Source organism: Anomaloglossus baeobatrachus, chromosome 4, assembly GCF_048569485.1.
Source record: "Anomaloglossus baeobatrachus isolate aAnoBae1 chromosome 4, aAnoBae1.hap1, whole genome shotgun sequence".
Lineage (NCBI taxonomy): Eukaryota > Metazoa > Chordata > Amphibia > Anura > Aromobatidae > Anomaloglossus > Anomaloglossus baeobatrachus.
In genome coordinates this window covers 704,428,429-704,550,324 of record NC_134356.1, presented here as the reverse complement: position 1 = coordinate 704,550,324, position 121,896 = coordinate 704,428,429, and the positions used below count along the sequence as shown (strand labels likewise).

At 55.3% G+C, this 121,896-nt stretch overlaps 1 protein-coding gene across 1 annotated transcript; it reads right to left on the bottom strand.

The window, feature by feature from the left end:
• Positions 1 to 1,381: 1,381 nt before the first annotated feature.
• Positions 1,382 to 91,960, bottom strand: LOC142302206 (asialoglycoprotein receptor 1-like). The gene is made up of 7 exons (XM_075343300.1): positions 91,852 to 91,960; positions 74,061 to 74,156; positions 73,909 to 73,980; positions 73,622 to 73,699; positions 72,588 to 72,739; positions 2,799 to 2,905; positions 1,382 to 2,405 (listed from the first exon to the last, which is right to left on the bottom strand). The coding sequence occupies exons 1-7, from the start codon at positions 91,955 to 91,957 to the stop codon at positions 2,261 to 2,263; spliced, it is 756 nt and encodes a 251-aa protein (XP_075199415.1). The 5' UTR covers positions 91,958 to 91,960; the 3' UTR covers positions 1,382 to 2,260.
• Positions 91,961 to 121,896: the final 29,936 nt, after the last annotated feature.

Genomic DNA, 121,896 nt, shown 5'->3' with positions numbered 1-121,896 from the left:
CGACCGCACTTATATACTGTGTACAATTCTGGTCACCGATATATAAGAAGGACATAGCTGAACTGGAGAGGGTGCAGAGAAGAGCCACCAAGATTATTAGAGGAATGGGTGGGCTGCAATACCAAGACAGGAAAAACGAAAGCTTAGGGGGGATCTAATCACAATGTATAAACATATGAGGGGACAGTACAGAGACCTTTCCAAAGATCTATTTACACCTAGGCCTGCGACTGGAACACGGGGGCATCCGCTACGTCTTGAGGAAAGAAGGTTTAATCATAATCACAGACGAGGATTCTTTACTGTACGAGCAGTGAGACTGTGGAACTCTCTGCCGCATGATGTTGTAATGAGTGATTCACTACTAACATTAAGCAGAGCCTGGACGCCTTTCTTGAAAAATGTAATATTACCAGTTATGTATATTAGATTTTATGACAGGGTATTGATCCAGGGAACTAGTCTGATTGCCGGATGTGGACGAAGGAAGGACATTTTTTCCCCATTGGAACTTGTTTGCCACATTGGGGTTTTTTGCCTTCCTCTGGATCAACATGTTAGGCTACGGGGTGAACTAGATGGACTTAGAGTCTCCCTTCAACCTTAAAAACTATGATACTATGATACTATGAAGCACTTATCTGGGGTAGATGTGGTCTGGAGCAGGATGAAGCAGGCTGGTGTACAAAGAACAACTGACATCCGGCATAGCCTGCCAGCAGACCAGGGTTTAAATAGGCAGAGAGTTAGCAATGGAAACGCCCATTGCTCAACACACCTGGTCTCTGTCCAAACCATTCCTGGCCACAAGAAGGAGCCTCCCAGCAGCCAAAGCATAACTGACATTCACAACACAGTCCTTTCACCTGGCGTCAGGCACCTATCTGTGCACCTCCAAACAAATTTCTTTTTCTGACCACCCCTTTGCCGAAGCCTCCATAGCTAGGACCTGAGAATTTCATCCATTGCCTCCCATGGCTGGGTGTCCATAGTGGGGACCCGGTCACTCTCTGCCCTTATTCACATTGAGGTCTGTTCTGACACGTACGAAGGATTTAATACTAGAGTGTGTAGGTACCGTCCTGATTTGGGTACACCTTGTCGCGGTGGGACGGCTTTACGCTTTTTTGATCAAAAACCGTGTTTACTAAAATTATTATCTGCATGAACACAACGTGGAGAAGAACTGACATAAACCACAGTATTAGCAAATGCGCAACACCGTGCTATCTGCTGTGTAACACGGTCCCTCCAGCCGAGCATAAGCCTGCAGCTGTTGTATCCTCTAACCCCTATACATGGTGCTGAGGCTCCTAGGATGCCTCCCTATGGTCACACATGAGACAGAGGGTGTAATATATTCAATTTAATATATTCTGGTAGAATTATAGGAAAATCATCATTTATTCCATTACACAATGAATGAAATGTGATCAAATATTACAGGAGACGTCAGAGGATCAGGTGAAGGCGCGTTCTCCAAGCGCATCAAGTCAGATGTCTCACATAGCATCCATATTGTCCTCCTACTTGGTGGACCTACATGGCCAGATCCATAGAGCCGCTCTGTGCACCTTCATGGCCAGGTCCATAGAGCTGCTCTGTGCACCTTCATGGCCAGGTCCATAGAGCTGCTCTGTGCTCCTTCTACATGGCCAGGTCCATAGAGCCGCTCTGTGCTCCTTCTACATGGCCAGGTCCATAGAGCCGCTCTGTGCTCCTACATGGCCAGGTCCATAGAGCCGCTCTGTGCTCCTTCTACATGGCCAGGTTCTTAGAGCCGCTCTGTGCTCCTTCTACATGGCCAGGTCCATAGAGCCGCTCTGTGCTCCTTCTACATGGCCAGGTCCATAGAGCCGCTCTGTGCTCCTTCTACATGGCCAGGTCCATAGAGCCGCTCTGTGCTCCTTCTACATGGCCAGGTCCATAGAGCCGCTCTGTGCTCCTTCTACATGGCCAGGTTCTTAGAGCCGTTCTGTGCACCTTCTACATGGCCAGGTCCATAGAGCCGCTCTGTGCTCCTTCTACAAAACCAGGTCCATAGAGCAGCTCAGTGCACCTACATTGCCAGTCCATAGAGCCGCTCTGTGTTCCTCCTACCGACTTCCGGTCTCATCTGTTACCATTGGTGGGGGAAGGTTGCACTTGATGCACTGAGGTCTTTTTTCTATGTAACTATGAAAAATGTTTAGGAAACCATTGAATATGGGGGTCCGCAGTTCGAGGGGCTCCAGCAGTGAGTCCAGGCCTACGCCTCCTCTCATAAGCTCTTCTCACATATGTACCAGTAGGGTCGGGAGCAATGGTCGTCGTTCCATAGTCCATTCTGATGCAGGTGAGCGCAGTCCTCTCCTCCACCAAGTCCATGGCCGTAATACTCATCCGGCTGCCCCTCAATCCAATGCCTGCCAGACAGAAAGGAAAAGGTAGAAGAGGTACAGAAAACTGACACGGACACCGGGGTACGGGATAATGACGCCGACACCGGGGGTGCGGGATTATGACACAGACACCGGGGGTGCAGGATAATGACGCTGACACCGGGGGTGCGGGATTATGACGCTGACACCGGGGGTGCGGGATTATGACACAGACACCGGGGGTGCAGGATAATGACGCTGACACCGGGGGTGCGGGATTATGACGCTGACACCGGGGGTGCGGGATAATGACGCTGACACCGGGGGTGTGGGATAATGACGCTGCCACTCTGGGTACCATTTGTTGGTCTTTCCCCTTGGGACCTACTGACCACAGACTAACCCCCCCCCCTTTACCCCGCCAGCTTTGGCACTTACTTTGGGGTAGAATCGTATTTGGTTCCGTCCACCCATATCCAGTGTCCGGACACGTCCGTAAGGCCGATCCAAGTGTATTTTCCCTTTGTTATTCCAAATAAAAAATTCTGTGGATTTGTAAGGAGATGAACATATTGTCACTTCCCCTTGAAGACTCCAATGTTATTGTTGTGATGTGTAATTTATAATAGGATGAGCGTTGGTAATGTGTGATGTATTACATTATATAAAGCGCTTTTACATCATATATTAAATATACAGCACCGGTACATTATATACAAAGATACACACTGCTCATACAAGGAATACTTCTGTGACTCTTCCAGTCTCTCTGTGTCTCTGTACAACCTGCTGGTGACACTCTGTGATGCCCTAAGCTCAGTGGCCTCTTCTCTGCCTTTCTGTGACTCTTCCAGTCTCTCTGTGTCTCTGTATAACCTGCTGGTGACACTCTGATGCTCTAGCCGCAGTGGCCACTTCTCTGCCTTTCTGTGACTCTTCCAGTCTTTGTGTCTCTGTACAACCTGCTGGTGACACTCTGTGATGCTCTAGGCTCAGTGGCCACTTCTCTGCCTTGCTATGACTCTTCCACTCTCTATGTGTCTGTGTACAACCTGCTGGTGACACTCTGTGATGCCCTAAGCTCAGTGGCCTCTTCTCTGCATTTCTGTGACTCTTCTAGTCTCTCTGTGTCTCTGTACAACCTGCTGGTGACACTCTGATGCTCTAGCCTCAGTGGCCACTTCTCTGCCTTTCTGTGACTCTTCCAGTCTTTGTGTCTCTGTACAACCTGCTGGTGACACTCTATGATGCTCTAGGCTCAGTGGCCACTTCTCTGCCTTTCTGTGACTCTTTCAGTCTCTCTGTGTCTCTGCACAACCTGCTGGTGACACACTGTGATGCCCTAGGCTCAGTGGCCTCTTCTCTGCCTTTCTGTGACTCTTCCAGTCTCTCTGTGTCTCTGTATAACCTGCTGGTGACACTCTGTGATGCTCTAGGCTCAGTGGCCACTTTTCTGCCTTTCTATGACTCTTCCAGTCTCTCTGTGTCTCTGTACAACCTGCTGGTGACACTCTAAGCTCAGTGGCCACATCCATTGAGAACCTCCTGTTTGAAGCTTCACAATGGCGCGGAGCTGTTCAATTGTTAGGTGCCATCTTGGTCTCATGACGTCAAAATGTGAACAGTGTGATGAGGAGGACGGTTTAATACTGTGGTGGGATATGTGGGTTAGGTATCATTTGTGTATGTTCATATTTTTACTGGATTTTAGGAGTTTTGCCTTGTTCATGCAGTGTATTACGTGTCTTGTGTAGAGTCACTATAGAGTAACTTAGCTCAGTCACCATCTGCGGCCTGGATGTGGCCATGCTTGTTGATGAACCTCTGCTGACAATTCCTGATGACCCATTTATGACTTCCCTGCTCTCCAAATACTGAAAATCTCCTCCTGTAGTTCCTCTTTTTTCTAGATCTGTGGGGGGTGGGGCTGAAAACCACCCATCCTGTCTGCCTACCCATGCATATCAGGATTGAGCCTGAGGAGGACAAGGAGGCAGCAAGATTCATAAAGTATAGCATGCTTGGGTTAGCCCCTACAGAAGCTTGGAGAAACTCTGATTACACTAGAAAAGGACTGCTGGAGGATTGTGACTGAACTTCAGCACATTTATCCCATTACTGGACTATTTTACCCTCCCTGTGGTGGATTATTTGATGGACCTTCTGACTTGCTTGGAATAAATGTTTTTTTTTGGATTGTACCGCCATCTCTCGCTCTGTTGATTGTGTGGTATGGGGGAAGGACCCTGTCACAACTGCTGGCAGCGGTGGGATCAACGGAGCACAGCTCAATGGAAATCCACCCACAGAGTGAGTACAGAAACTGGACTGTATCCAGTCTACAGGAGAGAGCCAGAGATCTGGGCCTGAACCACCAGGGACTGAGTAAAGAGGCCTTAATTGATCTACTGGTGGGTGCGAGCCAGTCCAACTCCTCCCAGATGTCTAACGGACAAGTGCTGGAAACGTGGCTCCCTGCCCCAAAAAGCCAACAGTTGGTGTGGTTCAAAGAAGAGATGGCTGTTCTGGGCCCCGGTGTATCTCAGGAATTTAAGGAGCAGGCTGCTCGCCAAGCACAGAGGAGATAAGAAGCAATGGAGTCTGACAGAGGGAGTAATGTGAGTTGGAGTGTAAACCCAGCGATCCGGGAGCCTGTACGGATCACCCGGGCGGACTTCAAGCCATTTGATGAGGAAGGGTTCTTCAAGGACTTTGAGCAGCAGTGTGCGGTGATGGAGCTTCCCCACTCTGGCTGGGTGCGTTTGTTAGTGGGACTCCTGAACAGAAGCCTGGCAGAGGCTTATCGCACCATTGCCTCACAGCAGAATCGGGATTACAAAATTGTAAAGCGGACTATCCTGGATTACCATGCCATCACCCCAGACTCACATAGGGCACAGTTCCGAGACCTCCCATGCACCACGGGGGGATCGTTTAGGATGTATGCCCATAAGATGTCCCAGGCATGTCGGAGATAGCTGGAAGCGGAAGACGCCTTCACTGTGGAAGACGTTATACAGGTATTTCTTAAAGAACAATTTCTGTACAAGTGTCCTTCAGAAATACGGGAATGGGTCAGAGAGCACACACCGTGCACCTTGGATGGAGCTGCAGCCCTGGCTGATGAGGCCCTTACTATCCGACCGCAATGGAGGGGTCTTCTGGACAATAAGCCACAGCCTGCTCCTGCGCCCCGGCCCTCTCCAGCTAAATCTGTACCTCCACGCAGCCGCAGGTCAAGGACAACCACAGCTCCCAATCCTGGGCCCCAACAGTTCTGACCACGATGTGGGGGAATCATTGAGAGAAAATGTTATGAGGGCAATCTGGGCACCTGCAAACTGGTTGACCCTCAAGGACTCGATGGGAGCTACACGCACCTCCATCTCGTCCGGTGCATCTTGTGCATTTCATCCTGCCAGAGGAAGAGTTACCACCACCTCCACCGGCGTGGACCACCAACCCCTGCACCATAGATATCCCATCTGGAATGTACGATCTCCGGCCTTTGTCCCCAAGCTACCCCAAGCAACGGCAACGCCTCCTGCAGGATGTCTTAATCGGTGGATACAAAGTGTCAGAATTCAGAGACACAGGGGCCTTCTTGACTATTACTGACCCCTGTGTGCTTCGAGCCGAGGCAGGGGAACTCGTGTGTGTGTGTGTGTGTGTGTGTGTGTGTGTGTGTGTGTGTGTGTATGTATATATATATAATATAATGTGTGTGTATGTATGTGTACATATATATTATATATATTATATACAGCGAGCCTCTGTGCGGTTGGATTATGGTTATGGGGAAATACTGCTGGATTGGAGTTATGGGAGGATTGCCTGCCGATATCCTGGGAAACAACATTGGAGAGTTACAGTGCCAATTTGTGGGAGCCGTCACCCGAATACAAGCAATGCAAGCACCACGACATCAGGACGTCACCAGGGAACAACCACCACAACCCCCATCAGAGTCGGTAAGCAATCCGTTCCCTGCTACTACATTGGGAGAGTCTTGGGATAGAGAGGAGTTTAGAAGAGAAATAGAAGGTGACGGTGCCTTGGCAGCCCTTAGGTTAAGGGCAGAGACTGGGCAGATAATGGAGACTGCTTCACCCGAGAACAGGAATTGTATTATCGTGTCACAAAGGCCAGTGGCAATGATATCCCTGACATGGCTACCAGGCCATTCATTGTCCCCCAGAAGTACAGGGCACAGCTACTACAACTGGCCCATGATATCCCCTTGGCCGGGCATCAAGGGAGGAAAAGGGCTGAAAAGAGACTCACACAAAGTTTTTACTGGCATCTTGCTGTCGATAGCCAAGTGGAATGACCCTGCTCTAAGAAGCCAGTTTTGCCAGGGACTTTCAGAGAAGTTGAAGGACGCCTTGGTGATTTTTGAAACCCCTGAGTGGTTTGACCACTTTGCCCGGAGACCATACCTCGGGGCAGCACTCCATAGTCGGGTGCGGGTGGGAACCATCACTCATGAGTTTGCAGGAGCCCATGCTGTTTGGGGGATCCACTACTTCACATGTTTCTACTGAGGTGCACCATAAAAAGGGTTTGTTTTTTTTGTGTGGTAAAGTTCATTTTATTGGAGCCTGCACCTAAATTACTAAGCAAAAATAAACATCTGGGGCTCGGATCACCCTTCGTGGTGTGGGGGATGGACAATCTGAGTGTATGATTGTCTTCCACATGTAATTCTCAGTTTGTCCTGACAGCAGAGGTGGTGCTTGAGAGCAGGAAGGACAAAATGTATGTGCTTGTGGACAGTGGAGCAGGAGCCAGCATGGTGGATGCCCTGCTTGCAAAAACTCATGGGCTCACCTGCAGTATGTTGGCTAAGCCCATCTCCATTTATGCCATTGACTCAGCATCGTTTGCTCAGGGATGCCTGACACAGATGGTACATGGTATAAAGCTGAGGGTAGGACCCCTGCATTATGCAGTAATTTCCTGCTATGTCTTAGAGGGTCTTCCCACTCCCATTGTTCTGGGTCTACCCTGGTTAGTGAAACATAATCCTGTAGTGGATTGACAATCCAGGGAAATTGTGGAGAGGGGAAACTACTGTATTGATAATTGTCTGAACACTTCTCTCTACGGACTCCTTATCTGCATCTTTGCTAGGTATGAGGATGTAATTTCGGAGAGGGGGTGTCAGGATTTGCCTCCCCATCGTGTATATGGCTGTGCCATTAATCTGCTCCCTGGAGTAAAACATCCCAAGTCCAGACTGTATAATTTTTCTGGTCCAGAGAGACCGGCCATGAAAGATTACATTGCTGAGAGTCTGGAGAAGAGACATATCGGACCCTCCTCTTCACCTGTGGTGGCAGGGTTCTTCTTTGTTAAGTAGAAAGATGGGGGTCTCCGCCCTTGATTGGATTTTTAGGAATTGGATCAGATTACCGTCAGAGACCCGTATCCTCTCCCTCGGATTCTGGATTTATTCAACCAGATTGTGGGAGCTAAGTGGTTCTCCAAGTTGGACTTAAGGGGGGCTACAATCTGGTTAGAATCTGAGAAGGGGATGAATGGAACTTTTAATAGAAACTTATTCAGTATTATTGGGTATTTGTGAAACCTCTCACTGACTTGACAAATAAGGGGTCTGATTTCTGTAAAGGGTCGGACTCTGGCCAGCAGGCTTTTTTCTCTTTAAAGCTGTGGTCTTAGTGGTTGTGGATAGAGTCAGTAAGATGGTACATTTCATCGCATTGCCGGCACTTCCGAATGCCAAGACTCTGGCTCAGGTGTTCATCAATGAGATCATGAAGCTTCACCGGGTTCCTTCCGATGTGGTCTCAGATCGGGGAACCCAGTTTGCTTTCATATTTTGTAAAGCATTTTGTGCTTGACTAGGGGTGCAGCTGTCGTCCTCTTCTGCCGTCCATCCTCAGTCGAATGGGCAGACCGAGCGCATAAATCATAATTTGGAAACCTAATACAGGTATTTTGTCTCTAAGAACCAGAAGGATTGGGCATCTTATTCACCATTGGCCGAATTTGCTTTAAATAATCATCTCTTGGCAAGTCACCATTATTCTGTGCATCCGGTTTTCATCCGCAATTTGCTACCTTTAGTTGTAGAGGGGCTTCGGGAGTTCCTGAAGAGAAGCGTTTTCCCTCATCACTCTCTTCTGTATGGCCAAGGGAGTAAGAGCAATTTGAAGCTCATGGGAGACAGATACAAATGTATGGCTGACAAAAAACGCTTGCCAGGTCCGGACCTGAGTGTAAATGACTGTGTGGTTGTCTACCAGGAACATAATGTTGAAGGTTCGTTCCTGGAAGCTGAGACCTAGGTTTATTGGTTCCTATAAGGTAATCACCGTCATTAACCCAGTGGTGATTCATCTGGAGTTACCTCAGGCTCTTAGGATCCACAATGTGTTCCACAGCTTTCTGTTCAAGAAGTATATTGTTACCCTTGAAGCGGTCTCCTTTGCCACTGGCCCCAGTCATGGTTGATGGCAATTTAGAGTTTCAAATAGCTAAGATTGAAGATTCTCATCTTCTACGTCGTTCCCTTCAATACTTGGTGCACTATGGACCAGGGGCGAGGATGTGGGTCCCAGCATCAGATGTGAACTCCACAAGATTGGTTCATTCATTTCATGCTGTCCATTTGGATAAACCTGGTCCTGAGTGTCTTGAGACCACTTGTAGAAGGAGGGGAACTCTGTCATGGGTGCGTCACTGGTAACACAGTCCTGTGGTGTCCGGCTATAGAAAGTCACAGTTTCTGGCTGCAAAAACTGCTCCTTGACCTTCTATTATCCTGCTTGGTGTATTTGGTGTCCTAGGTATCTCCTCTGCTTGGTTTTCATCCCTTTCCCTTTAGGGCCCTGCAGAGCTCCTCACATTTTTAGTTGCCTTTCATCAGCACTTCCCTTCATGTCTTTATATACCCTCATTGCCCCTTACTTTGTGCTGATGATAGGTCTAATACCCTTAACAAGTTTTCAGTGTCAGTGCAAGCAGCCAGCTTGTATTCTTCTGAATAGATCTTGTTGTGGTTTGTAGTTCCTCTCCCTGAGTCATCTGGAGATAAATTACTTGTTTACTTTCCCCCTGTTTGTTATCCCTGTGTCTTCTTTAGAGCTTAGTGGGGTTGACTTAAGGTGGCTTTACACACTGCAACATCGCAAACGACCTCGCTGTAACGTCACCGGTTTTGTGACGTAATAGCGACCTCCCCAGCGACATTGCAGCGTGTGACATGCATCAGCTCCTGGCCCCGCTGTGAGGTAATAGCGACCTCCCCAGCGACATTGCAGCGTGTGACATGCATCAGCTCCTGGCCCCCGCTGTGAGGTAATAGCGACCCCCCCAGCGACATTGCAGCGTGTGACATGCATCAGCTCCTGGCCCCCGCTGTGAGGTAATAGCGACCTCCCCAGCGACATTGCAGTGTGTGACACACATCAGCTCCTGGCCCCCGCTGTGAGGTAATAGCGGCCCCCCCAGCGACATTGCAGTGTGTGACACACATCAGCTCCTGGCCCCGCTGTGAGGTAATAGCGACCCCCCCAGCGACATTGCAGTGTGTGACACGCATCAGCTTCTGGCCCCGCTGTGAGGTAATAGCGACCTCCCCAGCGACATTGCAGTGTGTGACACACATCAGCTCCTGGCCCCCGCTGTGAGGTAATAGCGGCCCCCCCAGCGACATTGCAGTGTGTGACACGCATCAGCTCCTGGCCCCGCTGTGAGGTAATAGCGACCCCCCCAGCGACATTGCAGTGTGTGACACGCATCAGCTCCTGGCCCCCGCTGTGAGGTAATAGAGACTTCCCCAGCGACATTGCAGTGTGTGACACACATCAGCTCCTGGCCCCCGCTGTGAGGTAATAGCGACCCCCCCAGCGACATTGCAGTGTGTGACATGCATCAGCTCCTGGCCCCCGCTGTGAGGTAATAGCGGCCCCCCCAGCGACATTGCAGTGTGTGACACGCATCAGCTCCTGGCCCCCGCTGTGAGGTAATAGCGACCTCCCCAGCGACATTGCAGTGTGTGACACGCATCAGCTCCTGGCCCCCGCTGTGAGGTAATAGCGGCCCCCCCAGCGACATTGCAGTGTGTGACACGCATCAGCTCCTGGCCCCCGCTGTGAGGTAATAGCGGCCCCCCCAGCGACATTGCAGTGTGTGACACACATCAGCTCCTGGCCCCGCTGTGAGGTAATAGCGACCTCCCCAGCGACATTGCAGTGTGTGACATGCATCAGCTCCTGGCCCCCGCTGTGAGGTAATAGCGGCCCCCCCAGCGACATTGCAGTGTGTGACACGCATCAGCTCCTGGCCCCCGCTGTGAGGTAATAGCGACTTCCCCAGCGACATTGCAGTGTGTGACATGCATCAGCTCCTGGCCCCCGCTGTGAGGTAATAGCGACCTCCCCAGCGACATTGCAGTGTGTGACACACATCAGCTCCTGGCCCCCGCTGTGAGGTAATAGCGACCTCCCCAGCGACATTGCAGTGTGTGACACACATCAGCTCCTGGCCCCGCTGTGAGGTAATAGCGACTTCCCCAGCGACATTGCAGTGTGTGACACGCATCAGCTCCTGGCCCCCGCTGTGAGGTAATAGCGACCTCCCCAGCGACATTGCAGTGTGTGACACGCATCAGCTCCTGGCCCCCGCTGTGAGGTAATAGCGACCTCCCCAGCGACATTGCAGTGTGTGACACGCATCACCTCCTGGCCCCCGCTGTGAGGTAATAGCGACTTCCCCAGCGACATTGCAGTGTGTGACATGCATCAGCTCCTGGCCCCGCTGTGAGGTAATAGCGACCCCCCCAGCGACATTGCAGTGTGTGACACACATCAGCTCCTGGCCCCGCTGTGAGGTAATAGCGACCTCCCCAGCGACATTGCAGTGTGTGACACACATCAGCTTCTGGCCCCCGCTGTGAGGTAATAGCGGCCCCCCCAGCGACATTGCAGTGTGTGACACGCATCAGCTCCTGGCCCCCGCTGTGAGGTAATAGCGGCCCCCCCAGCGACATTGCAGTGTGTGACACACATCAGCTCCTGGCCCCGCTGTGAGGTAATAGCGACCCCCCCAGCGACATTGCAGTGTGTGACACGCATCAGCTTCTGGCCCCGCTGTGAGGTAATAGCGACCTCCCCAGCGACATTGCAGTGTGTGACACACATCAGCTCCTGGCCCCCGCTGTGAGGTAATAGCGGCCCCCCCAGCGACATTGCAGTGTGTGACACGCATCAGCTCCTGGCCCCGCTGTGAGGTAATAGCGACCTCCCCAGCGACATTGCAGCGTGTGACACGCATCAGCTCCTGGCCCCGCTGTGAGGTAATAGCGACCCCCCAGCGACATTGCAGTGTGTGACACGCATCAGCTCCTGGCCCCGCTGTGAGGTAATAGCGACCCCCCCAGCGACATTGCAGTGTGTGACACGCATCAGCTCCTGGCCCCCGCTGTGAGGTAATAGAGACTTCCCCAGCGACATTGCAGTGTGTGACACACATCAGCTCCTGGCCCCCGCTGTGAGGTAATAGCGACCCCCCCAGCGACATTGAAGTGTGTGACATGCATCAGCTCCTGGCCCCCGCTGTGAGGTAATAGCGGCCCCCCCAGCGACATTGCAGTGTGTGACACGCATCAGCTCCTGGCCCCCGCTGTGAGGTAATAGCGACCTCCCCAGCGACATTGCAGTGTGTGACACGCATCAGCTCCTGGCCCCCGCTGTGAGGTAATAGCGGCCCCCCCAGCGACATTGCAGTGTGTGACACGCATCAGCTCCTGGCCCCCGCTGTGAGGTAATAGCGGCCCCCCCAGCGACATTGCAGTGTGTGACACACATCAGCTCCTGGCCCCGCTGTGAGGTAATAGCGACCTCCCCAGCGACATTGCAGTGTGTGACATGCATCAGCTCCTGGCCCCCGCTGTGAGGTAATAGCGGCCCCCCCAGCGACATTGCAGTGTGTGACACGCATCAGCTCCTGGCCCCCGCTGTGAGGTAATAGCGACTTCCCCAGCGACATTGCAGTGTGTGACATGCATCAGCTCCTGGCCCCCGCTGTGAGGTAATAGCGACCTCCCCAGCGACATTGCAGTGTGTGACACACATCAGCTCCTGGCCCCCGCTGTGAGGTAATAGCGACCTCCCCAGCGACATTGCAGTGTGTGACACACATCAGCTCCTGGCCCCCGCTGTGAGGTAATAGCGACTTCCCCAGCGACATTGCAGTGTGTGACACGCATCAGCTCCTGGCCCCCGCTGTGAGGTAATAGCGACCTCCCCAGCGACATTGCAGTGTGTGACACGCATCAGCTCCTGGCCCCCGCTGTGAGGTAATAGCGACCTCCCCAGCGACATTGCAGTGTGTGACACGCATCACCTCCTGGCCCCCGCTGTGAGGTAATAGCGACTTCCCCAGCGACATTGCAGCGTGTGACACGCATCAGCTCCTGGCCCCGCTGTGAGGTAATAGCGACCTCCCCAGCGACATTGCAGTGTGTGACACGCATCAGCGACCTGGCCCCCGCTGTGAGGTAATAGCGACCCCCCCAGCGACATTGCAGTGTGTGACACACATCAGCTCCTGGCCCCGCTGTGAGGTAATAGCGACCTCCCCAGCGACATTGCAGTGTGTGACACACATCAGCTTCTGGCCCCCGCTGTGAGGTAATAGCGACCCCCCCAGCGACATTGCAGTGTGTGACACGCATCAGCTCCTGGCCCCCGCTGTGAGGTAATAGCGACTTCCCCAGCGACATTGCAGTGTGTGACACGCATCAGTGACCTGGCCCCCGCTGTGAGGTAATAGCGACTTCCCCAGCGACATTGCAGTGTGTGACACGCATCAGCTCCTGGCCCCCGCTGTGAGGTAATAGCGACTTCCCCAGCGACATTGCAGTGTGTGACACACATCAGCTCCTGGCCCCCGCTGTGAGGTAATAGCGACCCCCCCAGCGACATTGCAGTGTGTGACACACATCAGCTTCTGGCCCCCGCTGTGAGGTAATAGCGACCTCCCCAGCTTCATTGCAGTGTGTGACACACATCAGCTCCTGGCCCCCGCTGTGAGGTAATAGCGACCCCCCCAGCAACATTGCAGTGTGTGACACGCATCAGCTCCTGGCCCCGCTGTGAGGTAATAGCGACTTCCCCAGCGACATTGCAGTGTGTGACACGCATCAGCTCCTGGCCCCCGCTGTGAGGTAATAGCGACCTCCCCAGCTTCATTGCAGTGTGTGACACACATCAGCTCCTGGCCCCCGCTGTGAGGTAATAGCGACCCCCCCAGCGACATTGCAGTGTGTGACACGCATCAGCTCCTGGCCCCCGCTGTGAGGTAATAGCGACTTCCCCAGCGACATTGCAGTGTGTGACACACATCAGCTCCTGGCCCCCGCTGTGAGGTAATAGCGACCCCCCCAGCGACATTGCAGTGTGTGACACGCATCAGCTCCTGGCCCCCGCTGTGAGGTAATAGCGACCCCCCCAGCGACATTGCAGTGTGTGACACACATCAGCTTCTGGCCCCCGCTGTGAGGTAATAGCGACCTCCCCAGCTTCATTGCAGTGTGTGACACACATCAGCTCCTGGCCCCCGCTGTGAGGTAATAGCGACCCCCCCAGCGACATTGCAGTGTGTGACACACATCAGCTCCTGGCCCCCGCTGTGAGGTAATAGCGACCCCCCCAGCAACATTGCAGTGTGTGACACACATCAGCTCCTGGCCCCCGCTGTGAGGTAATAGCGACCCCCCCAGCGACATTGCAGTGTGTGACACGCATCAGCTCCTGGCCCCCGCTGTGAGGTAATAGCGACCTCCCCAGCGACATTGCAGTGTGTGACACACATCAGCTCCTGGCCCCCGCTGTGAGGTAATAGCGGCCCCCCCAGCGACATTGCAGTGTGTGACACGCATCAGCTCCTGGCCCCCGCTGTGAGGTAATAGCGGCCCCCCCAGCGACATTGCAGTGTGTGACACACATCAGCTCCTGGCCCCCGCTGTGAGGTAATAGCGACCCCCCAGCGACATTGCAGTGTGTGACACGCATCAGCTCCTGGCCCCCGCTGTGAGGTAATAGCGACCCCCCCAGCGACATTGCAGTGTGTGACACACATCAGCTCCTGGCCCCCGCTGTGAGGTAATAGCGACCCCCCCAGCGACATTGCAGTGTGTGACACGCATCAGCTCCTGGCCCCCGCTGTGAGGTAATAGCGACTTCCCCAGCGACATTGCAGTGTGTGACACGCATCAGCTCCTGGCCCCCGCTGTGAGGTAATAGCGACCCCCCCAGCGACATTGCAGTGTGTGACACGCATCAGCTCCTGGCCCCGCTGTGAGGTAATAGCGACCCCCCCCCAGCGACATTGCAGTGTGTGACACGCATCAGCTCCTGGCCCCGCTGTGAGGTAATAGCGACCTCCCCAGCGACATTGCAGTGTGTGACACGCATCAGCTCCTGGCCCCCGCTGTGAGGTAATAGCGACCTCCCCAGCGACATTGCAGTGTGTGACACACATCAGCTCCTGGCCCCCGCTGTGAGGTAATAGCGACCCCCCCAGCGACATTGCAGTGTGTGACACACATCACCTCCTGGCCCCCGCTGTGAGGTAATAGCGACCTCCCCAGCGACATTGCAGTGTGTGACACGCATCAGCTCCTGGCCCCTGCTGTGAGGTAATAGCGACCTCCCCCCAGCGACATTGCAGTGTGTGACACGCATCAGCTCCTGGCCCCCGCTGTGAGGTAATAGCGACCTGTGGCGCCCCTGACCTAGTCAGGCACCACTGAGTACTGCACCCATGCTGGGGACAGTACAACACAGGTAATCCAGAAGGCTGACAGGGGTGTGGTACACAGGCGCATAGTAATCAGCTCTCACACATGTACCCATGAGAGGACCCCTGGGGATCCCAGGAGGGGGAAAAGCCTTGACCTTCACTGGAATAGTGGAGGGGGCCAAAAGCCTCCATCTCCTCTCAAGGGGTGTGGTAAGAGAATCTGGTTGCTAGGTGGCGTAGGCAAGAACAGGAGAGGAGGGGCAGTGAGTCAGTTAGAGCAGAACTCCATAGGGCTCAGTGAGGAGCAGACCTGTGGGGCTGTTGCTGTCTAACAGCGCCCGCGCAGTGGCTACTGACGGGGGAGAACGGTCAACTAGGAGTGCTACCCGAAATCCATCTTCAGCTAAAGAGAGAGCACGGAGTGGGAAGTAAGGAGACTGCTAGAGAGTACCAGGCCCAAACGGGCGGCAGATCCCGAAGCGGAGATAGATCCAGCTTTCTTTTGCTAAACCTGCCGGTGTGGGGCTCTCAAAGCCCACGCCACAACACCACAAAAAGCCGCAGCCACGTAGCCACAGTTAGGGCCCATAGCTCACAGGAGGCAAGAAGCTGGAGTGATCTGGCCCAGGCAACAAGCACACGGCAAACGAAGGGGAGTGGGGCTTCAGCAACTTCCCTGGGTGACCCCCATAGGGACTCAAAGTCGGGGTCACCCCAAACCACCAAGGGCTAAGGAAGGCGAGTTAGTAGTCACCCTCACAAGTCAGCCTGAAGGACACCTGGTTCCCACCTGGTTCATCTCAGCTACGCCCGGGCTACTCACCCTGCCATCAAATGTGAGTAAAGCCCTTGAAAGACAGTTCTGCCTGTGTGAGTCATTCTGCGACTTGTAGTACTACGCATCTACACCGGGCCCTGGGGCTTGCCTCACTCTCAGGAGGCTATTCCAACTAACTGCACACACCATCAGCCCCAGGCGACCCTCAACCTGCAGTGGCGGTCCCTACTGGCCGCAATACTGAGAGTGGCGTCACGACAAGAAGAAGATCTCCTACCTGTGACCAGATCCAGCCACGTGGAGTCCCTGAAGGTAATGCACCGACACTACACCTGTGGGGCTTCACATCTGGCGTCACGAACAGGATAAGGACTAGACCTGTTCAGACAGGTGACCATGTGCCTGGGCGGTCCGCTTGGAAAATTGGAAACGCCGCCATATTGCCACCATGAAAAGCGCGCTGAAAAACAACAGCAGCCCGCGCTGGGAGAAGTTACCGCCCACGAAGAGGTGTGGCTACCCAGAGATCCCCTGCAGAGTTCTGACCTTGCCAGCTATGAGAGTGGAAGCGTCCAGAGACGTCGGGACAGAAAGGGAGCCAGAAGCCTGCTGCTGGGAGAGGAGCTGCTGAAAGAGGCAGAGCGGAAACTGAACAGCTTGCTACTAGAGGCAACGGCGAGTCCACAGCTGGAGAGTCGTGCAGAAGAGGGCGCAGAAGAAATGGCGTCTGACCGCAGAAATCCAGAACCGGGCTCCGCTGCCTGGTGGTATCGGGAGCTGGCCCAGTTCTGCGACCGACTGGAGACCCGGGTCGTGGAGCAGATCCGAGAAGAACGCATGGAACTTCTGGAGATGGCTGCCGCGGTTCAGGCCTATGAGAGGGGAACCGCACGACGAGTGCCAGACCGGACGGCGACGACTCAGACCCCGATGCTGCCACCGATGGGTGAGTCCAGTATTACCCCTGCCGGCCCGGATGCCCCGACCCCTGCTGCCACGCCCGCGGTCCCTGAAGAGGCGCCCGGCGCGGCGACGCTGAGCCAGGCCGCAGCCACGCCAGGTGCGGCCCGCCAAGACCCGGCCGCCGCAGCGATGCCCTGCTCGGCCCGCCAAGCCCCGGCCGCCGCAGCGATGCCCTGCTCGGCCCGCCAAGCCCCGGCCGCCGCAGCGATGCCCTGCTCGGCCCGCCAAGCCCCGGCCGCCGCAGCGATGCCCTGCTCGGCCCACCAAGACCCGGTCCCTGCAGCGACGCCCAGCCCAGCCTGCACCGATTCCATCGCGACAGCGACGCCAATCCAGGCCGCCGCCAAACAGGGCGCGCGCCCGCCAAGACCAGGCCGCCGCCATGCCGAGCGCGGCCCGCCAAGACCAGGCCGCCGCCAAACAGGGCGCGGCCCGCCAAGACCAGGCCGCCGCCATGCCGGGCGCGGCCCGCCAAGACCAGGCCGCCGCCATACAGGGCGCGGCCCGCAAAGAGATTGCATCACCATTTACCCCGGCCTGCAAGGCCAGAGCAGACACCGCTCCCCAGTCCAAAGAGGTCCCTGCTGGAAAGCCCACGCTGGGGGAGGACCCCGAATACTGGCGGCTGAAGGCTGACATGGAGGCCAAGTTCCCACAAGAGATGGTGGATCGGTATCTGCTCCCTCCGCACACCCCCAAGAGGATTCCGGCAACCCCTGCAGCAACCACGCCAAAGAGTCCCCCGCCTGGGCCTGCTGAAGAAAGCCCATCCCCAGCACTGCCACCAAAGGAGTGCCAAGAAGAACTAAGGGGGAGAGGAGGCCAGGAAGCTGAGGAGCTGACTCCGGAGCCACCGGCAGTGGAGCAATACTCAGAGCCGGAGATGTTACCCTATTCCCGTTGGGATGAGGAGGACTTGACACCGTCTGCTGATGAAGACCAGCCCAGAAACCTCACCTGGGGCCCTGCAGGCATTGAGGTAACAGCCCAGCAGAACCCAGCCCGCAAGACCAGGCGTCGCAACAGAACAACGCTGTCCCCTGCACCACAGTCTCCAGAGCAGAGAGAAGTCACAGCCAGAGACCTACAGGAGAAAAGGTTCCTGAGAAGAGCCAAAGCCCAGGTCAGAGGACCCCTTTGCAGAGGAGTAGTGGAGGATTTCAATTTGAGAAGTGGATATGGATTCATTGTAGCACCTGGTGTGAAGGAAGGGATATTTGTCAACCGAAGAGATGTGAGCGCTCATCTGCCTAGAGGACACCCTGGCAGAAACCTAAAGATGGGGGATTCAGTACAGTTTACCATGCATCAAGGCGAAAGAGGACTGTACGCGCTTGACGTAGCACTATGTACCAGCAAACCTTACAGCCACCCCATGCTACAGGAAAGAGAAACAGATACAGGAAAGGAAACAGATGAAGATAGAGAAAGCAGAGACAAGGAACCTGCAGATGAGACAACAACAGATGAAGAAAGAGGCCAAGAAAGCAACAGGTGCCGCAGCCCTACAGGCCCAAGCCCTGGTGAAATGGAGGAGTAAAGTAAAGAAAGAAGTTATCAGTTAAAGTTTTGAAAAAGTTTGTTTTGCAACGTTCTCAAGTTCAAGTAATGTGCCCACAAAAACTATTGTGAGAAAACCATAAACCTTAAGGCTATGAACTGGCTATAGCCACAAACTCTCGCAGTGTAAATAGTTACACCAGAGGGCACCACCGCCACCAGAGTCAGCCTGTTTAGGGGCTTGGCTCGTCTGCAACCAGGAGGAGCCCGTCCGTATATAGGGCCTTGGCTCACCTGCGACCAGAGAGCATGCCTGTTTATGGGGCCTGGCTCTCCACCACAAAGAGGGTACCTGGTCAGCACCAACTGTGGAGGCCGCCTCTGCATCCTGCCAGAAGAGGCTGAAGGCGCGGATCCACCAGGCCAGGTATACCCTGAAACCACCAGCCCATGTAAGCCGCCTCTACATCCTGCCAGAAGTGGCTGAAGCCGCGGCCAACGTGAAAGGGTTTTGGGTGGGTTAACGGACTTGTGGGTGGAGGGTGGTGATGTATGGTACCTGGTGCTTTTAAATGTTTTAACATGTTTTAATGTTTTATGCATTTTAAAATGTTGTCTTGCAGCCCGAGGACGTGCTGGTGATAACTAAGGGGGAATGTGGCGCCCCTGACCTAGTCAGGCACCACTGAGTACTGCACCCATGCTGGGGACAGTACAACACAGGTAATCCAGAAGGCTGACAGGGGTGTGGTACACAGGCGCATAGTAATCAGCTCTCACACATGTACCCATGAGAGGACCCCTGGGGATCCCAGGAGGGGGAAAAGCCTTGACCTTCACTGGAATAGTGGAGGGGGCCAAAAGCCTCCATCTCCTCTCAAGGGGTGTGGTAAGAGAATCTGGTTGCTAGGTGGCGTAGGCAAGAACAGGAGAGGAGGGGCAGTGAGTCATTTAGAGCAGAACTCCATAGGGCTCAGTGAGGAGCAGACCTGTGGGGCTGTTGCTGTCTAACAGCGCCCGCGCAGTGGCTACTGACGGGGGAGAACGGTCAACTAGGAGTGCTACCCGAAATCCATCTTCAGCTAAAGAGAGAGCACGGAGTGGGAAGTAAGGAGACTGCTAGAGAGTACCAGGCCCAAACGGGCGGCAGATCCCGAAGCGGAGATAGATCCAGCTTTCTTTTGCTAAACCTGCCGGTGTGGGGCTCTCAAAGCCCACGCCACAACACCACAAAAAGCCGCAGCCACGTAGCCACAGTTAGGGCCCATAGCTCACAGGAGGCAAGAAGCTGGAGTGATCTGGCCCAGGCAACAAGCACACGGCAAACGAAGGGGAGTGGGGCTTCAGCAACTTCCCTGGGTGACCCCCATAGGGACTCAAAGTCGGGGTCACCCCAAACCACCAAGGGCTAAGGAAGGCGAGTTAGTAGTCACCCTCACAAGTCAGCCTGAAGGACACCTGGTTCCCACCTGGTTCATCTCAGCTACGCCCGGGCTACTCACCCTGCCATCAAATGTGAGTAAAGCCCTTGAAAGACAGTTCTGCCTGTGTGAGTCATTCTGCGACTTGTAGTACTACGCATCTACACCGGGCCCTGGGGCTTGCCTCACTCTCAGGAGGCTATTCCAACTAACTGCACATGACTCGCCCACCCCAGGGCTATGGGACACCCGGTGCCGGGCCGGACTAGTCCGGTGGTAGTCAGTGGTGGCTGGGCCCGGCTCCGTGGCCCTGGTGGGTGTCAGTTGAATATGTGGCTGATGAGTTAAAGTTAATGTTCGTGACGCCACCTGTGGTATGCGGCTATTAAGCCGCCGCTGTTATGGGAGAACTCCGGGGTGATGTTATGGCAGCTATGATGGTACTGCTCCCCACAGGTGGAGCGATGCCCCGGGATACCGTTGGTGCCCGTGAAAGTCTATGGTGTTGTGTGGCTAACACGGTGCAGGGCCGACAGGCGAGGAAAGAACCAGGCACAAACAACAGTCTCTTTACCTTCTCCTCTTTTACTCTGGGAACAGTCCAGTCCTGGGAGACCGTTACAGGTGGTGATGGGGATCCGGTCGGCCTGGAAGTACTTGGGATGATCTTTCTGGCCAGCTGAGTATGAGGCCTACTCCTGTACTTTGCTTTGTGATGATAGAACCCTGCTTCTCTGAATCCAGCAATGGCCCTCTTTGCTGCTGGGACCGATGGCACGTCCCTTCTTTCTGTAGGTGGCTGCGCAGACCCTCTCTCTGGTGCTTCTCCGCTGGAGTCCACACCGGGCCCTGATGCTGCAGCTGTACCTTGGATGTTTCTGGGCCAGGGGCTTGCAGCTCTCCTGCCCTTCGGACTCGGCTACCAGGGACGGATTTTATACCCTGGCAACCACAGACTCCGATGTCTGAGTCTCTCTGCTGCCTCTCAGCTATTCCTGCTTCTCTGGGCCAAGCTGCTCCAGCTCTAGGCCCCAGATTCACAGGACAGCTCACTCTGCGTCTGTTCACTTCCACTACTCCCCTCAGACTGACTCCACTTCCTCCCTCTGGTCAGGTAGAGGAAGGCTCCCTGGAATTCCAGGTTCAGAGCTCCCCCTGCTGGCCGGAGGGAGAACTGTGTTGGGTGTTAAACCTGCTGGCCAATGGATCTCCCAATTACCTCCAGGCTCAGCATTAACCCTTTGGGAGGGCAATGCTGTTGTGGCGACCAGGTCCTAGGGCGCCACACTCCCCCTTAGTTAAATTCAGTACTCCCGGACTGTGGAAACAAAACATAACATGTCATACATTTCATCCCAATATGGGAGGCACATTCTCTTTAACGTTACAAATTCAAACAGTACTATAAGAGTCCCGTGTGGCTCCCTGCCGGGTGTCCATTACACTGCTCCATGGGGGACCCGCCGCGATAAAACCCCCAACGTAGGCTCTGGGCGTGCGTCAGAGCATTGATGACCCCACTCTATGCACGCCGGACGGGTTTTTCTTCAGGGGTGTCGAGCACACTGGTGCTAACTATGAACAATTTAGGTGTTGGCCACCCATAGTCCAGTGGCCCAATTGTCCATTTTCACAATCAAAGAAAAAGAAAAACATTTTGTACACAACATTACAGACATTTCGCATAACTATTTACATTCCAATAAATACTCTTTCTTTCTCCTTTATACATTTGATTCCCTATACCTTAGAGGGGGTTGTCCCCGAGTGCTGCGTTGGGACCTGCGTAGCTCTGGTGTTTGTCCCTGACTACTTAGTATGTCTCCTATCTCAGCACTACCGGTAGGCCTAACCCCCATAGGTATGCATGATGATCGCCCATGTGGTCTAAGAGTCGCCAAGGGTATGACAGGTTCACCACTGACAGGGGGTTGATCCTCCTGTTCCACTGCTGGCGTGTCACCTCGTGTCGGGGCGGACGGTTCTTTGGGTGGATCCGGAACCTGTTCTGTTTCTGGCTCGACCAACTGTGGGAACGTCAGGACCGGTACCACTACGGCACCATTTATGCGGGTCCAAGTCTTGGGGAATTTGCCGAGGATTGTTTGTATCATCTCTTCCCCCTCTTCTCGAACTTCCTCCACTTCCTTTTGAACTTTGCACCGCTCAGGGCACGTCTTCAGGCGGTCTCGGGAAATTGCTTGGCAGGTCTTGCCTTCATCTTTGCTTATGAGGCATACCTTACTATTGTCAAAGTTGGAGGGGATAATGGTGTAGGGCTCGTTTTCCCACTGATCATCCAACTTATGCGTCTTCCGCTTCTTCTTGAGGACTTGTTCTCCAGGTGCTAAGGGAGTCGCTGGGGCTGTTTGATTGTAATGCTGTTCTTGTCTCGTTCTTGCTTGAGACAGGCTCCTTTCCACGCACTCCTGGACCTTACGGTACCGCTGCTGCCGTTCTGCATCCCAATCCTCTATTTCTTGAACCGCCTCAGGCGACACAGTCCCCATCTCAAAGTCTACAGGCAACTTGCCTGGTCTGGCTCGCATCAGGTAAGCGGGGCTGCAGTTGGTCGAAGTCACTGGGATGTGGTTGTACAGGTCTACCAGATCTGGCAACTTTTCTGGCCATTGGTTCCTCTCTTCCAGCGGTAGGGTCTTCAGCATATCAATAACCACATGGTTCATTTTCTCGCACAGTCCATTGGTCTGGGGGTGGTACGATGTGGTTCGAATTTTCTTACAACCGTACATGTTACAGAACTCTTGGAACACTTCAGCCTCGAATGCAGGACCCTGATCCGTCAGTACCCTTTCCGGATAGCCGTGCGGTCGACAAAAGGATGCCTGGAACGCTCTAGCTGCCGTCCTGGCTGTCTGGTCCTTCACAGGCACTACTACCAGGAAACGAGAGTAATGGTCCACAATGGTGAGGGCGTACACATAGCCTGACCGACTTGGTGTCAACTTCACGTGGTCCAGGGCCACCAACTCCAGGGGCTGCTTCGTGACAATTGGCTGTAGGGGAGACCTTTGGCTGGCATCATCCTTCCGCCTCAAGTTACACGGGCCACAGTCTCGGCACCATTTCTCGATCATCTTTCTCATGTGCACCCAGTAGAACCGATCATGGAGTAAGGCCTCCAACTTCTTCCACCCGAAGTGTCCTGCGTTATCATGATACGCTGCTAGGACCATTGGAGCATCCCTCTGCGGAACCACTATCTGCCAGACAAGTTCATTTGTTCGATAGTTGACATATCTCTTGCAGAGCTTGCCTTGGTAGGTGAACAGTCGTCCCCTCTCCTTCCACAGCTGCTGGGCTTCCTCTGGAGCGTCTGGGCCAAGATGGGTCTCAGCTTGCGCTAGCTTCTCTTTGACCAATCGCACGGCCGGGTCACCATTCTGTGTTTCTTCCCAATTATGGTGGAGTAATGGGTTAACCGAGACCTCGTGTTGGCTCGAGCGCTTCACTCCCACAGCATGCTCACACTGGGAAACACCCTGATGATGGAAAGCCGGTAACTCTATCTCTTCGAGTTCATCCAGGTCTTCTCCAGATTCGGGTAAGTGAGGCATTCTGGACAGCGCATCAGCATTGTTATTCTTCTTGCCAGCCCGATACTTGATGGTAAAGTCAAAGTTAGACAGCCGGGCCATCCACCGCTGTTCCAACGCACCTAACTTGGCTGTTGCCAGGTGTGTCAACGGATTGTTGTCCGTGAAGATGGTGAACTTGGCCGACGCCAGATAGTGCTTGAAGCGTTCAGTCACTGCCCAAACAATAGCGAGGAACTCCAGCTTGAAGGAACTGTAGTTTTCTGGATTCCTTTCTGTGGGCCGAAGCTTCCTACTGGCGTACGCTATCACCTTCTCTCTGCCTCCCTGCACCTGGGACAACACGGCTCCCAGGCCCACGTTGCTGGCGTCTGTATACAGTACAAACGGCTGGCCGTAGTCAGGGTAGGCCAGAATTTCTTCTCCCGTGAGAGCCCCTTTCAGCTGGACAAAGGATGTTTCCAGTTGGCTGCTCCATTCAAAGGGAGGGCTCTGCTTCTTAGCCTGCTTTGGCTGGCCCACCAGGAGATCTTGAAGGGGCGCTGCTATCTTGGTGAAACCATCAATGAACCTTCGGTAGTAGCCCACCAGCCCAAGGAACTGCCGCACCTCCTTTACCGTGGTGGGTCTTGGCCAGTCCTTGATTACGGTGACTTTCTCCGGATCAGGTGCCACACCTTCTGCGCTGACCACATGACCCAGGTACTGTACCTTTGGCTTCAAGAGGTGACATTTGGACGGCTTGATCTTCAGGCCATATTTTGACAAAGACTCAAACACTTCTGCTAAGTGCTTCAGGTGGTCTTCATAAGTCTTGGAGTAGACTATGACGTCATCCAGGTACAACAGCACGGTTTCGAAGTTGTGGTGGCCCAAGCAGCACTCCATCAACCGTTGGAATGTCCCTGGGGCGTTGCAGAGCCCGAATGGCATACAGTTGAACTCGCAGAGGCCCATTGGCGTCGTGAATGCCGTCTTCTCCTTGTCCGCCTCTGCCACGGGAACCTGCCAATACCCACTGGTGAGATCCAAGGTGGAGAAATAGTTAGCTGACTTTAAGGCTGTTAGTGACTCCTCTATTCTGGGTAGTGGATAAGCATCTTTATGTGTAATGCGGTTAATTTGCCTGTAATCTACACACATTCTCATTGTACCATCTTTTTTCTTTACGAGCACTAGTGGAGCTGCCCAGGGGCTACAACTATCTCTGATAACCCCAGCCTCCTTCATTTCCCGTAACATTTCTTTGGCACGCTGATACTGTGCGGGGGGTACAGGGCGGTATCTCTCTTTAACGGGAGGATGATCACCCGTGGGGATTTGATGTTTAACCCCTTTCACCTGCCCAAAATCTAGGGGGTGTTTGCTGAAGACCCGCTCGTACTCCTGTACCACCCGGTAAACCCCATGCTTTTGGTGTGAGGGGGTGGAGTCGGTGCCCACATGTAAGTTTTGGCACCAGTCTTCCAGCTGCCCCTTGGAGCCATTGTCTTCCGCCTGGTCGGACGGGATCAAGGGTTCCACTGCTTTGATGGTGTTGTTGCTGACAGTGTACAGTTTTGCTACAGTGGCATACCGGGGCAATTTGGCTTCCTCCTCCCCACAATTCAGGACACGGATGGGCACTCTCCCCTTGCGGACGTCTGCTACCCCTCTGGCTATCAGGACTCCAGGCCTGCTGTCTGAATACACCGGTTCTACCAAGGCATGGTAATCCTGACCCTTGAGGCCTATTGCTGCCCGACACCATATCAACATTTCACTCCTTGGGGGTATTGCAATGGGGAGGGGGTCACTTACCCTCACACTGCCAATTTCTCCTCCGGCCAGCTCTACCTGCTGCCTCCTCATCAGGGCTCTGATCTCCCTCTGTAGGGCACGCTGCTGCCCGGAGCTGGCAGTTTCAGACGCCTGTTGCAACAAAATTATCACTTCGGCAACACAATTTTCTATCACATTTGTACCAATGGTTACCAATGGGTCAGATTCTTTGCGATCAATATCTACAATTATCATCCCCTGACACGGCAATTCTACCCGCCCCACTTTAATGGTTACTTCTTTGTACCCAATTTGAGGTAAGGGCTGACCATTACTGGCCACAATTGTTAAATCATCATCTGGGCCATGGTCAATGTCTGAATCAGCCCAATATCTTTTGTACAGTTTGTAGGGGATGGTTGTTACCTGGGACCCCGTATCCAGGAGGGCATTCAAAGGGATCCCATCCAGCACAATAGGAAGGACCGGTCGTCCTCCCACATACTTGCTGCGGCTGGGTGTTGAGCCGGGCTTCCTTACACCTGGGGGTCGGCTCCTGGCCCCAGGCTCGGCCCATTTAAAGGACAGTATCGTGCAATGTGGCCCGCCTGGCTGCAGCGGCGGCAGATCGGTTGTCCCGTTGAATCATACCGGTCTGTGTCTCTGCCTCGGGTCGGCGGAACCCTCCTCTGTCGCATCCATGGGACGTCATCTGGGCTGGAGGCCAACTCGATTCTTGCAGGCGATGGGGTCACTTGTAGAGACTGCACGGTCTTGGCAAGGGCAGCCACAGTCTTGGTCAGCTCCTGGACCTGCTGTCTGAGCTCTGCAGTGGGATCCTTATCCAGGGACTGCGCCTCAGCCCCTGCAGTGGCTCGTGTTGCAGGCACCACCCCGGGGTACGTGATAGCAAGAGGCCGGAGGGGTACTGGGTCATTCGGTGTAGATTCTCTCAGTACCCGGATGGCCTGGTCCTTAAACTTTGTAAAGTCCAGAGCAGGGTTCTGCAGGACCAGGATACGCAGCTGGGTCCTGTGGGCATCTGACAGGAGCCCCTCTATGAACTGCTCAGTTAGGAGTTTGTGTTCCTCACGTACACTCTCTGGGTCCACTTGTTTAACCGCTTTCAGGGCCTCCTGCAGGTTTAAGGCATAGTCCCTTATGCTGTCTGTGGCCCGCTGCTTGCACCCAAAGAATCTCATCTTTATCTCTGCTGCGGTGCGGGTGTCAAAAGTACTCTTTAGCTTGGCCAGTATCTGGGTTACTGTCCCTTTATCTGTATCAGGCCAGGACTTCACTTCACGCTGGGCTGCGCCGGCTAGCTGTCCCATTAATATGCCCACCTTCTGGCTCTCAGTCAGCGGATACACCCGGAACAAGCTGTGCAGGCTTTCTCTGAAGTCGCTCAAGGTATGGGACTCCCCGGAGTACTGCGGCAGCCATTCTGCGCCCGGTATGTACGGCATGGTGATCGGCATTACCGGCGCTACAGCGGGGGATGGGGCGACGGCGACAGGGATCGCTTCGGCTGGTGCTGCGGCGTCTCGGGCTATGGCAGCCACCTGCCCTCCCTCTGCGTCGGACATCTTCCTCCCCCTTAGTGAACCTTACCAGGCTCCGTTCACTTTTCAAATTTCCTTCTGGGTCGCGCGGGGTTAACAGCGCTCTGCTCTGATGGCGCGCTCCCTTCGCGCTCTTTGTCAGGCACGCCCCCCTTCTTCCTGCGCTCAGTGAGGCTAATGGCGGCGGCAGTTTTCAAACAGTGAAACACGCAGTAATACAGTCTTTAAAGCGCAATTCTTCAGGCGCACAGTACCCGGTGTGACCGGGCACGAAATCCTGTTCGTGACGCCAAAAGTTGACTCGCCCACCCCAGGGCTATGGGACACCCGGTGCCGGGCCGGACTAGTCCGGTGGTAGTCAGTGGTGGCTGGGCCCGGCTCCGTGGCCCTGGTGGGTGTCAGTTGAATATGTGGCTGATGAGTTAAAGTTAATGTTCGTGACGCCACCTGTGGTATGCGGCTATTAAGCCGCCGCTGTTATGGGAGAACTCCGGGGTGATGTTATGGCAGCTATGATGGTACTGCTCCCCACAGGTGGAGCGATGCCCCGGGATACCGTTGGTGCCCGTGAAAGTCTATGGTGTTGTGTGGCTAACACGGTGCAGGGCCGACAGGCGAGGAAAGAACCAGGCACAAACAACAGTCTCTTTACCTTCTCCTCTTTTACTCTGGGAACAGTCCAGTCCTGGGAGACCGTTACAGGTGGTGATGGGGATCCGGTCGGCCTGGAAGTACTTGGGATGATCTTTCTGGCCAGCTGAGTATGAGGCCTACTCCTGTACTTTGCTTTGTGATGATAGAACCCTGCTTCTCTGAATCCAGCAATGGCCCTCTTTGCTGCTGGGACCGATGGCACGTCCCTTCTTTCTGTAGGTGGCTGCGCAGACCCTCTCTCTGGTGCTTCTCCGCTGGAGTCCACACCGGGCCCTGATGCTGCAGCTGTACCTTGGATGTTTCTGGGCCAGGGGCTTGCAGCTCTCCTGCCCTTCGGACTCGGCTACCAGGGACGGATTTTATACCCTGGCAACCACAGACTCCGATGTCTGAGTCTCTCTGCTGCCTCTCAGCTATTCCTGCTTCTCTGGGCCAAGCTGCTCCAGCTCTAGGCCCCAGATTCACAGGACAGCTCACTCTGCGTCTGTTCACTTCCACTACTCCCCTCAGACTGACTCCACTTCCTCCCTCTGGTCAGGTAGAGGAAGGCTCCCTGGAATTCCAGGTTCAGAGCTCCCCCTGCTGGCCGGAGGGAGAACTGTGTTGGGTGTTAAACCTGCTGGCCAATGGATCTCCCAATTACCTCCAGGCTCAGCATTAACCCTTTGGGAGGGCAATGCTGTTGTGGCGACCAGGTCCTAGGGCGCCACACACACACCATCAGCCCCAGGCGACCCTCAACCTGCAGTGGCGGTCCCTACTGGCCGCAATACTGAGAGTGGCGTCACGACAAGAAGAAGATCTCCTACCTGTGACCAGATCCAGCTACGTGGAGTCCCTGAAGGTAATGCACCGACACTACACCTGTGGGGCTTCACAGACCCCCCAGCGACATTGCAGTGTGTGACACGCATCAGCTCCTGGCCCCGCTGTGAGGTAATAGCGACCTCCCCAGCGACATTGCAGTGTGTGACACACATCAGCTCCTGGCCCCCGCTGTGAGATAATAGCGACCCCCCAGCGACATTGCAGTGTGTGACACGCATCAGCTCCTGGCCCCCGCTGTGAGGTAATAGCGACCTCCCCAGCGACATTGCAGTGTGTGACACGCATCAGCTCCTGGCCCCCGCTGTGAGGTAATAGCGACCTCCCCAGCGACATTGCAGTGTGTGACACACATCAGCCCCTGGCCCCCGCTGTGAGGTAATAGCGACCTCCCCAGCGACATTGCAGTGTGTGACACACATCAGCTCCTGGCCCCCGCTGTGAGGTAATAGCGGCCCCCCCAGCGACATTGCAGTGTGTGACACGCATCAGCTCCTGACCCCCGCTGTGAGGTAATAGCGACCCCCCAGCGACATTGCAGTGTGTGACACACATCAGCTCCTGGCCCCCGCTGTGAGGTAATAGCGCCCCCCCCAGCGACATTGAAGTGTGTGACACACATCAGCTCCTGGCCCCTGCTGTGAGGTAATAGCGGCCCCCCCAGCGACATTGCAGTGTGTGACACGCATCAGCTCCTGGCCCCCGCTGTGAGGTAATAGCGACCTCCCCAGCGACATTGCAGTGTGTGACACGCATCAGCTCCTGGCCCCCGCTGTGAGGTAATAGCGACCTCCCCAGCGACATTGCAGTGTGTGACACGCATCAGCTCCTGGCCCCGCTGTGAGGTAATAGCGGCCCCCCCAGCGACATTGCAGTGTGTGACACACATCAGCTCCGGGCCCCCGCTGTGAGGTAATAGCGACCTCCCCAGCGACATTGCAGTGTGTGACATGCATCACCTCCTGGCCCCCGCTGTGAGGTAATAGCGACCTCCCCAGCGACATTGCAGTGTGTGACACACATCAGCTCCTGGCCCCCGCTGTGAGGTAATAGCGGCCCCCCCAGCGACATTGCAGTGTGTGACACACATCAGCTCCTGGCCCCCGCTGTGAGGTAATAGCGCCCCCCCCAGCGACATTGAAGTGTGTGACACGCATCAGCTCCTGGCCCCCGCTGTGAGGTAATAGCGACCTCCCCAGCGACATTGCAGTGTGTGACACGCATCAGCTCCTGGCCCCGCTGTGAGGTAATAGCGGCCCCCCCAGCGACATTGCAGTGTGTGACACACATCAGCTCCGGGCCCCCGCTGTGAGGTAATAGCGACCTCCCCAGCGACATTGCAGTGTGTGACATGCATCACCTCCTGGCCCCCGCTGTGAGGTAATAGCGACCTCCCCAGCGACATTGCAGTGTGTGACACACATCAGCTCCTGGCCCCCGCTGTGAGGTAATAGCGGCCCCCCCAGCGACATTGCAGTGTGTGACACACATCAGCTCCTGGCCCCCGCTGTGAGGTAATAGCGCCCCCCCCAGCGACATTGCAGTGTGTGACACACATCAGCTCCTGGCCCCTGCTGTGAGGTAATAGCGGCCCCCCCAGCGACATTGCAGTGTGTGACACGCATCAGCTCCTGGCCCCCGCTGTGAGGTAATAGCGACCTCCCCAGCGACATTGCAGTGTGTGACACGCATCAGCTCCTGGCTCCCGCTGTGAGGTAATAGCGACCTCCCCAGCGACATTGCAGTGTGTGACACGCATCAGCTCCTGGCCCCCGCTGTGACGTAATAGCGACCCCCCCAGCGACATTGCAGTGTGTGACACACATCAGCTCCTGGCCCCCGCTGTGAGGTAATAGCGACCTCCCCAGCGACATTGCAGTGTGTGACACGCATCAGCTCCTGGCCCCGCTGTGAGGTAATAGCGACCTCCCCAGCGACATTGCAGTGTGTGACACGCATCAGCTCCTGGCCCCGCTGTGAGGTAATAGCGGCCCCCCCAGCGACATTGCAGTGTGTGACACACATCAGCTCCTGGCCCCCGCTGTGAGGTAATAGCGACCCCCCCAGCGACATTGCAGTGTGTGACACACATCAGCTCCTGGCCCCCGCTGTGAGGTAATAGAGACCCCCCCAGCGACATTGCAGTGTGTGACACGCATCAGCTCCTGGCCCCCGCTGTGAGGTAATAGCGACCTCCCCAGCGACATTGCAGTGTGTGACACACATCAGCTCCTGGCCCCCGCTGTGAGGTAATAGCGGCCCCCCCAGCGACATTGCAGTGTGTGACACGCATCAGCTCCTGGCCCCCGCTGTGAGGTAATAGCGACCCCCCCAGCGACATTGCAGGGTGTGACAAACATCAGCTCCTGGCCCCGCTGTGAGGTAATAGCGACTTCCCCAGCGACATTGCAGTGTGTGACACGCATCAGCTCCTGGCCCCGCTGTGAGGTAATAGCGACCCCCCCAGCGACATTGCAGGGTGTGACAAACATCAGCTCCTGGCCCCCGCTGTGAGGTAATAGCGACCCCCCCAGCGACATTGCAGTGTGTGACACGCATCAGCTCCTAGCCCCCGCTGTGAGGTAATAGCGGCCCCCCAGCGACATTGCAGTGTGTGACACGCATCAGCTCCTGGCCCCCGCTGTGAGGAAATAGCGACCCCCCCAGCGACATTGCAGTGTGTGACACACATCAGCTCCTGGCCCCCGCTGTGAGGTAATAGCGACCCCCCCAGCGACATTGCAGTGTGTGACACACATCACCTCCTGGCCCCCGCTGTGAGGTAATAGCGGCCCCCCCAGCGACATTGCAGTGTGTGACACACATCAGCTCCTGGCCCCCGCTGTGAGGTAATAGCGACCCCCCCAGCGACATTGCAGTGTGTGACACGCATCAGCTCCTGGCCCCGCTGTGAGGTAATAGCGACCCCCCCAGCGACATTGCAGTGTGTGACACGCATCAGCTCCTGGCCCCCGCTGTGAGGTAATAGCGGCCTCCCCAGCGACATTGCAGTGTGTGACACGCATCAGCTCCTGGCCCCCGCTGTGAGGTAATAGCGACCCCCCCAGCGACATTGCAGTGTGTGACACGCATCAGCTCCTGGCCCCCGCTGTGAGGTAATAGCGGCCTCCCCAGCGACATTGCAGTGTGTGACATGCATCAGCTCCTGGCCCCCGCTGTGAGGTAATAGCGACCTCCCCAGCGACATTGCAGTGTGTGACACGCATCACCTCCTGGCCCCCGCTGTGAGGTAATAGCGGCCCCCCCAGCGACATTGCAGTGTGTGACACGCATCAGCTCCTGGCCCCGCTGTGAGGTAATAGCGACCTCCCCAGCGACATTGCAGTGTGTGACACGCATCAGCTCCTGGCCCCGCTGTGAGGTAATAGCGACCCCCCCCAGCGACATTGCAGTGTGTGACACGCATCAGCTCCTGGCCCCCGCTGTGAGGTAATAGCGGCCTCCCCAGCGACATTGCAGTGTGTGACACGCATCAGCTCCTGGCCCCCGCTGTGAGGTAATAGCGACCCCCCAGCGACATTGCAGTGTGTGACACGCATCAGCTCCTGGCCCCGCTGTGAGGTAATAGCGACCTCCCCAGCGACATTGCAGTGTGTGACACGCATCAGCTCCTGGCCCCGCTGTGAGGTAATAGCGACCTCCCCAGCGACATTGCAGTGTGTGACATGCATCAGCTCCTGGCCCCCGCTGTGAGGTAATAGCGACCCCCCCAGCGACATTGCAGTGTGTGACACACATCAGCTCCTGGCCCCCGCTGTGAGGTAATAGCGACCCCCCCAGCGACATTGCAGTGTGTGACATGCATCAGCTCCTGGCCCCCGCTGTGAGGTAATAGCGCCTCCCCAGCGACATTGCAGTGTGTGACACGCATCAGCTCCTGGCCCCGCTGTGAGGTAATAGCGACCCCCCAGCGACATTGCAGTGTGTGACACGCATCAGCTCCTGGCCCCCGCTGTGAGGTAATAGCGACCCCCCCAGCGACATTGCAGTGTGTGACACACATCAGCTCCTGGCCCCCGCTGTGAGGTAATAGCGACCTCCCCAGCGACATTGCAGTGTGTGACACGCATCAGCTCCTGGCCCCGCTGTGAGGTAATAGAGACCCCCCCAGCGACATTGCAGTGTGTGACACGCATCAGCTCCTGGCCCCGCTGTGAGGTAATAGCGACCCCCCCAGCGACATTGCAGTGTGTGACACGCATCAGCTCCTGGCCCCGCTGTGAGGTAATAGCGACCCCCCCAGCGACATTGCAGTGTGTGACACGCATCAGCTCCTGGCCCCCGCTGTGAGGTAATAGCGACCCCCCCAGCGACATTGCAGTGTGTGACACGCATCAGCTCCTGGCCCCCGCTGTGAGGTAATAGCGACCTCCCCAGCGACATTGCAGTGTGTGACACGCATCAGCTCCTGGCCCCCGCTGTGAGGTAATAGCGACCTCCCCAGCGACATTGCAGTGTGTGACACGCATCAGCTCCTGGCCCCCGCTGTGAGGTAATAGCGACCTCCCCAGCGACATTGCAGTGTGTGACATGCATCAGCTCCTGGCCCCCGCTGTGAGGTAATAGCGCCTCCCCAGCGACATTGCAGTGTGTGACACGCATCAGCTCCTGGCCCCGCTGTGAGGTAATAGCGACCCCCCAGCGACATTGCAGTGTGTGACACGCATCAGCTCCTGGCCCCCGCTGTGAGGTAATAGCGACCCCCCCAGCGACATTGCAGTGTGTGACACACATCAGCTCCTGGCCCCCGCTGTGAGGTAATAGCGACCTCCCCAGCGACATTGCAGTGTGTGACACGCATCAGCTCCTGGCCCCGCTGTGAGGTAATAGAGACCCCCCCAGCGACATTGCAGTGTGTGACACGCATCAGCTCCTGGCCCCGCTGTGAGGTAATAGCGACCCCCCCAGCGACATTGCAGTGTGTGACACGCATCAGCTCCTGGCCCCGCTGTGAGGTAATAGCGACCCCCCCAGCGACATTGCAGTGTGTGACACGCATCAGCTCCTGGCCCCCGCTGTGAGGTAATAGCGACCCCCCCAGCGACATTGCAGTGTGTGACACGCATCAGCTCCTGGCCCCCGCTGTGAGGTAATAGCGACCTCCCCAGCGACATTGCAGTGTGTGACACGCATCAGCTCCTGGCCCCCGCTGTGAGGTAATAGCGACCTCCCCAGCGACATTGCAGTGTGTGACACGCATCAGCTCCTGGCCCCCGCTGTGAGGTAATAGCGACCTCCCCAGCGACATTGCAGTGTGTGACACGCATCAGCTCCTGGCCCCCGCTGTGAGGTAATAGCGACCTCCCCCCAGCGACATTGCAGCGTGTGACACGCATCAGCTCCTGGCCCCGCTGTGAGGTAATAGCGACCTCCCCAGCGACATTGCAGCGTGTGACACGCATCAGCTCCTGGCCCCGCTGTGAGGTAATAGCGACCTCCCCAGCGACATTGCAGTGTGTGACACGCATCAGCTCCTGGCCCCCGCTGTGAGGTAATAGCGACCCCCCCAGCGACATTGCAGTGTGTGACACGCATCAGCTCCTGGCTCCCGCTGTGAGGTAATAGCGACCTCCTCAGCGACATTGCAGTGTGTGACACGCATCAGCTCCTGGCCCCCGCTGTGAGGTAATAGCGGCCCCCCCAGCGACATTGCAGTGTGTGACACGCATCAGCTCCTGGCCCCGCTGTGAGGTAATAGCGACCCCCCAGCGACATTGCAGTGTGTGACACGCATCAGCTCCTGGCCCCCGCTGTGAGGTAATAGCGACCTCCCCAGCGACATTGCAGTGTGTGACATGCATCAGCTCCTGGCCCCCGCTGTGAGGTAATAGCGACCTCCCCAGCGACATTGCAGTGTGTGACACGCATCAGCTCCTGGCCCCCGCTGTGAGGTAATAGCGACCCCCCCAGCGACATTGCAGTGTGTGACACGCATCAGCTCCTGGCCCCGCTGTGAGGTAATAGCGCCCCCCCCAGCGACATTGCAGTGTGTGACACGCATCAGCTCCTGGCCCCCGCTGTGAGGTAATAGCGACCCCCCCAGCGACATTGCAGTGTGTGACACACATCAGCTCCTGGCCCCGCTGTGAGGTAATAGCGCCCCCCCAGCGACATTGCAGTGTGTGACACACATCAGCTCCTGGCCCCGCTGTGAGGTAATAGCGACCTCCCCAGCGACATTGCAGTGTGTGACACGCATCAGCTCCTGGCCCCCGCTGTGAGGTAATAGCGACCTCCCCAGCGACATTGCAGTGTGTGACACGCATCAGCTCCTGGCCCCCGCTGTGAGGTAATAGCGACCCCCCCAGCGACATTGCAGTGTGTGACACGCATCAGCTCCTGGCTCCCGCTGTGAGGTAATAGCGACCTCCCCAGCGACATTGCAGTGTGTGACACGCATCAGCTCCTGGCCCCGCTGTGAGGTAATAGCGACCTCCTCAGCGACATTGCAGTGTGTGACACGCATCAGCGACCTGGCCCCCGCTGTGAGGTAATAGCGACCCCCCCAGCGACATTGCAGTGTGTGACACGCATCAGCTCCTGGCCCCGCTGTGAGGTAATAGCGACCCCCCAGCGACATTGCAGTGTGTGACATGCATCAGCTCCTGGCCCCCGCTGTGAGGTAATAGCGACCCCCCAGCGACATTGCAGTGTGTGACACACATCAGCTCCTGGCCCCGCTGTGAGGTAATAGCGACCCCCCCAGCGACATTGCAGTGTGTGACACACATCAGCTCCTGGCCCCCGCTGTGAGGTAATAGCGACCTCCCCAGCGACATTGCAGTGTGTGACACACATCAGCTCCTGGCCCCCGCTGTGAGGTAATAGCGACCTCCCCAGCGACATTGCAGTGTGTGACACGCATCAGCTCCTGCCCCGCTGTGAGGTAATAGCGACCCCCCCCAGCGACATTGCAGTGTGTGACATGCATCAGCTCCTGGCCCCGCTGTGAGGTAATAGCGACCCCCCCAGCGACATTGCAGTGTGTGACACGCATCAGCTCCTGGCCCCCGCTGTGAGGTAATAGCGACCCCCCAGCGACATTGCAGTGTGTGACACACATCAGCTCCTGGCCCACGCTGTGAGGTAATAGCGACCTCCCCAGCGACATTGCAGTGTGTGACACACATCAGCTCCTGGCCCCCGCTGTGAGGTAATAGCGACCTCCCCAGCGACATTGCAGTGTGTGACACGCATCAGCTCCTGGCCCCCGCTGTGAGGTAATAGCGCCCCCCCAGCGACATTGCAGTGTGTGACATGCATCAGCTCCTGGCCCCGCTGTGAGGTAATAGCGACCTCCCCAGCGACATTGCAGTGTGTGACACGCATCAGCTCCTGGCCCCGCTGTGAGGTAATAGCGACCTCCCCAGCGACATTGCAGTGTGTGACACGCATCAGCTCCTGGCCCCCGCTGTGAGGTAATAGCGACCCCCCAGCGACATTGCAGCGTGTGACACGCATCAGCTCCTGGCCCCCGCTGTGAGGTAATAGCGGCCCCCCCAGCGACATTGCAGTGTGTGACACGCATCAGCTCCGGGCCCCGCTGTGAGGTAATAGCGACCTCCCCAGCGACATTGCAGTGTGTGACACGCATCAGCTCCTGGCGCCCGCTGTGAGGTAATAGCGACCCCCCCAGCGACATTGCAATGTGTGACACGCATCAGCTCCTGGCCCCCGCTGTGAGGTAATAGCGACCCCCCCAGCGACATTGCAGTGTGTGACACACATCAGCTCCTGGCCCCCGCTGTGAGGTAATAGCTACCCCCCAGCGACATTGCAGTGTGTGACACGCATCAGCTCCTGGCCCCGCTGTGAGGTAATAGCGCCCCCCCAGCGACATTGCAGTGTGTGACACGCATCAGCTCCTGGCCCCGCTGTGAGGTAATAGCGACCTCCCCAGCGACATTGCAGTGTGTGACACGCATCAGCTCCTGGCCCCTGCTGTGAGGTAATAGCGACCCCCCCCAGCGACATTGCAGTGTGTGACACACATCAGCTCCTGGCCCCCGCTGTGAGGTAATAGCGACCTCCCCCAGCGACATTGCAGTGTGTGACACGCATCAGCTCCTGGCCCCCGCTGTGAGGTAATAGCGACCTCCCCAGCGACATTGCAGTGTGTGACACGCATCAGCTCCTGGCCCCCGCTGTGAGGTAATAGCGACCTCCCCAGCGACATTGCAGTGTGTGACACGCATCAGCTCCTGGCCCCCGCTGTGAGGTAATAGCGACTTCCCCAGCGACATTGCAGTGTGTGACACGCATCAGCTCCTGGCCCCGCTGTGAGGTAATAGCGACCTCCCCCCAGCGACATTGCAGCGTGTGACACACATCAGCTCCTGGCCCCCGCTGTGAGGTAATAGCGACCTCCCCAGCGACATTGCAGTGTGTGACACGCATCAGCTCCTGGCCCCCGCTGTGAGGTAATAGCGACCCCCCCAGCGACATTGCAGTGTGTGACACGCATCAGCTCCTGGCCCCCGCTGTGAGGTAATAGCGACCCCCCAGCGACATTGCAGTGTGTGACACGCATCAGCTCCTGGCCCCGCTGTGAGGTAATAGCGACCTCCCCAGCGACATTGCAGTGTGTGACACGCATCAGCTCCTGGCCCCGCTGTGAGGTAATAGCGACCCCCCCAGCGACATTGCAGTGTGTGACACGCATCAGCTCCTGGCCCCCGCTGTGAGGTAATAGCGACCCCCCAGCGACATTGCAGTGTGTGACACACATCAGCTCCTGGCCCCCGCTGTGAGGTAATAGCGACCCCCCCCAGCGACATTGCAGTGTGTGACACACATCAGCTCCTGGCCCCGCTGTGAGGTAATAGCGACCTCCCCAGCGACATTGCAGTGTGTGACACGCATCAGCTCCTGGCCCCCGCTGTGAGGTAATAGCGACCCCCCAGCGACATTGCAGCGTGTGACACGCATCAGCTCCTGGCCCCCGCTGTGAGGTAATAGCGACCTCCCCAGCGACATTGCAGTGTGTGACACGCATCAGCTCCTGGCCCCGCTGTGAGGTAATAGCGACCTCCCCCCAGCGACATTGCAGTGTGTGACACACATCAGCTCCTGGCCCCCGCTGTGAGGTAATAGCGACCCCCCCAGCGACATTGCAGTGTGTGACACACATCAGCTCCTGGCCCCCGCTGTGAGGTAATAGCGACCTCCCCCAGCGACATTGCAGTGTGTGACACGCATCAGCTCCTGGCCCCTGCTGTGAGGTAATAGCGGCCCCCCCAGCGACATTGCAGCGTGTGACACGCATCAGCTCCTGGCCCCGCTGTGAGGTAATAGCGACCTCCCCAGCGACATTGCAGTGTGTGACACGCATCAGCTCCTGGCCCCTGCTGTGAGGTAATAGCGACCCCCCCAGCGACATTGCAGTGTGTGACACGCATCAGCTCCTGGCCCCCCGCTGTGAGGTAATAGCGACCCCCCCAGCGACATTGCAGTGTGTGACACGCATCAGCTCCTGGCCCCCGCTGTGAGGTAATAGCGACCCCCCAGCGACATTGCAGTGTGTGACACGCATCAGCTCCTGGCCCCCGCTGTGAGGTAATAGCGACCTCCCCAGCGACATTGCAGTGTGTGACACGCATCAGCTCCTGGCCCCCGCTGTGAGGTAATAGCGACCTCCCCAGCGACATTGCAGTGTGTGACACGCATCAGCTCCTGGCCCCGCTGTGAGGTAATAGCGACCTCCCCAGCGACATTGCAGTGTGTGACACGCATCAGCTCCTGGCCCCCGCTGTGAGGTAATAGCGGCCCCCCCCAGCGACATTGCAGTGTGTGACACGCATCAGCTCCTGGCCCCCGCTGTGAGGTAATAGCGACCTCCCCAGCGACATTGCAGTGTGTGACACGCATCAGCTCCTGGCCCCCGCTGTGAGGTAATAGCGACCTCCCCAGCGACATTGCAGTGTGTGACACGCATCAGCTCCTGGCCCCCGCTGTGAGGTAATAGCGACCCCCCAGCGACATTGCAGTGTGTGACACGCATCAGCTCCTGGCCCCGCTGTGAGGTAATAGCTACCCCCCAGCGACATTGCAGTGTGTGACACGCATCAGCTCCTGGCCCCCGCTGTGAGGTAATAGCGACCTCCCCAGCGACATTGCAGTGTGTGACACGCATCAGCTCCTGGCCCCTGCTGTGAGGTAATAGCGACCCCCCCAGCGACATTGCAGTGTGTGACACACATCAGCTCCTGGCCTCCGCTGTGAGGTAATAGCGACCCCCCCAGCGACATTGCAGTGTGTGACACGCATCAGCTCCTGGCCCCCGCTGTGAGGTAATAGCGACCCCCCCCAGCGACATTGCAGTGTGTGACACACATCAGCTCCTGGCCCCCGCTGTGAGGTAATAGCGACCCCCCCCAGCGACATTGCAGTGTGTGACACGCATCAGCTCCTGGCCCCCGCTGTGAGGTAATAGCGACCTCCCCAGCGACATTGCAGTGTGTGACACGCATCAGCTCCTGGCCCCCGCTGTGAGGTAATAGCGACATCCCCAGCGACATTGCAGTGTGTGACACGCATCAGCTCCTGGCCCCCGCTGTGAGGTAATAGCGACCCCCCCAGCGACATTGCAGTGTGTGACACGCATCAGCTCCTGGCCCCCGCTGTGAGGTAATAGCGACCTCCCCAGCGACATTGCAGTGTGTGACACACATCAGCTCCTGGCCCCGCTGTGAGGTAATAGCGACCCCCCCCCCAGCGACATTGCAGTGTGTGACACGCATCAGCTCCTGGCCCCCGCTGTGAGGTAATAGCGACTTCCCCAGCGACATTGCAGTGTGTGACACACATCAGCTCCTGGCCCCGCTGTGAGGTAATAGCGACCCCCCCAGCGACATTGCAGTGTGTGACACGCATCAGCTCCTGGCCCCCGCTGTGAGGTAATAGCGACCTCCCCAGCGACATTGCAGTGTGTGACACGCATCAGCTCCTGGCCCCGCTGTGAGGTAATAGCGACTTCCCCAGCGACATTGCAGTGTGTGACACGCATCAGCTCCTGGCCCCCGCTGTGAGGTAATAGCGACTTCCCCAGCGACATTGCAGTGTGTGACACGCATCAGCTCCTGGCCCCCGCTGTGAGGTAATAGCGACCTCCCCAGCTTCATTGCAGTGTGTGACACACATCAGCTCCTGGCCCCCGCTGTGAGGTAATAGCGACCCCCCCAGCGACATTGCAGTGTGTGACACACATCAGCTCCTGGCCCCCGCTGTGAGGTAATAGCGACCCCCCCAGCGACATTGCAGTGTGTGACACGCATCAGCTCCTGCCCCCGCTGTGAGGTAATAGCGACCCCCCAGCGACATTGCAGTGTGTGACACGCATCAGCTCCTGGCCCCCGCTGTGAGGTAATAGCGACCCCCCCCCAGCGACATTGCAGTGTGTGACACACATCAGCTCCTGGCCCCTGCTGTGAGGTAATAGCGACCCCCCCCAGCGACATTGCAGTGTGTGACACGCATCAGCTCCTGGCCCCCGCTGTGAGGTAATAGCGACTTCCCCAGCGACATTGCAGTGTGTGACACACATCAGCTCCTGGCCCCCGCTGTGAGGTAATAGCGACCTCCCCCAGCGACATTGCAGTGTGTGACATGCATCAGCTTCTGGCCCCTGCTGTGAGGTAATAGCGACCCCCCCAGCGACATTGCAGTGTGTGACACACATCAGCTCCTGGCCCCGCTGTGAGGTAATAACGGCCCCCCCAGCGACATTGCAGTGTGTGACACGCATCAGCTCCTGGCCCCCGCTGTGAGGTAATAGCGACCTCCCCAGCGACATTGCAGTATGTGACACGCATCAGCTCCTGGCCCCCGCTGTGAGGTAATAGCGACCCCCCAGCGACATTGCAGTGTGTGACACACATCAGCTCCTGGCCCCCGCTGTGAGGTAATAGCGACCCCCCCAGCGACATTGCAGTGTGTGACACACATCAGCTCCTGGCCCCCGCTGTGAGGTAATAGCGACCTCCCCAGCGACATTGCAGCGTGTGACACACATCAGCTCCTGGCCCCCGCTGTGAGGTAATAGCGACCCCCCCAGCGACATTGCAGTGTGTGACACACATCAGCTCCTGGCCCCCGCTGTGAGGTAATAGCGGCCCCCCCAGCGACATTGCAGTGTGTGACACACATCAGCTCCTGGCCCCCGCTGTGAGGTAATAGCGGCCCCCCCAGCGACATTGCAGTGTGTGACACACATCAGCTCCTGGCCCCCGCTGTGAGGTAATAGCGACCCCCCCAGCGACATTGCAGTGTGTGACACACATCAGCTCCTGGCCCCCGCTGTGAGGTAATAGCGACCCCCCAGCGACATTGCAGTGTGTGACACACATCAGCTCCTGGCCCCCGCTGTGAGGTAATAGCGACCTCCCCAGCGACATTGCAGCGTGTGACACACATCAGCTCCTGGCCCCCGCTGTGAGGTAATAGCGACCTCCCCAGCGACATTGCAGTGTGTGACACACATCAGCTCCTGGCCCCCGCTGTGAGGTAATAGCGACCCCCCCAGCGACATTGCAGTGTGTGACACACATCAGCTCCTGGCCCCCGCTGTGATGTAATAGCGACCCCCCCAGCGACATTGCAGTGTGTGACACACATCAGCTCCTGGCCCCCGCTGTGAGGTAATAGCGACCCCCCAGCAACATTGCAGTGTGACACGCATCAGCTCCTGGCCCCGCTGTGAGGTAATAGCGACCCCCCAGCGACATTGCAGTGTGTGACACACATCAGCTCCTGGCCCCCGCTGTGAGGTAATAGCGACCCCCCCAGCGACATTGCAGTGTGTGACACACATCAGCTCCTGGCCCCGCTGTGAGGTAATAACGGCCCCCCCAGCGACATTGCAGTGTGTGACACGCATCAGCTCCTGGCCCCCGCTGTGAGGTAATAGCGACCCCCCCAGCGACATTGCAGTGTGTGACACACATCAGCTCCTGGCCCCCGCTGTGAGGTAATAGCGACCTCCCCAGCGACATTGCAGTGTGTGACATGCATCAGCTTCTGGCCCCTGCTGTGAGGTAATAGCGACCCCCCCAGCGACATTGCAGTGTGTGACACACATCAGCTCCTGGCCCCGCTGTGAGGTAATAACGGCCCCCCCAGCGACATTGCAGTGTGTGACACACATCAGCTCCTGGCCCCGCTGTGAGGTAATAACGGCCCCCCCAGCGACATTGCAGTGTGTGACACGCATCAGCTCCTGGCCCCCGCTGTGAGGTAATAGCGACCTCCCCAGCGACATTGCAGTATGTGACACGCATCAGCTCCTGGCCCCCGCTGTGAGGTAATAGCGACCTCCCCAGCGACATTGCAGCGTGTGACACGCATCAGCTCCTGGCCCCGCTGTGAGGTAATAGCGACCTCCCCAGCGACATTGCAGTGTGTGACACGCATCAGCTCCTGGCCCCCGCTGTGAGGTAATAGCGACCCCCCAGCGACATTGCAGTGTGTGACACACATCAGCTCCTGGCCCCCGCTGTGAGGTAATAGCGACCCCCCCAGCGACATTGCAGTGTGTGACACACATCAGCTCCTGGCCCCCGCTGTGAGGTAATAGCGACCTCCCCAGCGACATTGCAGCGTGTGACACACATCAGCTCCTGGCCCCCGCTGTGAGGTAATAGCGACCCCCCCAGCGACATTGCAGTGTGTGACACACATCAGCTCCTGGCCCCCGCTGTGATGTAATAGCGACCCCCCCCAGCGACATTGCAGTGTGTGACACACATCAGCTCCTGGCCCCCGCTGTGAGGTAATAGCGACCCCCCAGCAACATTGCAGTGTGACACGCATCAGCTCCTGGCCCCGCTGTGAGGTAATAGCGACCCCCCAGCGACATTGCAGTGTGTGACACACATCAGCTCCTGGCCCCCGCTGTGAGGTAATAGCGACCCCCCCAGCGACATTGCAGTGTGTGACACACATCAGCTCCTGGCCCCCGCTGTGAGGTAATAGCGACCTCCCCAGCGACATTGCAGCGTGTGACACACATCAGCTCCTGGCCCCCGCTGTGAGGTAATAGCGACCCCCCCCAGCGACATTGCAGTGTGTGACACACATCAGCTCCTGGCCCCCGCTGTGATGTAATAGCGACCCCCCCAGCGACATTGCAGTGTGTGACACACATCAGCTCCTGGCCCCCGCTGTGAGGTAATAGCGACCCCCCCAGCGACATTGCAGTGTGTGACACGCATCAGCTCCTGGCCCCGCTGTGAGGTAATAGCGACCTCCCCAGCGACATTGCAGTGTGTGACACACATCAGCTCCTGGCCCCGCTGTGAGGTAATAGTGACCCCCCCAGCGACATTGCAGTGTGTGACACGCATCAGCTCCTGGCCCCTGCTGTGAGGTAATAGCGACCTCCCCAGCGACATTGCAGTGTGTGACACGCATCAGCTCCTGGCCCCCGCTGTGAGGTAATAGCGACCCCCCCAGCGACATTGCAGTGTGTGACATGTGGCGCCCCTGACCTGGTCAGGCACCACTGAGTACTGCACCCATGCTGGGGACAGTACAACACAGGTATCCAGAAGGCTGACCGGGGTGTGGAACACAGGCGCATAGTGATCAGGTCTCACACATGTACCCATGAGAGGACCCCTGGGGATCCCAGGAGGGGGAAAAGCCTTGACCTTCACTGGAATAGTGGAGGGGGCCAAAAGCCTCCATCTCCTCTCAAGGGGTGTGGTAAGAGAATCTGGTTGCTAGGTGGCGTAGGCAAGAACAGGAGAGGAGGGGCAGTGAGTCAGTTAGAGCAGAACTCCATAGGGCTCAGTGAGGAGCAGACCTGTGGGGTTGATGCTGTCTAACAGCGCCCGCGCAGTGGCTACTGACGGGGGAGAACGGTCAACTAGGAGTGCTACCTGAAAGCCAGCTTCAGCTAGAGAGAAAGCACGGAGTGGGAAGTAAGGAGACTGCTAGAGAGCACCAGGCCCAACCGGGCGGCAGATCCCGAAGCGAAGATAGATCCAGCTTTCTTCTGCTAAACCTGCCGGTGTGGGGCTCTCAAAGCCCACACCACAACACCACAAAAGCCGCAGCCACGTAACCGCAGTGAGGGCCCATAGGTCACAGGAGGCAAGCAGCTGGAGTGGCCTGGTCCGGGGAACAAGCAAACGGCAAACAAAAGGGGGAGAGAGGCTGCAGCATCTTCCCTGGGTGACTCCCATAGGGACTCAAAGTCGGGGTCGCCCCAAACCACCAAGGGCTAAGGAAGGCGAGTCAGTAGTCACCCTCATAAAGTCAGCCTGAAGGATACTTGGTTCCCATCTGGTTCATCCCAGCTACGCCCGGGCTACTCACCCTGCCATCAAATGTGAGTAAAGCCCTTGAAAGACAGTTCTGCCTGTGTGAGTCATTCTGCGACTTGTGGTACTACAAACCTACACAGGGCCCTGGGGCTTGCCTCACTCTCAGGAGGCTACTACATCCGACTGCACCCACCATCAGCCCCAGGCGTCCCCTAACCTGCAGTGGCGGTCCCCACTGACCGCAATACTGAGAGTGGCGTCACGATCAAAACCGAAGATTCCCTACCTGTGACCAGAACCAGCTACGTGGAGTCCCTGAAGGTAATGCACCGACACAACACCTGTGGGGCTTCACATCTGGCGTCACGAACAGGATAAGGACTAGACCTGTTCAGACAGGTGACCATGTGCCTGGGCGGTCCGCTTGAAAAATTGGAAGCGCCGCCATATTGCCACCATGAAAAGCGCGCTGAAAAACAACAGCAGCCCGCGCTGGGAGAAGTTACCGCCCACGAAGAGGTGTGGCTACCCAGAGATTCCCTGCAGAGTTCTGACCTTGCCAGCTATGAGAGTGGAAGCGTCCAGAGACGGCGGGAAGGAAAGAGAGCCACAAGCCTGCTGCTGGGAGAGGAGCTGCTGAAAGAGGCAGAGCAGAAACTGAACAGCTTGCTATCTGAGGCAACGGCGAGTCCACGGCTGGGAGATCGTGCAGAAGACGGCGCAGAAGAAATGGCGTCTGACCGCAGGAACCCAGAACCAGGCTCCGCTGCCTGGTGGTATCGGGAGCTGGCCCAGTTCTGCGACCGACTGGAGAACCGGGTTGTGGAGCAGATCCGGGAAGAACGAATGGAAATGCTGGAGATGACCGCGGCGGTTCGGGCCTATGAAAGGAGAGCCGCGCGCCGAGTGCCAGACAGGACGGCGATGACGCAGACCCCGATGCTGCCACCGGTGGGTGAGTCGAGTGATGCCCCGGCTAGCGCAAGTGCCCCGACCCCTGCTGCCACGCCCGCGGTCCCCGAAGAGGCGTCCGGTGCGGCGACGCTGAAGCAGGCCGCAGCCACGCCAGGTGCGGCCTTCCAAGCCCCAGCGGCCGCAGCGATGCCCTGCTCGGCCCACCAAGACCCGGTCCCTGCAGCAACGCCCAGTCCGGCCCGCAAAGAACCGGCTGCCACCGCGACCCTCATCCGCGTCGCAGGCGTAACGCTGACCCAGGCCGCCGCCCTGCTAGGCCCGGCCCGCCGAGACCCCACCGCCGCAGCAACGCTCGTCCGCGCCGCAAGTGAGGTGCTGAACCAGGCCGCAGCCACGCCAGGCGCGGCCCGCCAAGCCCAGACTGCTGCAGCGACGTCCAGCCCAGCCTGCACAGAGCCCCCTGCAACAGCGACACTGATCCAGGCCGCCGCCATGCCGGGCGCGGCCCGCCAAGACCAGGCCGCCGCCATCCAGGGCGCGGCCCGCCAAGACCAGGCCGCCGCCATGCCAGGCGCGGCCCGCCAAGACCAGGCCGCCGCCATGCCAGGCGCGGCCCGCCAAGAAGAGATTACCTCATCATTTACCCCGGCCTGCAAGGCCAGAGCAGACACCGCTCCCCAGTCCAAAGAGGTCCCTGCTAGGAAGACCCTGATAGGAGAGGACCCCGAATACTGGAAGCTAAAGGCTGACCTAGAGGCCCAGTTCCCACAAGAGATGGTGGATCGGTATCTGCTCCCTCCGCATACCCCCAAGGAGATTCAGGCAACCCCTGCAGCCGCGCCAGAGAGTCCACCGCCCAGACCAGCTGAGGACCACTCATCTCCAGCGCTACCACAACCAGGGTGCTCAGAAGCACTAAGGGGGAGAGGAGGCCAGGAAGCTGAGGAGCTGACTCAGGAGCCACCGGCAGTGGAGCAATACTCAGAGCCGGAGATGTTACCCTATTCCCGTTGGGATGAGGAGGACTTGACACCGTCTGCTGACGAAGATCAGCCCAGAAACCTCACCTGGGGCCCTGCAGGCATTGAGGTAACAGCCCAGCAGAACCCAGCCCGCAAGACAAGGCGTCGCAACAGAACAACGCTGTCCCCTGCACCACAATCTCCAGAGCAGAGGGAAGTTGCAGCCAGAGACCTACAGGAGAAAAGGTTACTGAGAAGGTCCAGAGCCCAGGCCAGAGGACCCCTTTGCAGAGGAGTAGTGGAAGATTTCAACTTGAAAAGCGGATACGGCTTTATTGTAGCCCCTGGTATCAAAGAAGGGATATTTGTCAACAGAAGAGATGTGAGCGCTCATCTGCCTAGAGGACACCCTGGCAGAAACCTAAAGATGGGGGATTCAGTACAATTCACTATGCATGAAGGCGAAAGAGGACTGTACGCGCTTGACGTAGCACTGTGTACCAGCAAACCTTACAGCCACCCCATGCTACAAGAAAGAAAAGACAGAGATAAAGACACAGATGAAGATCAAGAAAGAAAAGACAAGGAACCTATAGATGAAACGACCACAGACGACGACAAAGAGCAGGAAAGCAGCAGGTGCCGCAGCCATACAGGCTCAAGCCCTGGTAAAGAGGAGTAAAGTAAAGGAAAGTAAGAAGTTACTGTTTCGACCAGTTTAAAAGTTTTGTTTTGCAACGTTCTCAAGTTTAAGCATGTGCCCACAAAAACTATTGTGAGAAAACCATAAACCTTAAGGCTATGAACTGGCTATAGCCACAAACTCTCGCAGTGTAAATAGTTACACCAAAAGGGCACCACCACCACCAGAGTCAGCCTGTTTAGGGGCTTGGCTCGTCTGCAACCAGGAGGAGCCCGTCCGTATATAGGGCCTTGGCTCACCTGCAACCAGAGAGCACGCCTGTTTATGGGGCCTTGGCTCACCACCACAAAGAGGGTACCTGGTCAGCACCAACTGTGGAGGCCGCCTCTGCATCCTGCCAGAAGAGGCTGAAGGCGCGGATCCACCAGGCCAGGTATACCCTGAAACCACCAGCCCATGTAAGCCGCCTCTACATCCTGCCAGAAGTGGCTGAAGCCGCGGCCAACGTGAAAGGGTTTTGGGTGGGTTAACGGACTTGTGGGTGGAGGGTGGTGATGTATGGTACCTGGTGCTTTTAAAAATGTTTTACATGTTTTTAATGTTTTATGCATTTTAAAATGTTGTCTTGCAGCCCGAGGACGTGCTGGTGATAACTAAGGGGGAATGTGGCGCCCCTGACCTGGTCAGGCACCACTGAGTACTGCACCCATGCTGGGGACAGTACAACACAGGTATCCAGAAGGCTGACCGGGGTGTGGAACACAGGCGCATAGTGATCAGGTCTCACACATGTACCCATGAGAGGACCCCTGGGGATCCCAGGAGGGGGAAAAGCCTTGACCTTCACTGGAATAGTGGAGGGGGCCAAAAGCCTCCATCTCCTCTCAAGGGGTGTGGTAAGAGAATCTGGTTGCTAGGTGGCGTAGGCAAGAACAGGAGAGGAGGGGCAGTGAGTCAGTTAGAGCAGAACTCCATAGGGCTCAGTGAGGAGCAGACCTGTGGGGTTGATGCTGTCTAACAGCGCCCGCGCAGTGGCTACTGACGGGGGAGAACGGTCAACTAGGAGTGCTACCTGAAAGCCAGCTTCAGCTAGAGAGAAAGCACGGAGTGGGAAGTAAGGAGACTGCTAGAGAGCACCAGGCCCAACCGGGCGGCAGATCCCGAAGCGAAGATAGATCCAGCTTTCTTCTGCTAAACCTGCCGGTGTGGGGCTCTCAAAGCCCACACCACAACACCACAAAAGCCGCAGCCACGTAACCGCAGTGAGGGCCCATAGGTCACAGGAGGCAAGCAGCTGGAGTGGCCTGGTCCGGGGAACAAGCAAACGGCAAACAAAAGGGGGAGAGAGGCTGCAGCATCTTCCCTGGGTGACTCCCATAGGGACTCAAAGTCGGGGTCGCCCCAAACCACCAAGGGCTAAGGAAGGCGAGTCAGTAGTCACCCTCATAAAGTCAGCCTGAAGGATACTTGGTTCCCATCTGGTTCATCCCAGCTACGCCCGGGCTACTCACCCTGCCATCAAATGTGAGTAAAGCCCTTGAAAGACAGTTCTGCCTGTGTGAGTCATTCTGCGACTTGTGGTACTACAAACCTACACAGGGCCCTGGGGCTTGCCTCACTCTCAGGAGGCTACTACATCCGACTGCACCCACCATCAGCCCCAGGCGTCCCCTAACCTGCAGTGGCGGTCCCCACTGACCGCAATACTGAGAGTGGCGTCACGATCAAAACCGAAGATTCCCTACCTGTGACCAGAACCAGCTACGTGGAGTCCCTGAAGGTAATGCACCGACACAACACCTGTGGGGCTTCACAGACACACATCAGCTCCTGGCCCCCGCTGTGAGGTAATAGTGACCCCCCCAGCGACATTGCAGTGTGTGACACACATCAGCTCCTGGCCCCCGCTGTGAGGTAATAGCGACCCCCCCAGCGACATTGCAGTGTGTGACACACATCAGCTCCTGGCCCCCGCTGTGAGGTAATAGCGACCTCCCCAGCGACATTGCAGTGTGTGACACGCATCAGCTCCTGACCCCCGCTGTGAGGTAATAGCGACCTCCCCAGCGACATTGCAGTGTGTGACACACATCAGCTCCTGGCCCCCGCTGTGAGGTAATAGCGACCCCCCAGCGACATTGCAGTGTGTGACACGCATCAGCTCCTGGCCCCGCTGTGAGGTAATAGAGACCCCCCCAGCGACATTGCAGTGTGTGACACACATCAGCTCCTGGCCCCCGCTGTGAGGTAATAGCGACCTCCCCAGCGACATTGCAGTGTGTGACACACATCAGCTCCTGGCCCCCGCTGTGAGGTAATAGCGACCTCCCCAGCGACATTGCAGTGTGTGACACACATCAGCTCCGGGCCCCGCTGTGATGTAATAGCGACCCCCCCAGCGACATTGCAGTGTGTGACACGCATCAGCTCCTGGCCCCGCTGTGAGGTAATAGCGACCTCCCCAGCGACATTGCAGTGTGTGACATGCATCAGCTCCTGGCCCCCGCTGTGAGGTAATAGCGACCCCCCCAGCGACATTGCAGTGTGTGACACACATCAGCTCCTGGCCCCCGCTGTGAGGTAATAGCGACCTCCCCAGCGACATTGCAGTGTGTGACACGCATCAGCTCCTGGCCCCCGCTGTGAGGTAATAGCGACCCCCCCAGCGACATTGCAGTGTGTGACACACATCAGCTCCTGGCCCCCGCTGTGAGGTAATAGCGACCCCCCCAGCAACATTGCAGTGTGTGACACACATCAGCTCCTGGCCCCGCTGTGAGGTAATAGCGACCTCCCCAGCGACATTGCAGTGTGTGACACGCATCAGCTCCTGGCCCCGCTGTGAGGTAATAGCGACCCCCCCAGCGACATTGCAGTGTGTGACACACATCAGCTCCTGGCCCCCGCTGTGAGGTAATAGCGACCTCCCCAGCGACATTGCAGTGTGTGACACGCATCAGCTCCTGCCCCCGCTGTGAGGTAATGGCGACCTCCCCAGCGACATTGCAGTGTGTGACACACATCAGCTCCTGCCCCCGCTGTGAGGTAATAGCGCCCCCCCCAGCGACATTGCAGTGTGTGACACGCATCAGCTCCTGGCCCCCGCTGTGAGGTAATAGCGACCTCCCCAGCGACATTGCAGCGTGTGACACACATCAGCTCCTGGCCCCCGCTGTGAGGTAATAGCGACCCCCCAGCGACATTGCAGTGTGTGACACGCATCAGCTCCTGGCCCCCGCTGTGAGGTAATAGCGACCTCCCCAGCGACATTGCAGTGTGTGACACGCATCAGCTCCTGGCCCCCGCTGTGAGGTAATAGCGACCCCCCAGCGACATTGCAGCGTGTGACACGCATCAGCTCCTGGCCCCGCTGTGAGGTAATAGCGACCCCCCCAGCGACATTGCAGTGTGTGACACGCATCAGCTCCTGGCCCCCGCTGTGAGGTAATAGCGACCCCCCAGCGACATTGCAGTGTGTGACACGCATCAGCTCCTGGCCCCCGCTGTGAGGTAATAGCGACCTCCCCAGCGACATTGCAGTGTGTGACACGCATCAGCTCCTGGCCCCCGCTGTGAGGTAATAGCGACCCCCCCCAGCGACATTGCAGTGTGTGACACGCATCAGCTCCTGGCCCCCGCTGTGAGGTAATAGCGACCTCCCCAGCGACATTGCAGTGTGTGACACGCATCAGCTCCTGGCCCCCGCTGTGAGGTAATAGCGACCTCCCCAGCGACATTGCAGTGTGTGACACACATCAGCTCCTGGCTCCCGCTGTGAGGTAATGGCGACCTCCCCAGCGACATTGCAGTGTGTGACACGCATCAGCGACCTGGCCCCCGCTGTGAGGTAATAGCGACCTCCCCAGCGACATTGCAGTGTGTGACACACATCACCTCCTGGCCCCCGCTGTGAGGTAATAGCGACCTCCCCAGCGACATTGCAGTGTGTGACACGCATCAGCTCCTGGCCCCGCTGTGAGGTAATAGCGACCCCCCAGCGACATTGCAGTGTGTGACACGCATCAGCTCCTGGCCCCCGCTGTGAGGTAATAGCGACCTCCCCAGCGACATTGCAGTGTGTGACACGCATCAGCTCCTGGCCCCGCTGTGAGGTAATAGCGACCCCCCAGCGACATTGCAGTGTGTGACACGCATCAGCTCCTGGCCCCCGCTGTGAGGTAATAGAGACTTCCCCAGCGACATTGCAGTGTGTGACACACATCAGCTCCTGGCCCCCGCTGTGAGGTAATAGCGACCTCCCCAGCGACATTGCAGTGTGTGACATGCATCAGCTCCTGGCCCCCGCTGTGAGGTAATAGCGACCTCCCCAGCGACATTGCAGTGTGTGACACGCATCAGCTCCTGGCCCCCGCTGTGAGGTAATAGCGACTTCCCCAGCGACATTTCAGTGTGTGACACGCACCAGCTCCTGGCCCCCGCTGTGAGGTAATAGCGACCCCCCCAGCGACATTGCAGTGTGTGACACGCATCAGCTCCTGGCCCCCGCTGTGAGGTAATAGCGACCCCCCAGCGACATTGCAGTGTGTGACACGCATCAGCTCCTGGCCCCCGCTGTGAGGTAATAGCGACTTCCCCAGCGACATTGCAGTGTGTGACACACATCAGCTCCTGGCCCCCGCTGTGAGGTAATAGCGACTTCCCCAGCGACATTGCAGTGTGTGACACGCATCAGCTCCTGGCCCCCGCTGTGAGGTAATAGCGACTTCCCCAGCGACATTGCAGTGTGTGACACACATCAGCTCCTGGCCCCGCTGTGAGGTAATAGCGACCCCCCCAGCGACATTGCAGTGTGTGACACACATCAGCTCCTGGCCCCCGCTGTGAGGTAATAGCGACCTCCCCAGCGACATTGCAGTGTGTGACACGCATCAGCTCCTGGCCCCCGCTGTGAGGTAATAGCGACCCCCCCAGCGACATTGCAGTGTGTGACACGCATCAGCTCCTGGCCCCCGCTGTGAGGTAATAGCGACCTCCCCAGCGACATTGCAGTGTGTGACACGCATCAGCTCCTGGCCCCCGCTGTGAGGTAATAGCGACCCCCCCAGCGACATTGCAGTGTGTGACACACATCAGCTCCTGGCCCCCGCTGTGAGGTAATAGCGACCTCCCCAGCGACATTGCAGTGTGTGACACACATCAGCTCCTGGCCCCCGCTGTGAGGTAATAACGGCCCCCCCAGCGACATTGCAGTGTGTGACACACATCAGCTCCTGGCCCCCGCTGTGAGGTAATAGCGACTTCCCCAGCGACATTGCAGTGTGTGACACGCATCAGCTCCTGGCCCCGCTGTGAGGTAATAGCGACTTCCCCAGCGACATTGCAGTGTGTGACACACATCAGCTCCTGGCCCCGCTGTGAGGTAATAGCGACCCCCCCAGCGACATTGCAGTGTGTGACACGCATCAGCTCCTGGCCCCCGCTGTGATGTAATAGCGACCCCCCCCAGCGACATTGCAGTGTGTGACACGCATCAGCTCCTGGCCCCCGCTGTGAGGTAATAGCGACTTCCCCAGCGACATTGCAGTGTGTGACACGCATCAGCTCCTGGCCCCCGCTGTGAGGTAATAGCGACCTCCCCAGCTTCATTGCAGTGTGTGACACACATCAGCTCCTGGCCCCCGCTGTGAGGTAATAGCGACCCCCCCAGCGACATTGCAGTGTGTGACACACATCAGCTCCTGGCCCCCGCTGTGAGGTAATAGCGACCCCCCCAGCGACATTGCAGTGTGTGACACACATCAGCTCCTGGCCCCCGCTGTGAGGTAATAGCGACCTCCCCAGCGACATTGCAGTGTGTGACACACATCAGCTCCTGGCCCCCGCTGTGAGGTAATAGCGACCCCCCCAGCGACATTGCAGTGTGTGACACACATCAGCTCCTGGCCCCGCTGTGAGGTAATAGCGACCCCCCCAGCGACATTGCAGTGTGTGACACGCATCAGCTCCTGGCCCCACTGTGAGGTAATAGCGACCCCCCCAGCGACATTGCAGTGTGTGACACGCATCAGCTCCTGGCCCCCGCTGTGAGGTAATAGCGACCCCCCAGCGACATTGCAGCGTGTGACACGCATCAGCTCCTGCCCCCGCTGTGAGGTAATAGCGACCCCCCAGCGACATTGCAGTGTGTGACACGCATCAGCTCCTGGCCCCCGCTGTGAGGTAATAGCGACCCCCCCCCAGCGACATTGCAGTGTGTGACACACATCAGCTCCTGGCCCCTGCTGTGAGGTAATAGCGACCCCCCCCAGCGACATTGCAGTGTGTGACATGCATCAGCTCCTGGCCCCCGCTGTGAGGTAATAGCGACTTCCCCAGCGACATTGCAGTGTGTGACACACATCAGCTCCTGGCCCCCGCTGTGAGGTAATAGCGACCTCCCCAGCGACATTGCAGTGTGTGACATGCATCAGCTTCTGGCCCCTGCTGTGAGGTAATAGCGACCCCCCCAGCGACATTGCAGTGTGTGACATGCATCAGCTTCTGGCCCCTGCTGTGAGGTAATAGCGACCCCCCCAGCGACATTGCAGTGTGTGACACACATCAGCTCCTGGCCCCGCTGTGAGGTAATAACGGCCCCCCCAGCGACATTGCAGTGTGTGACACGCATCAGCTCCTGGCCCCCGCTGTGAGGTAATAGCGACCTCCCCAGCGACATTGCAGTGTGTGACATGCATCAGCTCCTGGCCCCGCTGTGAGGTAATAGCGACCTCCCCAGCGACATTGCAGTGTGTGACACGCATCAGCTCCTGGCCCCCGCTGTGAGGTAATAGCGACCTCCCCAGCGACATTGCAGTATGTGACACGCATCAGCTCCTGGCCCCCGCTGTGAGGTAATAGCGGCCCCCCCAGCGACATTGCAGTGTGTGACACACATCAGCTCCTGGCCCCCGCTGTGAGGTAATAGCGACCCCCCCAGCGACATTGCAGTGTGTGACACGCATCAGCTCCTGGCCCCGCTGTGAGGTAATAGCGACCTCCCCAGCGACATTGCAGTGTGTGACACGCATCAGCTCCTGCCCCCGCTGTGAGGTAATGGCGACCTCCCCAGCGACATTGCAGCGTGTGACACGCATCAGCTCCTGGCCCCCGCTGTGAGGTAATAGCGACCCCCCCAGCGACATTGCAGTGTGTGACACACATCAGCTCCTGGCCCCCGCTGTGAGGTAATAGCGACCCCCCAGCGACATTGCAGTGTGTGACACACATCAGCTCCTGGCCCCCGCTGTGAGGTAATAGCGACCCCCCCAGCGACATTGCAGTGTGTGACACACATCAGCTCCTGGCCCCCGCTGTGAGGTAATAGCGACCTCCCCAGCGACATTGCAGCGTGTGACACACATCAGCTCCTGGCCCCCGCTGTGAGGTAATAGCGACCCCCCCAGCGACATTGCAGTGTGTGACACACATCAGCTCCTGGCCCCCGCTGTGATGTAATAGCGACCCCCCCAGCGACATTGCAGTGTGTGACACACATCAGCTCCTGGCCCCCGCTGTGAGGTAATAGCGACCCCCCAGCAACATTGCAGTGTGACACGCATCAGCTCCTGGCCCCGCTGTGAGGTAATAGCGACCCCCCAGCGACATTGCAGTGTGTGACACACATCAGCTCCTGGCCCCCGCTGTGAGGTAATAGCGACCCCCCCAGCGACATTGCAGTGTGTGACACACATCAGCTCCTGGCCCCCGCTGTGAGGTAATAGCGACCTCCCCAGCGACATTGCAGTGTGTGACACGCATCAGCTCCTGGCCTCCGCTGTGAGGTAATAGCGACCCCCCAGCGACATTGCAGTGTGTGACACGCATCAGCTCCTGGCCCCGCTGTGAGGTAATAGCGACCCCCCAGCGACATTGCAGTGTGTGACACGCATCAGCTCCTGGCCCCCGCTGTGAGGTAATAGCGACTTCCCCAGCGACATTGCAGTGTGTGACACACATCAGCTCCTGGCCCCCGCTGTGAGGTAATAGCGACCTCCCCAGCGACATTGCAGTGTGTGACATGCATCAGCTTCTGGCCCCTGCTGTGAGGTAATAGCGACCCCCCCAGCGACATTGCAGTGTGTGACACACATCAGCTCCTGGCCCCGCTGTGAGGTAATAACGGCCCCCCCAGCGACATTGCAGTGTGTGACACACATCAGCTCCTGGCCCCGCTGTGAGGTAATAACGGCCCCCCCAGCGACATTGCAGTGTGTGACACGCATCAGCTCCTGGCCCCCGCTGTGAGGTAATAGCGACCTCCCCAGCGACATTGCAGTATGTGACACGCATCAGCTCCTGGCCCCCGCTGTGAGGTAATAGCGACCCCCCAGCGACATTGCAGTGTGTGACACACATCAGCTCCTGGCCCCCGCTGTGAGGTAATAGCGACCCCCCCAGCGACATTGCAGTGTGTGACACACATCAGCTCCTGGCCCCCGCTGTGAGGTAATAGCGACCTCCCCAGCGACATTGCAGTGTGTGACACACATCAGCTCCTGGCCCCCGCTGTGAGGTAATAGCGACCTCCCCAGCGACATTGCAGTGTGTGACACGCATCAGCTCCTGGCCCCCGCTGTGAGGTAATAGCGACCCCCCCAGCGACATTGCAGTGTGTGACACGCATCAGCTCCTGGCCCCCGCTGTGAGGTAATAGCGACCCCCCCAGCGACATTGCAGTGTGTGACACACATCAGCTCCTGGCCCCCGCTGTGAGGTAATAGCGACCCCCCCAGCGACATTGCAGTGTGTGACACTCATCAGCTCCTGGCCCCGCTGTGAGGTAATAGCGACCTCCCCAGCGACATTGCAGTGTGTGACATGCATCAGCTCCTGGCCCCCGCTGTGAGGTAATAGCGACCCCCCCAGCGACATTGCAGTGTGTGACACACATCAGCTCCTGGCCCCCGCTGTGAGGTAATAGCGACCCCCCCAGCGACATTGCAGTGTGTGACACACATCAGCTCCTGGCCCCCGCTGTGATGTAATAGCGACCCCCCCAGCGACATTGCAGTGTGTGACACACATCAGCTCCTGGCCCCCGCTGTGAGGTAATAGCGACCCCCCAGCAACATTGCAGTGTGACACGCATCAGCTCCTGGCCCCGCTGTGAGGTAATAGCGACCCCCCAGCGACATTGCAGTGTGTGACACACATCAGCTCCTGGCCCCCGCTGTGAGGTAATAGCGACCCCCCCAGCGACATTGCAGTGTGTGACACACATCAGCTCCTGGCCCCCGCTGTGAGGTAATAGCGACCTCCCCAGCGACATTGCAGCGTGTGACACACATCAGCTCCTGGCCCCCGCTGTGAGGTAATAGCGACCCCCCCAGCGACATTGCAGTGTGTGACACACATCAGCTCCTGGCCCCCGCTGTGATGTAATAGCGACCCCCCCAGCGACATTGCAGTGTGTGACACACATCAGCTCCTGGCCCCCGCTGTGATGTAATAGCGACCCCCCCAGCGACATTGCAGTGTGTGACACACATCAGCTCCTGGCCCCCGCTGTGAGGTAATAGCGACCCCCCCAGCGACATTGCAGTGTGTGACACGCATCAGCTCCTGGCCCCGCTGTGAGGTAATAGCGACCCCCCCAGCGACATTGCAGTGTGTGACACACATCAGCTCCTGGCCCCGCTGTGAGGTAATAGTGACCCCCCCAGCGACATTGCAGTGTGTGACACACATCAGCTCCTGGCCCCCGCTGTGAGGTAATAGCGACCCCCCCAGCGACATTGCAGTGTGTGACACACATCAGCTCCTGGCCCCCGCTGTGAGGTAATAGCGACCCCCCCAGCGACATTGCAGTGTGTGACACACATCAGCTCCTGGCCCCCGCTGTGAGGTAATAGCGACCTCCCCAGCGACATTGCAGTGTGTGACACGCATCAGCTCCTGACCCCCGCTGTGAGGTAATAGCGACCTCCCCAGCGACATTGCAGTGTGTGACACACATCAGCTCCTGGCCCCCGCTGTGAGGTAATAGCGACCCCCCAGCGACATTGCAGTGTGTGACACGCATCAGCTCCTGGCCCCGCTGTGAGGTAATAGAGACCCCCCCAGCGACATTGCAGTGTGTGACACGCATCAGCTCCTGGCCCCCGCTGTGAGGTAATAGCGACCTCCCCAGCGACATTGCAGTGTGTGACACACATCAGCTCCTGGCCCCCGCTGTGAGGTAATAGCGACCTCCCCAGCGACATTGCAGTGTGTGACACACATCAGCTCCGGGCCCCGCTGTGATGTAATAGCGACCTCCCCAGCGACATTGCAGTGTGTGACATGCATCAGCTCCTGGCCCCCGCTGTGAGGTAATAGCGACCCCCCCAGCGACATTGCAGTGTGTGACACGCATCAGCTCCTGGCCCCCGCTGTGAGGTAATAGCGACCTCCCCAGCGACATTGCAGTGTGTGACACGCATCAGCTCCTGGCCCCCGCTGTGAGGTAATAGCGACCCCCCCAGCGACATTGCAGTGTGTGACACACATCAGCTCCTGGCCCCCGCTGTGAGGTAATAGCGACCCCCCCAGCAACATTGCAGTGTGTGACACACATCAGCTCCTGGCCCCCGCTGTGAGGTAATAGCGACCTCCCCAGCGACATTGCAGTGTGTGACACACATCAGCTCCTGGCCCCCGCTGTGAGGTAATAGCGACCTCCCCAGCGACATTGCAGTGTGTGACACACATCAGCTCCTGGCCCCCGCTGTGAGGTAATAGCGACCCCCCAGCGACATTGCAGTGTGTGACACACATCAGCTCCTGGCCCCCGCTGTGAGGTAATAGCGACCTCCCCAGCGACATTGCAGCGTGTGACACACATCAGCTCCTGGCCCCCGCTGTGAGGTAATAGCGACCCCCCAGCGACATTGCAGTGTGTGACACGCATCAGCTCCTGGCCCCCGCTGTGAGGTAATAGCGACCTCCCCAGCGACATTGCAGTGTGTGACACGCATCAGCTCCTGGCCCCCGCTGTGAGGTAATAGCGACCCCCCAGCGACATTGCAGCGTGTGACACGCATCAGCTCCTGGCCCCGCTGTGAGGTAATAGCGACCCCCCCAGCGACATTGCAGTGTGTGACACGCATCAGCTCCTGGCCCCCGCTGTGAGGTAATAGCGACCCCCCCAGCGACATTGCAGTGTGTGACACGCATCAGCTCCTGGCCCCCGCTGTGAGGTAATAGCGACCTCCCCAGCGACATTGCAGCGTGTGACACGCATCAGCTCCTGGCCCCGCTGTGAGGTAATAGCGACCTCCCCAGCGACATTGCAGTGTGTGACACACATCAGCTCCTGGCCCCGCTGTGAGGTAATAGCGACCTCCCCAGCGACATTGCAGTGTGTGACACGCATCAGCTCCTGGCCCCGCTGTGAGGTAATAGCGACCTCCCCAGCGACATTGCAGTGTGTGACACGCATCAGCTCCTGGCCCCGCTGTGAGGTAATAGCGACCCCCCCAGCGACATTGCAGTGTGTGACACGCATCAGCTCCTGGCCCCCGCTGTGAGGTAATAGCGACCTCCCCAGCGACATTGCAGTGTGTGACACGCATCAGCTCCTGGCTCCCGCTGTGAGGTAATGGCGACCTCCCCAGCGACATTGCAGTGTGTGACACGCATCAGCGACCTGGCCCCCGCTGTGAGGTAATAGCGACCTCCCCAGCGACATTGCAGTGTGTGACACACATCACCTCCTGGCCCCCGCTGTGAGGTAATAGCGACCTCCCCAGCGACATTGCAGTGTGTGACACGCATCAGCTCCTGGCCCCGCTGTGAGGTAATAGCGACCCCCCCAGCGACATTGCAGTGTGTGACACGCATCAGCTCCTGGCCCCGCTGTGAGGTAATAGCGACCTCCCCAGCGACATTGCAGTGTGTGACACGCATCAGCTCCTGGCTCCCGCTGTGAGGTAATGGCGACCTCCCCAGCGACATTGCAGTGTGTGACACGCATCAGCGACCTGGCCCCCGCTGTGAGGTAATAGCGACCTCCCCAGCGACATTGCAGTGTGTGACACACATCAGCTCCTGGCCCCGCTGTGAGGTAATAGCGACCTCCTCAGCGACATTGCAGTGTGTGACACGCATCAGCTCCTGGCCCCCGCTGTGAGGTAATGGCGACCTCCTCAGCGACATTGCAGTGTGTGACACGCATCAGCTCCTGGCCCCCGCTGTGAGGTAATAGCGACCCCCCAGCGACATTGCAGTGTGTGACACGCATCAGCTCCTGGCCCCCGCTGTGAGGTAATAGCAACCCCCCAGCGACATTGCAGTGTGTGACACGCATCAGCTCCTGGCCCCCGCTGTGAGGTAATAGCGACCTCCCCAGCGACATTGCAGTGTGTGACACGCATCAGCTCCTGGCCCCACTGTGAGGTAATAGCGACCCCCCCAGCGACATTGCAGTGTGTGACACACATCAGCTCCTGGCCCCGCTGTGAGGTAATAGCGACCTCCCCAGCGACATTGCAGTGTGTGACACGCATCAGCTCCTGGCCTCCGCTGTGAGGTAATAGCGACCCCCCCAGCGACATTGCAGTGTGTGACACACATCAGCTCCTGGCCCCGCTGTGAGGTAATAGCGACCTCCCCAGCGACATTGCAGTGTGTGACACGCATCAGCTCCTGGCCCCCGCTGTGAGGTAATAGCGACCTCCCCAGCTTCATTGCAGTGTGTGACACGCATCAGCTCCTGGCCCCCGCTGTGAGGTAATAGCGACCTCCCCAGCTTCATTGCAGTGTGTGACACGCATCAGCTCCTGGCCCCGCTGTGAGGTAATAGCGACCTCCTCAGCTACATTGCAGTGTGTGACATGCATCAGCTCCTGGCCCCCGCTGTGAGGTAATAGCGACCCCCCAGCGACATTGCAGTGTGTGACACACATCAGCTCCTGCCCCCGCTGTGAGGTAATAGCGACCCCCCCCAGCGACATTGCAGTGTGTGACACGCATCAGCTCCTGGCCCCCGCTGTGAGGTAATAGCGACCTCCCCAGCGACATTGCAGTGTGTGACACGCATCAGCTCCTGGCCCCCGCTGTGAGGTAATAGCGACCCCCCCAGCGACATTGCAGTGTGTGACACGCATCAGCTCCTGGCCCCCGCTGTGAGGTAATAGCGACCCCCCCAGCGACATTGCAGTGTGTGACACGCATCAGTACCAGGCCCCGCTGTGAGGTAATAGCGACCTCCCCAGCGACATTGCAATGTGTGACACGCATCAGCTCCTGGCCCCCGCTGTGAGGTAATAGCGGCCCCCCCAGCGACATTGCAGTGTGTGACACACATCACCTCCTGGCCCCCGCTGTGAGGTAATAGCGGCCCCCCAGCGACATTGCAGTGTGTGACACACATCACCTCCTGGCCCCCGCTGTGAGGTAATAGCGGCCCCCCCAGCGACATTGCAGTGTGTGACACACATCAGCTCCTGGCCCCCGCTGTGAGGTAATAGCGACCTCCCCAGCGACATTGCAGTGTGTGACACACATCAGCTCCTGGCCCCCGCTGTGAGGTAATAGCGACCCCCCCCAGCGACATTGCAGTGTGTGACACGCATCAGCTCCTGGCCCCCGCTGTGAGGTAATAGCGACCCCCCAGCGACATTGCAGTGTGTGACACGCATCAGCTCCTGGCCCCCGCTGTGAGGTAATAGCGGCCCCCCCAGCGACATTGCAGCGTGTGACACGCATCAGCTCCTGGCCCCCGCTGTGAGGTAATAGCGACCTCCTCAGCGACATTGCAGTGTGTGACACGCATCAGCTCCTGGCCCCCGCTGTGAGGTAATAGCGACCTCCCCAGCGACATTGCAGTGTGTGACACGCATCAGCTCCTGGCCCCCGCTGTGAGGTAATAGCGACCCCCCAGCGACATTGCAGTGTGTGACACGCATCAGCTCCTGGCCCCGCTGTGAGGTAATAGCGACCTCCCCAGCGACATTGCAGTGTGTGACACACATCAGCTCCTGGCCCCTGCTGTGAGGTAATAGCGGCCCCCCCAGCGACATTGCAGTGTGTGACACGCATCAGCTCCTGGCCCCCGCTGTGAGGTAATAGCGACCTCCCCAGCGACATTGCAGTGTGTGACACGCATCAGCTCCTGGCCCCCGCTGTGAGGTAATAGCGACCCCCCCAGCGACATTGCAGTGTGTGACACACATCAGCGACCTGGCCCCCGCTGTGAGGTAATAGCGACCCCCCCAGCGACATTGCAGTGTGTGACACACATCAGCTCCTGGCCCCGCTGTGAGGTAATAGCGACCCCCCCAGCGACATTGCAGTGTGTGACACGTATCAGCTCCTGGCTCCCGCTGTGAGGTAATAGTGACCCCCCCAGCGACATTGCAGTGTGTGACACACATCAGCTCCTGGCCCCCGCTGTGAGGTAATAGCGACCCCCCCAGCGACATTGCAGTGTGTGACACGCATCAGCTCCTGGCCCCCGCTGTGAGGTAATAGCGACCCCCCCAGCGACATTGCAGTGTGTGACACGCATCAGCTCCTGGCCCCCGCTGTGAGGTAATAGCGACCCCCCCAGCGACATTGCAGTGTGTGACACACATCAGCTCCTGGCCCCGCTGTGAGGTAATAGCGACCCCCCCAGCGACATTGCAGTGTGTGACACGTATCAGCTCCTGGCCCCCGCTGTGAGGTAATAGCGACCCCCCCAGCGACATTGCAGTGTGTGACACACATCAGCTCCTGGCCCCCGCTGTGAGGTAATAGCGACCCCCCCAGCGACATTGCAGTGTGTGACACGCATCAGCTCCTGGCCCCCGCTGTGAGGTAATAGCGACCTCCCCAGCGACATTGCAGTGTGTGACACACATCAGCTCCTGGCCCCCGCTGTGAGGTAATAGCGACCCCCCCAGCGACATTGCAGTGTGTGACACGCATCAGCTCCTGGCCCCGCTGTGAGGTAATAGCGACCCCCCCAGCGACATTGCAGTGTGTGACACGCATCAGCTCCTGGCCCCCGCTGTGAGGTAATAGCGACCCCCCAGCGACATTGCAGTGTGTGACACACATCAGCTCCTGGCCCCCGCTGTGAGGTAATAGCGACCCCCCCCAGCGACATTGCAGTGTGTGACACACATCAGCTCCTGGCCCCGCTGTGAGGTAATAGCGACCTCCCCAGCGACATTGCAGTGTGTGACACGCATCAGCTCCTGGCCCCCGCTGTGAGGTAATAGCGACCCCCCAGCGACATTGCAGCGTGTGACACGCATCAGCTCCTGGCCCCCGCTGTGAGGTAATAGCGACCCCCCCCAGCGACATTGCAGCGTGTGACACGCATCAGCTCCTGGCCCCCGCTGTGAGGTAATAGCGGCCCCCCCAGCGACATTGCAGTGTGTGACACGCATCAGCTCCTGGCCCCCGCTGTGAGGTAATAGCGACCCCCCAGCGACATTGCAGTGTGTGACACACATCAGCTCCTGGCCCCCGCTGTGAGGTAATAGCGACCTCCCCAGCGACATTGCAGTGTGTGACACGCATCAGCGACCTGGCCCCCGCTGTGAGGTAATAGCGACCCCCCCAGCGACATTGCAGTGTGTGACACGCATCAGCTCTTGGCCCCCGCTGTGAGGTAATAGCGACCTCCCCAGCGACATTGCAGCGTGTGACACGCATCAGCTCCTGGCCCCCGCTGTGAGGTAATAGCGACCCCCTCAGCGACATTGCAGTGTGTGACACGCATCAGCTCCTGGCCCCGCTGTGAGGTAATAGCGACTTCCCCAGCGACATTGCAGTGTGTGACACGCATCAGCTCCTGGCCCCCGCTGTGAGGTAATAGCGACCTCCCCAGCGACATTGCAGTGTGTGACACGCATCAGCTCCTGGCCCCGCTGTGAGGTAATAGCGACCTCCCCAGCGACATTGCAGTGTGTGACACGCATCAGCTCCTGGCCCCCGCTGTGAGGTAATAGCGACCCCCCCCCCAGCGACATTGCAGCGTGTGACATGCATCAGCTCCTGGCCCCGCTGTGAGGTAATAGCGACCCCCCAGCGACATTGCAGTGTGTGACATGCATCAGCTCCTGGCCCCCGCTGTGAGGTAATAGCGACCCCCCAGCGGCATTGCAGTGTGTGACATGCATCAGCTCCTGGCCCCCGCTGTGAGGTAATAGCGACCTCCCCAGCGACATTGCAGTGTGTGACACGCATCAGCTCCTGGCCCCCGCTGTGAGGTAATAGCGACCCCCCCCCCAACGACATTGCAGTGTGTGACACGCATCAGCTCCTGGCCCCGCTGTGAGGTAATAGCGACCTCCCCAGCGACATTGCAGTGTGTGACACGCATCAGCTTCTGGCCCCCGCTGTGAGGTAATAGCGACCCCCCCAGCGACATTGCAGTGTGTGACACGCATCAGCTTCTGGCCCCCGCTGTGAGGTAATAGCGACCCCCCCAGCGACATTGCAGCGTGTGACACACATCAGCTCCTGGCCCCCGCTGTGAGGTAATAGCGACCCCCCCAGCAACATTGCAGTGTGTGACACACATCAGCTCCTGGCCCCGCTGTGAGGTAATAGAGACCTCCCCAGCGACATTGCAGTGTGTGACACGCATCAGCTCCTGGCCCCCGCTGTGAGGTAATAGCGACCTCCCCAGCGACATTGCAGTGTGTGACACACATCAGCTCCTGGCCCCCGCTGTGAGGTAATAGCGACTTCCCCAGCGACATTGCAGTGTGTGACACGCATCAGCTCCTGGCCCCCGCTGTGAGGTAATAGCGACCCCCCAGCGACATTGCAGTGTGTGACACGCATCAGCTCCTGGCCTCCGCTGTGAGGTAATAGCGACCTCCCCAGCGACATTGCAGTGTGTGACACGCATCAGCGACCTGGCCCCCGCTGTGAGGTAATAGCGACCCCCCCAGCGACATTGCAGTGTGTGACACACATCAGCTCCTGGCCCCCGCTGTGAGGTAATAGCGACCTCCCCAGCGACATTGCAGTGTGTGACACACATCAGCTCCTGGCCCCCGCTGTGAGGTAATAGCGACCTCCCCAGCGACATTGCAGTGTGTGACACACATCAGCTCCTGGCCCCCGCTGTGAGGTAATAGCGACCCCCCAGCGACATTGCAGTGTGTGACACGCATCAGCTCCTGGCCCCCGCTGTGAGGTAATAGCGACCTCCCCAGCGACATTGCAGTGTGTGACACACATCAGCTCCTGGCCCCGCTGTGAGGTAATAGCGACCCCCCCAGCGACATTGCAGTGTGTGACACACATCAGCTCCTGGCCCCCGCTGTGAGGTAATAGCGACCTCCCCAGCGACATTGCAGTGTGTGACACGCATCAGCTCCTGGCCCCCGCTGTGAGGTAATAGCGACCCCCCAGCGACATTGCAGTGTGTGACACGCATCAGCTCCTGGCCCCCGCTGTGAGGTAATAGCGACCTCCCCAGCGACATTGCAGTGTGTGACACACATCAGCTCCTGGCCCCCGCTGTGAGGTAATAGCGACCTCCCCAGCGACATTGCAGTGTGTGACACGCATCAGCTCCTGGCCCCCGCTGTGAGGTAATAGCGACCTCCCCAGCGACATTGCAGTGTGTGACACGCATCAGCTCCTGGCCCCGCTGTGAGGTAATAGCGACTTCCCCAGCGACATTGCAGTGTGTGACACACATCAGCTCCTGGCCCCGCTGTGAGGTAATAGCGACCCCCCCAGCAACATTGCAGTGTGTGACACACATCAGCTCCTGGCCCCGCTGTGAGGTAATAGCGGCCCCCCCCAGCGACATTGCAGTGTGTGACACGCATCAGCTCCTGGCCCCGCTGTGAGGTAATAGCGACCTCCCCAGCGACATTGCAGTGTGTGACACGCATCAGCTCCTGGCCCCCGCTGTGAGGTAATAGCGACCTCCCCAGCGACATTGCAGTGTGTGACACGCATCAGCTTCTGGCCCCCGCTGTGAGGTAATAGCGACCCCCCCAGCGACATTGCAGTGTGTGACACGCATCAGCTCCTGGCCCCCGCTGTGAGGTAATAGCGACCCCCCCAGCGACATTGCAGTGTGTGACACGCATCAGCTCCTGGCCCCGCTGTGAGGTAATAGCGACCTCCCCAGCGACATTGCAGTGTGTGACACGCATCAGCTTCTGGCCCCCGCTGTGAGGTAATAGCGACCCCCCCAGCGACATTGCAGTGTGTGACACACATCAGCTCCTGGCCCCCGCTGTGAGGTAATAGCGACCTCCCCAGCGACATTGCAGTGTGTGACACGCATCAGTGACCTGGCCCCCGCTGTGAGGTAATAGCGACCTCCCCAGCGACATTGCAGTGTGTGACACACATCAGCTCCTGGCCCCACTGTGAGGTAATAGCGACCTCCCCAGCGACATTGCAGTGTGTGACACGCATCAGCTCCTGGCCCCCGCTGTGAGGTAATAGCGACCCCCCAGCGACATTGCAGTGTGTGACACGCATCAGCTCCTGGCCCCCGCTGTGAGGTAATAGCGACCTCCCCAGCGACATTGCAGTGTGTGACACGCATCAGCTCCTGGCCCCCGCTGTGAGGTAATAGCGACCTCCCCAGCGACATTGCAGTGTGTGACACACATCAGCTCCTGGCCCCCGCTGTGAGGTAATAGCGACCTCCCCAGCGACATTGCAGTGTGTGACACACATCAGCTCCTGGCCCCTGCTGTGAGGTAATAGCGACCCCCCCAGCGACATTGCAGTGTGTGACACACATCAGCTCCTGGCCCCGCTGTGAGGTAATAGCGGCCCCCCCAGCGACATTGCAGTGTGTGACACGCATCAGCTCCTGGCCCCGCTGTGAGGTAATAGCGACCCCCCAGCGACATTGCAGTGTGTGACACGCATCAGCTCCTGGCCCCCGCTGTGAGGTAATAGCGGCCCCCCCAGCGACATTGCAGTGTGTGACACGCATCAGCTCCTGGCCCCCGCTGTGAGGTAATAACGGCCCCCCCAGCGACATTGCAGTGTGTGACACGCATCAGCTCCTGGCCCCCGCTGTGAAGTTGTGATCGCTACAAATCGTTCAGGACCATTCTTTGGTCCTTTGTTTCCCGCTGCGCAGCAAAGTCTCAGTGTGTAAAAGGACTTTACAGCGACTTCGTTAGCGACTTCCCTTTCAAAAAGCTGCTTTAGGCCTGCAACACATCCGTTTAAAACGTGCGTGTTTGGTCCGTTTCCGTACATACCGGAGATACGACCAAACGTGCACATATGTTTTTTTATGTTTAAAGGCACACGTGCGTGTTATTTGATCTTCCGAGAAATGTCCGTGTGTGAAGGAAAATGTCGTTACTACATGTCGGAAGACAGAGTAGCGGGATAAGAATGAACTCGGGTGAACTTCACCCGAATTCATTGTCATGCTGCGGCTCTGTCTGTGTGCCGTGTACTGATTGGCAGTCACCTGTGAAGGATTCACCGGTGACCGCTAATCCCACGAGTGACTGAAGTGTCCCCCCCTCTCTCATACTCACCGTTCCCCGATCACCGGCGCTGCACGGCGTTCACACTGCTCCGGCGGCTTTTTCTAATTTGAAAAAGCCGGCCGCTCATTAAACAATCTCGTATTCCCTGCTTTCCCCGCCCACAGGCGCCTATGATTGGTTGCAGTGAGACACGCCCCCACGCTGAGTGACAGGTGTCTCACTGCACCCAATCACAGCAGCCGGTGGGCGTATCACTATGGAGTATAGAAATAAAGAAATAAATAATTAAAAAAAACGGCGTGCGGTTCCCCCCAAATTTAATACCAGCCAGATAAAGCCATACGGCTGAAGGCTGGTATTCTCAGGATGGGGAGCTCCACGTTATGGGGAGCCCCCCAGCCTAACAATATCAGTCAGCAGCCACCCAGAATGGCCGCATACATTATATGCGACTGTTCTGGGACTGTACCCAGCTCTTCCCAATTTGCCCTGGTGCGTTGGCAAATCGGGGTAATAAGGAGTTATTGGCAGCCCATAGCTGCCACTAAATCCTAGATTAATCATGTCAGGCGTCTCCCCGAGAAACCTTCCATGATTAATCTGTAAATTACAGTAACTAAACACACACACCCGAAAAAATCCTTTATTAGAAAAAAAAAACACAAACACATTCCCTCATCACCAATTTAATAAGCCCGAAAAAGCCCTCCATGTCCGGCGTAATCCAGGATGGTCCAGCGTCGCTTCCAGCTCTGCTGCATGGAGGTGACCGGAGCAGCAGAAGACACCGCCGCTCCTGTCAGCTCCACGCAGCAAATGAAGAGAGCCGCGGGATCGGCTGAGCTGTCACTGAGGTTACCTGGATCCAGCGGTGGATGCAGCGGTGGCCGCGGGTAACCTCAGTGACAGCTCAGCTGATCGCGCTACTCACCGCCGCTCCGGTCAGCTCCACGCAGCAACTGAGGTTAGTATCGCGATCAGCTGAGCTGTCACTGAGGTTACCCGCGGCCACCGCTGCATCCACCGCTGGATCCAGGTAACCTCAGTGACAGCTCAGCCGATCACGCGGCTCTCTTCATTAGCTGCGTGGAGCTGACAGGAGCGGCTGTGTATTCTGCTGCTCCTGTCACCTGCATGCAGCAGAGCTGGAAGCGACGCTGGACCATCCTGGATTCCGCCGGACATGGAGGGCTTTTTCGGGCTTATTAAATTGGTGAACCAGGGTATATGTTTGTGTTTTTTATTTCTAATAAAGGATTTTTTGGGTGTGTGTGTTTATTTACTGTCACTTACAGATTAATCATGGAAGGAATCTCGGGGAGACGCCTGACATGATTAATCTAGGACTTATTGTCAGCTATGGGCTGACAATAACTCCTTATTACCCCGATTTGCCAACGCACCAGGGCAAATCGGGAAGAGCCGGGTACAGTCCCAGAACTGTCGCATCTAATGTATGCGGCCATTCTAGGTGGCTGCTGACTGATATTGTTAGGCTGGGGGGCTCCCCATAACGTGGAGCTCCCCATCCTGAGAATACCAGCCTTCAGCCGCAGGGCTGTATTTTGCCTTCATGCTGCCCTAGGCACTTTAAGTGGTCGCGCCCCATAGTGACAACGTAAAACTGAGTTTTCGCACACGACATCTGTTTAAGGCAGATCTACTCTGTAGCACACTTTAAAAAGTATCAATAAGAAACGAACCCCTCCCCCCCAGTGGGGATCACCACAGGCACATCAAAATATAGCATGAGTATAAAATATTCCCACCACACCGTCCCCACTTATATACTGTGACTGTGACACTGCCCCTAATAAACACCACACTGCCCTCCCTTATAAACTACTGTATATGCACCACACCTTCCTCGATTATGAAATATGATCTGTACATTGTGAGGAGGGAGCAACATGATGTGAGGACAATGTCCCATGCATGCTGCCCCCTCCTCACAATGTCCCATGCATGCTGCCCCCTCCTCACAATGTCCCATGCATGCTGCTCCCTCGTCACAATGTCCCATGCATGCTGCTCCCTCCTCACAATGTCCCATGCTTGCTGCCCCCTCCTCACAATGTCCCATGCATGCTGCCCCCTCCTCACAATGTCCCATGAATGCTGCCCCCTCCTCACAATGTCCCTTGCATGCTGCCCCCTCCTCACAATGTCCCATGCATGCTGCCCCCTCCTCACAATGTCCCATGCATGCTGCCCCCTCCTCACAGTGTCCCATGCATGCTGCCCCCTCCTCACAATGTCCCATGCATGCTGCCCCCTCCTCACAATGTCCCATGCATGCTGCCCCCTCCTCACAATGTCCCATGCATGCTGCTCCCTCGTCACAATGTCCCATGCATGCTGCTCCCTCCTCACAATGTCCCATGCTTGCTGCCCCCTCCTCACAATGTCCCATGCATGCTGCCCCCTCCTCACAATGTCCCATGAATGCTGCCCCCTCCTCACAATGTCCCTTGCATGCTGCCCCCTCCTCACAATGTCCCATGCATGCTGCCCCCTCCTCACAATGTCCCATGCATGCTGCTCCCTCCTCACAATGTCCCTTGCATGCTGCCCCCTCCTCACAATGTCCCTTGCATGCTGCCCCCTCCTCACAATGTCCCATGCATGCTGCCCCCTCCTCACAATGTCCCATGCATGCTTCCCCCTCCTAACAATGTCACATGCATGCTGCTCTCTCCTCACAATGTCCCATGCATGCTGCCCCCTCCTCACAATGTCCCATGCATGCTGCTCCCTCCTCACAATGTCCCATGCATGCTGCCCCCTCCTAACAATGTCCCATGCATGCTGCTCTCTCCTCACAATGTCCCATGCATGCATGCTTCCCCCTCTTCACAATGTCCCATGCATGCTACTCCCTCCTCACAATGTCCCATGCATGCTGCCCCTCCTCACAATGTCCCATGCATGCTGCTCCCTCCTCACAATGTCCCATGAATGCTGCTCCCTCCTCACAATGTCTCATGCATGCTGCCCCCTCCTCACAGTGTCCCATGCATGCTGCCCCCTTCTCACAATGTCTCATGCATGCTGCCCCCTCCTCACAATGTCTCATGTATGCTGCTCCCGCCTCACAATGTCCCATGCATGCTGCTCCCTCGTCACAATGTCCCATGCATGCTGCTCCCTCCTCACAATGTCCCATGCATGCTGCTCCCTCCGCACAATGTCTCATGCTTGATGCTCCCTCCTCACAATGTCCCATGCATGCTGCTCCTTCCTCACAATGTCCCATGCATGCTGCTCCCTCCTCACAATGTCTCATGCATGCTGCCCCCTCCTCAGTGTCCCATGCATGCTGCCCCCTTCTCACAATGTCCCATGCATGCTTCCCCCTCCTCACAATGTCTCATGCATGCTGCCCCCTCCTCAGTGTCCCATGCATGCTGCCCCCTTCTCACAATGTCCCATACATGCTGTCCCTCTCCATGAGCTCCTAATGCTGCCTTCCTCTTTTCCATAATGAGACCTTCATGTTGCCCCACTCATGCTAAGACCACCACACTAATGCTTATGCTGAGACCCCCCACACACACACACTACCCCACTCTTGATATTGACTCCCCTACATTGCTCCACTCCATACTGATCCCACACATGCTGCCCCTTCTTCACAATGAGCTCCCAATGCTGCCCCCTCTTATTCTGAGTCCTTACACTCCCCCCACCCAATCGATTTTGTCATTGCACTATCCCTCATCCCTTGTCCTCTGTCTCTAGCATTAGCCCCTCTCTCCCACTCCCCCAGCATCAGCCTCTCTCCCCCAGCATCAGCCTCTATCTTCCCTCAGCATCAGCCTCTCTTCCCCAGTCTCAGCCTTTGCCTCCCCCCAGCCTCAGCCTGCCCCAGTCTCCGCCTCAGCCTCCCTCCAGCCTCCCTCCAGTCTCAGCCTCCCTCAAGTCTCAGCCTCCCTCCAGTCTCAGCCTCAGCCTCCCTCCAGCCTCCCCCCAGTCTCTGCCTCTGCCTCCCTCCAGCCTCCCCCCAGTCTCTGCCTCTGCCTCCCTCCAGCCTCCCCCCAGTCTCTGCCTCTGCCTCCCTCCAGCCTCCCCCCAGTCTCTGCCTCTGCCTCCCTCCAGCCTCCCCACAGTCTCTGCCTCTGCCTCCCTCCAGTCTCGCCCCAGTCTCAGCCTCTGCCTCCCTCCAGCCTCCCCCCAGTCTCTGCCTCTGCCTCCCTCCAGCCTCCCCCCAGTCTCAGCCTCTGCCTCTCTCCAGCCTCCCCCCAGTCTCAGCCTCTGCCTCCCTCCAGCCTCCCCCCAGTCTCTGCCTCCCTCCAGCCTCCCCCCAGTCTCTGCCTCTGCCTCCCTCCAGCCTCCCCCAGTCTCAGCCTCTGCCTCCCTCCAGCCTCCCCACAGTCTCAGCCTCTGCCTCCCTCCAGTCTCAGCCTCTGCCTCCCTCCAACCTCCCCCCAGTCTCAGCCTCTGCCTCTCTCCAGTCTCAGCCTCTGCCTCCCTCCAGCCTCCCCCCAGTCTCAGCCACTGCCTCCCTCCAGTCTCAGCCTCTGCCTCCCTCCAGCCTCCCCCCAGTCTCAGCCTCTGCCTCCCTCCAGCCTCCCCCCAGTCTCAGCCTCTGCCTCCCTCCAGCCTCCCCCCAGTCTCAGCCTCTGCCTCCCTCCAGTATCTGCCTTTGCCGCCTCCCCCCCCCCCCGCATGCGCAGATCTCCGGTCTGCATTAGAGACACTCCCACGCTCCTTATGAATCCACTTACCTGCTCCAGTGCCCGCCGCCATCTTCCTGGCTCACGTGAGTATCCTCTTCTGACACCGGCTTCCATCACGGCGTCCTCCGCGGCGTCCTGCTGTGAGCTCTGCATGTGACGTCCACACAGCAGTGGACGCAGCACAGAGGAAGGAGCTGATTGGCGCGCGCCTGTGACCCCGGAAGTGCAGGCGCCGGCAGTTCCGGGGTCAATCAGCTCCCTGTGCTCGGCGGCCACAAAAAAAAAAATGTAAAAAAAATTAAAAAAAAAAAATAATTTTTTTTTTTTTTTTTTTTTTTGCTGCCAGAAGGTGCCGCCCCTCACAATCTGCCGCCCTAGGCACCGGACCACGGGTGCCTAATGGTAAATACGGCCCTGTTCAGCCGTATGGCTTTATCTGGCTGGTATTAAATTTGGGGGGAACCGCACGCCGTTTTTTAAAATTATTTATTTATTTATTTCTATACTCCATAGTGACACGCCCACCGGCTGCTGTGATTGGGTGCAGTGAGACACCTGTCACTCAGCGTGGGGGCGTGTCTCACTGCAACCAATCATAGGCGCTGGTGGGTGGGGAAAGCAGGGAATACGAGATTGTTTAATGAGCGGCCGGCTTTTTCAAATTAGAAAAAGCCGCCGGTGCAGAGTGAGCGGCGGTGATCGGGGATCAGTGAGTATGAGAGAGGGGGGGACACTTCAGTCACTCAGGGGATTAGCGGTCACCGGTGAATCCTTCACAGGTGACCGCTAATCAGTACACGGCACACAGACGGAGCCACGGCATGACAATGAAGTCGGGTGAAGTTCACCCGAGTTCATTCTCATCGCGCTACTCTGTCTGCTGTCTGCCGACAGTTTTCACGGTGGTTTTCACGGATGTGTGTTTTAGGTCTGACAACGTCCCCAATGACTAGCTACGTCGTTCTGCAGGTCCAGATCGCTGTTGCGTCGTTGGCCAGGTCTGCCTGTTTGACAGCTCACCAGAGACTTTGTAGCGATCCCGGCCAGATTGGAATCGCTGGTGGGATCGCTAGAAAGTCTCAGTGTGTAAAGGGGCCTTAAGTGCTCATCCCTTCCGCTCCCTACCTAGGGCCTATTTCAGGGTCAGCCAGGGTCAGGTATCCAGCTCAGCGCATAGGTGCAGATCCTATCTAGGGTGGTGAGGGAAGCCAGGGCCCAGTGCTAGGCTTGGTCAGGGGTCACCATCTCCCCCTACCCTAGACACTGAGTTTCCCATCCCTTTCGCCATTTGTTTGGTATTTCCCCATACGTAGTGTGACACGTTCAAGGCACGATAAAAACCGAACTGGAGGAGATGAAACAACTCGGGTTTATTCAGCCATCTCACAGCATTTGGGCCTCTCCTGTTGTTCCGGTTCCAAAGAAGGATGGTAGGGGCTGAAAACCATCCAACCTGTTTGTATACCCCTGGATATAAGAATTAGGCCTGAGGAGGACAAGAAAGCAGTAAGATTCATCCTTGGTTGGATGCTGATGATACGGCCAGGACCCCAGAGAGACTTTTAGAAACTGACTATCCTGGAAAAGAGACATCTGGAGGATTGTGACTCTCATCTCCCAGGCATTTATCCCGTTACTGGACTATATCTGGGTTCCTGGACTATTTTACCCTCTGTGTGGTGGATTGTTTTATGAACCTTCTGTAATGCTTGGAATAAATGTTCTTTGGATTTTTGACTCATCTCTCGCTCTGTTGATTGTGTGACATCGGAGAAGAACCCCGTGACAAATACCAATTCTAATGAAACCCTGACATTTATTGGGCGATTCATGGATTAATCACCTGCTGTGAATTTTGCCATTAAGCTCCTTGTTAGAGAACAGCAAGTTTTGCAAGGAATACTAAAGTATTGAACAGTTGGACAAGAGCATCCAAACGTCTAGAGAAGATTCCTTTAAGTTCACCAGAAAAGGTTAGAGGGCAGTTTCGGATCATCCTGGATTGAGTTACCAAGTGAAGACGGGCCTTGAGTTTAAATGCCTTCAGTACAGCCCTGGAGATTGCAACTCTTAAAGGTAAAAAGGCCAGAACATAATAGAATGTGAGACAAAGTAAGTGCCCCGGGCAGGAGAAAGCTTAACGCTGAGTCTGGCCATACTGGACAATGGTCCCTTTAACAGGGAGAAAATGCGGAACCATTTGTGGAAGATATGACTCTCAATGACTTGGTTATCGGCATCATGCGGCCTGCAGAGGCGTACCACCGCCATAGTTCATGTCCATAAACCCAGCAAGGACCCATTTTTCATATAGCGTGCTGGGGCACAAGAGAAGCAGACCATGCCCACGGCTTCTGCCCCTCGGCACATTACAGATATAGAGAGCGATCCTTGTGGATCCCTTTCTGCTCAGTTTACTGGGTCCATGTAAAATAATGATTGAGCTCCATTGTGTCTAGCAGAGGCCCTCTCTGAGTGTGTGAGGCAGCCTTCTTCTGGAACCAGTCCCCATATTCATCCTCCCACAAATCTCCCGCACTAACCTGCTCTTCTTCAGAATTGATGACAACCAGGTGAGCTTGTTTGGCGTCACAGATTTTTTTGGAATCCTCCCACGATCTTCTGTCAGTGGAGTAAAGATAACAGCTGAGCAGATTCTTAGTCCAACCAGAAGGACAGACGATGTCTTCAGACCCTTCATGAAGAAGAACAAACAGCGTCATTGAGAGATGACATCATGAGCTGGAAATGACAGTGTGACTTAGGATAGTATGACCTACGTGAGCCCACCATGACCTGAGGAGGCAGGGGTGGACATATCATTGGTGCATCCTTTGCAGCTGTACAGGGGCCCAAGAGGTATGGGGAGCCCATTTACACATGCTCAGCAGGTGGAATTGTGCAATACTACGAGCTATTGGAATGGAAAGGGCTCATATTGTCGTCATTGTGGGTGGAGTGGACATCATGGTCAGAAGATAAATCAGATCATGACCTAACTTGGAGATGAAATCTGAAGAGGGCATCATGAACCGGAGAGGAGATTATAATCTGGTGATGTGTGTTCACCTTCAGATGATACCATGACAAGGAAAGGATATCATGATCAGCAAATAACATCACGACCTGCAGGTGACATCATGGCCTGGATATGACGTCACAACCTGCAGGTGAACTCATGGCCTGGATATCACCTCATGACCAGCAGATGACATCATGGCAGGGAGAAGACAGCAAGACTTGGAGGTGACATCATGATCTACAATTGACATCATGGCTAGGAAAGAACATTGTGACCTGTAGGGGACATCATGTCCTGGATATGACGTCATGACCATCAGGTGACATCATGGCCTGGAGGTGGCATCATGACCTACAAATAACATCATGGCCTAGAGATGACATAATCTGGAAGTGACATCATGACCTGTAGGTGATATCATATCCAGGACATAACATCATAATCTGAAGTGGACATTATCACCTCAATGAGACCATTGTGGAGCCTACTTTTGGGGGGTGATTGATGCTTGGTTTGCCATTTTCCATTCCGATCAGTTCATATCTGAACACTCACCATTATCGAGCCTTTTTATGCGTTCGGACATTTTACTGATGGCAGTCAGCACTCTCTGCATGTCGCCCTGTACTTGGCCTGAAACATCAGATATATCATGTTACTCAAGGACCTTTCATGACTCAATTCATGGTCCCAATAGTAGTGGCCCCTGGGCCCCACAGTTACCACATCTACAGTAGAGATGACGTGATTTTCTTGTCAGGTTCCTGTGACATGTGACCACTGTTCCATAACTATTCCTTTTAACCCGATCAGTTGTAGCCCCACCAGTGCCGAGACTTTACCTATGGAAGCGTCAGCCTGGATGGCCTTCAGAGCGGCGTCCATCAGCTGTAGCTTCTCCATCAGCTTGGTTCCTTTAAAAAGAGGACTGATATCAGACACACTCTAGTTACCGGCTTGTGGTGTTGACCCACTCCACTCATAAATGACTCACCGTCCTGAGACAGCTGCCCGACCTTCACCATCATGCTCTCGCTGAGGTTACCAATCTGGAACTCAGTGGTGCGGTCCCTCGGCTTCTCTCCAGGAGCTGTGATTGAATAATCAACATATTATAGCGTCAACGTAAGAAATAATAGAAGATGATGGAAATGATATCCGATGCACAGAGCGAGGTGGGAATGGCCCTCTGGTGGGAATGATGTCCGATGCACAGAGCGAGGTGGCAATGGCCCTCTGGTGGGAATGATGTCCGATGCACAGAGCGAGGTGGGAATGGCCCTCTGGTGGGAATGATGTCCGATGCACAGAGCGAGGTGGGAATGGCCCTCTGGTGGGAATGATGTCCGATGCACAGAGCGAGGTGGGAATGGCCCTCTGGTGGGAATGATGTCCGATGCACAGAGCGAGGTGGGAATGGCCCTCTGGTGGGAATGATGTCCAATGCACAGAGAGGTGGGAATGGCTCTCTGGTGGGAATGGCCCTCTGGGGAAAATGATGTCCGATGCACAGAGAGTGAGGTGGGAATGGCCCTCTGGTGGGAATGGCCCTCTGGGGGAAATGATGTCTGATGCACAGAGAGCGAGGTGGGAATGGTCCTTTGGGGGAAATGATGTCCGATGCACAGAGCGAGGTGAGAATGGCCCTCTGGTGGGAATGATGTCCGATGCACAGAGAGCGAGGTGGGAATGGCCCTCTGGGGGAAATGATGTCCGATGCACAGAGAGCGAGGTGGGAATGGTCCTCTGGGGGAAATGATGTCTGATGCACAGAGAGCGAGGTGAGAATGGCCCTCTGGTGGGAATGGCCCTCTGGGGGAAATGATGTCTGATGCACAGAGAGCGAGGTGGGAATGGTCCTTTGGGGGAAATGATGTCCGATGCACAGAGCGAGGTGAGAATGGCCCTCTGGTGGGAATGATGTCCGATGCACAGAGAGCGAGGTGGGAATGGCCCTCTGGGGGAAATGATGTCCGATGCACAGAGAGCGAGGTGGGAATGGTCCTCTGGGGGAAATGATGTCTGATGCACAGAGAGCGAGGTGAGAATGGCCCTCTGGTGGGAATGGCCCTCTGGGGGAAATGATGTCCGATGCACAGAGCGAGGTGGGAATGGCCCTCTGGGGGAAATGATGTATGATGTACAGAGAGCGAGGTGGGAATGGCCCTCTGGTGGGAATGGCCCTCTGGGGGAAATGATCTCCGATGCACAGAGCGAGGTGGGAATGGCCCTCTGGAGGAAATGATGTATGATGTACAGAGAGCGAGGTGGGAATGGCCCTTTGGGGGAAATGATGTCCGATGCACAGAGAGTGATGTGGGAATGGCCCTCTGGTGGGAATGGCCCTCTGGGGGAAATGATGTATGATGTACAGAGAGCGAGGTGGGAATGGCCCTCTGGTGGGAATGGCCCTCTGGGGGAAATGATGTATGATGTACAGAGAGTGAGGTGGGAGTGGCCCTCTGGTGGGAATGGTCCTTTGGGGGAAATGATGTCCGATGCACAGAGAGCGAGGTGGGAATGGCCCTCTGGTGGGAATGGCTCTCTGGTGGGTATGGCACTCTGGGGAAATGATGTCCGATGCACAGAGAGTGAGGTGGGAATGGCCCTCTGGTGGGAATGGCCCTCTGGGGGAAATGATGTCCGATGCACAGAGAGTGAGGTGGGAATGGCCCTCTGGTGGGAATGGCCCTCTGGGGGAAATGATGTCCGATGCACAGAGAGCGAGGTGGGAATGGCTCTCTGGGGCAATGATGTCCGATGCACAGAGAGCGAGGTGGGAATGGCCCTCTGGTGGGAATGGCTCTCTGGGGAAATGATGTCCGATGCACAGAGAGCGAGGTGGGAATGGCCCATGAAGCGCGTGGCTACCGAGTCCACAGAACTTGTGACAAGGTAAGTGAGGGCAAATCATGTCCTGATGGCTGGACACCGGTGGGCTTTACCAGCGGCTCTCTGGTTTATGGCAAGCTACAGCTCAGCGGTTATAGAGGCAGGCTGTATACTGAGGTTTTGGAGCAAGATTGGCTCGGTATATAAAATAAGTGGACCACCAGAGAAAAAGAGCAGAAGGAAAGTTATAAAAAGTCTCAAGAAAAGCGCCAACTATTGCGCATAGGAGGTCTGTATCCAGAGTGGAGCCCGTCCTACGTAGGCGGCGAAAAGTCCACAAAACACTCTGACAAAAAAAGCAAAGTAAAAGACAAAATTACCATCACAGTCTGAATGGTGTCGCACACACCCGCACACACCACCGGCCGCTGTATTATAGGGTACCTGTCATGTCCAACGATGGAAGACAAAACCTTCCGCCCAGCGTCCTGCCCAACGCAGGGTTTCGCCTTCACAGCTTCTTCAAGGGCATGAGACCCAGGAAAATGTCTTCCATTTAACCCCTTTCTGACATGTGCTGACATGTGCCTAGAGCCGGTTTTAGATAGTGTGACACTAGGCAAAAATGAAAAGTGGAGCCCCAGATGCCACCATGGTGCTTCATCACGCCGAAACCTTCCAGCTGCATTTCCATGAACTGATTTCAGGGCATTCAATGAGCGCGATCCACCATGTTCAAGTCATTCCGCACTGGTTTATCGGCCTCTTTACACAGGCGGATAAAAAATGATGGGGCAGAACTCTCACTAACAGCTCGCTCTGCCCCCCACACATCATGTTATCGGAGGCACATCTGTGTACACTGGGACATGTGCTCCTGAGAACAAGGATCTTAGTACCGGCATAAACAATCCAATCATCCGATCAATCCGCAGCAATTACATTGGTGATTACTGAGAAATGCAACCGCAGTGTTAGTGTTTATATACAGTACAGACCAAAGATTTGGACACACCTTCTCATCTCTAGAACAACTGTTAAGAGTAGCCTTTGTGCAGCAGCCTTCATGGTAAAATAGCTGCTAGGAAACCATTGCTAAGGACCGGCAACAAGCAGAAGAGACCACGAGGAATGGACATTAGACCAGTGGAAATCTGTGCTTGGGTCTGAGGAGTCCAAATTTAAGATCTTTGGATCCAACCACCGTGTCTTTGTAGAAAAGGTGAACCGATGGACTCTACATGGCTGGTTCCCACGGTGAAGCATGGTGGAGGAGGTGTGATGGTGAGGGGGAGCTTTGCTGGTGACACAGTTGGGGATTTATTCAGAATTGAAGGCATACTGAACCAGCATGGCTACCACAGCATCTTGCAGCGGCGTGCTATTCCATCCGGTTTGCGTTTAGTTGGACCATCATTTATTTATTTTTCAATAGGACAATGACCCCAAACCCACCTCCAGGCTGTGTAAGGGCTATGTGACTAAGAAGGAGAGTGATGGGGGCTACGCCAGATGACCTGGCCTCCACAGTCACCAGACCTGAACCCAATCGAGATGGTTTGGGGTGAGCTGGACCGCAGAGTGAAGGCAAAAGGGCCAATAAGTGCTAAGCATCTCTGGGAACTCCTCCAAGACTGTTGGAAAACCATTTCCGGTGACTACCTCTTGAAGCACATCAAGAGAATGCCAAGAGTGTGCAAAGCAGTAATCAAAGCAAAAGGGGGCGACTGTGAAGAACCTAGAATATAAGACATATTGTCACTTGTGTCACACTTTTTTGTTAAGTATTTCAATCCACATGTGGTAATTCATAGTTTTGATGCCGTCAATGTGACTCTACAATCTTCAGACTCATGAAAATAAAGAAAACTCTTTGAATGAGGTGTGTCCAAACTTTTGGTCTTTACTGTATGTGGATGCTGCACACACTGTATGCTACATACAATCATGTACACACACTGTATGTTATTGTGACACTCCTGCGGTAACCAGGTGTCAAAAAAACAAGGTAACAGCCCAAGTTCAATATAACTGTGCCAGTCATCACACACCAGGACACCAGGGCACTTACACTCACAACCAGGGTGGGACACCCCCAATAGAGCCTGGGACACCCCCCTTAGAGCCGGTGACAGAGCACTGTGAGCTAACAGGCAGCCACCTGGGAAGGGAGGGACCAGACCTGGGGGAGGAGCGAGTTACTTGGGGTAGGAGCGGGTGACTTGGGGGAAGAGCGGGTGACCTGGGGGGAAGAGCGAGTGACCTGGGGGAAGAGCGAGTGACCTGGGGGAGGAGCGGGTGACCTGGGGGAGGAGCGGGTGACCTGGGGGAGGAGCGGGTGACCTGGGGGAGGAGCGGGTGACCTGGGGAAGGAGCGAGCGACCTGGGGCAGGAGCGGGTGACCTGGGGGAGGAGCAGGTGACCTGGGGGAGGAGCAGGTGACCTGGGGGAGGAGCGAGTTACTTGGGGTAGGAGCGGGTGACTTGGGGGAAGAGCGGGTGACCTGGGGGGAAGAGCGAGTGACCTGGGGGAGGAGCGGGTGACCTGGGGGAAGAGCGAGTGACCTGGGGGAGGAGCGGGTGACCTGGGGGAGGAGCAGGTGACCTGGGGAAGGAGCGGGTGACCTGGGGGAGGAGCAGGTGACCTGGGGAAGGAGCGGGTGACCTGGGGAAGGAGCGGGTGACCTGGGGGAGGAGCGGGTGACCTGGGGGAGGAGCGGGTGACCTGGGGGAGGAGCGGGTGACCTGGGGGAGGAGCAGGTGACCTGGGGGAGGAGCGAGTGACCTGGGGAGTGCGGCTAGTCTGCGGAAGACAGAGAGAGGGAGAGGAGTTGAGCGTTGAGGAGTGAGAGTGAGTGGTAGTAAAGGACAGGTGTCAAGACAGACAACGGAATCTTGAGACACAGCGAACGTAGCAAAGACCTGAGTAGAAAGATTAGCCACTCAGAGGAGAGCAAGATTGCAAGCTCCAAGGACAGAGGTACCCTGTGGAGTGGACATCCAGGGCTCACGGCACTTTGCACGCACGGGGTGCAGATCCCAGAACAGACCGGGACTTCAAGCCCTCTGGTAACGCTGCCAGGCGGGTGGTTTCCAGGACTCATCTGCCACCACTAACGTCTGAGGCATCAGCAGCAAAGAGGGAGGACCGGGACACCTGCTCTTACACAGTCCAAGCTGCTTGCGGCAGGACCCAGACACCAGGAGGACCTGCAAGACTCCACGCCAGGGAGGAGCCACATACACGGAGTGCACAGGTGGAAGTGGCACCAGGAGGACCTCCAGGAGCTCCATGCCAGGGAGGAGCCACATACACGGAGTGCACAGGTGGAGAGTGGCACCATGAGGACCTCCAGGAGCTCCACCCCAGGGATGAGCCACATACACGGAGTGCACAGGTGGAGAGTGGCACCAGGTCGGCCGCACAGCCACCAGGACACGGGCGCTCCTGGATCCAGCACGTCTCAGGGCGTCGAACCAGTGAGTAAAGACAATCAAACTGCCCTCTCTGTCTGCACTGCTTCATTGCGCTGCGCCTCCACATTAACCCTTCACCTACCCCTGGGGGAAAGCCCTGCTCGTGGAGGGCTCCACCATCCACACTGCCCCCATCCATCACCCCCAGCGGGAACCCGCAGCGGCGGCCCTACCATCCCTGGCCACAAACCGCGAGTGGCGTAGTCAGACTATATTTTTATTTTCTTTTTATTTGAAACTGGTAACGGAGCCCCCGGGTCTGGGACCCCTCGAGCCACAGACCGTCTGGATCCAAGCAGCTGCCCCGGGGGCGGCACTATATACACACTCCATGCTGCACACAGACACACACTGTATGGGCTGCTTCTCACTTGCGAGTTTCTCGCAGTAGAGCAATGTGAGAAAATCTCGCATTGGAATCGGACACGTTAGTGAATGATTCAGTCTCATCTGCGATTTTTTTCTCAGTCCACATCGCAGCATGCTGCTTTTTTGCGAGTTTCTACTGCGAGTTTCTCCAATGTAAGTCTATGGGAGCGTGTAAATAATCGGATGTCACGGGACGGCACTCACCATCCTAGTGACATCCGATTTTCTAAATACATTTCTCGCAGGTTTCCTAAAACACTGGAAACGAGCGATGTCTCCCAATGTCTGTCAATCACTATTCTCTGTCAATCACTATTCTCTGTCAGTCGGTCTCTCCCTCTCGGTCTCTATTCTCTCTGTCGGTCCGTCACTATCTCTGTCCCTCTCTCACAGTCTGTCGGTCATTTTCCCCTCCTCTCTCATACTCACCGATCCCCGATCCCCGGCGCGGCGCTGCACAGCATTCACACTGCTCCGGCGGCTTTTACTATTTTGAAAAAGCCGGCCGCTCATTAAACAATCTCGTATTCCCTGCTTTCCCCGCCCACAGGCGCCTATGATTGGTTGCAGTGAGACACGCCCCCACGCTGAGTGACAGGTCTCTCACTGCACCCAATCACAGCAGAGCCAGTGGGCGTCTCTATACTGTGCAGTGAAATAAATAATTAAATAATTTAAAAAAAACGGCGTGAGGTCCCCCCAATTTTAATACCAGCCAGATAAAGCCATACGGCTGAAGGCTGATATTCTCAGGATACTTTAGATGCGACAGTTCTGGGACTGTACCCGGCTCTTCCCGATTTGCCCTGGTGCGTTGGCAAATCGGGGTAATAAGGAGTTATTGGCAGCCCATAGCTGCCACTAAATCCTAGATTAATCATGTCAGGCGTCTCCCTGAGAAACCTTCCATGATTAATCTGTAAATTACAGTAAATAAACACACACACCTGAAAAAAATCATTTATTAGAAATAAAAAACACTAACAAATTCCCTGGTTCACCAATTTAATAAGCCCCAAGAAGCCCTCCATGTCTGGCGTAATCCAGGATGGTCCACCGTCGCTCCCAGCTCTGCTGCATGAAGGTGACCGGAGCTGCAGAAGACACCGCCGCTCCTGTCACCTCCACGCAGCTAATGTACGGAATAGCGCGATCAGCTGTATTCAGCGTTGGCCGCGAGTAACCTCAGTGACAGCTCAGCTGATCGTGCTATTCCCTTCATTAGCTTCGTGGAGCTGACAGGAGCGGCGGTGTCTGCTGCAGCTCCGGTCACCTTCATGCAGCAGAGCTGGAAGCGACGCTGGACCATCCTGGAGTACGCCGGACATGGAGGGCTTTTTGGGACTTATTAAATTGGTGAACCAGGGAATTTGTTAGTGTTTTTTATTTCTAATGATTTTTTCAGGTGTGTGTGTTTTTTTACTGTCACTTACAGATTAATCATGGAAGGAATCTCGGAGAGACGCGTGACATGATTAATCTAGGATTTAGTGGCCGCTATGGGCTGCCATTAACTCCATATTACCCCGATTTGCCAAAGCACCAGGGCAAATCGGGAAGAGCTGGGTACAGTCCCAGAACTGTCGCATCTAATGTATGCGGCAATTCTGGGCGGCTGCTGGCTGATATTGTTAGGCTGGGGGGCTCCCCATAACGCGGGGCTCCCCATCCTGAGAATACCAGCCTTCAGCCGTATGGCTTTATCTGGCTGGTATTAAAATTGGGGGGGACTGCACGTCCCCTGCGGGGAAAGCAGGGAATACGAGATTGTTTAATGAGCGGCCGGCTTTTTCAAAATAGTAAAAGCCGCCGGAGCAGTGTGAATGTCGTGCAGCGCCGCGCCGGGGATCGGTGAGTATGAGAGAGGGCTGCTAACTTCAGTCACTCAGGGGATTAGCGGTCACCGGTGAGTCCTTGACAGGTGACCGCTAATCAGGACGCGGCACAGACAGAGCCGCAGCATGACAATGAAGTCGGGTGAAGTTAACCCGAGTTCATTCTGACAGTGCGGCTCTGTCTGTGTCTGCTGTCATCTGCCATTCAGCTCTGCTACATGGCTGTCTGTGTCTGCTGTCATCTGCCATTCAGCTCTGCTGCATGGCTGTCTGTGTCTGCTGTCATCTGCCATTCAGCTCTGCTACATGGCTGTCTGTGTCTGCTGTCATCTGCCATTCAGCTCTGTTACATGGCTCTGTCTGTGTCTGCTGACATCTGCCATTCAGCTCTGCTACATGGCTGTCTGTGTCTGCTGTCATCTGCTATTCAGCTCTGTTACATGGCTCTGTCTGTGTCTGCTGTCATCTGCCATTCAGCTCTGTTACATGGCTCTGTCTGTGTCTGCTGTCATCTGCCATTCAGCTCTGCTACATGGCTGTCTGTGTCTGCTGTCATCTGCCATTCAGCTCTGCTACATGGCTGTCTGTGTCTGCTGTCATCTGCTATTCAGCTCTGTTACATGGCTCTGTCTGTGTCTGCTGTCATCTGCCATTCAGCTCTGTTACATGGCTCTGTCTGTGTCTGCTGTCATCTGCCATTCAGCTCTGTTACATGGCTCTGTCTGTGTCTGCTGTCAGCGGCCATTCAGCTCTGCTACATGGCTGTCTGTGTCTGCTGTCATCTGCCATTCAGCTCTGCTACATGGCTCTGTTTGTGTCTGCTGTCATCTGCCATTCAGCTCTGCTACATGGCTCTGTTTGTGTCTGCTGTCAGCGGCCATTCAGCTCTGCTACATGGCTCTGTTTGTGTCTGCTGTCATCTGCCATTCAGCTCTGCTACATGGCTGTCTGTGTCTGCTGTCATCTGCCATTCAGCTCTGCTACATGGCTGTCTGTGTCTGCTGTCACCGGCCATTCAGCTCTGCTACATGGCTCTGTCTGTGTCTGCTGTCAGCGGCTATTCAGCTTTGCTACATGGCTGTCTGTGTCTGCTGTCATCTGCCATTCAGCTCTGCTACATGGCTGTCTGTGTCTGCTGTCATCTGCCATTCAGCTCTGCTACATGGCTCTGTCTGTGTCTGCTGTCAGCGGCTATTCAGCTTTGCTACATGGCTGTCTGTGTCTGCTGTCATCTGCCATTCAGCTCTGCTACATGGCTCTGTCTGTGTCTGCTGTCATCTGCCATTCAGCTCTGCTACATGGCTGTCTGTGTCTGCTGTCATCTGACATTCAGCTCTGCTACATGGCTGTCTGTGTCTGCTGTCATCTGCCATTCAGCTCTGCTACATGGCTGTCTGTGTCTGCTGTCAGCGGCCATTCAGCTCTGCTACATGGCTGTTTGTGTCTGCTGTCATCTGACATTCAGCTCTGCTACATGGCTGTCTGTGTCTGCTGTCAGCGGCTATTCAGCTCTGCTACATGGCTCTGTTTGTGTCTGCTGTCAGCGGCCATTCAGCTCTGCTACATGGCTGTCTGTGTCTCCTGTCAGCGGCTATTCAGCTCTGCTACATGGCTCTGTCTGTGTCTGCTGTCAGCGGCTATTCAGCTCTGCTACATGGCTCTGTTTGTGTCTGCTGTCAGCGGCCATTCAGCTCTGCTACATGGCTCTGTTTGTGTCTGCTGTCAGCGGCTATTCAGCTCTGCTACATGGCTCTGTCTGTGTCTGCTGTCAGCGGCTATTCAGCTCTGCTACATGGCTGTCTGTGTCTGCTGTCACCGGCCATTCAGCTCTGCTACATGGCTGTCTGTGTCTGCTGTCAGCGGCTATTCAGCTCTGCTACATGGCTCTGTTTGTGTCTGCTGTCAGCGGCCATGTAGCAGAGCTGAAAGGCAGATGACATAGTAAAACATACGCATTACACACGCATTACACACGCATTACACACGCATTACACACGCATTACACACGCTAGTAAAATCATTAATTTATTCAGATAAAGCATCGCACTTCCATTGCACTCGGACCTAACGTGAACTAAAATCAGCCGAGTTTTTTTCAGCCCAGTCGGACCGATTTTACTCACATAGATGTGTTTCCAGCCTAAGTTATATACATACTCTCCATGCTGGCCCCCACAGCACCCCGCACATAGTATAATAGCCTTCTACACATTATGATGGCCCCCACAGCACCCCGCATATAGTATAATAGCCTTCTACACAGTATGATGGCCCCCACAGCACCCCGCACATAGTATAATAGCCTTCTACACAGTATGATGGCCCCCACAGCACCCCGCACATAGTATAATAGCCTTCTACACAGTATGATGGCCCCACAGCACCCCGCACATAGTATAATAGCCTTCTACACAGTATGATGGCCCCACAGCACCCCGCACATAGTATAATAGCCTTCTACACAGTATGATGGCCCCACAGCACCCCGCACATAGTATAATAGCCTTCTACACAGTATGATGGCCCCCACAGCACCCCGCACATAGTATAATAGCCTTCTACACATTATGATGGCCCCCACAGCACCCCGCACATAGTATAATAGCCTTCTACACAGTATGATGGCCCCCACAGCACCCCGCATATAGTATAATAGCCTTCTACACAGTATGATGGCCCCCACAGCACCCCGCACATAGTATAATAGCCTTCTACACAGTATGATGGCCCCCACAGCACCCCGCACATAGTATAATAGCCTTCTACACAGTATGATGGCCCCACAGCACCCCGCACATAGTATAATAGCCTTCTACACAGTATGATGGCCCCACAGCACCCCGCACATAGTATAATAGCCTTCTACACATTATGATGGCCCCACAGCACCCCGCACATAGTATAATAGCCTTCTACACAGTATGATAGCCCCCACAGCACCCCGCACATAGTATAATAGCCTTCTACACAGTATGATGGCCCCCACAGCACCCCGCACATAGTATAATAGCCTTCTACACATTATGATGGCCCCACAGTTCCCCACACATAGTATAATAGCCTTCTACACATTATGATGACCCCACAGTTCCCCACACATAGTATAATAGCCTTCTACACATTATGATGACCCCACAGCACCCCGCACATAGTATAATAGCCTTCTACACAGTATGATGGCCCCACAGTTCCCCGCACATAGTATAATAGCCTTCTACACAGTATGATGGCCCCACAGCACCCCGCACATAGTATAATAGCCTTCTACACAGTATGATGGCCCCACAGTGCCCCGCACATAGTATGATAGCCTTCTACACAGTATGATGGCCCCCACAGCGCCCCACACATAGTATAATAGCCTTCTACACAGTATGATGGCCCCACAGTTCCCCACACATAGTATGATAGCCTTCTACACAGTATGATGGCCCCCACAGCACCCCGCACATAGTATAATAGCCTTCTACAAAGTATGATGGTCCCCACAGTTCCCCACACATTGTATAATAGCCTTCTACACAGTATGATGGCCCCCACAGCACCCCGCACATAGTATAATAGCCTTCTACACAGTATGATGGCCCCACAGCACCCCGCACATAGTATGATAGCCTTCTACACAGTGTGATGGCCCCCACAGTGCCCCACACATAGTATAATAGCCTTCTACAAAGTATGATGGCTCCACAGTGCCCCACACATAGTATGATAGCCTTCTACACAGTATGATGGCCCCCACAGTGCCCCACACATAGTATGATAGCCTTCTACACAGTATGATGGCCCCCACAGTGCCCCACACATAGTATAATAGCCTTCTACAAAGTATGATGGCCCCCACAGTGCCCCACACATAGTATAATAGCCTTCTACAAAGTATGATGGCTCCACAGTGCCCCACACATAGTATGATAGCCTTCTACACAGTATGATGGCCCCCACAGTGCCCCACACATAGTATAATAGCCTTCTACACAGTATGATGGCCCCCACAGCACCCCACACATAGTATGATAGCCTTCTACACAGTATGATGGCCCCACAGTGCCCCACACATAGTATGATAGACTTCTACACAGTATGATGGCCCACACATCGTATGATAACCTTCTACACAGTATGATGGCCCCACAGCACCCCACACTTAGTATGATAACCTACACAGTATGATAGCCCCCACAACGCCCCACACATAGTATGATAGCCTTCTACACAGTATGATGGCCCCACAGTGCCCCACACATAGTATGATAGCCTTCTATACAGTATGATGGCCAGCACAGCATCCCACACATAGTATGATAGCCTTCTACACAGTATGATGGTCCCTACACATAGTATGATGGTCCCTACAGCCCCCCTACATAGTATGATAGCCCTCTACACACTATGATGCACCCCTTAGTCCTCCATATAGTATAATTCACAACATACTGTATAGTCCTCCATACAGCACAATGCATACCCGATAGTTCCCAATGCAGTATAATCCACACCCCATAGTTCTCCATATAATATAATGCATCCCCACAGTCCTCCATTTAGTATAATGCACCCCCTTTTAGTCCTCCATATAGTATAATGCACCCCATGGTCCCCCATATAGTATAATGCATATCCCTTAGTCCCCAATGTAGTTTAATGCACACCCCATAGTCCTCCATATAGTATAATACACACCCCATAGTCCTCCATATAGAATAATGCACACCCCATAGTTCTCCATATAGTATAATGCACACCCCATAGTCCTCCATATAGTATAATGCACACCCCATAGTCATCCATATAGTATAATGCACACCCCATAGTACTCCATATAGAATAATGCACACACCACAGTCCTCCATATAGTATAATGCATACCCCATAGTCCTCCATATAGAATAATGCACACCCCATAGTCCTCCATATAGAATAATGCACACCCCATAGTCCTCCATATAGTATGATGCACCCCCATAGTCCTCCATATAGTATGATGCACACCCCATAATCCTCCATATAGTATGATGCACCCCCATAGTCCTCCATATAGTATAATGCACACCCCATAGTCCTCCATATAGTATAATGCAAACCTCATAGTCCTCCATATAGTATGATGCACCCCCATAGTCCTCCATATAGTATGATGCACACCCCATAGTCCTCCATATAGTATAATGCACCCCCCATAGTCCTCCATATAGTATAATGCAAACCCCATAGTCCTCCATATAGAATAATGCACCCCCATAGTCCTCCATATAGTATAATGCACCCCCCATAGTCTTCCATATAATATGATGCACCCTCATAGTCCTCCATATAGTATAGTGCAACCTCATATTCCTTTATATAGTATAAAGCACACCCCATAGTCCTCCATATAGTATAATGCACACCCCATAGTCCTCCATATAGTATAATGCACCCCCCATAGTCTTCCATATAGTATAATGCACCCCCCATAGTCTTCCATATAATATGATGCACCCTCATAGTCCTCCATATAGTATAATGCACCCCCCATAGTCTTCCATATAATATGATGCACCCTCATAGTCCTCCATATAGTATAATGAACCCTCATAGTCCTCCATATAGTATAATGCACACCCCATAGTGCTCCATATAGTATAATGCACCCTCCATAGTCTTCCATATAGTATAATGCACCCCCCATAGTCTTCCATATAATATGATGCACCCTCATAGTCTTCCATATAATATGATGCACCCTCATAGTCCTCCATATAATATGATGCACCCTCATAGTCTTCCATATAATATGATGCACCCTCATAGTCCTCCATATAGTATAATGCACCCACCATAGTCTTCCATATAGTATGATGCACCCCCATAGTCCTCCATATAGTATGATGCACACCCCATAGTCTTCCATATAGTATAATGCACCCCCCATAGTCTTCCATATAATATGATGCACCCTCATAGTCTTCCATATAATATGATGCACCCTCATAGTCTTCCATATAATATGATGCACCCTCATAGTCCTCCATATAATATGATGCACCCTCATAGTCTTCCATATAATATGATGCACCCTCATAGTCCTCCATATAGTATAATGCACCCCCCCATAGTCTTCCATATAATATGATGCACCCTCATAGTCTTCCATATAATATGATGCACCCTCATAGTCTTCCATATAATATGATGCACCCCCATAGTCCTCCATATAGTATAATGCACCCCCATAGTCTTCCATATAGTATAATGCACCCCCATTGTCCTCCATATAGAATAATGCACACCCCATAGTCCTCCATATAGTATAATGCACACCCCATAGTCCTCCATAAAGAATAATGCACACCCCATAGTCCTCCATATAGTATAATGCGCACCCCATAGTCCTCCATATAGAATAATGCAGACACCATAATCCTCCATATAGTATAATGCACCCCCATTGTCCTCCATATAGAATAATGCACACCCCATAGTCCTCCATATAGTATAATGCACACCCCATAGTCCTCCATAAAGAATAATGCACACCCCATAGTCCTCCATATAGTATAATGCGCACCCCATAGTCCTCCATATAGAATAATGCACACCCCATAGTCCTCCATATAGAATAATGCACACCCCATAGTCCTCCATATAGTATAATGCACACCCCATAGTCCTCCATAAAGAATAATGCACACCCCATAGTCCTCCATATAGTATAATGCGCACCCCATAGTCCTCCATATAGAATAATGCACACCCCATAGTCCTCCATATAGTATAATGCACCCCCATTGTCCTCCATATAGTATAATGCACCCCCCATAGTCCTCCATATAGTATAATGCACCCCCATTGTCCTCCATATAGAATAATGCACACCCCATAGTCCTCCATATAGTATAATGCACACCCCATAGTCCTCCATAAAGAATAATGCACACCCCATAGTCCTCCATATAGTATAATGCGCACCCCATAGTCCTCCATATAGAATAATGCAGACACCATAATCCTCCATATAGTATAATGCATACCCCATAGTCCTCCATATAGAATAATGCACACCCCATAGTCCTCCATATAGAATAATGCACACCCCATAGTCCTCCATATAGTATGATGCACCCCCATAGTCCTCCATATAGTATGATGCACACCCCATAATCCTCCATATAGTATAATCCACCCCCATAGTCCTCCATATAGAATAATGCACACCCCATAGTCCTCCATAAAGAATAATGCACACCCCATAGTCCTCCATATAGTATAATGCGCACCCCATAGTCCTCCATATAGAATAATGCAGACACCATAATCCTCCATATAGTATAATGCATACCCCATAGTCCTCCATATAGAATAATGCACACCCCATAGTCCTCCATATAGAATAATGCACACCCCATAGTCCTCCATATAGTATGATGCACCCCCATAGTCCTCCATATAGTATGATGCACACCCCATAATCCTCCATATAGTATAATCCACCCCCATAGTCCTCCATATAGAATAATGCACACCCCATAGTCCTCCATATAGTATAATGCACCCCCATAGTCTTCCATATAGTATAATGCAAACGCCATAGTCCTCCATATAGTATAATGCACCCCCCATAGTCCTCCATATAGTATAATGCACCCCCATTGTCCTCCATATAGAATAATGCACACCCCATAGTCCTCCATAAAGAATAATGCACACCCCATAGTCCTCCATATAGTATAATGCGCACCCCATAGTCCTCCATATAGTATAATGCGCACCCCATAGTCCTCCATATAGAATAATGCACACCCCATAGTCCTCCATATAGTATAATGCACACCCCATAGTCCTCCATATAGAATAATGCACACCCCATAGTCCTCCATATAGAATAATGCACACCCCATAGTCCTCCATATAGTATGATGCACCCCCATAGTCCTCCATATAGTATGATGCACACCCCATAATCCTCCATATAGTATAATGCACCCCCATAGTCCTCCATATAGAATAATGCACACCCCATAGTCCTCCATATAGTATAATGCAAACCCCATAGTCCTCCATATAGTATGATGCACCCCCATAGTCCTCCATATAGTATGATGCACACCCCATAGTCCTCCATATAGTATAATGCACCCCCCATAGTCTTCCATATATTATGATGCACCCTCATAGTCCTCCATATAGTATAATGCACCCCCCATAGTCTTCCATATAATATGATGCACCCTCATAGTCCTCCATATAGTATAATGCACCCCCCATAGTCTTCCATATAATATGATGCACCCTCATAGTCCTCCATATAGTATAGTGCAACCTCATATTCCTTTATATAGTATAATGCACACCCCATAGTCCTCCATATAGTATAATGCACCCCCCATAGTCTTCCATATAGTATAATGCACCCCCCATAGTCTTCCATATAATATGATGCACCCTCATAGTCCTCCATATAGTATAATGCACCCCCCATAGTCTTCCATATAGTATAATGCACCCCCCATAGTCTTCCTTATAATATGATGCACCCTCATAGTCCTCCATATAGTATAATGAACCCTCATAGTCCTCCATATAGTATAATGCACCCCCCATAGTCTTCCTTATAATATGATGCACCCTCATAGTCCTCCATATAGTATAATGAACCCTCATAGTCCTCCATATAGTATAATGCACCCCCCATAGTCTTCCATATAGTATAATGCACCCCCCATAGTCTTCCATATAATATGATGCACCCTCATAGTCTTCCATATAATATGATGCACCCTCATAGTCCTCCATATAATATGATGCACACTCATAGTCCTCCAGATAATATGATGCACCCTCATAGTCTTCCATATAATATGATGCACCCTCATAGTCCTCCATATAGTATAATGCACCCACCATAGTCCTCCATATAGTATAATGCACCGCCCATAGTCTTCCATATAATATGATGCACCCTCATAGTCCTCCATATAGTATAATGCACCCACCATAGTCTTCCATATAGTATAATGCACCCCCCCATAGTCTTCCATATAGTATGATGCACCCTCATAGTCTTCCATATAATATGATGCACCCTCATAGTCTTCCATATAATATGATGCACCCTCATAGTCTTCCATATAATATGATGCACACTCATAGTCCTCCATATAATATGATGCACCCTCATAGTCCTCCATATAATATGATGCACCCTCATAGTCCTCCATATAATATGATGCACCCTCATAGTCCTCCATATAGTATAATGCACCCACCATAGTCTTCCATATAATATGATGCACCCTCATAGTCCTCCATATAGTATAATGCACCCACCATAGTCTTCCATATAGTATAATGCACCCCTCATAGTCCTCCATATAGTATAATGCACCCCCCATAGTCTTCCATATAATATGATGCACCCTCATAGTCTTCCATATAGTATAATGCACCCCCCATAGTCTTCCATATAATATGATGCACTCTCATAGTCCTCCATATAGTATAATGCACACCCCATAGTCCTCCATATAGTAAAATGCACCCCCCATAGTGCTCCATATAGTATAATGCACCCCCCATAGTCTTCCATATAATATGATGCACCTCCATAGTCCTCCATATAGTATGATGCACCCCATAGTCCTCCATATAGAATAATGCACACCCCATAGTCCTCCATATAGTATGATGCACCCCCATAGTCCTCCATATAGTATGATGCACCCCCATAGTCATCTATATAGTATGATGCACCCCCATAGTCCTCCATATAGTATAATGCACCCCCCATAGTCCTCCATATAGTATGATGCACCCCCATAGTCCTCCATATAGTATGATGCACCCCCATAGTCCTCCATATAGTATGATGCACACCCCATAGTCATCTATATAGTATTATGGCCAGCAGTGTACTCGTTGATTGATAATAAATGCTCATCCCCCCATTGTTCCTCCGCTGCTCCGGTCTCCGTGGCGGGAGGTCTGCAGCGCTGCACATCTCTACACAGTGGGCGCGTAGTAGTGACTTTAGACGCTGAGGGAGAATGACGGGGGGCGATGGCGGACTGCACAGGAGCGCTCCCCATTTAATCATTGCTTTTTGGTATCCGCACCCAGGATACTGATACAGTTGTTCGGGCTGTGGTCCGCCGCCCGTGCAGTGACATTGGCGGTATGCTTTCACGCTGTCATAGTGTTGTATGGCGGTGGACTGAGTGGTGGAACCATGTGGTGGCCTCCACTTCTCATCCGGATATTGGTGGGGAACGGTCGCCCCGAGCTTTACACTTACTTCTAAAGACGACGATCAGAACGATGATGGTGAAGAAGAGACCGGCGCAGAGGGCGCTGAGGGCGTAGAGCAGGCGAGAGGATGGCGGGGGTGTCCACAGCTTCATCTTCACTTCTAGGATGGAGAACAGAGGCAGGTGAGCTCCAGAGCTGCGGCCGGTCCATCCCCTGATCACCTGCCACTGATTCTCCCAACTCACCCGCTCACTGATCCTTATCACTTCATTATTATTGATCGGAAAAAGAATCTGTCAGCAGGATTTATCTATGTAATGTGTGAGCAGCATGATGTAGGGGCTGAGACCCTGATTCCAGGCATGTGTCACTTACTGGTCTGTGTCTTGTTGTTTCACTACAATCACTGTTTTGTCAGCAGGAGATTATCACTGCCAGACTAGCTGCCTCCTGCTATTTAGTTCTACTCTGCGTAACCCGCAACACTGATTGACAGCTTTCTGCCTATGCCCAGTGTACACAGAAAGCTGCCAATCAGGGGTGTGGGCAGGGTTATACCGTGCTCTGCGCATTACTATACTTTTAGCAGAAAAAAAACCTGTGTTTTTATCAAAACTACAGCAAGAAGCCCAGTAAGTTACACAACACTGGAATCAGGGTCTCAGTCCCTACATCGCAAAAACCTGCTGACAGAGTCTCTACCCCACTCCAGTCCGGAAAGGAAGAAGAAAGACTACTGGATGATCCTTGCAGAAGACCCTGGGGCAATTAGCTGTCTCCATAGACCCCATAAATGAGACTATCAGTAATGAGCATGACTACCTTCTCGGGAAGAAACCTGCAGCCTTCAAAACCCTGAGACCCCATCACCAGGGAAATATGGCTGCCATTACAGTCCCCAAGGACTGCCACCCATTGGCCAGCCTCGTGTGTGGATCCATCAATGCTCGGGCAGATCTGTCATCCAGGAGGTGCTAGAGTTTCTCTAAGATTTAGACACCTTCACCCCAGCTTCTTCCTCTAGGAACATTTACCTTCACTGACGAGTGAGTCTTTCTGCAGGTCTTTGTATTCTACTGACATCTTCTGAGGGTGGAGGGAGAATTAGTCATTAACGCAGACTTGTGTAGGAGAACTTCATCCTGGAGGCAATATCTGAGCTGGCTTTAGTCTGGATGATGGAAGGGGAAGGCTGCAACATGGGGTGGTGACATAGAATACTGGACAATGACCATGAGATATGGAGGCCCACCATGTGACAGAGGGTCCAACATTAAAGTGAAGCTCAATCATGAGATATGGAGGCTCCACCATGTGACAGAGGGTCCAACATTAAAGTGAAGCTCAATCATGAGATATGGAGGCTCCACCATGTGACAGAGGGTCCAACATTAAAGTGAAGCTCAATCATGAGGTATGGAGGCTCCACCATGTGACAGAGGGTCCAACATTAAAGTGAAGCTCAATCATGAGCTATGGAGGCTCCACCATGTGACACAGAGGATCCAAGATTAAAGTGAAGCTCAATCATGAGCTATGGAGGCTCCACCATGTGACACAGAGGATCCAACATTAAAGTGAAGCTCAATCATGAGATATGGAGGCCCACCATGTGACATAGAGGGTCCAACATTAAAGTGAAGCTCAATCATGAGCTATGGAGGCTCCACCATGTGACACAGAGGATCCAACATTAAAGTGAAGCTCAATCATGAGATATGGAGGCCCACCATGTGACATAGAGGGTCCAACATTAAAGTGAAGCTCAATCATGAGATATGGAGGCTCCACCATGTGACACAGAGGGTCCAACATTAAAGTGAAGCTCAATCATGAGCTATGGAGGCTCCACCATGTGACACAGAGGATCCAACGTTAAAGTGAAGCTCAATCATGAGCTATGGAGGCTCCACCATATGACACAGAGGATCCAACATTAAAGTGAAGCTCAATCATGAGCTATGGAGCCTCTATTATCATATTCGGAAGGTCTACCTTGTGATATGAAAGCTCCATCAAAACACTCCACTATGAGACATGGATGCTCCACGATCACATATGGAATGTCCACCTTGTGATATCAAAGCTCCATCATAAGATATGAATGCTTCGCCATGAGACATTGCCGCTCCTCTATAAGACATTGAGGCCCACCATGTGACATAGAGGGTCCAACATTAAAGTGAAGCTCAATCATGAGATATGGAGGCTCCACCATGTGACACAGAGGATCCAACATTAAAGTGAAGCTCAATCCTGAGATATGGAGCCTCTATTATCATATTCGGAAGGTCTACCTTGTGATATGAAAGCTCCATCAAAACACTCCACTATGAGACATGGAGGCTCCACGATCACATATGGAATGTCCACCTTGTGATATCAAAGCTCCATCATAAAATATGAATGCTTCGCCATGAGACATTGCCGCTCCTCTATAAGACATTGAGGCCCACCATGTGACATAGAGGGTCCAACATTAAAGTGACGCTCAATCGTGAAATATGGAGGCTCCACCAAATGACATAGAGAGTTCAACATTAAAGTGAAGCTCAATAATGAGATATGGAGGCTCCACCATGAGAGATTAAAGTTGCAGCATGAGACATGCAGGCTCCATTATCACATTTGGAAGGTCTACCTTGTGATATGAAAGCTCTATCATAACACTCCATTATGAGACATCCAAGTGCCATTATCACATTTGGAATGTCCACCTTGTGATATGAAAGCTCCATCATAAGATATGAATGTTCTGCCATGAGACATGCAGGCTCCATTATTACATTTGGAAGGTCTACCTTGTGATATGAAAGCTCTATCATAACACTCCATTATGAGACATGCAGGCTCCATTATCACATTTGGAATGTCCACCTTGTGATATGAAAGCTCCATCATAAGATATGAATGTTCTGCCATGAGACATTGAGGCTCCTCTATAAGATTTGGAGGCCCAACATGAGACATAGAGGGTCCAACATTAAACTGAAGCTCCATCATAAGACATGGAGGCTCCACCATGTGACCTTGAAGTTGCACCATGAGATATGGAGGCTCCACCATGTGACTTGTGCCATCACCTTGAGCTATAGAGTCTCCGCACTGGGCACAGTCTCCACTAATGATAGAAGAGAGCATGGGGGTCACCACTGGCTGCATCACCTTATATGCACACCCTGACCACTAGGGGCACAATGATATCTACCCCACTTACACCAATCCTTATCCAGACATTGCCTCAGTTCGTCCTGTAACTCTCATTACCCATGATCCGCATGACTCCATACAGGAGCTATAACAACTCTGTAAGGTCCCTACCGTGACCACACTATGGACCAGACATCCGATAAGACCCAGAACCTCTTCCCCTGAAGGCAATGCTCCACCATGATGTCTCCATATTCCCAATACACCCAACAGACCCTACAGGGAAGTTCATGAGTACCAGGAGAACATCAGCAGCTGCTCACTCAGTGGGGCCATCTTCCTTTGGAATGATCCAGAGTCAGAACTTTAGGTGACATTGTATTTCTAAGTAAGTGGGGGGGACCAGAATATGTGGGAGAGGTACAACCATCCAGAACTGCCACCTCCGTCCACTAACAGGACAACCATCTGCTCAGAGTGAGACAATCATCACACCAGCCCCATCCCACGTCCCCAGTACAAGGGTCCTAGTATTACCAGAGCCTCGCTCCTCTTCTCCAGTCTGAGGACGGCTGACCCATCACTTGGAGATAAAGTCCGGCTCCCCCCATCACTTCCCTCTGACCAGGCCGTGACTCGCCTTCCAGGGAATCTGCAGCATGTGCAGAAATCGTCTTCCTCTCTCCAGGATTTGTCAGTTATTTAGAAGCGTTCCTGATAATCGCCCATCAGATTGTGGTGATGATGGAAATCCCCACGCTTCCCAAATATCTGCTGATTCCACTGATGAGCCTGAGTCAATGCTGACGGTGAGGCCTCCATCACTGCTGATAGGAGCAACAAGCCACGTCTAAGGCTTCACCTCATCTGTAAGAGCGTCTCTAACAGACATCTGGGGAATCTGTTAGAGACCGAGGAGGATCAGAAAAAGGACAACAAACCCAGAATGTACCAGAGTGGTTGGAATCTCAGCGGACTGCAGACCCAACACTAACACACAACTAGAAGTAGCCGTGGGACGAGCCTACGATGACCTGGTCACCTCGACACAGCCGGAGAGCTAACTATTCCTACAGAGAGAAATACAAGAAAAACTAATCTGCCTCGGAGAAATCCCCAAAGATATAGACAGCCCCCCACATTTAAAGATGACGGTGATGTAGGAAAACACAATACACAGGTAGAAAACAGATTCAGCAAAGATGAGGCCCAAACTATCTATATAGGAAAGGATAGAAAAGAGCACTGTCTGCAGCCGTGAAATACCCTCGAAAAAGAACCATCACGCCTGATATGCAAAAATACTGAGCCCACACGGGCTCTCCCCCACTATATCAGTACTCTGGTGTTACTGGGATCCAATCAAAACACTAATATAGTAGAGGCACTGGAATTACTACCAAGCATGACAAAACAACATACATAGCAAAACATGGAGCAAGATACACAGACATTCCCAGCAGGGAATGATCCAACTCCACCCAGAACTCCACACAGGCAAAAAATAGGAAATAAGCCTTAGTACCTAAATAGGAAAACAACAAGAAGGTGGAAACCACCAGCAAAGGTATAAAGACCAAACTTATCGGAGAGGAGTTCTGGTAGACACAGGAGGAAGGGCTGGCTTCAGAATGTCCATAGCACCCAGGAGACAACATACATTGAGCACCGGCAAGGAACAAGAGAACACTACTCAGTTATATAGGCCCAGTCAGAACCACCTGACTGCTAATCATCCCCAGCTGTCTGGTTTCTATTCAGCAAGAAAACTTCACTACCAGCACTGACCACAAGAGGGAGCCCCAAACTGGAGCTTAGTCCAAATATATTCACAACAGGAATCCCACCAATAGTGAGACCTCCACATTATAATCATAGGTGTTCCACCCTACCGGGCCATCCATGTAGGGATTCCCAGAGCTTTCTGCTTCACAGTCTGCAGGGACATCACCAGAGATCAGAGGGTCTCCAGTGGCTCTAAGAAAATAAAGGGTCCTAAAGGTCCAGTGGAAGACAGCTCTATTTGGAGCCTTATACTTCGCCTCTAATATTGATGAGCGAACCACTGTTGTGGAGTTCTCCTATCGTTTTGTTTCCTCCTTGCTCTTGTTTTCCTCCTTGTCTCTTATCTGTGTGATGTGTGACAGAGATTTGGTTTCACCTGTTTGTCTATTTCTGTGGATATTGAAGCCAGGCTGGCAGGCAGTAGTGGCCATATGATGAGGGGTTATCAGGCCGCAGCACGGCCAGCAGTTAACCCTATGCCTCCCAGTCTGAGCTCCAATGAAAAGGGGGGATTTGTGTCTTCCATTCAGCATGAAGACACCGGATGTGGTCCCACATGAGTTCTCCACAACTTTCAGGTTCCCAGATACCACAGTCTCGGCAAACAGGGCACCAACAGTGGTCCCACAGGGGTTCTTCACAGTTACAGCATTTTCAGTTACACAGTCTAATTTGGTGGCCGGACGCTTCCCTGACGCCTGTGTACCTTCGGGCACCGCTAGGCCCCTCATCCCTCAGACAGATGTCACTCTAGCACTGGCCAAGTCACTGCAGCTCCTAAGCCCCTCCATCCCACCCACGGGGACTGGTATCTTGCTGGAAGGGACTTACAGCGTATTCTTCGTTGGCTTTGCTCCGGCCGGGACCAGACGTCCCCTTCTCCTGAGGGCGCAATCAGTGGCCAGGGGGGTTCTTTGAGTATCCACAGCAGGGGAACGGTCGCCTTCCCGACCGGCCAGACGATACCCACAGCAGGGGACGAGGTTCAGACAATCCTACAGCAACAGGATCCCTCGTTCTGCCGGTCCAGGATTGGCCCTTAGGACCCACTAATTCTCTGAGGTCAGGGCCTCCACCACCCACAGAGGTCCATGGTCCTCTCCTCGGTGACTGACGCTAGCCTGAGAGCACCAAGGGAAGCAGCTTGCCCCATGTGGCCGTCTAGTGGCCGCACACAGAATATACCATAAACCAGGGGCGTACATAGAGATCATGGGGCGCCAGAGCGGGATTTATAAATGGGCCCCCCCAAATAAATAATATATGGCTCAGGCACAGAAGAGCAGATCTCACCCAGTGATGTTCCTCCTACTGAAGCCCCCAGATTCCACTCCATTGCAGCCATAACATATGATGGCAACAGACGTGCCCCCCAAACACTGTGTGATCCCCCACAGTAAATGCCTCCACAGTACCCTCCATAGTATGATGACCCTACTGTACCCCCTTCAACTACCCTGGGAAAGAATGGTGACCCCAACACAGAAAGATCCCCAACCCCCACACAGCCCTCCATACACTATAATGGCCCATACTATCCTCCAAATAGTATAATGGCTCCTACATAGCCCTCCGCACAGTATCACAGACCCCACACAGTCCTCCGCACAGTATCACGGACCCCACACAGCCCTCCGCACAGTATCACAGACCCCACACAGCCCTCCGCACAGTATCACGGACCCCACACAGCCCTCCATACAGTATAATGGCCCTTACTATCCTGCAAATAGTATAATGGCTCCTACATAGCCCTCCACACAGTAACACGGACCCCACACAGCCCTCCGTACAGTATGACGGACCGAACACAGCCCTCCATACAGTATCATGGACCCCACACAGCCCTCCACACAGTATCACGGACCCCATACAGCCCTCTGCACAGTATCACAGACCCCACACAGCCCTCCATACTGTATAATGGCCCTTACTATCCTCCAAATAGTAAAATTGCTCCTACACAGCCTTCCGCACAGTATCACGGAACCTACACAGTCCTCCGCACAGTATCACGGACCCCACACAGCCATCCGCACAGTATCACGGACCCCACACAGCCCTCCGCACAGTATCACGGACCCCACACAGCCCTCCATACAGTATCATGGACCCCACACAGCCCTCCATACAGTATCATGGACCCCACACAGCCCTCCATACAGTATCATGGACCCCACACAACCCTCCGCACAGTATCACGGACCCCACACAGCCCTCCATACAGTATAATGGCCCTTACTATCCTGCAAATAGTATAATGGCTCCTACATAGCAATCCACACAGTATCACGGACCCCACACAGCCCTCCATACTGTATAATGGCCCTTACTATCCTCCAAATAGTATAATGGCTCCTACATAGCCCTCCGCACAGTGTCACGGACCCCACACAGCCCTCCGCACAGTATCACAGACCCCACACAGCCCTCCGCACAGTATCACGGACCCTACACAGCCCTCCGCACAGTATCACGGTCCCCACACAGCCCTCCGCACAGTATCACGGAACCTACACAGCCCTCCGCACAGTATCACGGACCCCACACAGCCCTCCGCACAGTATCACGGACCCCACACAGCCCTCCGCACAGTATCACGGACCCTACACAGCCCTCCGCACAGTATCACGGACCCCACACAGCCCTCCGCACAGTATCACGGACCCCACACAGCCTTCCGCACAGTATCACGGACCCCACACAGCCCTCCGCACAGTATCACGGACACCACACAGCCCTCCGCACAGTATCACGGACCCCACACAGCCCTCCGCACAGTATCACGGACCCCACACAGCCCACCGCACAGTATCACGGACCCCACACAGCCCTCCGCACAGTATCACAGACCCCACACAGCCCTCCACACAGTATCACGGACCCCACACAGCCCTCCGCACACAGAATATACCATAAACCAGGGGCGTACATAGAAATCATGGGGCACCAGAGCGGGATTTATAAATGGCCCCCCCAAATAAATAATATATGGCTCAGTCACAGAAGAGCAGATCTCACCCAGTGATGTTCCTCCTACTGAAGCCCCCAGATTCCACTTTCATTGCAGCCATAAAATATGATGGCAACAGCTGTGCCCCCCAAACACTGTGTGATCCCCCACAGTAAATGCCTCCACAGTACCCTCCATAGTATGATGACCCTACTGTACCCCCTTCAACTACCCTGGGAAAGAATGGTGACCCCAACACAGAAAGATCCCCATCCCCCACACAGCCCTCCGTACAGTATAATGGCCCTTACTATCCTGCAAATAGTATAATGGCTCCTACATAGCCCTCCACACAGTATCACGGACTCCACACAGCCCTCCACACAGTATCACGGACTCCACACAGCCCTCCGCACAGTATCACAGACCCCACACAGCCCTCCGCACAGTATCACAGACCCCACACAGCCCTCCGCACAGTATCACGGACCCCACACAGTCCTCCGCATAGTATCACGGACCCCACACAGCCCTCCATACAGTATCATGGACCCCACACAGCCCTCCGCATAGTATCACAGACCCCACACAGCCCTCCATACAGTATCACGGACCCCACACAGCCCTCCGCACAGTATCACGGACCCCACACAGCCCTCCGCACAGTATCACGGACCCCACACAGTCCTCTGCACACGGACCCCACACAGCCCTCCGCACAGTATCACGGACCCCACACAGCCCTCCGCACAGTATCACGGACCCTACACAGTCCTCCGCACAGTATCACGGACCCCACACAGCCCTCCGCACAGTATCACGGACCCCACACAGCCCTCCGCACAGTATCACGGACCCCACACAGCCCTCCGCACAGTATCACAGACCCCACACAGCCCTCCGCACAGTATCACAGACCCCACACAGCCCTCCGCACAGTATCACAGACCCCACACAGCCCTCCGCACAGTATCACAGACCCCACACAGACCTCCGCACACTATCACAGACCCCACACAGCCCTCCGCACAGTGTCACGGACCCCACACAGCTCTCCACACAGTATCACAGACCCCACACAGCCCTCCGCACAGTATCACAGACCCCACACAGCCCTCCGCACAGTATCACAGACCCCACACAGACCTCCGCACACTATCACAGACCCCACACAGACCTCCGCACACTATCACAGACCCCACACAGCCCTCCACACGCTATCACAGATCCCACACAGCCCTCCGCACAGTATCACAGACCCCACACAGCCCTCCGCACACTATCACAGACCCCACACAGCCCTCCGCACAGTGTCACGGACCCCACACAGCTCTCCGCACAGTATCACAGACCCCACACAGCCCTCCACACACTATCACAGACCCCACACAGCCCTCCGCACACTATCACAGACCCCACACAGCCCTCCGCACAGTGTCACGGACCCCACACAGCTCTCCGCACAGTATCACAGACCCCACACAGCTCTCCGCACAGTATCACAGACCCCACACAGCCCTCCGCACAGTATCACGGACCCCACACAGCCCTCCGCACAGTATCACGGACCCCACACAGCCCTCCGCACAGTATCACAGACCCCACACAGCCCTCCGCACAGTATCACAGACCCCACACAGCCCTCCGCACCGTATCACAGACCCCACACAGCCCTCCGCACAGTATCACAGACCCCACACAGCCCTCCGCACAGTATCACAGACCCCACACAGACCTCCGCACACTATCACAGACCCCACACAGCCCTCCGCACAGTGTCACGGACCCCACACAGCTCTCCACACAGTATCACGGACCCCACACAGCCCTCCGCACAGTATCACAGACCCCACACAGCTTTCCGCACAGTATCACAGACCCCACACAGCTTTCCGCACAGTATCACAGACCCCACACAGCCCTCCGCACAGTATCACAGACCCCACACAGCCCTCCGCACAGTATCACGGACCCCACACAGCCCTCCGCACAGTATCACGGACCCCACACAGCCCTCCGCACAGTATCACGGACCCTACACAGTCCTCCGCACAGTATCACGGACCCCACTCAGCCCTCCGCACAGTATCACTGACCCCACACAGCCCTCCGCACAGTATCACGGACCCCACACAGCCCTCCGCACAGTATCACGGACCCCACACAGCCCTCTGCACAGTATCACGGACCCCACACAGTCCTCTGCACACTATCACGGACCCCACACAGTCCTCCGCACACTATCACGGACCCCACACAGTCCTCCGCACAGTATCACAGACCCCACACAGTCCTCTGCACATGGACCCCACACAGTCCTCCGCACAGTATCACGGACCCCACACAGCCCTCCGCACAGTATCACGGACCCCACACAGTCCTCTGCACACGGACCCCACACAGCCCTCCGCACAGTATCACGGACCCCACACAGCCCTCCGCACAGTATCACGGACCCCACACAGTCCTCTGCACACGGACCCCACACAGCCCTCCGCACAGTATCACGGACCCCACACAGCCCTCCGCACAGTATCACAGACCCCACACAGCCCTCCGCACAGTATCACGGACCCTACACAGTCCTCCGCACAGTATCACGGACCCCACACAGCCCTCCGTATAGTATCACGGACCCCACACAGCCCTCCGCACAGTATCACGGACCCCACACAGCCCTCCGCACACTATCACGGACCCCACACAGCCCTCCGCACAGTATCACAGACTCCACACAGCCCTCCGCACAGTATCACAGACCCCACACAGCCCTCCGCACAGTATCACAGACCCCACACAGCCCTCCGCACAGTATCACAGACCCCACACAGACCTCCGCACACTATCACAGACCCCACACAGCCCTCCGCACAGTATCACGGACCCCACACAGCTCTCCGCACAGTATCACAGACCCCACACAGCCCTCTGCACAGTATCACAGACCCCACACAGCCCTCCATACTGTATAATGGCCCTTACTATCCTGCAAATAGTATAATGGCTCCTACATAGCCCTCCACACAGTATCACGGACCCCACACAGCCCTCACACAGTATCACAAACCCCACACAGCCCTCCGCACAGTATCACTGACCCCACACAGCCCTACGCACACTATCACAGACCCCACACAGCCCTCCATATAGTATAATGGCCCTTTTACTATCCTGCAAATAGTATAATGTCTCCTACTTAGCCCTCCACACAGTATCACGGACCTCACACAGCCCTCCGCACAGTATCACGGACCCCACACAGCCCTCCGCACAGTATCACAGACCCCACACAGCCCTCCGCACAGTATCACGGACCCCACACAGCCCTCCGCACAGTACCACAGACCCACACAGCCCTCCACACACTATCACAGACCCCACACAGCCCTCCGCACACTATCACAGACCCCACACAGCCCTCCGCACAGTATCACGGACCCCACACAGCCCTCCGCACAGTACCACAGACCCCACACAGCCCTCCACACACTATCACAGACCCCACACAGCCCTCCGCACAGTATCACAGACCCCACACAGCCCTCCGCACAGTATCACAGAACCCACACAGCCCTCCATACAGTATCATGGACCCCACACAACCCTCCACACAGTATCACGGACCCCACACAGCCCTCCGCACAGTATCACGGACCCCACACAGCCCTCCGCACAGTATCACGGACCCCACACAGCCCTCCGCACAGTATCACAGACCCCACACAGCCCTCCGCACAGTATCACGGACCCCACACAGCCCTCCGTACACTATCACAGACCCCACACAGCCCTCCGCACAGTATCACAGACCCCACACAGCCATCCGCACAGTATCACAGAACCCACACAGCCCTCCATACAGTATCATGGACCCCACACAGTCCTCCGCACAGTATCACGGACCCCACACAGCCCTCCGCACAGTATCATGGACCCCACACAGTCCTCCTCACACGGACCCCACACAGCCCTCCGCACACTATCACGGACCTCACACAGCCCTCCGCACAGTATCACGGACCCCACACAGTCCTCTGCACAGTATCACGGACCCCACACAGCCCTCCACACAGTATCACGGACCCCACACAGCCCTCCACACAGTATCACGGACCCCATACAGCCCTCCGCACAGTATCACGGACCCCACACAGCCCTCCGCACAGTATCACGGACCCCACACAACCTTCCGCAAAGTATCATGGACCCCACACAGTCCTCCGCACAGTATCTCGGACCCCTCACAACCCTCCGCACAGTATCACGGACCCCACACACCTCTCTGCACAGTATCACGGACCCCACACAGTCCTCCGCACAGTATCACAGACCCCACACAGCCCTCCGCACAGTATCATGGACCCCACACAGTCCTCCGCACAGTATCACGGACCCCTCACAATCCTCCGCACAGTATCACGGACCCCACACAGTCCTCCGCACAGTATCACGGACCCCACACAACCCTCCGCACAGTATCACGGACCCCACACAACCCTCCGCACAGTATCACGGACCCCACACAGCCCTCCGCACAGTATCACGGACCCCTCACAGCCCTCCGCACAGTATCACGGACCCCACACAGCCCTCCGCACAGTATCACGGACCCCACACAGCCCTCCGCACAGTATCACGGACCCCACACAAACCTTAACCCAGTATAATAGCCCTCATATAACTCTAGATAATGTATAAAGGCTCCCTCATAGCCCTCCAAATACTATAATGGCCCTACATAATCCTCTATATAGCATAATGTGTCTTTATATAAAGCGGAGGGGAAAACCTGCAGATGTGTCTGTATAGAGAGCGGAGAGAAAAACCTGCAGATGTGTCTGTATAGAGAATGGAGGGAAAAACCTGCAGATGTGTCTGTATAGAGAGCGGAGAGAAAAACCTGCAGATGTGTCGGTATGGAGAACGGAGGGAAAGACCTGCAGATGTGTCTGTATAGAAAGCGGAGGGAAAAACCTGCAGATGTGTCTGTATAGAGAGCAGAGGGAAAAATCTGCAGATGTGTCTGTATAGAGAGTGGAGGGAAAAACCTGCAGATGTGTCTGTATAGAGAGCAGAGGGAAAAATCTGCAGATGTGTCTGTATAGAGAGCGGAGAGAAAAAACCTGCAGATGTGTCTGTATGGAGAGCGGAGGGAAAAACCTGCAGATGTGTCTGTATAGAGAGCGGAGGGAAAAAACCTGCAGATGTGTCTGTATGGAGAGCGGAGGGAAAAACCTGCAGATGTGTTTGTATAGAGAGCGGAGGGAAAAACCTGCAGATGTGTCTGTATAGAGAGCAGAGGGAAAAACCTGCAGATGTGTCTGTATAGAGAGCAGAGGGAAAAATCTGCAGATGTGTCTGTATAGAGAGAGGAGGGAAAAACCTGCAGATGTGTCTGTATAGCGCACAGAGGGAAAAACCTGCAGATGTGTCTGTATAGAGAGCAGAGGGGAAAACCTGCAGATGTGTCTGAATAGAGAGCAGAGGGAAAAACCTGCAGATGTGTCTGTATAGAGAGAGGAGGGGAAAAACCTGCAGATGTGTCTGTATAGAGAGCAGAGGGATGAACCTGCAGATGTGTCTGTATAGAGAGTGGAGGGAAAAAACCTGCAGATGTGTCTGTATAGAGAGCAGAGGGAAAAACCTGCAGATGTGTCTGTATAGAGAGCAGAGGGGAAAACCTGCAGATGTGTCTGAATAGAGAGCAGAGGGAAAAACCTGCAGATGTGTCTGTATAGAGAGTGGAGGGAAAAACCTGCAGATGTGTCTGTATAGAGAGCGGAGGGAAAAACCTGCAGATGTGTCTGTATAGAGAGCAGAGGGAAAACCTGCAGATATGTCTGTATAGAGAGTGGAGGGGAAAATCTGCAGATGCGTCTGTATAGAGAGCGGAGGGAAAACATGCAGATGTGTCTGTATAGAGAGCGGAGGGAAAAACCTGCAGATGTGTCTGTATAGAGAGCTGAGAGAAAAACCTGCAGATGTGTCTCTATAGAGAGCGGAGGGAAAAACCTGCAGATGTGTCTGTATAGAGAGCGGAGGAGAAATCTGCAGATGTGTCGGTATGGAGAACGGAGGGAAAAACCTGCAGATGTGTCTGTATAGAGAGCGGAGGAGAAACCTGCAGATGTGTCTGTATAGAGAGCGGAGGAGAAACCTGCAGATGTGTCGGTACGGAGAACGGAGGGAAAAATCTGCAGATGTGTCTGTATAGAGAGCGGAGGAGAAACCTGCAGATGTGTCTGTATAGAGAGCGAAGGGAAAAACCTGCAGATGTGTCGGTATTGAGAACGGAGGGAAAAACCTGCAGATGTGTCTGTATAGAAAGCGGAGGTATGATATGGAGCAATGGGCGGCCGAAATGGAGGGGATAGCCGCCGCCGTGCGGGCACGTGAGATGGCGGCAGTTTTGGAGGAAAGGGTATGCGTGCCACGCCCCTGTGTCCTGGAAGGACCAGCCGCTGCGGCTGAGGGACCCGGTCTGCTCCTGCCCTCCATACTGCCTCTCTCACCGCCCGTAGCGGTTGCCGCTGCCTCTCAGCCCGGTTCTCCACCCCCGTCACCGGTGGCGGAGCCCGTCCCATACGCCCGTGAGGATCCACCTGTGGAGGCAGCACACGGACGGCGTACGCTCGCCCTGCATCACTCCTGCTCCCGTGGAAGGACAGTTCCCGGAGGATGCTTGCTCCCGATGTGGTCCCGCTGGTCCCGGAAGTGACCGTGCTGCAGAAGGTCCAGGCCCCTGCAGTCTGCCCGGCCAAGATGGAGGCGGGCGCTACCCAGAAGAAGGCCCAGCAGGTGAGGCTGGTCGTTCCCGGGTCTCAGGCCTCAGTTGAGGTCCCACGGGGTTGCCGCTGCCAAGCAGCAGAGCCGGCCGCGACACAGCGGGGTTCCCCAACGCTGAAGGTGTCGGTCGTGGCTGACACCGGGGAGCTCCAGCTGGGCCAGACCCCCGCACTGAGAGGCCCTAGGTAAGCAGACGCCCCGTACTGGGAGCGTCCACCAAACCAGCTGGACCGGGAAATCGAGGCCCGGGAGAAGCGGGGAGCAGAGATTTTAGCCTGTACCATCCGGGAGAAGGAAAACTTAAGAAGTGCCACCCACCGGGTGTGGGGCCCGAGGTACGAGGGCCAAGTCCGGCGATTTGACCCCGATCGTGGATGGGGATTCATCTATGAGCCCGGCCTGGAGGCTGAAGTCTTCGTTTCCCGTCGGGATGTGTACCCGCACCTACCCATGGGTCACCCGTACCGTGACCTGGCACCCGGTGAACTGGTCAGTTACACCCACCATTGTGGGGAGAGGGGCTGGTTTGCCCTTAGCGTCCAGAGGAGGACATACAAAGAAGGCCTGAGGCGCTCCCAGTACCCTCCTCCACTGTACAGCTCTGAGGTTACAGTGGAACAGGAATATGAAGAGAATGAGTAAAGGTAGCGGATCCCGGCTACCAAGTTGAAAAGTCCCCGGTGGGACCATACTGCCCGTCCCCGTTGGGACTTTGTTTTGCCCTGTTTTTGAAAGAGACACGGCTGAGAACTTGCAGGCCACCCAAAAACTTTTGGGCTTGTAAATAATCCTTGGACCGTCCTGCCCCATTTCACGATCTCCGGAGAGGCAGTTGTCGCGGGCGGGGAGGAGGGTGTCAACGCTGCGCTCTCCCACTGCTCGGGTCCGGCCGCCGCTGCTCTGCGGCTACTGCTGCTCGGTGGCTCGAGCGATAGGCCGAATCCCGGGGACTCGAGCGGCGCTCCTCGCCCGTGAGTGAAAGGGGTGATTTGTTGGTGGGGGATTTGATTAATGTCCGTGACGCCACCCACGGTTGTGGTGATTGTGTGGACACCACCGCTGCTCTGTCTGGGGATCCCGGGAGTGGTGGTATGGAGCAGCTAGATGTTGGTTTGCCCCTCCGTGGGTAGGGGGTTTTGGTGGTCCCGGGGCCCGATGACGGGGGTTTAGGGTGGTGGACAGGCGGGTTATGGGGCCTGTGGAGGTGCAGGGACGCAGGGGATGTGCTGTGCCGCACGGCACGGAGGTACTCACTCAGCCCAAAGATGATGACACAGTTCACGGTAAACAAACGGCTGGTTGGACGGGTCCCTCGGACGGCTGCGGTGTTGATGTTCCCTGCAAGTTAGCGGTGACTGTCTCTTCCCTGTGTAATAACCTGCAGGTAACGGGATACGCAAGCACTGCACGGAACCACGGGGGTTAATCAATGCAAATTTAATAACATATTGCACAACACAGGTGGAGGAAAAATGCGGGAAAGGAGCACAGCAGTAGAGATAATGCAATATACATACAACCACTTTGAATAGCTTGTCAAAGGTGGGAAGCCTCAGATTGTACTCCCAAAAGCAAAACACAGAAATCCTTATTAAACAAAAACCGCAGGGTCCTTGTTATCTTACTCGTATAACACTGTGCAGAGTCTTTTCCTATCTGTCCCTAACTAAAAGTAGTGTGCACACTTAACTGCAGATTTCAGCGTGGGGTACCTCATCACCGTTGGGGCCCGTATTCCGCCGGCAGACACCTCTAAAGTTCAGTCTTTGTCCCGGATCTGTAATTTGCCCGTGCTGTCTGGCTCCTCGCTCCACATCCAGCCTTTCTTGGATCTGTGTCTTGGGGAGATGTCACGCAATACTCAGGTACTTGGACCTTGTTCAGCAGGGCAGAATGTGGCCTTGCCTTCTTCAGCACGTCCGGACACACGCTTCTCAGCATAAAAACAGCTACCAAACAAAACCAGCTCCTCCTCACATCCTGTTCAGGACTGTACCAAGTAAATCAAGTAGCAGGGGTTTGTGCCCGCTGTTCTTTGTTTTGACAGTAGGTGGCAGCATAACAAGGAAAAGTCCACAGTCTTCTAACCTATATATGTAAATGTTAACAGATCTTACATTTCCCCCCCTCTTTAACCTCGGCCGTCCCGGCCGATACTCTCCTGAGGCGCTCTGCACAGGGGCACACGGTGGCAACTCCTGCCCTGCTTCACAACCTGGTGCTTGGGAGCCAATGTCTTAAAACAGGATCCAGTGACAAAACACAAATTCATCTGCCAAGTACCGATCAGGGGGAATACCAGCGTTAGCCCGCTCAGTCCGGCGTGGTACTACGGCTAAGTCACCAGACGTCGGCGCCGTATCAGGGAGTACAGTATTCTCGTCCCCATCGCTGGCGATTGGTGACTCCTGCTCTGCAGGGGTGGCACCTGTGTCTTGAATGGATGGGGGTGTGGATCTCTCCCAGTCTGCTGGGTTGGTCGGGGCCCGCCACCATTCTTCATCGTCAGAGCCCTCTTCGACGGTAACAGGAACGGGCACGGGCACCGTCTCCAAGGTACTTTGTCTGGTCCTGTCTTCTGAATAGCAGGGCCTCAGCATATTACGATGCAGGATGAGGGTGCCGCCTCTTCGCTCGCCTCTCACTTCGTATACTGATCCGTGGGGAGAGATTCTTCTAATCACAATGTACGGCTCCGTTTTCCAGCGCTCGCTCAACTTGTGTCTCGGGTGTTTCTCTGCAACTAGTACTCGGTCTCCTGGCACGAACGGGGCTTCACACACAGGTTTCCGCTGCGGGTGTGTCTTTTCTTGCAGCCGCTTGGTGACAATTCGATGGATAGTCTCCAGCCGTCGACGGTGACAGTCAACCCAGGAACCTACGCTCTGTCCTTCGCTGATCTCGGGGGGAGCCAGGTTCAGCTCTTCAATGCCTCTTCCTACTCTTCCAAACAGTAGCACGTACGGGGTGTACCCAGTGGTGGAGTGGACACGATTATTGTACGCCCACACGAGTTCTGCGAGATAGCCGGGCCAGTGATTCTTACGATCATCCTCCAACGTGCGTAGCATTTGTAGGAGGGTCCGGTTAAATCTCTCGCAGGCTCCGTTGCCCTGTGGATGATAAGGCGTAGTCCTTGACTTCTGCATTCCGTAAATCCTTTGCAGCTCTCTCATGACACCGCCCTGAAAGCAAGCTCCTTGGTCAGAATGTATTCTTTTGGGGCAGCCGTACACCCGGATAAAGTCATCACTGATGGCTCGAGCAGCTGATTCAGCCGTCTGATCTCTGGTGGGCGTCACCACCGCAAATTTGGAGAAGTGATCTGTCATCACAAGGCAGAACTGATAGCCCCGGTGGGAGTGGCCAATCTTGAGATAATCAATCATGAGTACTTCCAACGGCTCTTTGGTTACAATAGTCTGTACTGGTGCTTGCTGTGGGGGAGCCTTACTTAACTCGCAGGAACGGCACAGTTTACAGGCCTTCTCTACTGCCCGAAGCATCTGAGGACAGTATACTATTCTTTGCAACCACTGGTAAGTCTTGTCCGGTCCGAAATGGGCTCCCTTCTCATGCGCCTCTCGGGCCAGTGGTACTGCCATCTTCTGGGGTATCACTACTTGCCACCGCACTTCCAACTCTGTAGCTAGGTGCACCTTCCGATACAGCATCCCTTCTTGCACCGACAGCTTATCCCACTGGCTGAGAATCTGGAGGGCCACGTGCGACAGCGTGGCCCGTATTTCCTTTCTAGGCTTGCGCTGCTGGATCACCCACTCTTTCACTTGAAGCAGTTCTGGGTCAGATGACTGGATTTTCACCCATTCCTCTCTGGTTTGGCCAAGCAGGCGTGATGTCGTGCCCGACGTAATTTCCAGCATACGTGCCTCTACCACTTGAGCGGTGAATTTACTGAAGTCCGGAATTTCGTCTTCCTCCAACTGTTCATCTCTCTTCCCCACTGGGGCTTCGGTGGTAACACGAGAAAGGGCATCCGCATTCTGATTTTCATGCTTGGAGCGGTACTGCACATGATAATTGTATCTGGAGAGTCGTGCCAGCCACCTCTGTTCCATTGCTCCCAGTTTGGCGGTGGAGATGTGAGCCAGGGGATTATTATCCGTATAGACTTCAATTTGGGCTCCCGTGAGATATTCTGAGAACCTTTCGGTTATTGCCCATACTAGTGCCAGTAACTCCAGCCGAAAGGAACTGTAATTCTCGGGATTGCGCTCGGCTTCTCGCAACGTCCGACTTCCATATGCAATCACCCGTTCAGTACCATTCTGTACCTGGGCCAGTACTGCACCCAGGCCGTAGAGGCTCGCGTCTGTATACAACCGAAAAGGGAGGTTATAGTCTGCATAGGCAAGCACAGGGGCGCTAACCAAGGCCTCTTTCAATTGGTGTAAGGCTTCTGCTTGTCTTGGTCCCCAGCAAATTTTCTGTGTTTTTGGTCCTTTCGCAGTGCCTCGGAGCAATTCGTGCAAAGGTTCTGCCTCCTTCGCGAAATCTTTGATAAAGCGACGGTAATATCCGGCTAGCCCCAGGAAAGCTCGAACCTCTCGCACTGTGCTGGGTGTGGGCCATTGTAGCACTGCTCTCACTTCCCCCTCGGAGGGCTGTACGCCGGCTTCCGACACCTTGTGTCCAAGATATTCAATCTCTTCCTGAAAGATCCGGCATTTTTTTGGTTTTAGTTTAAGCCCATGGGCCCGTAACCGCTGAAACACTTGGCCCAGGTTTTCTAGATGTTTCTCAAAGGTTGCAGAATACACTACTATGTCGTCCAGGTAAATCAATGTGGCCTCGAAGTTCATGTCTCCAAGGCAACTTTCCATGAGGCGCTGAAAAGTTCCTGGGGCATTATTTAGTCCAAACGGCATGCGATTGAACTCGAAGAGTCCCATGGGTACAATAAATGCGGTCTTTGCCTTGTCTTTCTCTGCCACAGGGACCTGCCAATATCCGCTGGCCATATCGAGGGAGGAGAAGTAACGTGCCTTTCCCAACGCCGACAGGGACTCCTCTATCCGGGGCAGAGGGTAGGAATCACGAACCGTGCATCCATTAAGCTTGCGGTAGTCAACACAGAAGCGGGTAGACCCATCCTTTTTCTTGACCAGCACGATTGGGGCAGCCCATGGACTCTGACTTTCTCTTACCACCCCGCTCTTCAGCATCTGCGCCAAAAGTTCTTTTACCTCTTGGTAGTACTTTGGGGGTATTTGTCTGTACCTTTCCCTGATCGGTGGGGCATCTCCTGTGGGTATTTCGTGCTGAATCTTGTCAGTACAGCCGAAATCTTCTGCGTGACGGGAGAACGTGGCTTGATTCTCCCAAATAAAGTCCTCTATGGCTTGGGCTTGCTCCGAAGCGAAGGGGCTCAGGTCCACTCCCATCTGCCCTAAGATGACGCAACTGTTCCATTGATCAGTGGGTTTCTCTTTTCTTTCCATAGAAACAGCCCAAGTCCAGGCTTCCCCTGCCATGGGCTGCAATTCAATCGATTCTGCGGCCGCCACCTCTTCAGGCGCCAGGTAGACATGGGCCAGAACAACTCCCGAGGTCAAGGTGTAGGCCTGTTCACCGGTGTTCACGCAACGGAAAGGGACCCTTCCATTTCTTACTGTTGCTAAAGTGCGAGCCACCAACGGTTCGTCTTTGTTCTCTTCACCACGGTAAGGCTCCACCAACACCTCCATCTCCTCGAGTGTACGGTGGGCCCCGACTGGCAAGGTGAGGACTGTCTCACGATTTGGAGGTAGAGTAATTGTTGTCTGTCTTGGGACTCGAACCCTCCCCACCGGGTAGCGGCTCCCACCATTCTTCCACAGTCCTCGGGCACGGATAAGGTGTTGGAAGACCTTTTGGGCGGGCCTGTTAGAAACTGTTGTCTTCCAGTAATCACAGCCCCCCTTGTTGAAGAGCAACTGGTCTAATTCTTTCAGGACGTTCATGCCCACGATAGCTGGCACCTCTCTGTCGTACCGGCCCTCCGTTAACACAATCCCTTTTTTGCCTAAGTTCTGGCCACAGGCACGTATGTTCATCCACACGACCCCTACAACCGGAATGGGAAGATTGTTTGCAGCCCTCAGTTTGATATGTGCCCCTTTGTCAATGGATACAGTTTGTACAAAATGTTGGTAGAAGAACTGTTCTGGCATGGTGGTCACTTGGGACCCAGTATCCATCAGGCATCTTACTTCTTTCCCTTCAAATTCGGCCGTGATCGTCGGCGTGCAGGCTGCTATATCTTAAGGGCGTTGGTTTTCTCTAAGCTCAGTTGGTCTCCCCGCCATGTGCCCATCCATGGAGGGAGGCACTAGTTTAACGGCGGTCTTTCTTGAGACGTCTTCCTCTCCGGACAGTGTCGGAATAAATGGTTCCGATTTCCACAGTTCCAACACTGGTACTCTCCAGCGGGTCTCGATCGTCTCTGCTCGATCTGTCCCCTCTCTTCTTGATAGGTATGCGTGCGGGTATTTGGCCGCGGTGCTGTCGTTCCTACTTCTGACGCCGGGGCTTGCATATTCTTCAGCAACTCTTGTAGAGCAGTAACCGTCTCTTGTAACTGATCCACTTTAGCCTCAAGCTGGCTCGGTTCTCGGTTTTTCTCACCCGGGACTATCTTATGCATACAAACTTCTCCCCAGGCGTTCTGCGGGTCGCAATTTTCAGTTTGTGCGCGGGAGACTGCTTCTTCCAATATCTGCTGGAAAGTTAGTTTTTTTTCTACCCTGAGCCGTTCACGGAGGGCACCTTTGATCTTGGGGTTATGTAACCCACGGAGGAATTGATCTCGTAGGGTACGGTGAGCATAACTGGGGGTTTGTGCTAGCTCTGGCTCTGCTGTAAGCATTTGTCTCATTATTCTCTGGAGTGCATTTGCATACTGTGGCAGACCTTCCTCTTCACCCTGCAGCCTGTAGAACAGTTGCGCCTGTAAATCTCCTGCTTCTGGTTTCCCGCCATACACTCTCTCAAGAATCTTCACCACCTGCTCTAACGTCTTTCGTTCACTCTCAGGGCGCAATAAAATGGTCTCTTGAGCATGGCCTTCAAGGGCAATCAACAGTATCTCCCCTTGATTTTCTGCAGTCACTCCTGCTACTCTCAACATGCCCCTCACTCTCTGCGCCCAGTCATGGAGAGGTACATTGCTGCCAGTAAATTTTGGTATATGGGTCAGCATAGCCCCCAGGGACAGCTGCCTTGCTGGTATTCCCCCATCAGGTTGTATTAGCACACCTCCATCAGCGACACCCCCCTGTCCGTCCATTGTTCCGTACCAGCCTGCGTATCCTGCCGACTACGCCAAATGTAATAACCTGCAGGTATTGGGATACGCAAGGACTGCACGGAACCACGGGGGTTAATCAATGCAAATTTAATAACATATTGCACAACACAGGTGGAGGAATAGTGCGGGAAAGGAGGGGAAGAAAAGCAGGAAGGTGCACAGCAGTCGAGATAATGCAATATACATACAACTACTTTGAATAACTTGTCAAAGGTAGGAAGCCTCAGATTGTACTCCCAAAAGCAAAACACAGAAATCCTTATTAAACAAAAAACCGCAGAGTCCTTGTTATCTTACTCGTATAACACTGTGCAGAGTCTTTTCCTATCTGTCCCTAACTAAAAGTAGTGTGCACACTTAACTGCAGGTTTCAGCGTGGGGTACCTCGTCACCGTTGGGGCCCGTATTCCGCCGGCAGACACCTCTAAAGTTCAGTCTTTGTCCCGGATCTGTAATTTGCCCGTGCTGTCTGGCTCCTCGCTCCACATCCAGCCTTTCTTGGATCTGTGTCTTGGGGAGATGTCACGCAACACTCAGGTACTTGGACCTTGTTCAGCAGGGCAGAATGCGGCCTTGCCTTCTTCTGCACGTCCGGACACACACTTCTCTGCATAAAAACAGCTACCAAACAAAAACTAGCTCCTCCTCACATCCTGTTCAGGACTGTACCAAGTAAATCAAGTAGCAGGGGTTTGTGCTCGCTGTTCTTTGTTTTGACAGTAGGTGGCAGCATAACAAGGAAAAGTCCACAGTCTTCTAACCTATATATGTAAATGTTAACAGATCTTACACCTGCACCTAGAAACGGTTGTTGGTAGCGATGGATTCCCACCGGTTACCCGCTCCCCGGCTTGGATATGAGCCGGAGGAGCCCCTCTCTTGCCCGCAGGCGCTGGCCCTGGGAAACTGGTGCCTTGGCGGTGGCGGTGTCTCCCCTTCACGGTTGGACTGTTGCCTTCAATCGGGACTTTGCTGCTGGGAGACCCGGAGGTCCCCTTCACTGACGGATTTGGCAAATTCGGCGACTCCTAGCCTTGCCGGGATCCGAAAGGCCCCTGCTACTGGTGCTGACTAATCTTTGTATACCGCTCTGGTACCGCCGGGCCACCACCCGTCCACGGTCCTTTCGGCAACCTCCGATCAGCCTCTCCTGCAGACGGTCACCGCCGTCTGCCAACCTTGCTGTCTCAGTCCGGGGCACACACCCGGACCGACTTCAGGTTCTTAACTGTCACTTTCTCTTCCACCTTAACTCCTCTCTCTTGCTTCTCTACCACTTCACTTCTACTCTCCACTAAACTCTCCACTGAACTGAACTGCTGGTTTTTCCCGCCTCCAGGGCTGTGAACTCCTCGGTGGGCGGAGCCAACCGCCTGGCCCACCCCCTGGTGTGGACATCAGCCCCTGTAGGAAGGCAACAAGGGTTTTGTGTTCTGACCTTGGTGTTCCTGCAGGGAATGTGGGGTGTGTGTGGTGTTGTGACCTGTGACCCCTGGCTTGCCCAGGGCGTCACATTCCCCCTTAGCAAAACGCAGACCGTCCTCGGGCTGCCCGTCCAACACCGGTTTTATTTTCCCTTTTTTTGAAAAGATAAAGCGTAACACATACAAGCATATTAACATCATCCCGCAGCGGGAGACACTTTTCTTAAACGTTACGGTAACATTTTAAACGGTTGCTGCTGCCGCTCTCTCCCACCCAAGTAAGCTGGCCCTGATGCTGCCTCTAAGAACAGGCAGCACCCCTTGACCCCAGTCCTGAACCAAGTTACCCGAGCGGGATCTGTCCTTCCCCTCCAGAGGGTAGCCACCGGTTCCGGTGGTGGCTGGGCCCCAGCCTGCTCTGCTGCGGGCCCTCCCTCCAATCTGCCTCTCCGGAGGCGGTAACGGTGCTGCAACAAAAACATATTATTTACAAGCCACTTAAAGTCTGTGGTTGCCCTGCAAGTTCACGGGCTTGTCCATAGAAAGTTCTCTATGCAAACAACTTCAATCGGTCCCCACGGGGACAACGGTGCCGGCAACGGCCGGTTGCAAATCACGGTTCAAATCAGGTTACTTTCACTGTAATCACTTTCATTTTCTCTTATCATCTTTTGCAAACTTTAAAACTTTCAAAACACACACAGACTTCCTGGTCCCAACGGGGACGGTGCAACGGTACTCCGCTGCATCACTCGGAGTCCTCAGCATCACCTGAGGGAGGGGGATCGGCGCTCACACGGGACTCTTGGCTGCCCCTTAACTTGGCATCCAGCGCGAACCACCCCCTCTCCCCACAGTGCCGGGTGTACTGGACCAAGTCGCCCGGCATCAAGTTCCGACCAGGGTGCTCCTCTAGCAGGTGAGCATTCACATCCCGCCGGGCTATAAACACTTCGGCCTCCAGGCCCGGTTCATAAATAAATCCATAGCCCCGGCGGACATCAAACCGCCTCACCTGCCCTTCATACAACGGGCCCCGGACACGGAAAGTTGCCTGACGGAGGTTCTCTTTTTCCCGGATTGCACGGGCCACCAACTCCGCCTTCTTCCTTTCCCTCTCTTCAATCTCCAGGCCCAACGGTACCGGCTCCCTGTCCCAGTACGGCGCTGCTGCGAGCTCCGGCGCACGGGTCGGGCCCCGCGGGACATTTTGGACGCTGCCCACTGTTAGGGATCTGGGCGGCAGGTCCCGCGGCTTCTTGGCCTTGGACGCCACCTTGCAGCGGCAACCCGGCGCAACCTCAGCCGAGGTGTGGGGGATGGGCACAGGGGCTTTCCGCGGTTGGGCCTTCGGCACGGAGCAGGCCATCGGCTCCGGCTCGGGGGACTTCTCAGGGGACACCTCCGGTTCAGACTTCGGGGCCTTCCAGGGCAGCACCTCCGGTTTGCTATGGGCTCCGGCTACAGGTCGGCCCGCTGGGGCGGGCATGCTGGGTATCGCTACCGGTTGCGGTGGCAGCGGGCCTAGTGGCGGGGTCACGGCTTCTGAGACGGGTGGCGAGGGAGGTAATAGGGGGAGAGGGTTTAGACCGGGTCCCGCAGCCGCGATGACCGGCCCTTCAAGGGCATCGGGGCGTGGGTCACTCACCCTCCCTTCCTCAGCTTCCTCCTTGCGTCTCCGCATGGTCGCTATGACATCCGCCATGTCGGTCTCCCACTCCTCCATGAGGAGCTGCATCTTAACCTGCAGCCTTTGGTAGAGCTGCGCGGTCCGGATCTCCACCCACTCCGCGGTTCCCGTCGCGGGGGCTACGGTGCTTCGGGACGGCATCCACATGCTGCTGGCGGCTTCTTCCAGGAACAGGGTGGCTGCAGAGTCCTGGCGTCTCTGCTTTTATAGCCGCGGCTACATGCAACCAGTCGCCATTTCGTCCCCCTTAGCCTCTTTCCGGCCCCTCCTCTATCGGGGCGGGGTTTTGGCCTTCACGCCTCTGCTACTCGAGAAGACGCTCGAGCGGGAACTCTTCGCGCCAAAGATGGCGGCTTCTGAAATTTTCCGGCCGGACACCTCCGGCGGTCACAAGGCGCACCTCTACCCAATGGCAGAGCGGTAAGATCCTGTTCGTGACGCCAAGTTGTCGCGGGCGGGGAGGAGGGTGTCAACGCTGCGCTCTCCCACTGCTCGGGTCCGGCCGCCGCTGCTCTGTGGCTACTGCTGCTCGGTGGCTCGAGCGATAGGCCGAATCCCGGGGACTCGAGCGGCGCTCCTCGCCCGTGAGTGAAAGGGGTGATTTGTTGGTGGGGGATTTGATTAATGTCCGTGACGCCACCCACGGTTGTGGTGATTGTGTGGACACCACCGCTGCTCTGTCTGGGAATCCCGGGAGTGGTGGTATGGAGCAGCTAGATGTTGGTTTGCCCCTCCGTGGGTAGGGGGTTTTGGTAGTCCCGAGGCCCGATGACGGGGGTTTAGGGTGGTGGACAGGCGGGTTATGGGGCCTGTGGAGGTGCAGGGACGCAGGGGCAGCGCTGTGCCGCACGGCACGGAGGTACTCAGCCCAAAGATGATGACACAGTTCACGGTAAACAAACGGCTGGTTGGACGGGTCCCTCGGACGGCTGCGGTGTTGATGTTCCCTGCAAGTTAGCGGTGACTGTCTCTTACCTGCACCTAGAAACGGTTGTTGGTAGCGATGGATTCCCACCGGTAACCCGCTCCCCGACTTGGATATGAGCCGGAGGAGCCCCTCTCTTGCCCGCAGGCGCTGGCCCTGGGAAACTGGTGCCTTGGCGGTGGCGGTGTCTCCCCTTCACCGTTGGACTGTTGGCTTCAATCGGGACTTTGCTGCTGGTAGACCCGGAGGTCCCCTTCACTGACGGATTTGGCAAATCCGGCGACTCCTAGCCTTGCCGGGATCCGAAAGGCCCCTGCCACTGGTGCTGACTAATCTTTGTATACCGCTCCGGTACCGCCGGGCCACCACCCGTCCACGGTCCTTTCGGCAACCTCCGATCAGCCTCTCCTGCAGACGGTCACCGCCGTCTGCCAACCTTGCTGTCTCAGTTCGGGGCACACACCCGGACCGACTTTAGGTTCTTAACTGTCACTTTCTCTTCCACCTTAACTCCTCTCTCTTGCTCCTCTACCACTTCACTTCTACTCTCCACTAAACTCTCCACTGAACTGAACTGCTGGTTTTTCCCGCCTCAAGGGCTGTGAACTCCTCGGTGGGCGGAGCCAACCGCCTGGCCCACCCCCTGGTGTGGACATCAGCCCCTGTAGGAAGGCAACAAGGGTTTTGTGTTCTGACCTTGGTGTTCCTGCAGGGAATGTGGGGTGTGTGTGGTGTTGTGACCTGTGACCCCTGGCTTGCCCAGGGCGTCACACAGACTGGAGGATGGGCCTGCGGGAAAGTGATGGCCGAGGCCCTGTCACCAATGCGACCGGTGGCGATCCTCCGGGTCAGGGGTCTCCTGGACGTGGGGCCCCTGAGAGACAACCGGGTGTGGAACCCTGTACCCGTCCCGTAAAGCACAACCTGGGCCCGTTCCTGGACTGGGGAAAAGGGGTGCTGCCCGTTTCTTAGGCTAGGTTTGTTTGGGTGGGCAAGCAGAAGGACCCGTTCCCGTTCCCGTTATTAATAAAAATGTTATATGTTTGCAACGGTTAAAGAATGTGCCTCCTGTAAGGGAAGATTTCAAAACATGCTTAAAAATTGTACAAAGTTTATTATGCTTGTAAATATGTTTTACTCTTTTCCAGTTACAAAGCAACAAAATAAACCGGTGGTAGACAGGCAGCCCGCGGACGGTCTGCATTAAACCAAGGGGGAATGTGACGCCCTGGACTAGCCAGGTAGTCACAGGTAGGCCCTTACACAAACACCCCCCCCCCCCTTAATAAGGTGACAGCAGCCAACCTACAAAACCTTTGTCACCTCCCTCAGGGTTTGATGTTCACACCAGGGGGGCGGAGCCAGGCGGTTGGCAACGCCCACCGAGGAGGACACAGGCCCTGAGGCAGGAAAAGCAGAGGAGTTGAGTTTTGACAGTGAAGTGGAGTGGAGGGCAAGTGCAGATTTGCGTCCAGGTCTGCTCTAGTCTAACACCAGGTGTCTGGGTTGGAGCCCAGTCACCTCTGGCAAGGAGACAGACCATGGTGGCCGCCTGTAGGAGCTGGGATTACAGCCGGTGGAACCGTAGGGACCGGGGACGGGCGGTGGCCCGCCGGTACCGAACCAGGGAACCGATTGGAAACCGGAGCACCAGGAGGGGTACTCCTACGAGGTCCAGAACCAACAGGGCTGAGTCAAATCAACTGATTGAGGACTGGACTTTAGGCCCTTTCCCACCTAAGACCCGACTGAAGACAACAGCCCAACGATAGGGGTAGAAAGCCACCGCACAGGCATCGAGACCCCAGGGCCAGCGTCTGCAGGCACACGGGCTCTACTGGCACACACCAGGCTGGGGAGTGGACTACCGTTGCTCAGGCATAGGAGTCATCATTTCTACCAAAAGTGAGGTGCAGGAGAAAGGCGGAAACCACCAACCTGAAAAGGGGAAAAGCGCAGCCGGCTGCGGGCACCATCCACCATCTTGTTTGGTTTACCCGAGACTCCAGCGTGTTTGTAATAGTGAGTACACCAGTGCCTTCAGGCCACACACCGCGCCGCGCCGCACCGCACCGACACGCCAGCAGTGTCATCCAAGTCCCCCGCCTCAGCACCTCCCTCGGGCCCCTGGGACCATCATCCCCCCTACCCACGGAGGAGGCCAACACCAAGCTGCGCAACACCGTCCACGGGAGCCTAGTCAACGGCAGCGGTGGTGTCCATCCATTCACCACAACTTGTGGGTGGCGTCCGGAACTTAATCCCCAAACAACCACGGCCCCGGCCGTGGACCTCTCCACCGAACACCACCCCTCACGTAGCGCCAGCAACTCCCTTTCAGAGCGACGTGACCCCCGGGTCCGTGAGGAGCTCGAGCCACCCATCGACGAGCACGGATCCAAGCGGCTCGGCAGCCGGCTGTGCCCTGGGCGGTATACATAAGTATTCAGCCCCTTTGCTCAGTAAAACACATGGTCATAAGTATTCAGCCCCTTTGCTCAGTATATCACATGGTGATATGTATTCAGCCCCTTTGCTCAGTATAACACATGGTCATAAGTATTCAGCCCCTTTGCTCAGTATAACACATGATCATAAGTATTCAGCCCCTGTGCTCAGTATAACACATGGTGATAAGTATTCAGCCCCTTTGTCCAGACACTCATATGTAAGTCCCATGCTGGCCATTTCCTCCTCCTTCATTGGGATCCAGCTGTGTGTAATTAATCTGAAAGGACGTGATTTGGAAAGGCGCACACCTGTGTATATAAGACCTCACAGCTCACACTGCATGTCACACCAAATGAGGATCATGAGGTCAAAGGAACTGCCCAAAGAGCTCAGAGACAGAATTCCAAGACTATGAGACTATAAGATTCTCTGGTCTGATGAGACGAAGGGAGAACTTTCTGGTGATAATTGTAAGCGGTATGTGTGGAGAAAACCAGGTACTGCTCATCACCTGCCCAATACCATCCCCACAGTGAGACATGGTGGTGGCAGCATCATGCTATGGGGGAGGGGACAGGACAACTGGTTACATTTGAAGAAAAGATGAATGCGGCCAAATACAGAGATATCCTGGAAGAAAACCTCCTCCAGACGCACTGGACCTCAGACTTATCTTATGGCTTCAATCTAGGGACTCCGGTTCCGGTTGGAGACCAAATCCACAGCCTAGGGATTTCGACTCCGGCTGCCAGGATTGTATCATCATACCAGGACTACCTAAGGAGGACACTCAGGTTGGGACAGATCAGTCACCTGTTACAGACTTTGCAGACCTCAGCCAGCTTCCTAAATCTGGCATTATTCCTTTCTCGGTGGGTGCCCACCAAAAGCAGGGTGCTGCTGGATTGGAGTAAGTAGCCCTGGAACCTGTGAGGCATGGACATTCTAAATCCCTGGTGAGCCAGTGGAAGGGTGAGACTCTGTTGCCTGTTACATTTGTGTGTTTTGCTGGTTATGTGTACTGTGCCGTTAATTGTTTGGGATCCAATAAAGTCTAATTATTGTGGTTCCCTCACCCTGTGTTGTGTGAGAAGTGTTACACCCACGGTTAAGGAGGCCGGCGTTCAGTTGGGATGAGCCCTGAGCCACGCTGTCTTTCTAAAGGCGGCGGGTTTTAGTGGACGAGAGCGCCCACTGAGCCCCGTGTCTCCACAAGTAGCACGGGGAGAAGAGAGTAGCACGGGGAGAAGAGAGCAGCACGGGGAGAAGAGAGTAGCACGGGGAGAAGAGAGCAGCACGGGGAGAAGAGAGCAGCACGGGAAGAAGAGAGCAGCATGGGGAGAAGGGAGTAGCACGGGAGAAGAGAATAGCATGGGGAGAAGGGAGTAGCACGGGGAGAAGAGAGTAGCACGGGGAGAAGAGAGTAGCATGGGGAGAAGAGAATAGTATGGGGAGAAGGGAGTAGCACGGGGAGAAGAGAGTAGCACGGGGAGAAGAGAGTAGCACGGGGAGAAGAGAGTAGCATGGGGAGAAGAGAATAGCATGGGGAGAAGGGAGTAGCACGGGGAGAAGAGAGTAGCACGGGGAGAAGAGAGTAGCACGGGGAGAAGAGAGTAGC

What these genes read in the sequence shown, in the direction of transcription:
- LOC142302206 (XM_075343300.1), bottom strand. Translation starts at nt 91,957, where the DNA reads ATGAAGCTGTGGACACCCCCGCCATCCTCTCGCCTGCTCTACGCCCTC. An exon ending in TCTGATCGTCGTCTTTAGAA is followed by an intron (nt 74,157 to 91,851) that starts GTAAGTGTAAAG and finishes ATTCAATCACAG; the next exon opens with CTCCTGGAGAGAAGCCGAGG. An exon ending in AAATACGATTCTACCCCAAA is followed by an intron (nt 2,406 to 2,798) that starts GTAAGTGCCAAA and finishes TCTGTCTGGCAG; the next exon opens with GCATTGGATTGAGGGGCAGC.